We start from the raw sequence: 144,179 nt of genomic DNA, 5'->3' as shown, positions 1-144,179 counted from the left end.
CTTGCCCATTCTATGCTCCACAGTTTGTTCCCGGTTTTCTTAGTTCACATAGCTATCTCACCCGTGGCTGCTTTTCATCCCCCACATTCAGCAGTGCAGCATCTTAGGCCTTGCAGCCCCTCGCTTGTGTTGTAATAACTCATGCTTCTGTTTTTCTGTCCCCCTCTACCTATGATGACTCTGTGAAATATTATCTGCCCTACTGATGCCTTCGTTCTCGATCGTCCATGGTCAATGACTCATGCTGTGACTGGCGTGGCATGCTGCCTCACTGCCAGGGTCTATTACCGTGGTTCCGCCCTTGGGTTCCCCCGACTTGGAGGTCCTTCCTCTCTCCCTTTGCTCTAGGAGAAACGAAAGACCGAGCAAAACACCGCTACCAGCGGCCCTGCTTGACTCTCCTCCTCCCTCACCACTCCTGCGGCTCCTCTTGCCTTCTCAGCCACTTTCCTCCCTCCCTCCACCGCTTCCGTTGCTCCCGCGACTCCTCCCGCCTTCTCGGCCACTTTCTCCCTTTCCTCGCCGCTCCTCTTGCCTTCTCTGCCACTTTCCCTCTGCCTCCAATGTACACCTCCCGCCTCTTTAGCACCCCTCCTGCCTTCTGGCAGTTCCCGGCTCCTCCAGATGAGCCATTCTGGCATCTGCGGCCTGTACCCTTCGTCTGCCTGGACCATTTTGGGGGCAACCAACTTTAGCCCTTCGTGCAAGTCTTAACACTCATACGACCAACATGGTAATCCATCGAAAAATGCACCAAACTGGGATGAACAGTTATGAAAGCAACCCCCAAGCAATATAATGCTAAAGATGGCGACGACAGAGGTACAGAGCTTGCTTCAGTGGATAACTTGGCTAAAGACTTCACAGATATTCACCGGCTCCTTGAGGAACTACCATAAGAGAATAACTAACATACCTCCTTCTCCCTCTCTACTTCTACCTTTCCCTGTGCTGGGCAGTCCAGCACAACCCCAGTCAACAACTGGGGGTTGACACTACCAGGAAGTGGGGTTCAGCACAACCTCGGTCTAGGACCAGACGGGGTCTTCCTTACATTAGCTTTCCACCCTCTTTGGCTCTTTTCGTCTCCTTTGTGCCAAATGCACCATCTGCCACTCGATATGCGACACTCTAGTGCACGTCTACAAGCAAACACTTCAACCAAGTCAAGTGGATGGCTCATTCAGCAAAGTGTAACTTAACCAGTCCAACTTGGCGCTCTACTGGAGCTCTGGCACCTTGCCTGGACCAAACCCTGGACCTCTTGAACTTCCTACCTGCACTCCACACATCCAGATTCCCTTTTCACAGCCTGTAACACAGGCCCAGATGGTGCCGAGCTTTCTGCTTCCACTGTACGGCCATCACATGGCCTTCCCCACATGGTTCTTTCCACACCGATTCAGAACAGATCCTCCCATCTTCTCTCTAACAGTTGGGACCACGCTCCCATGTGAAACACATTACCAATGTAGCTTGACATTTTTAAAACACAGCTTTAGCACTCCCAAGGGACTCAGACTGGGACTCGAACACCAGGGACTTGGGACTCGACTCGGACTTGAGGTTTAGTGACTTGACTAAATCACTACTCCCCCGTTATCCCCACAGCCATCGCATGGCTTCTTCCACGGTGGGATTGGACAGAGCCTCCTCCCACGGCCTTCTGCAAATGGACCCCACCTACGGTGAGACAGGACTGAGGCTCCTGCATGCACCTTCTCTCTAGCAGTCGGCCCGAGCTCACATCCACCTACCTCGCTGAGCCCAGACTGGGCCTCCTGCCCTCACTCACCTTCTCTTCTGCAGCTGGGACTCGGCTCCCATCTCCACCCCACAGCCATGGCCCTCCCTACACTGAGCCCCGACCCTGCACCATCCTTTGAACGTTTTTTGAAGGGGTCCATGTCCCTATGTGTGACTTTCCTATCATTACATCCCACGCCATGTACGCCCACCAGCACCACTGCTGCTACTACTACTACACCCCCATCAGGACATGCAAAAAAACTGTCAACTGCGTTTATTTTCAGCAATCTTAACATGTGTAAATATTTGTATGAACATAAGATTCAACAACTGAGACATAAACTGAACAAGTTCCACAGACATGTAACTAACAGAAATGGAATAATGTGTCCCTGAACAAAGGGGGGGGGGGTCAAAATCAAAAGTAACAGTCGGTATCTGGTGTGGCCACCAGCTGCATTAAGTACTGCAGTGCATCTCCTCCTCATGGACTGCACCAGATTTGCCAGTTCTTGCTGTGAGATGTTACCCCACTCTTCCACCAAGGCACCTGCAAGATCCCAGACATTTCTGGGGGGGAATGGCCCTAGCCCTCACCCTCCGATCCAACAGGTCCCAGACGTGCTCAATGGGATTGAGATCCGGTCTCTTTGCTGGCCATGGCAGAACACTGACATTCCTGTCTTGCAGGAAATCACACACAGAACAAGCAGTATGGCTGTTGGCATTGTCATGCTGGAGGGTCATGTCAGGATGAGCCTGCAGGAAGGGTACCACATGAGGGAGGAGAATGTCTTCCCTGTAACTTACAGCGTTGAGATTGCCTGCAATGACAACAAGCTCAGTCCGATGATGCTGTGACACACCGCCACAGACCAAGACGGACCCTCCACCTCCAAATCGATCCCACCCAGAGTACAGGCCTCGGTGTAACTCTCATTCCTTCGACGATAAATGCAAATCCGACCATCACCCCTGGTGAGACAAAACCGTGACTCATCAGTGAAGAGCACTTTTTGCCAGTCCTGTCTGGTCCAGCGACGGTGGGTTTGTGCCCATAGGCGACGTTGTTGCCGAGGATGTCTGGTGAGGACCTGCCTTACAACAGGCCTACAAGCCCTCAGTCCAGGCTCTCTCTAGCCTATTGCGGACAGTCTGAGCACTGATGGAGGGATTGTGCGTTCCTGGTGTAACTCGGGCAGTTGTTGTTGCCATCCTGTACCTGTCCCGCAGGTGTGATGTTCAGATGTACCGATCCTGTGCAGGTGTTGTTACACGTGGTCTGCCACTGCGAGGATGATCAGCTGTCCATCCTGTCTCCCTGTAGTGCTGTCTTAGGCATCTCACACGGACATTGCAATTTATTGCCCTGGCCACATCTGCAGTCCTCATGCCTCCTTGCAGCATGCCTGAGGCACGTTCACGCAGATGAGCAGGGATCCTGGTCATCTTTCTTTTGGTGTTTTTCAGAGTCAGTAGAAAGGCCTCTTTAGTGTCCTAAGTTTTCATAACTTTGACCTTAATTGCCTACCGTATGTAAGCTGTTAGTGTCTTAACGGCCGTTCCACAGGTGCATATTCATTAATTGTTTATGGTTCATTGAACAAGCATGGGAAACAATGAAGATCTGTGAAGTTATTTGGATTTTTACGAATTATCTTTGAAAGACAGGGTCCTGAAAAAGGGACGCTTCTTTTTTTTGCTGAGTTATACAGTTGAAGTCGTAAGTTTACATACACCTTAGCCAAATGCATTTAAACTCTGTTTTTCACAATTCCTGACATTTAATCCTAGTAAATATTTCCTGTCTTAGGTCAGTTAGGATCACCACTTTATTTTAAGAATGTGAAATGTCAGAATAATAGCAGAGAGAATTATTTATTTCAGCTTTTATTTCTTTCATCACATTCCCAGTGGGTCAGAAGTGTACATACACGCAATTAGTATTTGGTAGCATTGCCTTTAAATTGTTTAACTTGGGTGAAACGTTTCGTGTAGCCTTCCACAAGCTTCCCACAATAAGTTGGGTGAATTTTGGCCCATTCCTCCTGACAGAGCTGGTGTAACTGAGTCAGGTTTGTAGGCCTCCTTGCTCGCACACGCTTTTTCAGTTCTGTCCACAAATGTTCTATAGGATTGAGCTCAGGGCTTTGTGATGGCCACTCCAATACCTTGACTTTGTTGTCCTTAAGCCATTTTGCCACAACTTTGGAAGTATGCTTGGGGTCATTGTCCATTTGGAAGACCCATTTGCGACCAAGCTTTAACTTCCTGACTGATGTCTTGAGATGTTGCTTCAATATATCCACATAATTTTCCTTCCTCATGATGCCATCTATTTTGTGAAGTGCACCAGTCCCTCCTGCAGCAAAGCACCCTCACAGCATGATGCTGCCACCCCCGTGCTTCACGGTTGGGATGTTGTTCTTCAGCTTGCAAGTTCCCCCTTTTTCCTCCAAACATAACGATGGTCATTATGGCCAAACAGTTCTATTTTTGTTTCATCAGACCAGAAGACATTTCTCCAAAAAGTACGATATTTGTCCCCATGTGCAGTTGCAAACCGTAGTCTGGCTTTTTTTATGGCGGTTTTGGAGCAGTGGCTTCTTCCTTGCTGAGTGGCCTTTCAGGTTATGTCGATATAGGACTTATTTTACTGTGGATATATATACTTTTGTACCTGTTTCCTCCAGCATCTTCACAAGGTCCTTTGCTGTTGTTCTGGGATTGATTTGCACTTTTCGCACCAAAATACATTATTCTCTAGGACACAGAACGCGTCTCCTTCCTGAGCGGTATGACGGCTGCGTGGTCCCATGGTGTTTATACTTGCGTACTAATGTTTGTACAGATGAACGTGGTACCTTCAGGCATTTGGAAATTGCTCCCAAGGATGAACCAGACTTGTGGAGGTCTATAATTTTTTTTCTGAGGTCTTGGCTGATTTATTTTGATTTTCCCATGATGTCAAGCAAAGAGACACTGAGTTTGAAGTTAGGCCTTGAAATACATCCACAGGTACACCTCCAATTGACTCAAATTATGTCAATTAGCCTATCAGAAGCTACTAAAGCAATGACATCATTTTCTGGAATCTTTCAAGCTGTTTAAATGCACAGTCAATTTAGTGAATGTAAACTTCTGACCCACTGGAATTGTGATACAGTGAATTAAAAGTGAAATAATCAGTCTGTAAACAATTGTTGGAAAAATTACTTGTGTCATGCACAAAGTATATGTCCTAACCAACTTGCAAAAACTATAGTTTGGTAACAAGAAATTTGTGGAGTGGTTGAAAAACAAGTTTTAATGACTCCAACCTAAGTGTATGTAAACCTCCGACTTCAACTGTATATACAGTACCAGTCAAAAGTTTGGACACTAGTCATTCAAGTGTTTCTTTATTTTTACTATTTTCTACATTGTAGAATAATGGTGAAGACATCAAAACTATGAAAAAACACATATGGAATCATGTAGTAACCAAAAAAGTGTTAAACAAATCAAAACATATTTTAGATTCTTCAAAGTAGCCACTCTTTGCCTTGATGACAGCTTTGCACACTCTTGGCATTCTCTCAACCAACTTCACCTGGAATGCTTTCCAACAGTCTTGAAGGAGTTCCCACATATACTGAGCACTTGTTGGCTGCTTTTCCTTCACTCTGCGGTCCAACTCATCCCAAACCATCACAATTGGGATGAGGTCGGGTGATTTGTGGATGCCAGGTCATCAGATGCAGCACTCCATCACTCTCCTTCTTGGTCAAATAGCCCTTACACAGCCTGGAGGCTGATGATAATGATAGTCCCATTAAGCGCAAACCAGATGGGATGGCGTTTCGCTGCAGAATGCTGTGGTAGCCATGCTGGTTAAGTGTGCCTTGAATTCTAAATAAATCACAGACAGTGTCACCAGCAAAGCATCGTCACACCTCCTCCTCCATGCTTCACGGTGGGAACCACACAAGCGGAGATCATCCGTTCTCCTACTCTGCGTCTCACAAAGACACAGCGGTTGGAACCAAAAATCTCACATTTGGACTCATCAGACCAAAGACAGATTTCCACCGGTCTAATGTCCATTGCTTGTGTTTCTTGGCCCAAGAAGTCTCTTCTTCTTATTGGTGTCCTTTAGTAGGGGATTCTTTGCAGCAATTCGACCATGAAGGACTGATTCACACAGTCTCCTCTGAACTGTTGAGATGTCTGTTACTTGAACTCTGTGAAGCATTTATTTGGGCTGCAATCTGAGGTGCAGTTAACTCTAGAGAACTCTGGGTCTTCCTTTCCTGTGGCGGTCCTCATGAGAGCCAGTTTCATCATAGCGCTTGATGGTTTTTGCGACTGAAGAAACATTCAAAGTTCTTGAAATTTCCCAGATTGACTGACCTTCATGTCTTAAAGTAATGATGTACTGTCGTTTTTCTTTGCTTATTTGCCACTGCTAAATGACTAAAATGTAAATTTGAGCTGTTCTTGCCATAATATGAACTTGGTCTTTTACCAAATAGGGCCATCTTCTGTACACCACCCCTACCTTGTCACAACACAGCTGGTTGGCTCAAACACATTAAGAAGGAAATAAATTCCACAAATTAACTTTTAACAAGGCACACCTGTTAATTGAAATACATTCCAAGTGACTACCTCATGAAGCTGGTTGAGAGAATGCCAAGAGTGTGCAAAGCTGTCATCAAGGCAAAGGGTGGCTACTTTGAAGAATCTCAAATATAAAATATATTGATTTTGTTTAACACTTTTTTTGGTTACTACATGATTCCATATGTGTTATTTATTTCATAGTTTTGATGTCTTCACTACCATTCTACAATGTAGAAAATTGTAAAAATAAAGAAAAACCCTTGAATGAGTAGGTGTGTCCAAACTTTTGACTGGTACTGTGTGTGTGTGTGTGTGTGTGTGTGTGTGTGTGTGTGTGTGTGTGTGTGTGTGTGTATATACAGTGAGGTAAATAAGTATATGATCCCCTGCTGATTTTGTACGTTTGCCCACTGACAAAGACATGATCAGTCTATAATTTTAATGGTAGGTTTATTTGAACAGTGAGAGACAGAATAACAACAAAGAAATCCAGAAAAACGCATGTCAAAAATGTTATAAATTGATTTTCATTTTAATTAGGGAAATAAGTATTTGACCCCCTCTCAATCAGAAAGATTTCTGGCTCCCAGGTGTCTTTTATACAGGTAATGAGCTGAGATTAGGAGCACACTCTTAAAGGGAGTGCTCCTAATCTCAGCTTGTTACCTGTATAAAAGACACCTGTCCAAAGAAGCAATCAATCAATCAGATTCCAAACTCTCCACCATGGCCAACACCAAAGAGCTCTCCAAGGATGTCAGGGACAAGATTGTAGACCTACACAAGGCTGGAATGGGCTACAAGACCATCGCCAAGCAGCTTGGTGAGAAGGTGACAACAGTTGGTGCGATTATTCGCAAATGGAAGAAACACAAAAGAACTGTCAATCTCCCTCGGCCTGGGACTCCATGCAAGATCTCACCTCGTGGAGTTGCAATGATCATGAGAACGGTGAGGAATCAGCCCAGAACTACACGGGAGGATCTTGTCAATGATCTCAAGGCAGCTGGGACCATAGTCACCAAGAAAACAATTGGCAACACACTACGCCGTGAAGGACTGAAATCATGCAGCGCCCGCAAGGTCCCCCTGCTCAAGAAAGCACATATACAGGCCCGTCTGAAGTTTGCCAATGAACATCTGAATGATTCAGAGGAGAACTGGGTGAAAGTGTTGTGGTCAGATGAGACCAAAATGGAGCTCTTTGCCATCAACTCAACTCGCTGTGTTTGGAGGAGGAGGAATGCTGCCTATGACCCCAAGAACACCATCCCCACCATCAAACATGGAGGTGGAAACATTATGCTTTGGGGGTGTTTTTCTGCTAAGGGGACAGGACAACTTCACTGCATCAAAGGGATGATGGACGGGGCCATGTACCGTCAAATCTTGGGTGAGAACCTCCTTCCCTCAGCCAGGGCATTGAAAATGGGTCGTGGATGGGTATTCCAGCATGACAATGACCCAAAACACACGGCCAAGGCAACAAAGGAGTGGCTCAAGAAGTAGCACATTAAGGTCCTGGAGTGGCCTAGCCAGTCTCCAGACCTTAATCCCATAGAAAATCTGTGGAGGGAGCTGAAGGTTCGAGTTGCCAAACGTCAGCCTCGAAACCTTAATGACTTGGAGAAGATCTGCAAAGAGGAGTGGGACAAATCCCTCCTGAGATGTGTGCAAACCTGGTGGCCAACTACAAGAAACGTCTGACCTCTGTGATTACCAACAAGGGTTTTGCCACCAAGTACTAAGTCATGTTTTGCAGAGGGGTCAAATACTTATTTCCCTCATTAAAATGCTAATCAATTTATGACATTTTTGACATGCATTTTTCTGGATTTTTTTGTTGTTATTATGTCTCTCACTGTTCAAATAAACCTACCATTAAAATGATGGACTGCTAATGTCTTTGTCAGTGGACAAACGTACAAAATCAGCAGGGGATCAAATACTTTTTTCCCTCACTGTATATATACAGTGGGGAGAACAAGTATTTGATACACTGACGATTTTGCAGGTTTTCCTACTTTCAAAGCATGTAGAGGTCTGTAATTTTTATCATAGGTACACTTCAACTGTGAGAGACGGAATCTAAAACAAAAATTCAGAAAATCACATTGTATGATTTTTAAGTAATTAATTTGCATTTTATTGCATGACATAAGTATTTGATACATCAGAAAAGCAGAACTTAATATTTGGTACAGAAACCTTTGTTTGCAATTACAGAGATCATACAATTCCTGTAGGTCTTGACCATGTTTGCACACACTGCAGCAGGGATTTTGGCCCACTCCTCCATACAGACCTTCTCCAGATCCTTCAGGTTTCGGGGCTGTCGCTGCAATACAGACTTTCAGCTCACTCCAAAGATTTTCTATTGGGTTCAGGTCTGGAGATTGGCTAGGCCACTCCAGGACCTTGAGATGCTTCTTACGGAGCCACTCCTTAGTTGCTCTGGCTGTGTGTTTCGGGTCGTTGTCATGCTGGAAGACCCAGCCACGACCCATCTTCAATGCTCTTACTGAGGGAAGGAGGTTGTTGGCCAAGATCTCGCGATACATGGCCCCATCCATCCTCCCCTCAATACGGTGCAGTCGTCCTGTCCCCTTTGCAGAAAAGCATCCCCAAAGAATGATGTGTCCACCTCCATGCTTCACGGTTGGGATGGTGTTCTTGGGGTTGTATTCATCCTTCTTCTTCCTCCAAACACGGCGAGTGGAGTTTAGACCAAAAAGCTATATTTTTGTCTCATCAGACCACATGACCTTCTCCCATTCCTCCTCTGGATCATCCAGATGGTCATTGGCAAACTTCAGACGGGCCTGGACATGCGCTGGCTTGAGCAGGGGGACCTTGCGTGCGCTGCAGGATTTTAATCCATGACGGCGTAGTGTGTTACTAATAGTTTTCTTTGAGACTGTGGTCCCAGCTCTCTTCAGGTCATTGACCAGGTCCTGCTGTGTAGTTCTGGGCTGATCCCTCACCTTCCTCATGATCATTGATGCCCCACGAGGTGAGATCTTGCATGGAGCCCCAGACCGAGGGTGATTGACCGTCATCTTGAACTTCTTCCATTTTCTAATAATTGCGCCAACAGTTGTTGCCTTCTCACCAAGCTGCTTGCCTATTGTCCTGTAGCCCATCCCAGCCCTGTGCAGGTCTAAAGTTTTATCCCTGATGTCCTTACACAGCTCTCTGGTCTTGGCCATTGTGGAGAGGTTGGAGTCTGTTTGATTGAGTGTGTGGACAGGTGTATTTTATACAGGTAACAAGTTCAAACAGGTGCAGTTAATACAGGTAATGAGTGGAGAACAGGAGGGCTTCTTAAAGAAAAACTAACAGGTCTGTGAGAGTCGGAATTCTTATTGGTTGGTAGGTGATCAAATACTTATGTCATGCAATAAAATGCAAATTAATTACTTAAAAATCATACAATGTGATTTTCTGGATTTTTGTTTTAGATTCCGTCTCTCACAGTTGAAATGTACCTATGATAAAAATTACAGACCTCTACATGCTTTGTAAGTAGGAAAACCTGCAAAATCGGCAGTGTATCAAATACTTGTTCTCCCCACTGTATATATATATATATATATATATATATATATATATATATATATATATATATATATATATATATATCACATACAAAAGTATGTGGACATCCCTTCAAATTAGTGGATTTGGCTATTTCAGCCACACCCGTTGCTGACAGGTGTATAAAATCGAGCACACAGCCATGCAATCTCCATAGACAAATATTGGCAGTAGAATGACCTTCTTGAAGAGCTCAGTGACTTTCAATGTGGCACCGTCATTGGAGGACACCTTTCCAACAAGTCAGTTCGTCAAATTTCTGCCCTGCTAGAGCTGCCCCGGTCAACCGTAAGTGCTGTTATTGTGAAGTGGAAACGTCTAGGAGCAACAACGGCTCCGCCGCGAAGTGGTAGGCCACACAAGCTCACAGAACGGGACCACCGAGTGCTGAAGCGCGTAGTCCGTAAAAATCATCTGTCCTCGGTTGCAACACTCACTACCGAGTTCCAAACTGCCTCTGGAAGCAACGTCAGCACAATAATTGTTTGTGGGGAGCTTCATGAAATGGGTTTCCATGGCCGAGCAGCCGCACACAAGTCTAAGATCACCATGCGCAATGCCAAGTTTTGGCTGGAGTGGTGCAAAGCTCACCGCCAGTGGAAACGCGTTCTCTGGAGTGATGAATCACGCTTCACCATCTGGCAGTCCGATGGATGAATCTGGGTTTGGCAAATGCCAGGAAAACGCTTTACCTGCCCCAATGCATAGTGCCAACTGTAAAGTTAGGTGGAGGAGTTATAACGGTCTGGGGCTGTTTTTCATGGTTTGGGTTAGGCCCCTTAGTTCCAGTGAAGGGAAATCTTAATGCTACAGCATGCAATGACATTCTAGATGATTCTGTGCTTCCAAATTTGTGGCAACAGTTTGGGGAAGGCCCTTTCCTGTTTCAGCATGACAATGCCCCCATGCACAAAGTGAGGTCCGTAAAGAAATAGTTTGTCGATTGGCCCAGCGCTGTCCAGGGTAGGGGAGAGTTTGGCCGGCAGGGATATTCTTGTCCCATCGCACACTAGCGACTCCTGGAACGGGCCAGGCGCAGTGCACGCTGACTTGGTCGCCAGGTGTACGGTGTTTCCTCCGGCACATTGGTGCGGCTGGTTTCCGGGTTAAGCGGGCACTGTGTCAAGAAGCAGTGCGGCTCGGTTGGGTTGTGTTTCGGAGGACGCACGACTCTGAACCTTTGCCTCTCCCGTGTCCGTACGGGAGTTGCAGCGATGGGATAAGACTTTAACTACCAATTGGATACCACGAAATTGGGGAGAAAAAGGGAGTAATATACCACAAAATATTTTTTAAATGTTTGTCGAGATCGGTGTGGAGGAACTTGACTTTTCTTGCTGCTTCCGCATGGTAAGCGGTACCGGAGCAACAAGTCTGACACCAACAGCCTCCTGAACAGCTTCTATCCCCAAGCCCTACAGTAAGACTGCTAAATAGCGAACAAAATGGCTACACGAACTATCTGCATTGACCATTTTATTTTGTATTTTTGCACTGACTCTATGCACTGACACTCCAACACACACACACACACTACTGACTCTACACCACAGGAGGTTGGTGGCACCTTATTTGGGGAGAACGGGCTCGTGGTAATGGCTGGAGCAGAATTAGTGGAATGGTATCAAGTACATCAAACACATGGTTTCCATGTGTTTAATGCTATTCCATATACTCCATTCCAGCCATTATTATGAGCTGTCCTACCCTCAGCAGCCTCCACTGCTACACACATATACACACACTCACATACAATCGTCATATACGCTGCTGCTAATCTGTTTATCATATCTCCTGATGCCTAGTCACCTTACCCCTATACATATCTACCACTCCAGTATCCCTGCCCATTGTAAATATGGTATTGACACTGACCCTGGAACTGCTTACTTACTTTCTCGTGTTCTTCTTATTTCTATTTCTGGTGTGTTTTTGTTCTACTTTATTTTATAGTACTACTGATATTGATTACTGCATTGTTGAGAAAGAGCTTGCAATAAAGGCATTTCACTGCACATGACAATAAAACTTAAACTTGACATTTTTTACTAAATAATTATCTAAATTCCACCATTCCACAATCTGAAAGTGATGAATCATGCATTTCCAGTGGGTATCTGTCCCTTAAATTGCTTCTGACAGTACTTACGTTTTCCATGCCAAGTATTTGCACCCTGTGCCTTGTTAGCTGGCCTCTTGAGAAAAACTGATGTTGAGACAATGGGCAAATCTATTCCAGGGGCACTCTCGTGGCACACAACCAAGACTCACCTCTCACCTCTTCACACAGTGCCAAGCAGAGGAGAGTAGTAGTAGGAGTGATGACTGCTAATCTTTCACTTTCACTCCAGATTACTGTATGATGACTGTCCTGGCTGAAAACACATTGTTTGTCTCTTGTCGTTTGTTGAGTCTCAAACCGCAACGTATCAATAACCAAATTAATTGGTATGGAGCACATATTAAACTAAATAGCAACTTAAATGTAGGAAATGTAGTGAAACCACTCATAACCATGTTTTATAGGTATAAATTGTTTTTTCTAGATGTATGCTTATTTCAAAGAATAAACTCAAACTTAGTATATCCTTAGTAAAACATCAAGTGGTATCAAGACAGATCAGCTTCAATGCTGCTACTTTAACTGCATGGGAGAAGCTCATTCTGGCCATGGACTATTAGGTTGTTGCTGGCTGAGTGCAGTGAGACTGTGGAGATCCTTAATGGGCTGTGACAGGCAGTCCCCATCGGTCCAGCCTGGGAATGGAGTGCTGTGTCCCTGGAAACAATGGGCAGATATATCCCCCTCATTATGTGTGGAAGAGAGATCCCAGCAGCCTAGCTCTGCCAGAAAGACTAGGAAAACTCAAACTGACCATGTCCACCACAACAGATGGCCAGGTCAGAGGTAACCTGGAAACAGAGGGGCAGGTCTATGGTTTATTCAATCTCAGCAGCTGTTTTCCTGTTAACTTATTTGTATACATTTTGTATTTTATTTACGATGTAACCATATCATACCTTTTGACATTTTCAATGCAACGTTCAAATTGGACATCTTCTGAGTTTGTGAATATGAAGTGAAAGGGTAAAGTAGACTAATTGATTGAGCGGGTCATTCAGTGGATGTGAGATTCCTCTTTTCATTTTGAAATTCAACATTTCTCTACACACTGATAAAAGTAGTTGGAATCAACCATTCCAAAAAAAGAACAAAAGAGAGAGAGAGAAAAAGAAAGTGAGACCTAAATGATAATTAATTAAGATAGTTGTCCATTGTGTAGGGGGCCTGTTGGTACTGGTGTAGTGAGCTGTGTACTAAACCCTGCCCATCACTGCACCCATCCTAACCCGAGTCCTGTACAAGATCTGACAAAAAATGAGGTGTACTGACGACTGTTCAGTGCTTAATTTGAGCCGAATCTGGCAACTCTTGCCAGGTCTAGCTAAAATGTCTGGCCCAATGAACACTCAAAACCCACCAAAAGGTCTGAAAACTAGCCCAATTTTATTCCCACAGCAAGAGGAGTTGCCACATTTATACAATAAACAATTTTTCCATAACGTTATCGAGCCAGTTAAGGAATTTCGACGTACAGTGGGGAGAACAAGTATTTGATACACTGTAGATTTTGCAGGTTTTCCTACTTACAAAGCATGTAGAGGTCTGTAATTTTTTATCATAGCTACACTTCAACTGTGAGAGACGGAATCTAAAACAAAAATCCAGAAAATCACATTGTATGATTTTTAAGTAATTAATTTGCATTTTATTGCATGACATAAGTATTTGATCACCTACCAACCAGTAAGAATTCCGCCTCTCACAGACCTGTTAGTTTTTCTTTAAGAAGCCCTCCTGTTCTCCACTCATTACCTGTATTAACTGCACCTGTTTGAACTCGTTACCTGTATAAAAGACACCTGTCCACACACTCAATCAAACAGACTCCAACCTCTCCACAATGGCCAAGACCAGAGAGCTGTGTAAGGACATCAGGGATAAAATTGTAGACCTGCACAAGGCTGGGATGGGCTACAGGACAATAGGCAAGCAGCTTGGTGAGAAGGCAACAACTGTTGGCGCAATTATTAGAAAATGGAAGAAGTTCAAGATGACGGTCAATCACCCTCGGTCTGGGGCTCCATGCAAGATCTCACCTCGTGGGGCATCAATTATCATGAGGAAGGTGAGGGATCAGCCCAGAACTACACGGCAGGACCTGGTCAATGACCTGAAGAGAGCTGGGACCACAGTCTCAAAGAAAACCATTAGTAACACACTACGCCGTCATGGATTAAAATCCTGCAGCGCACGCAAGGTCCCCCTGCTCAAGCCAGCGCATGTCCAGGCCCGTCTGAAGTTTGCCAATGATCATCTGGATGATCCAGAGGAGGAATGGGAGAAGGTCATGTGGTCTGATGAGACAAAAATAGAGCTTTTTGGTCTAAACTCCACTCGCCGTGTTTGGAGGAAGAAGAAGGATGAGTACAACCCCAAGAACACCATCCCAACCGTGAAGTATGGAGGTGGAAACATCATTCTTTGGGGATGCTTTTCTGCAAAGGGGACAGGACGACTGCACCGTATTGAGGGGAGGATGGATGGGGCCATGTATCGCGAGATCTTGGCCAACAACCTCCTTCCCTCAGTAAGAGCATTGAAGATGGGTCGTGGCTGGGTCTTCCAGCATGACAACGACCCGAAACACACAGCCAGGGCAACTAAGGAGTGGCTCCATAAGAAGCATCTCAAGGTCCTGGAGTGGCCTAGCCAGTCTCCAGACCTGAACCCAATAGAAAATCTTTGGAGGAAGCTGAAAGTCTGTATTGCCCAGCGACAGCCCCGAAACCTGAAGGATCTGGAGAAGGTCTGTATGGAGGAGTGGGCCAAAATCCCTGCTGCAGTGTGTGCAAACCTGGTCAAGACCTACAGGAAACGTATGATCTCTGTAATTGCAAACAAAGGTTTCTGTACCAAATATTAAGTTCTGCTTTTCTGATGTATCAAATACTTACGTCATGCAATAAAATGCAAATGAATTACTTAAAAATCATACAATGTGATTTTCTGGATTTTTGTTTTAGATTCCGTCTCTCACAGTTGAAGTGTACCTATGATAAAAATTACAGACCTCTACATGCTTTGTAAGTAGGAAAACCTGCAAAATCGGCAGTGAATCAAATACTTGTTCTCCCCACTGTAACTTGTAACTACGTTAGAAGCAAAATGCACTTTTCATCAAAATAATAATTATTGCGAACTATGACATGACGTAATAAACTAATTTGAATATGTCGCAAGATAAATTATAATTTGCCCTTATTAAACTCGCCAGATGTTTTTCCATCAATGGATGTTGATTTAACTCGTTTGACTGCTACGATTAAGCAATAAGGCACGGCAGGGTTAAATAGCTAAACAGCTAAGTTAAATAGCCTACCTACAACTGGTCAAAAGTTGTCAGGACGTGCTGCTTAGTCTCCTCTCACTCACCCGACTCAGCCAGTAGTGGCCTAAGCTGCATGCTGCAGTGCTCTCTCAACACACACTCACTCACTCAGCCTGCCGCACTGCCTGATAATCAGCAGCAGCAGGTCACAGTGAAATAGATTTTACATTTTTTAAGAGAAATGCCATGGCGGCTGCAGTGCAACTTAGAAGTAGCTCAAACACCTGCAACCAATACATTTTCACCCACGACATCATTTTCAAAGTAGCCCAATTTTCGGAAAAAACGCGAACATGGCACCTCTCCGTTTTGGACTGTTTCGTTCCGGAACCTATTTGGCCGGATCCGGTACATCTCGTGGCATGTAATGTGAAAAAGTTTATTTTCATCCCGGGCCGGATACTCTTTTCATTTTTATAATATATGTTTTGTACTTTTTACCACTTTTTCTCCCCAATTTCGTGATATCCAATTGGTAGTTACAGTCTTGTCCCATCGCTGAAACTCCCGTACAGACTCGGGATAGGCGAAGGTCGAGAGCCATGCGTCCTCCGAAACACGACCCTGCCAAGCCGCACTGCTTCTTGACACACTGTTCACTTAACCCGGAAGCCAGCCAATGCGTCGGAGGAAACACCGTACAACTGGCGACACGAGTCAGCGTGCATGCGCCCAGCCCGCCACAAGGAGTCGCTAGAGCGCGATGGGACAAGGACATCCCGGCCGGCAAAACCCGGACGACGCTGGGCCAATTGTGCACCGCCTTATGGGTCTCCTGGTCGCGGAGTGCTGCGACACAGCCCGGGATCGAACCCGGGTCTGTAGCGACGCCTCTAGCACTGCAGTGCCTTAGGCCCCGGGCCGGATATTCTAAGAGTTGATTCGGGTAGGCCGGCCCGGGCGTACGGTTTGCGCAACATTCAAACCTATTTTTGAGACCAACGCGTGGCTGTGTGAGAAGCGCGCCTGTATCTCTCACAGAACTAGAATGCGATTCCCTTTCTAGAATGCAATTCACTAGCTGTGGATTGTGTGTAGCCCAATAACAAGGCCTTTCCCAATATTTCAAATAGCCTACAATTGCAGGAAAACACAAGTTCGAAAGCAAATGGCTCCTGCTTAAAATATGAGACTAATCTGTCTGCTGTAGGCTACCAAAATATTTGATCAACTTCCAAATATTGTTTTGCAAAGTAAAACAAGAGAGGTATAAACTTTTGGCATGAAAGCACAGGCCGGCCATCACCTGCGAGTGAGCTGTGCATCATTGGGTGAGTCAGTGAAACTGGAAAGCATTTTTAGGACTATAATTTTCTTCTTTTTCTTCTTCTTCTTCTTCTTCTTCTTCTATGATATAATGGCGGTCTGCAAACAAACATTAAAGGTGCATGCCGCCACCTACTGTGCTGGAGTGTGTGGTCAATCACAGTTTACAACATTTCTAAATCCTCCTACCTCACTCAGTGCTTCTGAGAAAATAAAAAAGAGCCCTACTAACTTCTAATAGACCCTCCCCCATCCCCAAAATCCCTTCCAAATCCCCCCAACCCCATCCAACTTCAATGATCCTACACTTCAATCTTTTCCTCTCTTCAACATATTTACAATATAACACATGCTCCACCGTTTCCTCCTCATATTGCAGCCTACAATATGTCTCCACATACCTAGGCCTAGGCCACGTGTCCAACTCATTCTCTGCAGGTTTTCGCTCCTACCTTGTACTTGATTGACGATTTAAGGTTACTAATTAGTAAGGAACTCCCCTCACCTGGTTGTCTAGGTCTTAATTGAAAGGAAAAACCAAAAGCCAGCAGACACTAGGCCCTCCATGGAATGAGTTTGACACCCCTGGCCTAGGCTATTGATGGATTCAAGACAAGGTCGTTTTTATTGATCTCAGATTATCTGTTTGACAGTGTCAAAGTAGCCTGTCATTTTGATCATTTGTGTGGTATTAAAAAAGATTCTGCCAAAGTCTCCAGTCATGTAAAATGACGCAGAATTGCATGAAATGCATTTATAAAAGGACAAATTTTTCCTGGGCCCTAGGCTACTAAAATGTTCCCCCATGTGTGAAACTTCTGTAAGCGCCTCTGCTCTTCTGCTCTATGCCACTACGCCAGCGTTTCCCAAACTCAGTCCTGGGGACCCCAAGGGGTGCACATTTTGGTTTTTGCCCTAGCACTACAAAGCTGATTCAAATAATCAAAGCTTGATGATGAGTTCATTATTTGAATCAGCTGTGTTGTGCTATGGTAAAAACCAAAACGTGCACCCCTTGGGGTCCCCAGGACCGAGCTTGGAAAACCCTGCACTATGCAAATGTGATGATATGCATGCAATGCTTTATTATAAAGGTGATTTTATTTTATTTTTTCTCATGCTTTCTGGTACCTCAGAGCTCCCCATGTCACCCCCTTCTCGTGCTCACTTTAAGAACTGCAACTGTTGCTGTATGCTCCAGGGTTTCATTTCTTCACAACCATATCGCCCTGTTACTGCAGTAAGGGCAACAACTGAAGGAGTCTCAACACAGTTACTACTGAATTTCATATAATATACTGTTCATAGCCATAACCTTACTTTTATGATCATATGCACATAGTCTCATATCATCATTAAATGCTGTGATGCATGGGGTGTTCTTTATATCAAGGGCAATTGGAATGTGTATGACTGCCTGCCTACAGTAAAACAGAAGACATTATTTCAAGAATCTGTTGGCTAAATGAGATGATACTGACCCCTAGAGGGCAAATTTGGGCCACTCTGAACAACCAAATAATGCACAAAAATTATTGACAATATTATTTGTTGTCTTATTGCTATCTTAATGTCCTCATGCATCAATTCTCAGATAGGAAGTAAATGGTATAGCGCTATGAGTTGCTTGCCACAGCAACTATGCCAGGTGTGGTTGTCTTTGAAAGGACATATAGGCCTACATGTAATCAACCAAGATGATTTCATAATAGAAGTGTGGAGTGCCCTCATCAAAAGAACAGAATGATTTGAAGAGTTTCATTCCAAAACGCTACATTTTCAGAAATGTTGGTAAATGAGCTTTTATTGTTTAAAGAACTTATGAAAGAGATTAGTGTGTTTTCTCACTATCCAATTATGGCATGGGGTTGTTCAATGACAGACATGTATTTGTTTAAAATCTATCACTTGATGGTTTCATTTCAGAGAGATAAATAATGTTGTTTTTTTGCAAAATGCTATATATCCATCTCACTCTCAGAGAAATAAGTAGACCTGCTAGGTTTTACACAGTCTAATGTAACAGATAACTACATTTTTAAATAAATAACTCTACAAATGATACATCTGTGACATCAATATTTAAATAAATAAAATTCAGTACAGTAATATGAGATCTGTATGTAAAATATTACATTTTAGTAGATTCTCTTGTCTAGAGTGACTTACAGTAAGTGCATTCATCTTAAGATAGCTAGGTGAGACAACCATAGAGATCCCTATTACATTTACATTTTAGTAATTTAGCAGACGCTCTTATCCAGAGCGACTTACAGTTAGTGAGTGCATACATTTTCATACTGGCCCCCCGTGGGAATCGAACCCACAACCCTGGCGTTGCAAGCACCATGCTCTACCAACTGAGCTAATTTTATGGATACAACAAGATATCACAGTCAAATATAAAGGATATGAACATTCCATTCCAGCTAAACAATGGATATATAGCGTTTTGCAACAACAAAACAATTATTTCATACACATCTAAAATCTATGAATTAAAAATCTGAGAACAAAAATAAAAGTGCAATATTTTACACACACATAAGCAATCATTTCTGATGAAAAAACACAAATGTTTATTTTTTTCCTGATATAGCGTTTTGGAAATAAACTTCATTTGTACTGTACCACCCACTCACTACATCATTGTGGTATATTTATACCATGATCAAGGTGAATGCAGGTGTGGCAACAGATCACAATCTTCCAATGTTTATGCTTGCCTAGTAGCTGCAATGTCACTCATGATCATGTCACGCTGCCTGGTGAAAAGTGTATAAATCAGGGTTCTTCAATTCCGGTCCTGGAGGGCCGAAACACCTCTGTTTTTCATCCTCTCCTTCTAATCAGGGGCTAATTCAGACCTGGGACACCAGGTGAGTGCAATTAACTACAAGGTAGAAATAAAAAACAGAAGTGTTTCGGCCCTCCAGGACCGGAATTGAAGAACCCTGGTATAAATAGTCTAAATAGTCTTCTGACAGGGGTAGAAGATACGTTCATGTAAGTTTTAGAGGACAGAATAGGTATCACTTCAAATAGAGGAAGCGGCTGATACTTCAGTTATGTTCTCTGGGAAAACAATACATATTTTTCGCATTACTGAGATGTCTTTACAGAGATCAAATAGCTTATACATTCAATAAAAAATGACTGAAGAAGCCTAAAAATATATATATTAAGTGCAGTAAATGTCTGTGGGCCATCAGGGTGAACATGCTGCCATCTTGCATTGGAAAATGACCTGCAAGTGCCGCAAGAAATGTTGACCAAGATGGGGATAGAAACTTGCTTGATACAAACCAGCTGCTTCTGCGATATGGTATCCCCCAACATCCTTGTCTCTTCTACCGTTCTTCTCCGTGTAGGTAACTCGCCTCCATGTCCTAGTAGGCCTATAGGGTTCGAAGTGGGTGCCGTTTTTGGAGGTTGCTCGGCTGGTGGTTCAGTAGGCCTATAGCCCATTTAATCTATAAGTGATATCAGGCATCACCGTTTCAACGAGAAAAACGTCACAATCTATATTCTGCCACCACATGAGGACGCTGGTCTACCATGACCGTCTCCAGAGGGCTACAGGCAGTAGTAGTATATTGGTGATGGCAGCCCAGGGGTTCTAAATTTAAGGCTCCTTGTCAATCATAACCTCCACGCCCAAAACCAAAAGGTGAAGAGAACATTCTCAGGATCTGACATCCTCTCATCCTCATATTTTCATTGCTGTGACGTTTAGGCATACACCTCAATCTGGTGAGTAGTAGCCTAAAATGTTAAGAAGGCTGTGTGTGTGTGTGTGTGTATGTGTGTGTTGGTCTTTTTTTGCATGTTTCTTTTTGGGCGCAGACAGGTGGTGCACAGATGCCATTATGTCCTATACTTATCGTTGAAATATGATAATGTACAGTAAAACTATTGTCTTTGAAATCAAATAATAATAATATGCCATTTAGCAGACGATTTTATCCAAAGCGACTTACAGTCATGCGTGCATACATTTTTGTGTATGGGTGGTCCCGGGGATCGAACCCACTACCTTGGCGTTACAAGCGCCGTGCTCTACCAGCTGAGCTACAGAGGACCACAAATACAATCTTGAACCATATAAATACAATTTCAACTCACTTAGGGTCGAATTCTAACGTAGATATATACGTGCGTAAATTGTGCGGTCATATTAGTAGAACATTTACGCAAAACGTACATTACGCACGTATCTCAAGTTCGGAATTAACAGAGGCTGTTTGGGCTTCCAGAAGGTTTTTCAAACAGCACGTCTCAATAACAGATCAATAACAGCTAAATATTTAACAAATATTTGTTATCCCATTTTCTATAGCCTATGCTTTAGAAGTTTAGTTTAGGAAATATTGTTAAATAGTTTTTTCATTTGTCAATCGGTGCAAGGCAAACAAGCGGGATAAGTAAATAGTGGACTCTGAAAATCTGAGGAGTTGTCAGACATGCACCCAGTACTCATTGGCTGCCTCTGAAATACCAGCTCTACCTCCCACGTGATACTGGATAAATGCCCGCCCGCTAGCATCCTATAGCAGACAATCACAGACCACTGTGAGAGGGGCACACCTTCGTCGTTTTTAGGTAAAGTTTTCATGGGGATGCCATTTTACACTCAAAACTAATTTAATCTACGAGATTTAAGCATTCTTTGCAAATTGACGTTTTCAATTGCATTGCTTCAACCACATTTACTTGTGCAACTTTGCCGATAAAATGACTGGAGTTTTTGACATTCTAAATACAGATATGCATTCGAACCAGATTACCTCGAACAGTTACCATAGTTTGCACAAATCGCAGGAGTCCCCAACTTTACCAGTATCGACGGCGACGGACAGCAGCTTTTACAATAGCCAACAGCCTGGACACTGCGCAGGGTCTCCATATGGCCAACTCGGGACTTACCAGTACCACAGCAGTGCCATGAGCAGCGTTCAATACAATAACAAATCATACGATCTTGGTTTCAACTCCTCTTATGGCACCTACGGCTCCTATGGTTCGAGTTCTTCACCGACTCCAACGGATGCAGGTAAATAAAATCCCAATGTTTTCCTATTCGTATTCTATTCTATTTTAATGATATTAAGATAAAAAATGTGATGCATTTTTTATAATTGTTCTTACATGTATTTCTCAGAGAAAGAAGAAAGTGAACCTGAAATCCGAATGGTTAACGGAAAACCAAAGAAGGTCAGGAAACCTCGAACTATTTATTCAAGCTTTCAACTGGCCGCCCTTCAACGGAGATTCCAAAAGACACAGTACTTGGCTTTACCGGAGCGAGCCGAGCTGGCAGCCTCAATGGGCCTTACACAAACCCAGGTTAGTGCAACTTTGCAATGCATCCAGTTGCTGTCAAATCCCCCATCAATCTGTGAATATTATGATCAGTCTCAGGCTAGCTACTTATTTTATATAAGCATGCCATTTTACTTTGGACTGCTATTTATCTTGATCCAGCATTTGTTGTGTATAGTTTGACTCTTGTTAGGATACGTTTTGAAATAAGCTTTAGGTTCAGAACAATAGTAACAGTGTTCCTTTTCAGGTGAAAATTTGGTTCCAGAACCGTCGCTCCAAGTTCAAGAAGTTGTGGAAAAGTGGAGAAATCCCCCCTGAGCAACATGTGGCCTCCAGCGAGTCTCCCCAGTGTAACTCTCCACCCGCCAATGCCTGGGACTTTCCACAAAATCAAATAATGAACAATGTAAACTCCAGTTTACCTCAGAGCAGCAGCCCTCCAAATACGACTGCGCCTTCTTTCTTGGCAAACTATTCTTGGTACTCATCAACGAACTCTGCAACACATCTTCAATCTGTCCCACGTGTCCAGAACCACCACAACTCCGCCTTGAGCGCTGGGACAATATTTTAATACTGGTGAAACATTAAAAAAAGTTAATGATACATTTTCACAGACCTCACAAAGCGAACTTTACGCGCAACGTTGGCCAACTTCATGTATAGGTGCCAGGGTAATTCAGAAGGTCACCGTCCTCACACCGGAAAATGGCAGACTACAGATTTGTACAGTTATTTTTTGTATTTATTTATTTAGTTTATTTTAATGTATGCGATGTATGAACCACTAATATCCAAAGCATTCACAGAGTAAGTTGCTTTCTTTTACGCGCGGGCGTTACTTTTGCGTCAGTGCAAGTAAAAAGTTAATTGCAGGATGTGAACAACTGTCACATCTAGCACAATTTTCAGCTGTATCGTGCCTTTTGACAATGACCTCAGTTTTGTTGTATGATGAGATCAATGTTTTACATGAACCCAGATTTCTATAGGGCCTATTCTTTACTGTTGTTTTCTTTTGTAAGGTGTCAGAGTTCGTCTTTGAGCATATTTCATAACATTCTTTTGAAATGCCCTCCTGTCATATTTTTGTTGTTGTTTATATTAGGGACAAATACCTTCTTATCCTTTGTAAGCTACTGATTGTCCCATATTCTAATGAACTTGAATAATATTTGGATGGTATATTGTCTTTAATTTATTTTTATGGTTAGCAGTGTTTCCTTTATAATTATATGATAAGACGTTATTTAAATAAAATATGTTTTCTGTGTACATGGTGTTTTTCTACATTTTAAGTTTTTTTTTTTGCATTAAAGCTTAGCCCGGTTCTTTACGTGTTTATAGCCTATCAATAAGCATACTTCAATGGCGCTCTCTTATTTAGCCTACTGAGAGAAGGAACCTACTCCACCTCCATTCAATAACACGGCGCCAGAAGAGTTCTCGGTCCGTCAAATACATGTTTTTAACCCTTGTAAATCTTTCAACGTAGCTCACAAAATTTGATGAAGGTCGCAGGTATGATGTGCTCGACAAGCTTTTGGAAGGACGTAGCTTAAGTCATAAGCATATTAAAATACCACCATTTGGTTATGCATTTGTATTCTTTATTAGCTGCAAATTGTTTCGTCTTCTTAACTCATGGTTTATAGACGCGTTAAATCTAGCTGGGTATGGTTCTGGGAACCTGATAGAGACAAGATGATTAACAGAGCCGAGACACGGTGCCCGGGGCTCAGAGAGCGCTGGAGCATTCAAAGGCACGCAACACGCCTTGGCATGCAAAAGGAAAGATGAGGGCGTATGACTGAGCTCAACCCCTCAGACTCTCTGGAGTCGAGCGCCGCTCTCCAGACGTTTTATGAACTCAGCCCAATCAAAAAAACTAGACCCAAGACCGCCTGAAGCTAAACAACATGGAAACATTTCTCACATCTTGTTCACTCACACAACACAACGCTCTTCTCATCGGTTCTCATGTGCGGATCGACCTAGATTTTCCCATCGTAGACTAGGCTAGTAAACACCTTTTCTATTTATTTATAATGACAACTTTATGAGATCTTATTCTTAGCTAAATGTTATCTACTTTATCTCATAGCCAAGTTTACAAATACATTCCAGATAGTAGGCCTATCCTCTATTTTGAAATGTAAGGGTAAAATCTGGATTTTCTTAGATGCAAAATAAAGATTTTATTACGTTTATTTATATTTTATTCACTCTGTTCTCTAAAGGGATGTAAAATACATAGCTTTGAAGGCCTATCTATCCCAATGGACGAGCGTTTGCTAGGTTTGATCATCACGTCGTCCTGTTGCTTTTTATGGATGAGTGATCATACGCCACATAACGTGGAATCGTTTTGCATAAGGATGTACCTTGTCAGTGATTGCCACATTACAAGGTGGAACATTCTCCCTGGGGCTGTCGTTGCTTTATCTTGATATGAGGAGTCCCTCGGGATAGCCGGCCTACCACATGTTGAGTGGGCCTGAGCAGCAAGAAACAATATAACACACATTTGATTGTAGACTGCAGTGAATATATATATATATATATATATATATATATATATATATATATATATATATATATATATATATATATATATATGCATTGATTGGATAAATACATGCTTATATATGCTTAATAAGTGGTACTTTACATTTAGTAAGATTTACACATTTCACATGCGATGAGCTAGTGCGTGCGTAATGTACGTAATTATACTGGCGTTGACTTTGACTGTCTCCCTATGTAGACATTGGATGGAACAAGAATCTCTATAAAAGACATGCACTAATTCACCTGCTTCGGAAAGGTCCTCAGACCACATGCCCTTAGCTGACATTGCAGCATTTTCCAGTCTTTCCTCTGTCTACACAAGAATAATAATGTTAACTTATGGAAGCAAATGTAGCCATTACGCACGGGATCAATTAAAGTAAATCTGACTGATTTAATAACATTTTTCTCTGTCTATTTGGTGGTTGAAGTGCATATATGTCAAATAAAAATATGTCTTGAGCAAACAATGGTTAATGACAATCATGATATGTTTTTTTCTTATTGCGCCCTGCATCCATGTCTCATCCTCACCGACTAGAAATGATGTGGCTTTATACTTCCGGAATCCTGTAGGCAACTTGAAAATGCCATACACCCTATCCTAATTTATACCCTGATCTGTAATCACATCCACATTTGCTCTAGTTTGAGCATTCTGGCGCTTTCCGATCTGAAAGCCTGCAATTACTATATAATTCTTCGCAATTTTAGATGTCCTAATATGGGTTGTAATTTTTGCACAAAACAATTTCAGGCTATTTCAAGCATCAACATTGTCAAAGTTGTATGTACATAATAAATTGGAATATCAATGCATATGTTTTAGCATACCATCTTGACTCGACGATAATTATATCTGTGTGGAGCCTACGCAGAATTAGCCTGAATTGCATGGTAACTGCTGCTTTACATTTTTAAAAATTACTCATAATTTTCCCAAAGATTACCAAGATCTCGAGTGCACAATGTCATCAGCGTAATGATGAGTAAACATTTATGCTAATAATCTACAATTTTTTCCATCAGCTATAAAAAGGGGAAATAAAGCAGAAATGTTCAGTCATATTCTGAGCTGTGCTGTTATAGTACTTAACACTTCATGGGCAACAGCTTATGGGATTCAAGCGCTCAACCTATGCCCATGCTTCAGGATGCTACTCTCATTTATCTGCCTTTATCTAAATCAGGGAATCTTTTAATCCTGTCAAAGAGAGATTCTGCATGCTTCCTTTTTAGAGATTAAGGTAAGTATATAGCCTATGGACCGTTATTTTATTTATTTGTCAATTTGATGTTTAAACTTTTAAACGTTTTTTGGGGGTGGATAGCCTATTTAGTATTCACCAAGATTCCATTAGGCCTAATTGATAGTTTAATGCAGACATCACGATTTTTAGGCTATAACAATCAAACGGATATATAGTTAGTAATTAATTGTAGGCCTATTCATTGAAATATTACAAATCTATTTTCAATTTAATTGGACAGCATTTCTGGAAAAGCCTAAATTATGCACGCATGTCAAATGGTAATGTGTTACAAGTAGCCTATTCTAGACAACTGGAAAACATAGAAATTAGACTAAACAATGTCGTTATTTTGTCCATAATGGACTATCTGTAACGAGTTATTTTATTGTCATAAACGTCTGTATATAATACTCATCTAATATATGCCATTTAGCAGACGAGTTTATCCAAAGCGACTTACAGTAATGCGTGCATACATTTTACGTTTGAGTTGTCCCGGGAATCGAATCCACTGGGTTTTTTTTATTATTAAAAACGTGCACGAAAATTGGGGGAAAAAACAAGGATTCTCGATTAATCTTCCGGAGACAATACTCGCTATGCTATGACTGATTCTATATTTACATCAGGAAATGGGTACTCTATAGCCTATGGATTGGGAAGGGACCTGGCATAGAATAAGCCTCCTCTCTTTCTGTAATTTAGCCACTGCCTTCATTACTCTTACATTGTGCTTTGCTAATATTGAACCCTCTTCGCATAGACAATCCCGTGCTATACACCTGCAAGCAATTTGCCAGCCTTACATGTAAAGGAATAGCGGAGAGACAGCAGCTCACCTATTTCACGTTTTTCATTGCGCAGCAAATTTATTTTAGTGTCTCTTTTGTTAACGCTGAAATATTCCCCGTGCGAAAAAAGTGCTTATAATTACCCCAGAGATGAGAAACTGCATTAGAATAAATAAGGGCAAATTACTGTAATTATGTTGGGTTTGATGGGCTCGGCTCATAATCAAGGGGAGAATAGAGTGAAATAGCACTGAACCTCTTGGACGTGCAGCTGCGCCTTTCGGAGGGAGAGGGAGAGTATATTTATGTTGCAGACACCTCACTCTAACATTTTAAGGTTGATTATTTCCAGGCTATACTTCTCATAAAAAGTAGCCTATATAGGCCTAGTAATACCAAGTGAATGTGGAAAACATAAAGATTAATTTTTACACAGAGAAAAGAGTGAAAGGCACATATAGGCTAGCCTATAATATCATTGATGGATAAACATTTAAATGATTTGTTATGTATAATAGGCCCAATTAGTTGATTTAACGATAACCTGATGACAACATAAAACCAAGACTAACACTTATTTTTGCTTATTTTCCTGAATAAACACTAACATTTTAATATTAATGGGGAATGCTCCATACACGCACTTTTTTGCATTATGGAAAATATTTTGTTTTGTCATAAACAACTCGAGGAACATAACACGCCGTTTTTTCTGAAGTATGTATTTTATTTGGTATATTTGAGATATAGGATATATAGGCCTTGTATTTATGAAATGGACGTCTGGAATGGGTGTATATCTGCATGGTGCTGCAGGGGATGATATTGGCAGTCTATTGTCTACCGTAGGCCTGTAGTGTTTTCACTCAATTGGTCCTTTCCTCAGCTCATCGGGTGCTTCAGAATTTTCTGTAAAAGCGCAGTTAAACCATCAAACCCAAACAAGAGCCCCTTTGAACTTTTCACTTTTACTTATCTACATTTAAACTCCCCCCCACCTCCTCGACCAACCAGTCTTTTTGCAGCACCTGCCTCTCGCCCAATTATTCACTTAACACACACCATTGCTCTCTCCTCTATTCATCGATGAAAACGGTGTTTGTTGGAACCACAGAAGACTAGAAAGGAGCTTATAGCGGCTAAATGAAACTGAGAAGAAACAAGCGCTATATTGTTGAAGGAATTACAATGTTATAGAAACTGACACATAATTAATCGGGTCAGGTCTGAATTGACAAGTCTCCAGCATGGCTATATACAGCACTCACAGTAAGTGATTATGAAAAACTGATAGGCCTATCCCAGGGCCTAAAATGTAGAAATGCTGAACGCCTATGCGTAATCACGTGTAGGCTATACGGCCAATGCTGCACATTGTAGACTAATGAAAATGAATAATCATATAGGCTTTATTTGATCACATTGTACCTCTGTATTAGTTTTAAATATAAGTCATATCCCTGGCCTACATGGACTTATATGGAAATTAGAAAGTTGTGGCCTACAACACATAGCCGGTAAGGAGTCTGACACGTTATACTGGCCTTTTAAATCATCGTTTTACTGTTTTCAACATTATGTACATAACTTTCATAAAACAAAGCAATAAATTAAAGTGATCAATACAAAACTAAATATTTATAGACTGCTAAACACATTCATCTTAATGAACACATAAAAATCCTATTTCACAACATATCGTTTACAGCACAAACCAAAGCTGAAAAATGCCTATTATCTTGTCCTTATTATGTACATCCACCCGCTCAACACATAACAAACAATGACAAACCATATCTTTATCATCGTGATCACCTTAATGTTCTTCTCAAGCAGCCAATCTTCATTTCAACTTTTTAACATATGGTTTGGGGCTCCGTCGTAGAAGAGGAGTTTTGCTTGCATCAGTGCAGCATTAACAACACGTTGTTGTCGTTTCATAAGTCAAACACACTGCATATTAAATAAAGATACAGACATAGAAAAAAACGAAATAATTTAACTTAAATTAACACACAAAAACAGCATGGTAGCTTTGCGCAAGGGCGCGTGCAACTCGGGCTGTGAAAACTAAGGAACGGACTTAAGATTCGATTCCATGCCCATTAAAATGATGAGACTATTTTTGAAATTATTAATTGGATTGGCCTACATTTGTTGGTCAAAGTTATATTATAGACCAATGGGGTTTTTGTATGTTTAAATGCTAGGTTTTAAGGTCATGGTCAAATCACCATGTTGACCTACATCTGATAGGCCTTGGTAACACGCGGCTTCATAGGCCTATTTTGATCATCATTGGGATAAGAAATGTAGCCAATCTTAAAATCAAACATAGGATACGTAAATATACTCTCACTGACTTGTTACAGCTCAATATATTTAGTCTAACACATAGCCTATTAAAATGTGACAAAAGATAATAACAGCAGCTTGAGAACCCATTTGTCAAAACAATTTCCGGTATCTGTCGTGGACATGAAAGGACTTCTTGCCCTTGGGCGCAGACAGTGCTTTTTCAGTCTCTCGGCTCTCAGGCTATTCTCTGTGCCGTCGTTTGGTATGAAGAGGTCAATATGTCAGCTGGCAACTTTGAGAGCAAACTCCGGATTACATCTGTGCATGGCTGCAGCGGGCCAGTAAAAGGCCACGCTGGGTGGTGGACCCAAAATCTCCTGATATGGGCCATGGCAGTACAGAGGGCGGGGCAGGTCTATCAGCTCACAGTTATGTTCACATGAGTTGCGGTTGCTGCATAGACTCTTGGTGTGCAGTTGGATACCATGAGGTGTAACTTGGAATGTAAGACCCTGGTGTACCCACGGATGTTTTCACGGTGGTCGGTGAGCTCCAAACCGGTGCTACCGGAGATCCAGTCGTAGGTCCGTGACCATTAAATTGGGCTAAAGTGTTTGTGTCAATTGTGCCACCACCTTGCTTCATCAGTTTCTTGAACTTCGATCGCTTATTCTGAAACCAAATCTTTACCTGAAAAGAGAGAGATAACCATGGTTATTAAGATTGTCTAGTTGGGCAATTTCAATAAACTCTAGACCAGGCGACAGTGACGCACCATTTGGACTTTTTAAATAACAATTGAATGAAGACGAAATGCTTGCTGAACACCATTAAGTGCCTAATTGAAAAGCTATGAAGAATAACAGAAGTAGAATAAATAGCTACCCAGAATTATGTGTAGCCGATTCATAGGCCCAGCCTCGAAATATTTGTAAGCTTTTTCATAGAACATCTGCATGATAATAATCAATTCGAAACATTCGATAACATCAGGACAACAGTTGTTTATAACCCAAACAAACAGAGAATAAATAGCCAATGTAACCAATTGGTGGCCTATTGTTTAACGTGGTCAAAAGTATATGAAACTGCAAGCATTAGGCCTATAGGAAATACAAGTAAAAGCAAACGTTGACTTGCCTGTGTTTGCGTGAGTCCCATCGAAGCTGCGAGCTCGGCTCTCTCTGGCAGTGCCAAATATTGAGTTTGTTGAAATCTTCTGTTTAGAGTTTGTAGCTGCAAACTGGAATAGATAGTCCTTGGTTTGCGAATCTTTTTCCCTTTCCCATTGAACCGCACCTCTCCGCCTTCTACAACTGTGTTCTTCTCTGTCTCTGGTGCTGAGAAGGGGAGACAATAGCAAAATTACAAAGGAGACAGCTCGCCAACGTCACTGCACAGCAATGAACATCACAGTGTAAGTTTTACAGGCTGTGGTTTAGGTATAATGACCCTTAATTGCATACATTGTTTATAGCATTACGCAATAAATAATTACCGAGCCTAATACCCCAACATCTGGGTTGCTTTTCCAATCCAAAGTGTGTTTGCTGGACCGAAAAACATAAACCAAAAGGTTCCAAGAACATTATAGAGCCGAAAGGGATGAAGTTTAAAGCTTACCTGTATCTTCTAACCGTGTCTGTGTTAGTGCCGAGTTGTTTTGATACGATTGCACTGTACTGAGATATGGACTTGAGGAATGGCTGCCGACGGAGTTTACGTATGGATAACCTAAAGATCTAGGAAATGATGAGGCTGGACTGTACGAGCTCTCGTGTTGAGTATGACCCGCAGAATGTAAACAGTGCATGGAATAGTGTCCGTGAGACATTGAGGAAGGCGACATTTGTTGACTCGGTGGCCCAAATTCCATGAAAACGGTTTTTCCTGAGACAGGGCTATTAAGACTTTCTGGTATTGTAGTCATTGTCATCTCTTCTGGCGGATCTCTCCTCTTCCTTTTTTGTTTTCTTCTATGATCTCAGTGAAGGATGGATCCCAATTTAAGCTGTACTGATTTTTTCTCTTCCCATTCATAAGAAAATGTAGTTTGTCTCTGTGAAAAGTCTAGGCATGATGCAGTGGTCTAGACAAACTCGCTCAAAGGTTTGAATCAGGGATTCATGAATATTCATCAAAGGCGATCGCTGATTGGTCCACTCTATCCAAGAATGATGCCTATTGGCGATCCTGGGGTTGGGTCCGAGGGACCTGATAAACTCAAGAAAAACAACAAATCCTGCAGATTCAGCTCTGAGATGTATTTTTTTAAGTGCTTAGGAAGCAGGGAAAGGTATAAGCAAAATAAACACTAACATCCAAAATGTCTGCTTTAAAAGAAACAACACACAATTAAATCCAGCCTATTTGATAATAATAATAATAATAATAATAATAATAATAATAATAATAATAATAATGCAATTGTTAATTATAAAGAAATAGCCTATTCTATTATCAATCACAAATAGGTTATGGTTAGATCCTGTTATGTTGATAGGCCTGCTGTTCATTTAAACATTAAGACTGTATAGTGTTGTTATCTAAGAACTGTTTTATCCAAATTAAGAAACAGCCTGAATAGTGTTGTTATCTAAGAACTGTTTTATCCAAATTAAGAAACAGCCTGTATAGTGTTATTATCTAAGAACTGTTTTATCCAAATGAATCAAACTACAACAATAAAGAATAATGTTCAGAAATAGCAGTATGAATACATTTAAGTGTAGCTTTGAGGTGTAATATTTAACAGAAAAATGATGTTTTATATCGCATTAGATATTATTTCGATATCTCAAAACAAACGGTTATAGATTGACTCATTATTGACAGCGTCTTTTGGTGTTCACATGCACAGATGTATTACTTACAGGTCCATTTGATTACATGCCAGTCTCAAGTGCTCTGAGCCACAGCTGAAGCGAGCTGAATTAGCATAACACTGATGTTTAATTTTCATACGCATAATTAGCCATATATTTAACACTTGCAATGGCTAGTGGTCTCAATCATCTGAGCAAAGAAGTCCTGGTTGAATTTATGCATTTAAAGCAATGACTAGTCTAGCCTATGTTACATGCGTAAATATGTTGTTGTGAAAATAAACACCTTCTTAAACTTAATATTTGTAAAACCAGAGTCCTATTGGGCTGTCTCTGCAACATCTCTCCATATAGCATTTTATTGTGCAATCATTTCATGACCCAAAACAAAATGCCTCGAAGTAGCCTATAACATAACAAACCGTTATGTGTGGCCTGAGTCAACCAATAGTGTTGAACGTTTTTGATGCGGGTACATCAGCACTTTGTGACATCTGCTGATGTAAAAAGGGCTTTATAAATACATTTGATTGATTGACCATGAACGTGTGTTATCAACCTACAAAATAATAATCATTGTATCTAATCAGCTAGATTGTCAACCGATGTAAAACACTACACCCTTAGAAAACCCCAAATGATTAATTTGTGGGTTATTAAACAAAACGAATGAAACATAATGTGTCATTCATTTGAGGCTGCTGTGGCAGCAGTGTTAAGCAATGATTTATAAGTGTCATATTTTAACAGGTTGTGTTTAGACAATGGTGTGATTATATTTAACTTATTTATAACTTACTTTCAAATTAAAGTCACCCTTTTTCCCAATTCTTGTCCAGTACATTTTCAGTAGGAGTACATTTTTTTTACATTTTAGTGATTTAGCATTTTCATACTGGCCCCCCGTGGGAAACGAACCCACAACCCTGGCGTTGCAAGCGCCATGCTCTACCAACTGAGCTACAGTAGGCCTACATTATGCAATAGCTTGGCTAAAACACGGATTGGGTGTCCCTTGGCTGACCAATTTATTGCCCAGCTCTCACAATACAATAAATAAAGTATGCACCCTCAGTTGCCATTAATGGGAAGTATATAGTTGATATAATACCGTGTTAAATACGGAGTCATGCAGCCCTATGTATCACCTCCTCTATACAATATTTTGCCCAACAGCCAACAGACGCAATTTACCACAGTAGTTGGTAAATCCGTCGGCCTCAAGTTTTGTCGTGATATTCAAACAAATCATTTTAAATTAAACAGTTTGATTTACTGTGTAACATAATAATGTAGCCTAGTTTCATTGTAAATAAACCTAACATTTAACATAGCCTCCTTCAATTAATTTAATTCCCAGCGAGGTTGATGGGGGTGCGGCCAGTTTTCCATTAAGACTATAGACATTGAACAATGATTTTCCCGAGCACGTTTGATTTAACTGAACTGACGACTGACTAAAGAGTAAGCTGTTTCCCTTTGTTATTGGCTCAGTTTCCGGAGGAAAAACCCCGTAATAAACCACACTGATCCATATCACAGGGCATGCATGAACGTTGATCAGTTGAGTTGACAGTAGCTATACAGTAAGAATAAATGGCCTCCACATTTCAATCAGCATTGAGATTAAGTTAACGACGATTAGGCATTATTTGCACTTACTTAATCGATAATCATGTGATGAAAAAGAAGGACATACATCCCCAATATCCATTGCGCACCACTCATTGAGGGTGACGAAGAAGCAGCAAGTATCCAGAGCTTCATTTTATTTTTCAATGTACGTTATAGAGTCCGTCTGCTGTGGATGATCTGAAACCAAAAACACCACTAGCCGGTTCCCCGGCAGCTCAAAATCTCCACCTGAATAACAAATTAAAGGCAGTTAAATTCCGTCACTGTGATTATCAACCTAATTACATAATTGAACTCGAAGCAGAGCAAGCAACTTACAAATGTGTTTTGAAAATGCGAGCGCTGACATCATGGTGAGCAATATCTAGTCTGCGATGTGCATCTGACAGTGGATCTCTGGATTTGAAGAATTCTATACAATATTAAAGCTTATTAGGAAAACTGCACTTCTCTCCTTTAAAATTGCCCAATTTCAAGTAATTTATATCTGGCATTACATTCGAAAAATACTTCAAGGTATACTCTATCAACAGCGAAAATGATAATAGTACAACCAATGATTATCATCTTCCAGAACAGAGGACATATTTTTATGGGCACTTGGTGGGTGCGACTGATAACTGTCATTATTTCCCCCGATTATAGTATCTGCAAACTGGAATTCTGAAGATGAACATCCGTGTTCTGAGCAATAGGCCTACATTTCAGACCATTAACAGATTAAAAATATATTTAATTCTAAGGAAAAGCACGACGAAGATAAATAATCACATGAATACAGTTTCACTGAAGAAAATGTCAAGTAATCCAATCTAAAACATAGGCCTACTGATATTTAAATATAATAATATGCATATCAAGTCGTTACCAGTAGGTATACTAGCCTTTCTCAAATGGCATTGTAATTCACTTTGTTTACAATAATATTTGCTTTGACAAAATCCCCAATACTCAAATAGGGCAAATATTCATTTGCATTTCATGTAACGAGTTCATTAATTATTTTCAACCTATATTTTAATTAAGAATGATAAAGAACAATAGAGTACCAATTTTTGTTCCATGCTATTATTACAATCAGACTAACTGCAACTCCAAATAGAAAATCACAGCTTTTAAGAACACTGCTGACTTGGCGAAGCATTTCTCATAGACTAGACATAGTAAACATAAATCCGGGACACTCAAATTAGGTTGATATGTTATGTTGGGTATGGTTACACAAGACAGAAGGTTACTTATGACAAAAACGAAAGTTGGTCAGGTGGATGGGTGGCGCGAACCTCTAGCAACTCAAAGGTTGTGTGGTCGAATCTCATCACAGACTATTTTAGCAACTTTCCAACTACTTAGCATGTTAGCTTACCCTTCCCATAACCCTAACCCTTTAACCTAACCCTAACCTTAACCTTAACCTTGACCCCTAGCCTAGCTAACTTTAGCCATCTAGCTAATGTTTGCGTTAGCCACCTAGTCACCTAGCTAAAGTTAGCCACAAGAAATTGGAATTCATATATCATACGTTTTGCAAATTCGTAACATATTGTAGGAATTGCAATTAGTAACATATCATACGAATTGTAATTCGTAACATATCACACGAAATGGATGATGGACATCCACAAATGAATACATACCATACCAAAGTAACATATCATACTAATTGGAGTGTCTCAGATTTAGGTTTACCATGTCAACTCTACCCCTGAGTCCAGGTTGCAGCATGACATGCCTCAGCCTTTACATTCTTGGCTCCTCCAGATGGATGTACCTTGTAATGGTCAGTGTTACAGGATTTCTTAATCTTCGGATGTAATCATGGCATTGCTCTAACTGGCCTACACTAAAAATAAAACCCTATGTGCATGGAAGCATCAGTGAGACAGAGAGTTTAAGGAGACAGGACTCATTAGCAGTGAGTAGCTCTATGGCTGAGTGTGTTTTAACACCTGCTGCACTTCACATGAGGGTTAGCAGCCAGTGCTGAGGGTGGAGGGTGGAGGGGACAGGGCCTGAAGTGTCACAGACCTCATTTCAGCCCCCTGATGGAAAACCCTCTCTAACTGCCCCTTCCGAACTACATTTTAACAGTCACCAAATATTAATGCTGTGGCTCTGGAAAAAACATGTTTCTCAAATTAATATTCTCAGCACCTATGAGCTTGCTAGACTAATTCTGTTATTCTGCTGCTTCAGACTGTAAGGTCCAGGGTAAATGTGAGTAAATGTCAATGCTTAATTACTCATGTTGGTGGCACAGGATACTCAGTTTTATTTCATTTCCTCTGTTGAAGGGAGGTTGACACGCTATCTAAGGCAAGACTTACACATGAGTTGTACAGCCATATTCTATGAATAACATTACTCTCGAAGATCGGCGTCCATTGCAGATGTAAATGTTGTTTTCATTAGGTGACAGTTTATTATGAAGAATATCTGAGGAATGTTGTATAATGCTCTATAAAATCGGACTATATAATGCTCAGTTCATTTTGAATAGATCATTTAGCAACAACATTGTCATGATAACATGCTGGACAGAGGGATACTATAGATATCTGCAGAATACTCATGTTAAAGAAAGAGGTGAGAAACATGTCCTGTTTCAAAACCTTCTCAATTTGGTTCTATGTTTTCGTAAAGATTGCATGATCAATCGAACAGTAGTTGAGTGATATTGATGTGTATCCCTTCCAAGTTCATTCTTCTTCTTCCCTGTCTGAATGTCCTGCTTCTTGATTCAATGCATGCGTCTCTTGATGTGTAGTACACTGTGCTCTGTGTTCTGTGCATCATCTTTCTGTTTATATGAGGAGAAGTTTCTGCAAACAAATCCACACTGTACATTTCTAACAGGCTAGGAATATTAGAGTCTGCTCTGAACAAACTGCTTTGTTACACTAACTCAAAAATGGAAAATTTCATAATTTGTTATGCGTGTATTACTTTGTCGTCAGTTAATATTGTATTCATTATTTGTGCAACATTTTATTAAGATAAACTCAACTGTCTCATCTACATTACTGATCTGCAACATCATGATCTATTTGCCAATAATAGCAAGACAAAATGACTGTATATTTCTCTAAAATCTGCATTAATTCATTAATGCATCTTTATCAGAGTACCAAATACTTTTAGCATGTGATTGATATCTGTCTGATGTGTAAAACATGCTGTTGATAAAAATATATATACTTAACCATTTGATCAATCCATCCAAGGAGATCCTCTGTATGGCATTTCCCGCAGTTTCTCCTCTGCCCTTGGAGGTCTTTGCCTTGTAATTTGCTGCTTCACTGGGCACCAACTAGACAAATTAAGTCAACCTTAGAGGTCTATTTTGCTGTTCAATGTAGCATCAAACTGTTAATTGATTTGGATTTACTCAATGTTACTCTGTAAATAGATACTAAATTATGATGTAAATGAAATTAAAATGCAATACAATTGAGAAATTGCTTGACTATTAGGTTGAGAAGTCATGATTTCTTTATAAAAATGCTAATTTGTATGAAATTATACCAATTATATAATTTATGTGTTTGAAATATTCTTATAATAAGTTGAACAATGTACTAACTATCAATTGTCCTTTATTTCAGTTACTTCAGACAGAAGGCATGATACATTATTTACATCTTCTCAAATATCAAACTGTATAAATAAGTGTATCAAAAGATTACAATAGGAGAAGGAGTAACGATTCAGTGCAGTGTACCTTCACTTATCTGTACTGTCAGGGAGTCACTATGAACAAGAGAGCACATCCAGAAAGCCTTGTTTAATTCCATTATGATTACCATTAACAATCAATTATAGGTTTTTGATTCAGTCCAAGTGGTTTATGAAACTAGGAATATTAATGATATTTACACAATATTATGCATGTTTCATTTATATATCTTATAAACTCAAACTCCTATTCTTTGAGAGCCGTTGACTGGGCTGGGTGAGTTGTTTACTGTATTGAGCCAGTGCTCTAGAGGGACAGCCAGCCAAGCTGGACTTGTTGCTTCTGGGTGAATCAAGACCCAGCAATCACACTGTGGACTGGGTCAGTCTGGGTTTCTTCTCTTATTTCACACATCTGTCTGAGGCACGTCCTGATGTAGAGTTAGATAAACTCCAATCAAGAATAAAATAACACAAAACAAGCACTGCATGGCCCTTAAAATCTCAAAGTGGTAACACTGTCTCTATAAATCTGTATTTGAACTAGTCAGGGTCTCAACTGCTCAACTGTTGTTGCGTTTTTTTTGTTCCATTTGAGAAAATTGTTCACGAAATAGCATCTGTCAAAGGTTAAATAAATATGCAGGTTGTTCATTCAGGTTTTAGAGGATGTGATTTTAAACTTTCCCAAGCATATAATGTTACTTTTAGACAATATTTTCATTGTTATTTTCTTACAAGGCTGAGTATTTGCCAAGCTTGGCTGGTGGAATTTTAGCAGAGTACCACATCAGTCTTGGAAGATCAGCCAGAGATAATTGTCTCCAGACACCGCAAGTAACGGACACCTGCACACTGAGAAATAATACATTGAATGACTTCCCATATTCCATCTTTTTCAAGAGGTTTTTCTAAGAGAGAAGAAGAGAAAGCTCATATAGACACCATATTGCCGTTGTTCAAAGGCCTATTCCACACTTAGTGATTGGACATATTATGTTGGAACAAAATAAGTTAAACGAATACATCTAGCTACAGACTTTCTTAAAATATTATGATATTCTCTGACATGAAAAATTATATATTGGAGGTCCAAATCAATCCAAGAATTGTCCATAAAGAGAGCCATTGGGAGTGAAATGTGATTAACTGTGGGGTTTTCATTATCTTAATTAACTGAATGAAAGTGAAAGCTCTTTCATTTTAGGAGAGGGGCAAATCATACACAGGATAATGTGACGGGGTCAACTATTTGTTGAATTTTCTGTGACCCATGTTAAAACAATGCTTAATTAAATGGGTGCAAACGTATGTCTCAATGAATTAATGTCCTCACAAATGGGAAACATGCAAATTTCCCAATTAAGTCATTTGCCATGGAGGACTAGGCTGCTGCCTGAAGTTCAGCTGCCTCTGCGCCTTCGTCTGGCTCCTCTTTCTAGTTTTTGTAAAGAGTTAAGTTGCTAAAAAATACAGGAAGTAGGTCAGCACTCAGCCAACACCTGAATGCGCTCCCTTTTTTGTGTTCCCCTTGAACCCCACAGTCCGTGCCTGTCATTAGTCTTAATGATGGAAAATTGTCATGTTGATACAAGTCTCTTACTCTCCCCCTCTCTTCTTTGTATAAGTAGTACGTGGAAGCTCCATTTGTTAGAAAGTTCTTTGTGACTAAAAGCCGTGGACAGTGCATTTGTGCTGGGGAAGAGAAAAGGCTCTAGATGCTCTTTCCATAGCTGGGATAATTATTCCTACTGTGACCTTAATGGTTCACAGTGTTCCCCCTGCATCTCATCCACGTGCCAGGCCCTCAGTTGAACCCCGTGTCAGCGAATATGAAAAACACATATAATGAAACCATTTTGGCTGATGGAAAAAGGCTACTGAAGCTTCACTTGCTACAAAGACGGCTCAATTATATGAGTAATTGTGATAATTTTCCTTCCATTCAGAGCTCTTTCTGAAAGGTAAAAAACAGAGATACTGAAAGGGAAATTACTTGGACAATATAGAGTGAAATGGCTACAACAGAAAAGGTGACTGGAAGAAAGTATAGGACTATAAATAAATATGTTAATGTAGGGCCATATAAATACACCCCTCAAAAGCTAGCAAACAAAGACATACATAAACACACACACTCTCTCCCTCACACACACGGACGTACACAAAAACATATGTAGACAAATGACCATTGAGAATAACAACATAAAAAGTAGACATGCAGCTGCCTGAAAATGTAACCTCTTTCTCCTTCCTATTGATTACATTTCAGCTTCTGCAAATGTACCCCAGTAGTTGGCTATCATTTGTTTGTTCTGTGACAGGAAGAGGATAATTACCTCTCTGAGAGGCAGGACGACTGACATTCCCTTCAGACTGCCACGAATGCAGGAGGCTTGATAGAAAAAGCCTGAGGAATAATTTTGTGCTTTTCCTTTTCTTTATTTAGCAGAACATGTTTTGTTCAATGGAACACAGGAATGGCAGTGTTGTAGAGTGCATTAAACCCCGGGTGTTCATCACGCTAGCAGACAGGAGAGACAGTGAAATGTGCATTACTTTTTGTTTCCCTGTGGGGGTTCGGATTAAACATTTCCTCCCCACAATAAAGATAGAAAAGATTCTTGACAAGCAGGAGCCAGCCTATAATTTCAATCTCTGTGCTACAGTGAATGGCCAGCATACATCTTGACAACGGTATACCTTTTGAATTTCAGGAATCATCATTTCATACAGTGTACCTTTATTCTTTGGAAAAATGCTTGTGAAGAAATGCATGTCCTCAAAATATTCATTGGAATAAATAAATGCATGCTCTCCTCAGAGTCACATTGCCCTGTCCAGACTGAACAACCGATCTATGAATACAATGTTTGGAGCATGTATTGCCAGTGTACCCTACTAACCTATTCTGTAAATGTTATAAAACTGTTAAAACCAACTGTTATAACACATTGTGTGATTGAGCAATAACTATCCCACTGCTATCAACGGTGGATTAGTGTTTCTTATTATTTTCGCTGACTAGCTGACACCTGGATATTGTCCATGTTGGGATGTTAGTATACCCCCACAAAACTGCAATTTATTCAGACCAAGCTTAAACTGTTCCCACATGTATGGCTGCTGACCCCTTAGGCCCTGTAATCTGGGATGCATATTTCCAGACAAGGGGAGCAACATTACAGCCCGGCAGCTCAAATGCTTGTATCACACTCAAATGATGAGTCTCCTGTCACCAGCCAGAGCGTCTGCTAAATGACGTAAATGTAAATGTAATGTCATCAGCTTCATCCCAACCCCCCAATAACTTCTGTCCCATTGAGCAGCCTGTGTGCTACATGGCCAGCCAGTCAGGGACCCCCTGGTCCCACCTGATTGTGCCTCCGATGACATGTAGAGGGGTGTCCAGCTCACAGGCACCAATAGCCTAGTCCCGCCACCAACACTCAGCTCCCAGCATCCCCCAGCAGCTCCATGCAGCCCCCCGCAGCGCTTCTCCTGGCAGCCACAAGAAATGTCTCCAACTTGTCAAGTTGCCATGGTAATAGTCCAGAAACCAAGAATAGCACTAAAGCAGATTCAAACAGCAATGCAGAAATAGAAAGCCTTGAAGCCATACAGTATTTCCTCTATGGGCTGCAAAAAGGTTGTATAATGTATTTTTTTGCCATTGAAGACTTCTATGTTTAAATTGAAAGCACATATCATTCATTATCCACTATATGAGGCTAATGGGGGTAAATCAAAAGATAATTAGATTTTTCCAGGCCACTGCTGACTTGTAACACTACCTGCTACCACCAGCATGGTTTATTTGTCTGCCATACTAACAAAATACAAACATCTCAAGGGGTTGGTAACATTCGGCTTGCCTGACATTAATTGATGATTGAGATAAAGGGTTGACTCACAGTGAAGGAAACAAAGGAATTGTCCCTGTATGATAAAATCAGCAGTTGTCATTTTGTGGAAGGATTTTCATACATCAAAACTGGCTTTACACACAAATTCATGCACACATGTAATTCCTAGATGGGTGTAATCATCAAGACCAACCAACACCACTGCAGCATCAGTAACCCTCATGGATGACTCCAGATAAACTACAGACCTTACCAGACAGGTGGTTTGACTTTGAACTACCATGATTAGTCATCTTACCCCATCATGCAATGCAAACCACACCATCTATACCTTAGCACTGTCACAAGGACAGGTAGCCTGTTATTGAATCGATTCCTGTGGTTAGCATGTTTACTTATCATTCCACGGTTTCCTTCAAGCTCGGGCATCTATCCAGAGAAAGCTCACCAGCAGCAAGGGTTAATGTGTCCCTAATGCGCTCTGAGGCCAGCTAGCCTGTCGGGGATGTTAATAAATGTAGGGAACACTGTGAAGGAAAAGTGTTGCTGTCTCAATAGAGAGACGCAGACAGGCCAAGGCTGTCAATGGAGCCCCTAATGACAGAGCAAGATAATGACGGACCCCAGTCAGAATCAGCAGGAAGAGGAAGATCAATCTGCAGTGAAGGAGGGAGGGATGGAGGGGGGGAAACGGTAGGCTCTTTCTTTTCTATTTTCTCAGTTTTAGCTCATCTCATACATATATATCTGCTGCAGCTGGCCCACACAGTGGCGAGGGAGCTCTGCATTAAGCACACAGCGGATCAATAACCATTACGACTCCTCCACAGCCTGACACATAGCAGCGACACGCTTGACATTTCACTCAGGACTGCATTGATCCCAGTACACAATATTTCAGCCCCCAGTTTGTGCCTGAGCCTGGGGTCAGGGGGTGAGTAGCTAACCAGCTACCGGCGTACAAGTAAACAGCACACCCCTCTGTGCATTTCTCGTTTTCAATCTACTGTTTTTCCTGCCGCTACTGGCAATTCAAGAACTGGATCAAAGTGGATCAAAGCTTGACCCATGTAGGCTATGTTATATATAGCTAAGGTATGAGTTTTAGTGAGGTCCGGTCAAATACATTTTTAGAAAGTTGAAACTCAAATACTGCATTTCTATATAATTTAAAAACTCTAAAATGAAATTTGGAGAACAGCACATTGGTTGCTGTAGCTTCATTCACCTTAGTCGATCTACAAACACATAGCCTATTAGCTATACTATTAATCGCTGCACATTAACTCAGCACCGGGATTAAAAACGATAATTTAATATGTACAGAGGGATCTGTTAGCAGAATAAGTATTATATGAACAAAAGGTAAACAAATATGTTTGCTTTACAGAACTTTGCAGTTTTAAAGCTAATTTCCTGCAATTCTACACATTTTGCCACGACTTATGCTAGGTGAACATGATATCTGAGTGAGAGTGACTAGCGAAATCAATGGGGGCCCCCTGGTGGTCAGCCATGATTAGCCTACCTCAAGTTTAGATAGCTGGCTATACTAACTAGACTAATTTACCAATCTAAAATGTTTTAACTAACATGGGCTAATTGAGTGACTGTCAGTGAGTGACAAGACGAAAACTGCTGCAAACAAGTTTAGAAAATTCACCTTGTGTATTCTACTATTCTAACTCTCAACAGTAAATTGAGACCCTGACTGAGTTCAAATGTTTTTTCTCTAAATAAATACAGAGGTCCAGACCTTGGTGTCCTCATATGTAGCTACGGCCCTGACTGTATGTGTATGAATGTGTATGAGAGAGAGAAATAGTCACATTGACATCATTCTCGATAACATCTCCAGCCTGAAGTGGCCGTCTGGAAATCCAGAGGCATGAAAAACAAAAACATTTGGAGCAATTCAAAAAGTGGGAGTTTCTGAGAAACCTTGACCAAGATAAACATACAGAAAAAGTAGACGACATAAAATTAGAAACAATTTAGTCCAATTTCTTTTTAATCGTCCTTTGAGACCCAAGATGTTATCTCCTAGTTCAGTCTGCTCTTTTAGTGTTATCATGTAAAAAGAGGTGGTAGTGATTCAAAAAGAAAAAATGGTTGAACTTGAGGTCTAACAAAATAACATATTTTTATTTTTAAATGACTGATACAATCTGAACCATTTAAAGTTTTTATTTCCATGTATATCCCTTTATATCAGGGACTTGAAATGTTAAATAGGAGTCTGATATTTTTTCTATTCCATCATTGTTCTATGTCTATGTCTTCCATACATACTCATGCATATTTTCCCATTAAAATGTGCTATTTTCACATGCCATACAAATCATTACATGAACCTGCATGTAATTTGTTTCTGTTGTATTGGGAGGATGGGACATCAATTAGCTTTTTCATAGCAAAAGACAAGCCTATCTATGACCAACAGGGATCCTTTCCAAGACCGATCCGTATATCGATGCAACACAATAGGTTGTGTGTTCCCCTGTTTCTATGCTCATTTCGCTTTATTTAAACGAAAAATATATTCTCATAACTCCACTGCCAGCATCACTGTTCCTGGGGTTGATTCCTAAATTGCGCTGCTATAATGGAGAGAGGGGGTTTCCCAGCTGAAGCTGGAGCCGGAGCCAGGGCCAGACTGTACAGCTAAAAGGAGGTGAATACCTGTCAGGTATACCGTGACATACCACATTGTTCACTGGGGTAAAGATTGATTTGGGGAAGCTTCTGTGGAGCAGAGAGGACGAGACTGATGGCTTTTTTGCTGAACAATTAAGTCTGTTTCTTCAGTTGTCATGCCAACCTGAAGATTTAAAAACGGAGTGCAGCTCAACTCCAATCATGAGTAATGAGCAATTACTTGCCCATGCACATGTTGAGACTCTAGTAAAGTAGGTCCAATAGGTTTGCAGAACTCGTTTGGGTGACTGTATGTGGTCTATGCATGCTGAACGCACTTGTGGCATTGAGATGCTAATAGTAGCATGGATAATTATCTGTCCTTTTGCAGAGAAGATGTGCATGATGATCTCTGCTCTTTCCTTACAAGTCTTTGATGTTGACAAGGTACTCTCTGAGCTAACATGAACAAATAACTGAAATTACAGGGATTGTCATTATTGTGAATCATTATATAACATTTTATATCACAATAGGACTTTTATGCCAAACCTGCCTGTTAACCAAGACATGTATCAAATTACAGGGCTAAACCTAATATTGATTTCTTGCTCTGGGCAGCTGATCTGATGTTAACTTTTACATGTGTAGGAAACAACAAACACACACACACACACACACACACACACACACACACACACACACACACATACACACATACACACACCTTACAATCATTTGAACCAGTGGCAGGATATGGCACTCCAACTAAAGGAGCTGCAGCAGCCCCTGAATCCGATCTTCATCTTTAATTTCGCTGTGGTCGCCCCAGTTGGATACAATGCCTGTCGTCACATAGTCTGGGATCATTATGTGCTTGGAGCAGGGGAAAAAGAGATTGTACATGAAGATGAGAGCAGGTCTGCAGTCACAATGCAGCCATTTAGCATACTGGGGGTGTGGGGACCAGAAGCAGCCTGCCCTCCATGTCCCAGGCCAACCCAGGGCAGCTCTAGCAGAAAGACTCCAGAGCCCTGGGGACTGACAGGGGACTCAATTCCCCTCAACGCTCCCAGCCCCTCACATAATGTTTGTCTGGCACACAATAACAAGTAATACTGGGCTTAACTCTGGAGCTTTTTGGCAATCATCCATCTAGCGGTATGGCTATCTACCAGTGGAGAGTTGATGTGGATGGACTTGATGTTTATTATCTGCATGCTGGTTCAATTGTTGACTGTCACATGAAATCACAACCAGATGTAAATGATAGACATTTCATCTCAAGAGAATAGTGCTTTTTAACAGTAAAACAAAAAATCTAAATTAATAACAATGATTTGTGGAGTTCAATCTCAATATTCACTGAACAAACACATAAATGCAACATGTAAAGTGCTGGTCCCGTGTTTCATGAGATGAAATAAAAGATCCCAGAAATTGATCATACACACAAAAAGCAGCATGATCATTACACAAATGCACCTTGTGCTGGGGACAATAAAAGACCACTCTAAAATGTGCAGTTTTGTCACGCAACACAATGCCTAAGATGTCTCAAGTTTTGAGGGAAGGTGCAATTGGCATGCTGACTGCAGGAATGTCCACCAGAGCTGTTTACAGAGAATTTAATGTTAATTTCTCTACCATAAGCCGCCTCCAACGTCATTTTAGAGAGTTTCGCAGTACGTCCAACCGGCCTCACAACCACAGACCATGTGTAACCACACCAGCCCAGGACCTCCACATCAGGCTTCTTACCTGTGGGATCGTCAGAGGGGGGAGGCGGGGTGCTGAGGAGTATTTCTGTCTGTAATAAAGCCCTTTTGTGGGGAAAAACTCATTCTGATTGGCTGGGCCTGGTTCCCCAGTGGATGGGCCTATGCCCTCCCAGGCCCACCCATGGCTGCGCCCCTGCCCAGTCATGTGAAATCCATGGATTAGGGCCTAATGAATTTTTTTCAATTTACTGATTTCCTTATATGAACTGCAACTCAGCAAAATCTTTGACATTGTTGCATGAAACATTTTGTTCAGTATAGATACACATTTATGTCATGCACCTTTTCCAAAACTGATTTGCCACACTGCAATTAATCGGAGGACTCCATCACTCACAGTGTAAAATATATATTTTCACCTCTCCAACTTATGACAATTCCCCCCCAAATAACTTTATTTGTATTAAATAACATTGTAAACACCAACATTGAAATGCAACAGAATGGAGGGGGGTTGCAATTTGGTATCACAATAATTACATTATTCAATACCGAAGATGTTAAATACAGAAAACCTTCAACTGACTTTGACACTCTCCTACATTGCTTCATTGGGCATATGGAACGTCTTGAATATTGTACTGCATACACATGCCAACACATTCCAAATTGTTTTGCTTGATATGGTTGACAATGTGTAGATGGGGGAGTAACGGTTGTTGATTAGGTTGGCCTTTGAAGACACTGTTGATATTCACCTTTGGGACTGGGTGGGTACACCACTACTGCTCTAACAACGTTCTAACAACGCTGGAGGAACTGATCCCCAGACCCTCTGGAGGAAACATCTGCACAGACCACATGTTGGAGATGTTCTTCTAGGTCTGCATTTCTCTATTAGTGAAAGATGACGGCCTTGTTCTACAACAGCTCTTGACATTGTTTGAATGGACCTTGGGAGACTCTACCAGAGAACTATCACTATGACTGTTAATTATATCAATTACAAAACAACCCATTTATGTGAATCAGCTCTGTAGTGAACAGCAGCAGCAGGAGGGGCAGTGGTGTTAGAGAGGCCAGACGGCCACAGCCTGAGAGGAGCTATGTAGCGTAGTGTGTAATGCTCTTTGGGCCGTGTGAGAAAATGCTCTCCCTCCATGCGGCTTGTTTAAATTAGCCCAAGCCCCAGAGCCAGTGCGAACAGCAGCTGGAGAGCGAAAGGCAGTGCTGGCAGTGGTGATAATCAGCAGGGAGGATGTGGGGAGAGAAGCCCTGAGGAGGGGCAGAGAGGGGGCCTGTGATCTTACAAGCCCAATCAGGGCCCGAGTGGAGCCCGCCGAGGCCTATCATACGGCTTAACAGCACACCAGCGCACCACTCAACATACTGAACACAGAGCAGATCTCCTCCCTGACCACCAGCTTAACCCTTTCAGAGTGTGGGGGCTCCCCTGGCCTGGGCTCACGCCGCTCATTCGCTCATCACCACACCAATCAACCTCAGAGGGAGCAGCGACGGGGAGCTCCACTCTCAGCCTGGGCTGGAGAGGCTTTTATCCTCCACCAAGAGGAGTGCAAATATGGAGCTTAGTGTTCTCAGCAGGGACAGCAAGAGGATCCGCGTACAACCACATCAAGTTGGCTCTTCTGTCATATCAACAGCGGGTTTATTCACCAAGTATGGCTACGAACATAAACACAGAGAAGGAAATATGGGGATATTGTGAACATTTCCATGACAAAAAATAAAATATAAATTTTCATTTATATTTAATGTGCAAGCGCTAGCATTTGAGTCCCTGGAATTGTGAATTAGTCACTATACTGTAATACTGTATACCAATGATTATACTGTACAGCAATGATTGAAGAAAATAACAAGAGCAGGCTACTTGCTGGGGCGTTTCTAGACCCTCTGATTTCAGGCCCACTGACACCTGTAACCTCAGTAAATCAAGCATCAGGACAAAGCTCCTCAGAGGTTGCACGCGACCAGTTCATCAGGGGCCCGCTCTCCTCGCGGTGTGTGACAGGAGGACATGATGGAGGGCAGAGAAGCCCTTCCGCCCAGGTAGGGTCAGAGCCAGGCCCTGATTACACAGCTGCTGATACTCCCCAGCACAGAGCCCTGAGACAGACAGGGCGGACGGACCCCATGTCCCCAATCCATCCCCAGCCCTGGCCACGCTGCTGCTGACAGGACAAGGACCACAGACACACACTGCCTTCTGCTCTCCGACACCTACATAACAGAGGTAGAGGAGGAGGAGAGATCCAGAGGTAAATGTCACTGTGTGTTCCAAAGGCTAACACCACAGACATGAACGCCCAAGCCACCATTATGCCACAGCCTCAGGCCCAGCTTGACACAATATTCAGTAATGATTTTATTCTGTCAATCAAAGCGGAGGAAAATCTGTACCACTTGGCAGCATTACATAAAAGGCTATTCTCACAAGAGATAGTCTGAGCGCCTACTCTTTTTCCTCAGTGTACTTTTGTCTGGGGCTTTAGAGAACTCTGTGGCCCGTGGGAGGGGAGCCTGGGAGAACAATGTGGGAACCCAGAGAAGAAACCGCACATGTTCCCTTTTTACAGTCTCTGCTGTGACTCCAAAAAGAGGCTGCATCTTCACAGGCCATTTCATACGGCAACATCATCAATCACGTCAGACAGGCCAGACTGCACCTTCTACCCTTCACATTACTTACATGACCCCAAATTCTTCTCAGAAGAAGATGGACAAAATCAAAAAGCGTTCTTACACAATACAAACCTACCAAAAATAATGTATTTTGGCCGTTGCGTGACAGGGTAAATAAATTGTATAATTATTGGATGTATAAATACACTGTACTATTTGAACTTGTATGCAGGCTCATTTAAATTGGAAAAAAAATGTCCAATTATTTTCAGCTCAGTAACGTACACAAGCTCATTTAAAGTAGTTATGTAACCTCATCAGATAGTAATGATTAAAATCCTGAGCTGATGTTTATAACACCTCAGAATAGTGAGCCCAGAATAGGAACATAAATCACCCATCAAAGATTACAGTAGTCCACCTGTACATTATCACCAACCACACATGCGATGGATACAGTCTGATTATGGCGCAGATAAGAAGGTGAGAGCTTGTCCTATTATAGGCTGAGTGGTGGTACAGAACACTCTCATGGAAATTATAATGGGAAAGGCACTGTTGATCCCTGTAGCAATGCAATGGGCTCCCAGGGACCCAGGCACAGTGTCCGTCTGGGCCTGTAATGCTGCAGCCCTCGCCCAGCCAGCGGAGCCTCTGCTGTGGCTGGATGTGACAGCCTTCTCCACCCCTCCACTCTTCCCCAGGGTCCAGCCACCAGAGGATCAGCCGTGCTTAGAGCTGCCCAGGCAGCCCGGCTAGCAGGGGAACAAGCAGGGCTTTGAGGAGACCGCTGCCAGTCAGACGGGGAGCCCCAGGCCTCCAGCCCTCAGGGGTTAACCTCTCAGGCTGCCAAGCAAAATACTGCAAGAAGCTCATAATTACACACACAGTCAAAGGGCATGCGTAATTTCCAGAGCTATTTACACAGTTGAGAAGGCCCCCTCGAGATCTGCCAGGAATAGACTGAATCAAGATAGTAAGGTGATCTCCATTGAATATGCCCACTGTAATTTAAGAACATTGACTGTTCTCAGATTAGAAGTCATTTGTGGTCGTATGACCTGTGTACTGTGTGTTTCAAAAACCAGTGGCTTTTATGCAAATGAAAAAAGTCGTGATAGTCTCAGCCTGAATAATGTGTCAATTTTCAGGACTATAAAATAATGAATCATGTTCATCCCTAATTACATGATGTCAAGAGCAGTTGTCATGTGTGCAAATGAGTCTATCATACATCCTCCTAGAACAGAAAAGTGAACTACCCAGCAGAGTGGGCTAGGTGTGAGGTGTTGCTGTTAAGTGTAGTAGTGTGATGTTGTTCCCCTAGATTATGCACCAAGTTGCACACAAGGACCAGTTCAAGTAGGCCAGGTCAAGAGGGGATGTTAATAATTTAGTAATAATAATAATAATTCAATGTGTTTTCTTTATTTAATTACAGCGGCATAGCTAATGTTATTTTTCGGTGTACAATTTTTTTTTTTATATATCTATATTGTAAATACACCTAATTGTAAAAGTTGTGTATATTTTGGTTTGGTCCATCGCGGGTTATCTGTACTTACGTACCCTCTTATTGTTCTCTTTTGCCTGACCTTCAACTAGCAAGGTATGTTGTCCTTTATTAGGCCAACCTAATCAGATTTATGTTAACAACTTTCACCGAGCTCGCTACTTAGGGTACCTATTGTAACTCGTGAGTATTTGGGACAGTGTTTGAGTGAGTTTCTATGTGCTCACGCAGGTGCCCGAGAGCTGTGACTGCACCAAGGGCTAACATATTGTGTGTTGTCTCTTCGTGTGCAGGTATGTCTTTTATTTTGTCCGAATTATGATGTATATCATTTTACTTGTATTGTATAGTGTGCTGTTGGGCACTGAATGTGTGCATGCAGCACCTGTGCTCTTTTGCCTGACCTTCAACTAGCAAGGTGCCCGAGAGCTGTGACTGCACCAAGGGCTAACATATTGTGTGTTGTCTCTTCGTGTGCAGGTCGAATAAAAATGATCCAACCATCAGAATTCCAGTTGTGGCAGTGCCCTAATTAAAAGTACACAACGCAGAACGAACCACGCTACGTAAGCTGGCATTGGCCCAGCCTCTGGCCCTGCCTCTGGCCTGCTGTAGTGTGAGGATGAGTTTGTGCAGTGGGACTGAGAGTGTATAAATAGCAGTGCAGAGCTCTACCTCCTGCCTGGTCCGTGCAGAGGCCCCAGGGGAGCCAGGAGTGCTGGGGGCCCCTGCAGCCTCTAACCCGCACAGCAGTTCCCCAGGTCCAGAGCCTCTCCAGAGCCCACCGCTTCCCCCTGCAATGGGGACCGCCAGCCCGGAGAGCATGAGGCACTAATAATAACAACATCCAACATGCAGAGCCCAGGTCAGGCACACCATGACCCTCCCCATCACAGTGCTGGAAACTGGACAGGAGCCAGGCAACAGCCCCATGCTGCAGCCCAGGAGAGCCAGGCAGGGAGGGGGAGGAAGGGGGTCTGTGGGTGGCTACAGCTCAGAGGTCTCCTTTCACTTCCTGCTCTATACTGTTTCCTTCCAACAGGGCTCCAGGTCCATCTCCAACAAATTCACAGACTTCAGGGAGAATCTCAATATTTGTGTCGATTGTTTTGGAAAATGTAATTCCAGTTTACATGGCCACTAATCTTCATGATAAAACGACTTGGACGTGTGAACTCCTGCAGATGAGGTAAGAAAAATACATGATTTCACACCGGAGAGATGGAGGCTGAGTAGGACAAGTTCATCTCCACTGTGGAGTAATGGCCGTTTGCTTCTCCTCCACACTATGTGCTGCTGTATTTGTGGCACACACAAAGGCACAGCAGTAAGGCAGGCTGAAACTGCTGCCTCTATGGCTCTTAAAGAGCCAATAGATCCTTAATTACAGTGCTCCTCTCCAGTGTGGCTGCACCTTTCGGCGGGAGGCATCCTGTAGAAAGGACGCCGCTAATGCCTCTAACTGAACCCCCTGCCAGAAATGGCCTCCATACTCTGGAGCTCTGGGCACACCAGGATACAGACCCAACCCACTCACACACACAAAGAGCAAGTGGATGAGCTGCTACTGCAACAGTAACTGAAATCCTACAAGGTGGGCGTCTCTAACGACTCCAAATATAGAGCTCTGAAAGCATTATAGACCTAGGGGAGCCAGCTAAAGTGTGGGAGGATTGTACGACCATTCGCATGTCTTTGGACAACGAAATGACAAATTCCATCTCTAGAATAACACTTCTGGTTTACAAAGCAAATAATAAAGCAGTGTTTGTTATATTCAAGTGTTTGGAGTCCAAACACTGAAGTTTCACTTGAGGCAGGTCTGATAGGTTGGGCAGCGGTGCACTTATGGTTTCTCACACGCCATACAAGAGGGAATACTTGGTCCTAATTAGAACAGAGCATCTGGCAAATGTCAGCGTGTCTTCTCACAGCACATGCAGCATTCCTATTTACTTACTAAGCTGGGGTTCAGCTCCAAAAAACACTGGGAGCTTCAGAATGTTTCAGACAGGGAGTGTTCCTACTGCTCTCCTATTGTGAGTGGCATATAGAATGGAATGGCACTCATCTCACTTTCCCCTGGTTTTATTAACAGGGATTTATATATTTGGTTGAGTTGGAACAACCCTTACGGAAAAAACACACATGATTTTATGTGAAGTTAATGTGATAACATGATAACATGTGAAGCTTCATGTGATAACATGAAACTACACGTGACAACATTTGAACACTTGTGGAAACATGATCTCATGTGAAATAAATGTGACAACATGGGGATGCAACATTTTAAATGTGAAAACCCATGTATCAAATGTAATTGAGAATATTTTACTTTAAAAGGCATAACTTACATTAATTCAATTTAAACAGTCATGGTCCCCTGCAGGTTTTGTCTAGTTCCCGGTTTGTTCCAGGGACGTCCCCAAGAACATTTTTAGGACATTCTTAGAATGTTGTGTCACGGTCCCCTGGAGGCTTTTGTCTAGTTGCGGTGAAAATACAATAAATCTACAACAAGTTACTGTATTTTTACAGTTAAATTAAGGTGCTAATGTTTAAAAACAGTATACTGCTGATTACTTGTGAGTCAACCTTCCTGCTGCGCCATCAGGTCTGTGGGCATAATGGAGATTGGCTATACATATATTGCCAAGAATACATTTTCGCATTTTGCCTAAAGTATATACAACAACCTCAAGGTGTTATTTCTATAAAATGACAGTATTTTGCTGTATTCTGATTGAAATGAGTGTAAAATAAATCTGGTGTAATTTTGTACTGTGAACACAATTGGGACTCGGCATTAAATGGGATTTGAACTGGTCGCTAGCAACCTGAAATGTCCTGCTACATGTCCTGCTACATTTCCTGCTACATGTCCTGCTACACCACCAGGTCTGTGAGCATAAAATAGATATGGCCAAAGACGTAATGGCAAGAATACAATTCTGCACTTTGCTAAAGCTTCCCAGCAACTAGCAGTGCTCAAGGACACTTGACATAGAGTATACATTAATGCTTTGGTCATTTAAACTTGCAACCTATTGGTTGGGAGTGCAGCGATATTTCTGCAGTTACTCCAGGTTCATACTAATTGCTTGGAACATACAGTATATTAACACAAAATAAGGGTATGGTTAGGGTACACTACAGTGCTGTTACCTGGCGTACAAAAAGGCCAAAGGTACACTTCACAGGTACACATATGAACTCACATGGTACAGTTCGGTACCTTGTAGGTATGATGGGACATTTTCCCACCAAATATTTGAAATATAAGGTACAATCATCACTGCGCTTTGATAGGTGGGGGCATTGTACTGGTGGAGCTCATTAGCATATTTGGGGGCATGATCAAATATATGTGTATTTGTGCCAACTGTCAGTGGAAGTGTTTTAGAAGTTTAAGTGTTTGATGGTTATGTCGATGTAAGTTGAGCAACTCCTTTGACACTGTCTGTTCTGCAAACTTTGTAAGAGCATGCTTCACTAATGAGCTGCACTGTAAAGATGTTATTGTGCAATTTCCAGTAACTTAATGGCAACTTGTTGCTATTAATTTGTCATTTCAGATGTTTTTTTAAATTATTGTTTATTTAACCAGGCAAGTCAGTTAAGAACCAGTTCTTATTTACAATGATGGCCTACCAAGAGACTAAAGGCCTCCTGGGGGGACGGGGGATTAAAAATAAAAATGTAGGACCAAACACACATCATGACAAGAGAGACACCGAAAACCATTTGTTTTTAATGGTTTTCGGTAAGTTTTTGTCAGGAAGTTGATGTAATATTCACAATAACTTACTGCCAAAATATTACCAGTTACCTAAAGGCAAGTTGCTACCACTAGCAATACATGCCAGTAACTTACTGTGCCTTCACTGACTCTTCTGTTGACAACATGCACATCACTTGCTAATTGGTAGCGTACTGTAGCAGCGGCAGCCTATCAGAATATTGCAGGTGTGGCTTATTGGAGGTGTGGCTTTCAGCCAACTCTTTTTTGGTCTCCCGTGAGAAGGAATATCATCCCAGTTAATGTGGTCTGTTGTATTCCATTCATAAATATTAAGCTTGAACACTGTCCAGCATTGTCAAAGGCAGTCATAAGTGCAAATGATCATGAATTCACGTCATCATGTAAAATGCATGTGATGTTTCCATAAAGGTGAGGACCATGTTAGGATTTTTGTTATTTGTTTTCAAGACATTTGTTTTACCAGTTGTCAGGACATTGCGTGATGGTCCCAAACCATTAAAAGTAATGGCATGAGGGTTTTAAAGTAAGCGGTACACTGTTCAGATGAAATATGACCAGACCTGTGATTTTGATTCACAACCTCTGGATTTGAGGTGCGCTGATCATTCTGCTGCACCACAAAGTCTAACATTCCCCTACAAATTCATTACCTATAATACATCTCCCCATTTAGCAAAATAGTGCCATCTGCACTTCTATTTTAGTAATCAATTAATCAGACTATTCTCTCATCATTGATTTAATTTACTTATTTCAGCAATTTGAGGGTTTTCTGTATAGTTGTCTAATGTTGGTGGGGCATATTATTCTGTTTCAATGTTACTCCTGAATCACAATGATACATACGTTTTTTCTTGAGTGTATTTTTAACAAAGCTGAGATTTACTCTGAAGTCCAAAGTGTAGGAGAAGCAAGAGAAGCAAGAGAGAGAGAGAGCTAGATAGCTAGATTTTGTTGTCTTTTTTTTCACTTTCACTTAGCTAGCGAATGCAGCTAGCTAGTTTAGCCTACTCAAACACCTGGCTCAAACAGAGAGGGGTGCTACGTTAGCTAGCTGGCTATGGCTATCCAACACTGAAACTCTTCCAAATCAAGGTAAGCTTTTGGTTTGATTAATTTATTGCCACCGGGGCCCCCCGGTGTAACCGCTAAACTGCTTGCTGACTGTACACTGTACTGCATGATTGTAGCAGGTTTACTAACACATTAGTTATAGTAGCTATGTTGAGTATGACGTTAGCTAATATGGTGACAACAATGTAGGCTGTGTGTAGCGGTTATGATATGAAGGTTTGGCTTGGAAAGGTTTTTTCGCCTGGTAACAGACAGCTGATGTGTTGTGCACTGAAGTCAACAAGTGAAGGTAAAAGATGCGAGAGGAAATTCTACAATGAGCAAAAGGATCATGCTATTTGTATGTGGCTGCTATGAAAGTGAACTGTGTGTGCGTGTGATCAGAAGTGTATTCATTCAGCTGATTCTGTTGAAAAAAGTCTAAGCCCTGTCTAAGCCGGGAGAGGGAATTGTTTTAAGAAGGTCATACCAATGATCATTTTGCTATTTGATTTAGAATTTTAAGACCCCTTTAAGTAGCAAAAAATTGGATGAACATTTTGATTTGGCCTTACTGCTATTAGAAAAAAAATAACATCCTCCCTATTCTTAAACGGCACCGACCACCACTGCTTCATAGGCACCTTCCTAACACAAACTTTACACTATGTTGTTCCACAGTTAAACATGGAAAAGATTATGTCCACAGAGTAACACTTCCCTGCAGCCAAACCCAATATCTTAATCACATCTTGTGGTTCAAGCTGGTGGTCCAAACTGAGCACATCAGTACATGAGGAAAAACAGAAATGTAACTCTGCAAACAGTCTGCCCTCTATAGCCTGTGGTGTTGCCTATGACCTGGGTATTTACATATCCACCTTAACAGAGTGCGCTTGTACTAAACAATCTGTCTCCTGAGATAGGTCTCTCCTGCTATTAAGAAAGTTATTTGTATTGCACCACAGTTGTCAGTGTTTATGATCTTTCTTATATTTGGCACTCCAAAAACGTTTTACTATGTCTCATTTAATACACAGGATAAACATTTATAATTGGGTTATGCCTCCACAGAACCGAACTGTCTATGACCTTTATATGGGAAACTTCTGTAAATGTTTGTTATCAATTATTAATGAACAGGTAGTCTTGCATGACAACACTCTTTACCATAAACATCTACCAGGTTGAATTGATGCCAGGCTCCATTAGAAACCCACATAAAATGGTATGATAAGACAGGAGTTGAGGGAAGGTGCCCTGTCCTGTGGAGCGACTTCTGTTGACCACAGAATAGGCCAGTCAGATCGCACCGCACAGATCTCCAACCTGACAAGATTACAGAGAGGCTTCCTGTCTCTTAGACCTGATACCATCTCAGTGTGACTCTGCCTAGTCCCCCCCTCCCTCCATCAAAACTCCAGATAGTGCTGCACCAATTACAGCCTAATGGGACATTTTTAATTAGAAAACTACATTGAGCAAGTATGTGCTTCTCCTCCACCGCCACAACATGTCTCATTTAAGAGATTAATGCTCAGGCGCTGGATGGCTGTACAGTTAATCTTGATGAATAACCTTGTGTCAAGGAAGCTGTCCTCCCCAGATCTAAAGACAATTTCTAATATTTCAAGGCCACTTCCTGGCTGATTTTATCACGCCACACATGGCAACATGTACCCCTGCATCCAGTAAATGAAAGCCAAATGTCACCACACAGGTTCAAATCATTAATGATCACTCATGTTCAGTCTAATAGCATCTGGTCGTTTACATTTGTTAAAGTCAATTTAAAAAGTGGAACATTAAACAAGAGGAAAAAGAAAAAATAGACATAATAAATGAGCACATCGGATGAAGGCGACAAAACCCAAAAATATTTCACCAAGCCGTACTGCCAGGCCAAGACAAAGTGGTCTTTGGAGTTTGAAACTGGATCTTTATCGAGCTGTGATACAGGAAAGGCTTGTTTAGATTTTCAGCACTACCAACATACATCACTTGTGACAAAAAATAACAAGCTCTGCACTGGAACTGTTCAATCCCTGTCAATCATTATAACTAAATCCAATGCACACCATTGATTTTCTGTATGGTCATTCAAATATTAATCCAGTTTAACATTACAATTCTGATTTTCAATGTTTTTTTTCATATTCTAAATCCCTCAGTATGGACGCTTCCAATTAAGTCTTGGCAGTTCAATCACAATAACATAAAGATGTAATCACAAAATGATGGAAGTATGAATATGTTTACAATATTTTCCACAAACAGATCCTGACGGTATGGATAGCAATCCATCAACAGCCTTCACAGATTTATTTTTAAAATGTTCAGTTACTGAATTTGTGTCTGCCACCTGTTTCAGTCATTCAATTCCGATCAAATAACTTAATGACTTTCTAAACTCAGCAAAAAAAGAAGCGTCCTCTCACTGTCATCTGCGTTTATTTTCAGCAAACTTAACATGTGTAAATATTTGTATGAACATAACAAGATTCAACAACTGAGACATAAACTGAACAAGTTCCACAGACATGTGACTAACAGAAATGGAATAATGTGTCCCTGAACAAAGGGGGGGTCAAAATCAAAAGTAACAGTCAGTATCTGGTGTGGCCACCAGCTGCATTAAGTACTGCAGTGCATCTCCTCCTCATTGACTGCACCAGATTTGCCAGTTCTTGCTGTGAGATGTTACCCCACTCTTCCACCAAGGCACCTGCAAGTTCCCAGACATTTTTTGGGGGAATGGCCCTAGCCCTCACCCTCCGATCCAACAGGACCCAGACGTGCTCAATGGGATTGAGATCCGGGCTCTTCGCTGGCCATGGCAGAACACTGGCATTCCTGTCTTGCAGGAAATCACGCACAGAACGAGCAGTATAGCTGGTGGCATTGTCATGCTGGAGGGTCATGTCAGGATGAGCCTGCAGGAAGGGTACCACATGAGGGAGGAGGATGTCTTCCCTGTAACGCACAGCATTGAGATTGCCTGCAATGACAACAAGCTCAGTCCGATGATGCTGTGCCACACCGCCCCAGACCATGACGGACCCTCCACCTCCAAATCGATCCCGCTCCAGAGTACAGGCCTCGGTGTAACGCTCATTCCTTCGACGATAAACGCAAATCCGACCATCACCCCTGGTGAGACAAAACCGTGACTCATCAGTGAAGAGCACTTTTTGCCAGTCGTGTCTGGTCCAGTGACGGTGGGTTTGTGCCCATAGGCGACGTTGTTGCCAGTGATGTCTGGTGAGGACCTGCCTTTCAACAGGCCTACAAGCCCTCAGTCCAGCCTCTCTCAGCCTACTGTGGACAGTCTGAGCACTGATGGAGGGATTGTGCGTTCCTGGTGTAACTCGGGCAGTTGTTGTTGCCATCCTGTACCTGTCCCGCTGGTGTGATGTTCGGATGTACCGATCCTGTGCAGGTGTTGTTACACGTGGTCTGCCACTGCGAGGACGATCAGCTGTCCGTCCTGTCTCCCTGTAGCGCTGTCTTAGGGGTCTCACAGTACAGACATTGCAATTTATTGCCCTGGTCACATCTGCAGTCCTCATGCCTCCTTGCAGCATGCCTAAGGCACGTTCACGCAGATGAGCAGGGACCCTGGGCATCTTTCTTTTGGTGTTTTTCAGAGTCAGTAGAAAGGCCTCTTTAGTGTCCTAAGTGTTCATAACTGTGACCTTAATTGCCTACCGTCTGTAAATTGTTAGGTGTCTTAACGGCCGTTCCACAGGTGCATGTTCATTAATTGTTTATGGTTCATTGAACAAGCATGGGAAACAGTGTTTAAACCCTTTACAATTAAGATCTGTGAAGTTATTCTGATTTTTACGAATTATCTTTGAAAGACAGGGTCCTGAAAAAGGGACCTTTCTTTTTTTGCTGACACAAACTACATGTAATTTACAGAAAAAAAGACTATGTGCACTGCCTGAACCATCTTGGTATGTTTATAGATAATGTGAAGCGAGTCACAAGCACAGCGGTCTCCAGGGACTTCTACTGTGATATCAACACCACCACTTTCATCACATCCTTTACTTGAGCAAATTACCATATCAGGAGCATGATCTCAACCAGTCGAAGACCCGCAATCATGCTTTTTCTGGCACACAATTAAAAGATGTCATCAAACCTAGTTCCTTTTACAGTGTTTTGGTTCTGCTTGTCAGCGCATCAAACATTATCTTAAAGAGGCCTCATTTACCAGAGAAAGCAACTGGCCAGGTTCAATGTTGGCGAGGGGGCCCGTTCGCCCCGGGGTATGTGGGTAACCGAGGAGCACAATAGGTCTGGAACACGATAAGGAGGACAAGGGAGGGAGGAGGGGGGCACCAACATGCCTCCCTTTCACTCTCCTGGGAATCCAGAGGCTAAGACGTGGCTTAGACGTCGGGGTTCCTCAACACAGGTATCATGTTCATCAGGTCCTTCAGTACAGCTGGAAGGGGTCCAAACTCCCTGTCTATCTCAGTTGAGGGATAGGGAGGCGCCATCAGGTAACAGTAGCAGACGACCTGCATGCCAACAGGTGAAACCAGAGACTTAAAGTCTAGCTTTATACTGTCCACTAGTCATCAATAATAAGACCAATTTCTGGCCCATGCACAGTGCACACACCAATCAGCCTTTGTTAACACAACAGAAATGATAAGCACATATTTAATTGAAAACCTACATAAAATGTATATACAGCGCATTTGGAAAGTATTCAGACCTCTCGACTTTTTCCATATTTTGTTACGTTACAGCCTTATTCTAAAATGGATAAAATTAAGTTTTCCTCATCAATCTACACACAATACCCCATAATGACAAAGTGAAAACAGTTTTTTAGAAATGTTTGCAAATGTATTAAAAATAAAAAACAGAAATACCTTATATAAGTATTCAGACCCTTTGCTATGAGACTCGAAATTGAGCTCAGGTGCATCCTGTTGATATTTCTACAACTTGAATGGAGTCCACCTGTGGTAAATTAAATTAATTGGACATGATTTGGAAAGGCACACACCTATCTATATAAGGTCCCACAGTTGACAGTGCATGTCAGAGCAAAAACCAAGCCATGAGGTCGAAGGAATTGTCCGTAGAGATCCGAGACAGGATTGTGACGAGGCACAGATCTGGGGAAGGGTACAAAAAAAGTATGCAGCATTGAAGATCCCCAAGAACATAGTGGCCTCCATCATTCTTAAATGGAAGAAGTTTGGAACCACCAAGACTCTTCTTAGAGCTGGCCGCCTGGCCAAACTGAGCAATCGGGGGAGAAGGGGCTTGGTCGGGGAGGTGACCAAGAACACGATGGTCACTCTGACAGAGATGGGAGAACCTTCCAGAAGGACAACCATCTCTGCAGCACGCCACCAATCAGGCCTTTATCATAGAGTGGCCAGACTGAAGCCACTCCTCAGTAAAAGGCACATGACAGCCCGCTTGGAGTTTGCCAAAAGGCACCAATAGACGCTCAGACCATGAGAAACAGGATTCTCTGGTCTGATGAAACCAAGATTGAACTCTTTGGCCTGAATGCCAAGCGTTCATGTCTGGAGGAAACCTGGCACCATCCCTACGGTGAAGCATGGTGGTGGCAGCATCATGCTGTGGGGATGTTTTTCAGCGGCAGGGACTGGGAGACTAGTCAGGATCGAGGCAAAGATGAACAGAGCAAAGTACAGAGAGATTCTTGATGAAAACATGCTCCAGAGCGCTCAGGACCTCAGACTGGGGCGAAGGTTCACCTTCCCATAGGACAACGACCCTAAGCACACAGCCAAGACAACACAGGAGTGGCTTCGAGACAAATCTCTGAATGTCCTTGAGTGGCCCAGCCAGAGCCCGGACATGAACCCGATCTAACATCTCTGGAGAGACCGGAAAATAGCTGTGCAGCAACGCTCCCCATCCAACCTGACAGAGCTTGAGAGGATCTGCAGAGAAGAAAGGGAGAAACTCCCCAAATACAGGTGTGCCAAGCTTGTAGCGTCATACCCAAGAAGACTCTAGGCTGTAATTGCTGCCATAGGTGCTTCAACAAAGTACTGAGTAAAGGGTCTGAATACTTATGTAAATGTGATATTTCCAATTTAAAAAATATATAAATTAGCAAACATTTCAAAAATACTGTTTTTGAATTGTGTGTAGATTGTAAAAAAAAAAAAAATAAGTCGGTAACCTAACAAAATGTGGAAAAAGTCAAGGGGTCTGAATACTTTCTGAAGGCTTTTCCAACACTCTGGAAAGAGTTCCCACATATGCTGAGCACTTGTTGGCTGCTTTTCCTTCACTCTGCTGTCCGACTCATACCAAACCATCTCAATTGGGTTGAGGTCAGGGGATTGTGGAGGCCAGGTCATCTGATGCAGCACTCCATCACTCTCCTTCTTGGTAAATAGCCCTTACACAGCCTGGAGGTGTTGGGTCATTGTCCTGTTGAAAAACAAATGATAGTCCCACTAAGCCCAAACCAGATGGGATGGCGTATCGCTGCAGAATGCTGTGGTAGCCATGCTGTTTAAGTGTACCTTGAATTCTAAATAAATTACAGTGTCACCAGCAAAGCACCCCACACCATAACACCTCCTCCTCCATACTTTATGGTGGGAACCACACATGCGGAGATCATCCGTTCACCCACACCACGTCTCACAAAGACACGGTGGTTGGAACCAAAAATGTTTCTTTGCCCAAGCAGGTCTCTTCCTATTATTGGTGTCCTTTAGTAGTGGTTTCTTTGCAGCAATTCGACCATGAAGGCCTGATTCACACAGTCTCCTCTGAACAGTTGATGTTGAGATGTGTCGGTTACTTGAACTCTGTGAAGCATTTATTTGGGCTGCAATCGGAGGTGCAGTTAACTCTAATGAACTTATCCTCTGCAGCAGAGGTAACTCTTGGTCTTCCATTCCTGTGGCGGTCCTCATGAGGCAGTTTCATCATAGCGCTTGATGGTTTTTGTGACTGCACTTGAAGAAACTTTAAAAGTTCTTGAAATGTTCAGTCAATCTGGAAAATGTCAAGAACTTCGAAAGTTTCTTCAAGTGCAGTCGCAAAAACCATCAAACGCTATGATGAAACTCGCTCTCATGAGGACCACCACAGGAAAGGAAGACCCAGAGTTAACTCTGCTGCAGAGGATAAGTTCATTTGTTAACTGCACCTCAGAAATTGCAGCCCAAATAAATGCTTCACAGAGTTCAAGTAACAGACTTCTTGGCCAAATTGCTGCAAAGAAACCACTACTACAGTATACCAATAAGAAGAAGAGACTTGCTTGGGCCAAGAAACACAAGCAATGGACATTAGACTGGTGGAAATCTGTCCTTTGGTCTGATGAGTCCAAATTTGAGATTTTTGGTTCCAACCGCCGTGTCTTTGTGAGATGCAGAGTAGGTGAATGGATGATCTCTGCATGTGTGGTTCCCACCGTGAAGCATGGAGGAGGTGGTGTGATGGTGCTTTGCTGGTGACACTGTCAGTGATTTATTTAGAATTCAAGGCACACATGGCTACCATAGCATTCTGCAGCGATACGCCATCCCATCTGGTTTGCGCTAAGTGGTCCTATCATTTGTTTTTCAACAGGACAATGACCCAAAACACACCTCCAGGCTGTGTAAGGGCTATTTGACCAAGAAGGAGGGTGATGGAGTGCTGCTTCAGATGACCTTGCCTCCACAATCACCCAACCTCAACCCAATTGAGATGATTTGGGATGAGTTGGACCGCAGAGTGAAGGAAAAGCAGCCAACAAGTGCTCAGCATTTGTGGGAACTCCTTCAAGACTGTTGGAAAAGCATTCCTCATGAAGAGGGTTGAGAGAATGCCAAGAGTGTGCAAAGCTGTCATCAAGGCAAAGGGTGGCTACTTTGAAGAATCTAAAATCTATTTTCATTTGTTTAACACTTTTTTGGTTACTACGTGATTCCATGTGTTATTTCATAGTTTTGATGTCTTCACTATTATTCTACAATGTAGAAAATAGTAAAAAATAAAGAAAAACCCTTGAATGAGTAGGTGTGTCCAAACTTTTGACTGGTTCTGTATATACACACGCACTGCTTTCCCTTTGTCTGCAAACGCGAAAGAGCAAGGGAAGAGTGAAAATCAAATTGCAAACATAAATCAACCTCCCACATCTGATCTCTGATATAACATGACATGACATGTCTCTTATGTGGGAACATAACAAACCAAGGTGCCACCGCTTGCTCCTCTGTAATAACTTTAGATGGGTCCCGCCCTGGGAGAACCTGTTATGTCCCCTTTATATTTCAATTCACTGCACCTGAATGGTTGATTGATTGCAGAAGGAGAATAACCTGCAATAGAGATGTCCAATAATTTTCCAATAAAGATATCCAATTATATTACACATTACAATAGAGATGTCCAATAACATTAAAGAGGAGTCTGGATGTGTCTTTTGCTAAACATGGTTCTTTTCTATCACAATAACCCCAATAGGTCCATTTGAGTGCACTAAAGCAACACTTGTCATTGTAACATGTTATCAAGCAATCCTTTTGAAATATCTTTGTATGCTCCCTGCTGACTAGATGTCAACAGCCTTGCATCAATCTGAGCCACATTCTCTCCTAATTTCCCCAGCACTATAACCTACTACAGGCAGGTTCACTGGGGGACTGGGCTCTCCTGATTTGCATGGCAGAGTTCTAGGGGAGTAATTGGGCTTCTGTAAGCATCACTGTGTGGTCTGGTCTGGTCTGGTCTGGAGGGAGTCATGGGGTCCCAGTCCCACAGCACAGCCCCTCACTCTGACAACATCACGGAGGCCTGTAAACTGTCCAACAGCACAGCGACCAGTCCCAACACGAAGTCAGAAATCAGATGTCAGCAACCACTATTCACAATAAAATTAAGCCCATCTCTCACCCGTCAGTTCAGCTTCTACTGTAGCTATATATTCACATCATTACAGAAAAATACATGGTCTGGTCTCCAATAGTGAAATGACACCCCTGGTGGACACGAGTGGATTGAATCAATCTAAATCAGAGCTGGTCAAGTATTCAGAGGTTTTACTTGTTACAACTGAAGTGGATGAAAAACGAATTAATCTGGAGACCTTGATTTTGCGACAATGTGCGAAAGAGTCTAGAGATGGCTATTCATCACAGTGCTCTGGACAAGTAGGCAATGCAGAGGCAAAGAGGTTTTAAATTGAAAACCATAACGCTCATTAGCTCAACACTCAGCATAAAGGGGAATCAGAAGTTGCATTAGCCACAAGAGGGTGCCTGAACAAAATTACATCTGTAAATTGATTAGACTAAATAGAGTAACTGATATTGTATAAATGCATATTCAGCCCAGATGAACTCCACACTGTGCTTAAAAGTATAATTGATCTGTTAAGTCAGGATGCAGTTAACAGTAGGAATTCATTATGTTTAATACTGTAGTTTACCAAAACATTGAGAAAATAATTATTGTACATTGTCCCAATAAGTACAATAGTAGCTACTGGTACAATAATCATCCCAGTGCAATAATTATTGCACATAATACATTGTCCCAATAACAGTAGAACATGTGAATCTGAAATTACACTTTAGGATAGCATCAATGAATAGGTCAACCCAATTGATCAATGTACAAAAAACATTTCATTTATTTAAGTATGAAGTGCTTCAAAACCAACATATCTTCAGGAAAAAGCTAGAGATAACAGATATGAGGGGAAAAAATAATCACTATCTGTTATTCTCTATATCAAAAGGAGGCATGTTCTGCACAGCCAGACCGTACAGATGGTGTTCCTATCACCTGTAAATGATTACCCATCACTAAATCTCACACAGCGTGATTACACACATGGGACACAGAGTGGGCCTTCCCCAGCCAGCCAGCTGCACCGCACAGCTCAACCTCTACTGTACATCTAGGACCATCAGTGGGAAGAGGAGAAGGAGATGGGGCCATGGTGGGGGTTGTGTTACAGGGGGTAGGCAGGGCCGCCATTAGGCCCCCTGGATCAGGCCTGTGCTAGCCTCTCGATGACTCTCCTGTACTCGGCCAGCACCTCCTGGTAGCTTTTCTCCAGCTCCTCCTGCTGCAGCGCCGTGTCCATCTGACTGATGTGGGACGCCAGCTCCTCTGGCCGCAGACACTTCATCATCTTGGTCAGCTCCCGCTGGTTCTTCTAAGCACACAATAAAGACATACACTGGTTAATGCACTGCGTTTGTGTAAAATCCCCATGCTAGTTTCCCCAAGACTTTGCATTATTAGCTTGTGTTAGCCATGTTTTTTTATTGGAGCAAAACAGAAAATGCTGTATGGTATTTTGCGAATGCATCTGTTAAGTTTTGATTGCAATTAGCAGCAGGGAATCTTACATAATGCACGTTTAACTGACAAGACCAAGTTAATATTGTTCCTTCTCTAGGTCCTCAGATTGCAGACCTGACTGCATCTCATTAATGTCTTAAAACCAAATAGTCAGAGGGGAGGCAAAGGATTCTGTAATTGAGTCCGCAGGAGTGCTGAAAGCTTCTGGACATGGACCAAGAGTCCTCACTCATGTATTTTGTGGCCAGTGCAAAAAAGTTTGTTGTGTACACACACTTTCTCTCACGCTCTTGGGAATCGGGGAAGAGAAGTTGAGCAGAGACGTGAAATCATCCACACATTCACAGAAAGGAGGACACTGCCATTCAGCTAACTACAAACCAAACCTCCCCAAAAACAAATCAGCCTGCTGCATCTGGCCGCCAGATCTCTCCACTCCACAGCCAGTCTCCCAAGGAATTCCTACTTCCTTTTTCACCACAGACCTTTTTCCTCCGCAGATATTGGCCTTTTTTTTTGTATATGATCACGCATCTCTCTATTATGCGTGGTAATAATTCGAAACAGATTTCCAAAAATAAAATCACTTGGAGCTGATTTACTGGTGTTTTTTTACAGTCTTTTATGTCCAACAATAAAAAATACATTAAAATAAAGACATGCGGGGAGGGGGGCAAATATAAACACCCACGGGCCAAATTCGGCACGCGGGCCACCAGTTGTAGAACCTGCTGTAATGGCTGATATGCTCGGTTTCAATGAGAAACTCAAAAATGACATGTCATGGAACATACATAATATGTAAATCAATATTATCCTGTAAATACAAAATTAGTAACAGTTTGTATAATCAAATTTCAAAAAGCACAGTAAGAGTGCTGATATAAAACTTGTGCTATTTGGCAAGCAGATTCTCTAACTGCTTGAATATGTGCTGTTAGCAACCTACTTCTACCTAAATTACTCCCCCCTCCTAATGACATGCAAATCCTGCATAATGACACTGCTCTGAATGGAATTGAATCCTGGGGTAACAATACTGTGGAGGCCTGCCGTGCTCCATTGTATCGCCAATAATAAGCCTTTGGTACTCCAGACATTTTCCTGCACCTGGGGAATAATCGGTCTCCTTATTCTAGACAAAGTCATGCAACATAAGTTACAAGACACAACAAGAAGTACAGTATCTCACAAAGGGGAGTACACCCCTCACATTTTTGTAAATATTTGAGTATATCTTTTCATGTGACAACAGTGAAGAAATTACACTTTGCTACAATGTAAAGTAGTGAGTGTACAGCTTGTATAACAGTGTACATTTGCTGTCCCCTTAAAATAACAACACACAGCCATTAATGTCTAAACCGCTAGCAACAAAAGTGAGTACACCCCTAAGTGAAAATGTCCAAATTGGGCCCAAAGTGTCAATATTTTGTGTGGCCACCATCATTTTCCAGCACTGCCTTAACCCTCTTGGGCATGGAGTTCACCAGAGCTTCACAGGTTGCCACTGGAGTCCTCTTCCACTCCTCCATGACGACATCACGGAGCTGGTGGATGTTAGAGACCTTGCACTCCTCCACCTCCCGTTTGAGGATGCCCCACATATGCTCAATATGGTTTAGGTCTGGAGACATGCTTGGCCAGTCCATCACCTTTACCCTCAGCTTCTTTAGCAAGGCAGTGTCGTCTTGGAGGTGTGTTTGGGGTCGTTATCATGTTGGAATACTGCCCTGTGGCCCAGTCTCCGAAGGGAGGGGATCATGCTCTGCTTCAGTATGTCACAGTACATGTTGGCATTCATGGTTCCCTCAATAAACTGTAGCTCCCCAGTGCCGGCAGCACTCATGCAGCCCCAGACCATGACACTCCCACCACCATGCTTAACTGTAGGCAAGACACACTTGTCTTTGTACTCCTCACCTGGTTGCCGCCACACACGCTTGACACCATCTGAACCAAATACGTTTATCTTGGTCTCATCAGACCACAGGTCATGGTTCCAGTAATCCATGTCCTTAGTCTGCTTGTCTTCAGCAAACTGTTTGCAGGTTTGCAAGATTGTTCTGCCAATTCTCACATAGGAACTTCATTGGGAGGAAGGATGTTTGAAATGCTTTTTACATTTGTATCACAAACCATTTATTTGAAAATCATGATGAAAGTGGCCATTTTAGACCTATACATGCCTCCTGTAAGACTCTATGATCCATGAACCGTACATGATACAGACAACATCTTGGTTTCTTTATACTCCTTATAGTGTGCTGATTCTGAAAGACAAATGTTCACATTCATTTATTCAACATTCAAACTATTAATATCTCATAACAACCCTTTTAGATTTAGTTAATTTTAAGACATTGTTTGGAACAATATATAAGTACATCAAATTTCCAGAGTGGGCTTTGCTAATTCTGAAGTTATGATACATTTTATGAGCACTACCAACACAGTGAATGGGAAAATGGATTCAAAGGGAACTCCCTGTGCTGATGATTTGCTGATATGCAATCCTAAAGGAGGGCTGTGATTGGTTAATGACCTACACCAGGGGTATTCAACTCTTACCCTATGACGTCCAGAGCCTGCTGGTTCTCTCTTCTACCTGATAATTAATTGCACACACCTGGTGTCCCAGGTCTAAATCAGTCCCTGATTAGAGGGGAATAATGAAAAAATGCAGTGGAACTGACTTCAAGCTCCAGAGTTGAGTTTGAAGGACCTATAATGTCAATTTCTATATATAAAATGGACCATATCATTAAAAGTACCAGAGAGCCCACTCTGAAAATGTGATGTGTTTGAAGAGTATACTTTTCCAAACAATGTCTAAAAATAAGCAAAATCAAAAAAGGGTAGTTGAGATATTCATATTTTTTATGCTGAATATATTAATGTGAAAATGTGTCTTTCAGAATCTAGACATACTCCATAACTTAGAGCACACTATAAGCAGTATAATGACAGCAAGATGTTGTCTGTATCATGTATCGTTCACAGGTCATAAGGTCATACAGGAGGCATGTATAGGTCTAAAAAGGGCCTGAAATGGCCACTTTCATCAAAAACATCAAAAAATTGGTTTGTGATACAAATGTAAATAGCATTTCAAACATCCTTCCTCCCAATGAAGTTCCTATGTGAGATTTACCAGAACAATCAGATAGTATAAATATTTTCTGCTCCCGCTGGTGTGGAATTGCCTTATTATCAAATTAAATCAACTCTGAATTAATCCCAGGTTGTATAGTGCGACTAACAGCCATTCACCACTGATGAAGTCCATAGGGAAATACACAGCCATTACACAGTAGACAAAACCTGCTAATTCCATTTGACTAGAAACTAGAGCACAAGGCGGACACTGCAGGAGGATGGAGGAATGCATTTCACTGGAGAAGCTCCGGTCCTTTCTTTTGAATATACCTTGGTGGGGGCAAATAGCCTCTTTTTGACTTCCAGACGGTAATCTCTTGCTTTCGTCTCATCGCTCATGTCCATCACCCTCAGTCGCAGGATTTCATACACTCGTCTTGCGTGTTTCTGTATGGGCAAAAACAGGACAGGGCCATTAGTACCTTTAAGAAACCATACAGTCTGTCTCCACAATCATCTAGAAAAGACTGAGCCAATTTCTTAGTTCGCTTGAGGTTTGGTTGAGCTAGTCAGGACCTCCTTGTACAATGCTGAGGTGACTGAAGCCTCATGGAAGAGCCATGGCGGAGTGAGAAACAACAATTTGGTCTCGCGACACCATGGGCATTAGGGCTGGGACGATACCAGTATCGCAATATTTTTTCCATGGCAAAAATGAAAACATGACGCAGAATAAGTGCAGTAAGATAAGTGAGTGCCCACCCCTTTAGATGAAATGGTACATTTTCCCTCTAGGACTGGAGAGCCATGGGTTAATGACTGAATTTGTCCAATAAGGGTTTTGTGAAAAGAAAAAAGCCTTAAGATCCTTTGAAAGTACAGTAATCAAATGTATCCTCCTCTGGGCTTTATGGCTAAAGCTGCTGTTGACCTTGTTTATCTTTAACTTCTCCCTGGCCTCTGTGGCCATGTCATCACTGAAGCCCAGCGGAAGCTTGTCTGTGGAGAATGACGGCAGTGTTTGGCAGAGCTTGACCAGAACGTAGTCTCTCAGCTTCACGTAGTTCTCTGAGGGGTCTTCAGCTGACAAGAACATCAGAAAACAAGACATTACACACAAGCTTGGGATTCCATTTAAAATAAATATATATTACATACAATTACATCAAATGTTAGGTATTCTCAAACTGTTCACCTCTACCACCCCAACACATCCAAGGCTAAAGTTTTCAATACAGGCATATATTCAGGTCCCATGGATTCCTGACACAGTCAAATAATTACACCATTGTCAAAGTATGATTGTGGGTGCATGTGTCAAGCACAGTTCTGCTAAAGCTGCTTGCATTTACATTTTATCTAGCTCCCACTGCGGTTTTGGAAAAATTCAGTACAGAGCAACATGGAGAGGATTTAAAGCCACATGGAATAAGAAAACCTACTTCCAGCAGGAGCTGTCCATTCAAATACCACATTCAAAGTAGAGGGGAAAATAGACAGGAAAAAAGGGGGTGCCCCTCTGGACAGGAGAGCGGAGATGCTACTCTGTTATTCAGGGACTGCAGATGTAAATTAGCTGTCAGCTACATCTGGTGCAACGCATCACTTCTCATCTCTGAGACTTACGTTTTGTTGTACATTGTCCCTGGCAAATAAACTTAAATAAAAATAAATTCATTACATTTTCCTATGTAAATCAATTATTTGTGTGTAACTGCTTTGTATTTAACCACGTAAATACATGTATGAAATTGTATGTGTGAAACTCTAGCACAGTTTTAGCCTCCTTCCCAAACTGAAACATCATAAGATAAACTCATTTTGTGTTGGTTACATTGACACATACACACACACCTGTAATGTCCTGTACTTTAGGCAGATTGCAGTAGAACCTGTGCACTGCCTCCAGCAGCTGGGCTCCATGACCCTCTCCTTGGAACGGCGGCAGGATCAGCATTTGGCTGTTCAGAAGGACACCAGGCCAACACACACAAAGACATGAAAGAACAGCCTTGCTGACCTCTGCCAGAACTATCAAACCCGTCGTCATTCACAGAAAAAAGGCAACCTTGTATATGACTGATCAGATCTCGATGTTAAGATAATCATCTGAGAAAGAAAGAATGAAAAAGCAAACTTTCATAATTTATGATATCATGGAATAATGTACAGTGCCTTCAGAAAGTATTCACACCCCTTTACTTTTTCCACATTTTGTTCTGTTACAGCCTGAATTTAAAATAGATTAAATTGAGATTTTCTTGTCACTGGCCTACACACAATACCCCATAATGTCAAAGTGGAATTATGTTTTTTGAATTTTTCACAAATTAATTAAAAATGAAAAATGGTACTGTCTTGAGTCAATAAATATTCAACCCCTTTGTTATGGCAAGCCTAAATAAGTTCAGGAGTAAACATGTGCTTAAGAAGTCACATGATAAGTTGCATGGACTCACTCTGTGTGCAATAATAGTGTTTAACAAGATTTCTGAATGACTACTTCATCTCTGTACCCCACACATACAATTATCTGTAAAGGTCCCTCAGTCGAGCAGTGAATTTCAAACACATATTCAACCACAAAGACCAGGAAGGTTTTCCAATGCCTCGCAAAGAAGGGCACTTATTTGTAAAAATAAAAAAAGCAGACATTGAATATCCCTTTTAGCATGGTGAAGTTATTAATGACACTTTGGATGGTGTATCAATACACCCAGTCACTACAAAGATACAGGCGTTCTTCCTAACTCAGTTGCCGGAGAGGAAGGAAACAGCTCAGGGATTTCACAATGAGGCCAATGGTGACTTTAAAACAGTTAAAGAGTTTAATGGCTGTGGTAGGATCAACAACATTGTAGTTACTCCACAATACTAACCTAACTGACAGATTGAAAAGAAGGAAGCTTGTACAGAATAAAACATATTCAAAAACATTCATCCTGTTTGCAACAAGGCACTAAAGTAATACCGCAAAGAATGTGGCAAAGCAATTAACTTTTTGTCCTGAATACAAAGTGTTATGTTCGGGGCAAATCCAATACAACACATTACTGAGTAATGTGTTATTTTCAAGCATAGTGGTGGCTGCCTCATGTTATGGGTATGCTTGGAGAGTTTTTCAGGATAAAAAAGGAACGGAATGCAGCTAAGCACAGGCAAAATCCTAGAGGAAAACCTGGTTCAGTCTGCTTTCCACCAGACACTGGGAAATTAAATCACATTTCAGCAGGACAATAACCTAAAACACAAGGCCAAATCTACACTGGTGTTGCTTACCAAGAAGACAGTGAATGTTCCAGAGTGGCCGAGTTACAGTTTAGACTTAAATCTATTTGAAAATCTATGGCAAGACCTGTAAACGGTTGTCTAGCAATGATCAACAAACAATTTGACAGAGGTTAAAGAATTTTGAAAAGAATAATGTGCAAATGTTGCACAATCCAGGTGTGGAAAGCTCTTAGAGACTTACCCAGAAAGACTCACAGCTGTAATCGCTGCCAAAGGTGCTACAAAGTACTGACTCAGGGGTGTGAATAATTATGTAAATGAGATCCTGTATTTCATTTTCAATACATTTGCTACAATTTCTAAAAACATGTTTTCACTGTCATTATGGGGTATTGTGTGTAGATAGATGAGAATAAATCCATTTAATCCATTTTGAATTCAGGCTGTAACACAAAATGTGGAATAAGTCAAGGGGTATGAATACTTTCTGAAGGCACTGTACTAATGAATTGAAATTGAGGGAGCTCTTTTCACGTGATTATAAGAAACGTAACAAATTGTTATGTCATGTCCATCAAGACATCAAACAAAATGCTTATTTACAGGCAAAGCTTTTTTGTTGTTGAAGATACTGATAATTTTGGCTCCCATATGAGTCAGAGCGGGGTTGGATGGTTGGATACATAAGCCAGTAATTTGGGATTTTTGTAAGACTAGGGAAACAGAAATATATAATTTTCCTCTCCTTTTTTGTACAAAAGAATGGGAAGGCACGTGCTCCCCTAGCAATTACCTTACACGTGGTCGGGTTTTGTCTGGATACACATAGTAATTATAAACTGACATGTAGCCAACAGTTGCGAAGAGAGTCTCCCCATCCTTATCGTACTTCTCAAATCTGCAGATAAAACACAAAGGCAAGCAGGTCAATTACAGGCACACTCCCATGCCTCGTCCATTTTCTCCTCTCCATTCTCTGGGCCCCTTTTTCAGTGTCAGCATGCTGGAGCAGCCAGACCCGTCCCGATCCGTACACCTGCTACAACCTGAATACGTTAAGCACTTAATTGGAGGACTGCAACTTAGAAGAGGAGAAGAGGGGTAGAAAGGGGATTGAGGCCCTCCACATCACTTCAGTCCATTTACCCATTGTCACTATAAATAGGTGCCAGGATAAAGAAAACACTGGCAGAGGCTCTTTTAACTGTTTGAGATGTCATTCAGTGTTTCAAAAGACAACCATGTTCAATTCAGCTCTTGCCCTGAATTTTTTTTATGAAAAGGGTTTTCAACACAAAGGTGCCTCTTGCCAGATCAACAATTCTCCAATAACCAGGGAAAATAAAATCAAACTGGCCTGGTAATTGGTCGCGAGCACCTCAAAGGAGCCCATTGTTTCTGAATGAGTCAATGAATTGGTTTGTGGAGCGTGACGTTGGTTAAGGAGGGCACCACTCACACGAGAAAGAAGTCCCAACGATCGTCGTCCACGTCGATGAAGCTGGCCGTCTCAATGAACCACACGAGGAAGGTCTGCAGGCGCTCATGGTAGTCTCTGAATCCCGGCCACGACACGTCCACCTAGAGAACACAGCACACAGAGAAGGTCTGAGGACAGTCTAAGTAATGAAAAATAAGCAGAGCACCCTCATACTGAAATAATCTGCAAGTCATACAGGTGACATGGAAAGCACAGTTATCTGTATATAATTACATATAGTACTGTATACTGTAGGAACAAGGACTAGAAAGTGAACCTTGTGAATCTGGTAGGTAAGGTTTTCTCCCGCCTCCACATTGTGAATGTGGTATGTGTGAAGCAGGGTGCCGAAGGGTTTGAAGTTGGCCTCCTTCTCCAACAATGAGATGAAGTCGTCCGTGTTGCAGCTGAACCCAGCAGGGATGATCTCCCGGATCTTCCCTTCAACATCATCAGGCTGCAGGGAGGAAAGAACAGGGTTTACGGGCAGCATCTTGTATGAGGGAAAGTAGCCTTGTATTTACAGTTGAAGTCAGAAGTTTACATACAGTGGGGGAAAAAAGTATTTAGTCAAATCAAATCAAATTTTATTGGCCACATGCGCCGAATACAACAGGTGCAGACATTAAAGTGAAATGCTTACTTACAGCCCTTAACCAACAGTGCATTTATTTTTAAAAATAAAAACAACAACAAAAAAAGTGTTGAGAAAAAAAGAGCAGAAGTAAAATAAAATAACAGTAGGGAGGCTATATATACAGGGGGGTACCGGTGCAGAGTCAATGTGCGGGGGCACCGGCTAGTTGAGGTAGTTGAAGTAATATGTACATGTGGGTAGAGTTAAAGTGACTATGCATAAATAATTAACAGAGTAGCAGCAGCGTAAAAGGATGGGGTGGGGGGGCAGTGCAAATAGTCTGGGTAGCCATGATTAGCTGTTCAGGAGTCTTATGGCTTGGGGGTAGAAGCTGTTGAGAAGTCTTTTGGACCTAGACTTGGCACTCCGGTACCGCTTGCCGTGCGTTAGCAGAGAGAACAGTCTATGACTAGGGTGGCTGGAGTCTTTGACAATTTTGAGGGCCTTCCTCTGACACCGCCTGGTATAGAGGTCCTGGATGGCAGGAAGCTTGGCCCCAGTGAGGTACTGGGCCGTACGCACTACCCTCTGTAGTGCCTTGCGGTCGGAGGCCAAGCAGTTGCCATACCATGCGGTGATGCAACCAGTCAGGATGCTCTCGATGGTGCAGCTGTAGAATTTTTTGAGGATCTGAGGACCCATGCCAAATCTTTTCAGTCTCCTGAGGGGGAATAGGCTTTGTCGTGCCCTCTTCACGACTGTCTTGGTGTGTTTGGACCATGATAGTTCGTTGGTGATGTGGACACCAAGGAACTTGAAGCTCTCAACCTGTTCCACTACAGCCCCGTCGATGAGAATGGGGGCGTGCCCAGTCCTCTTTTTTTTCCTGTAGTCCACAATCATCTCCTTTGTCTTGGTCACGTTGAGGGATAGGTTGTTGTCCTGGCACCACACGGCCAGGTCTCTGACCTCCTCCCTATAGGCTGTCTCATCGTTGACGGTGATCAGGCCTACCACTGTTGTGTCGTCTGCAAACTTAATGATGGTGTTGGAGTCGTGCCTGGCCATGCAGTCATGGGTGAACAGGGAGTACAGGAGGGGACTGAGCACGCACACCTGAGGGGCCCCCGTGTTGAGGATCAGTGTGGCAGATGTGTTGTTACCTACCCTTACCACCTGGGGGCGGCCCGTCAGGAAGTCCAGGATCCAGTTGCAGAGGGAGGTGTTTAGTCCCAGGATCCTTAGCTTAGTGATGAGCTTTGAGGGCACTATGGTGTTGAATGGTGAGCTGTAGTCAATGAATAACATTCTCACGTAGGTGTTCCTCTTGTCCAGGTGGGAAAGGGCAGTGTTGAGTGCAATAGAGATTGCATCATCTGTGGATCTGTTGGGGCGGTATGCAAATTGGAGTGGGTCTAGGGTTTCTGGGATAATGCTGTTGATGTGAGCCATGACCAGCCTTTCAAAGCACTTCATGGCTACAGACGTCAGTGCTACGGGTCGGTAGTCATTTAGGCAGGTTATCTTAGAGTCCTTGGGCACGGGGACTATGGTGGTCTGCTTGAAACATGTTGGTATTACAGACTCAGTCAGGGACATGTTGAAAATGTCAGTGAAGACACTTGCCAGTTAGTCAGCACATGCTCGGAGTACACGTCCTGGTAATCCGTCTGGCCCTGCGGCCTTGTGAATGTTGACCTGCTTAAAAGTCTTACTCACATCGGCTACGGAGAGCGTGATCACATAGTCATCCGGAACAGCTGGTGCTCTCATGCATGCTTCAGTGTTGCTTGCCTCGAAGCGAGCATAGAAGTGGTTTAGCTCGTCTGGTAGGCTTGTGTCACTGGGCAGCTCGCGGCTGTGCTTCCCTTTGTAGTCTGTAATAGTTTTCAAGCCCTGCCACATCCGACGAGCGTCAGAGCCAGTGTAGTACGATTCAATCTTAGTCCTGTATTGACTCTTTGCCTGTTTGATGGTTCGTCGGAGGGCATAGCGGGATTTCTTATAAGCGTCCGGGTTAGTGTCCCGCTCCTTGAAAGCGGCAGCTCTACCCTTTAGCTCAGTGCGGATGTTTCCTGTAATCCATGGCTTCTGGTTGGGGTATGTACGTACGGTCACTGTGGGGACGACATCATCGATGCACTTATTGATGAAGCCAGTGACTGATGTGGTGTACTCCTCAATGCAATGCCACCAATTGTGCAAGTTCTCCCACTTAAAAAGATGAGAGAGGCCTGTAATTTTCATCATAGGTACACGTCAACTATGACCGACAAAATGAGGAAAAGAAATCCAGATATTCACATAGTAGGATTTTTTATGAATTTATTTGCAAATTATGGTGGAAAATAAGTATTTGGTCACCTACAAACAAGCAAGATTTCTGGCTCTCACAGACCTGTAACTTCTTCTTTAAGAGGCTCCTCTGTCCTCCACTCGTTACCTGTATTAATGGCACCTGTTTGAACTTGTTATCAGTATAAAAGACACCTGTCCACAACCTCAAACAGTCACACTCCAAACTCCACTATGGCCAAGACCAAAGAGCTGTCAAAGGACACCAGAAACAAAATTGTAGACCTGCACCAGGCTGGGAAGACTGAATCTGCAATAGGTAAGCAGCTTGGTTTGAAGAAATCAACTGTGGGAGCAATTATTAGGAAATGGAAGACATACAAGACCACTGATAATCTCCCTCGATCTGGTGCTCCACGCAAGATCTCACCCCGTGGGGTCAAAATGATCACAAGAACGGTGAGCAAAAATCCCAGAACCACACGGGGGGACCTAGTGAATGACCTGCAGAGAGCTGGGACCAAAGTAACAAAGCCTACCATCAGTAACACACTACGCCGCCAGGGACTCAAATCCTGCAGTGCCAGACGTGTCCCCCTGCTTAAGCCAGTACATGTCCAGGCCCGTCTGAAGTTTGCTAGAGTGCATTTGGATGATCCAGAAGAGGATTGGGAGAATGTCATATGGTCAGATGAAACCAAAATAGAACTTTTTGGTAAAAACTCAACTCGTCGTGTTTGGAGGACAAAGAATGCTGAGTTGCATCCAAAGAACACCATACCTACTGTGAAGCATGGGGGTGGAAACATCATGCTTTGGGGCTGTTTTTCTGCAAAGGGACCAGGACGACTGATCCGTGTAAAGGAAAGAATGAATGGGGCCATGTATCGTGAGATTTTGAGTGAAAACCTCCTTCCATCAGCAAGGGCATTGAAGATGAAACATGGCTGGGTCTTTCAGCATGACAATGATCCCAAACACACCGCCCGGGCAATGAAGGAGTGGCTTCGTAAGAAGCATTTCAAGGTCCTGGAGTGGCCTAGCCAGTCTCCAGATCTCAACCCCATAGAAAATCTTTGGAGGGAGTTGAAAGTCTGTGTTGCCCAGTGACAGCCCCAAAACATCACTGCTCTAGGGGAGATCTGCATGGAGGAATGGGCCAAAATACCAGCAACATGTGTGAAAACCTTGTGAAGACTTACAGAAAACGTTTGACCTGTGTCATTGCCAACAAAGGGTATATAACAAAGTATTGAGAAACTTTTGTTATTGACCAAATACTTATTTTCTACCATAATTTGCAAATAAATTCATAAAAAATCCTACAATGTGATTTTCTGGATTTTTTCCCCCTCCTTTTGTCTGTCATAGTTGACGTGTACCTATGATGAAAATTACAGGCCTCTCTCATCTTTTTAAGTGGGAGAACTTTGGTGGCTGACTAAATACTTTTTTCCCCCACTGTACACCTTAGCCAAATACATTTAAACTCTGTTTTTCACAATTCCTGACATTTAATCCTAGTAAAAATTCCCTGTCTTAGGTCAGTTAGGATCACCACTTTTTAAGAATGTGAAATGTCAGAATAATAGTAGTCAGAATGATTTATTTCAGCTTTTATTTCTTTCATCACATTCCCAGTGGGTCAGAAGTTTACATACACTCGATTAGCATTTGGTAGCATTGCCTTTAAAATGGTTTAACTTGGGTCAAACGTTTCAGGTAGCTTCCCACAATAAGTTGAGTGAATTTTGGCCCATTCCTCCTGACAGAGCTGGTGTAACTGAGTCAGGTTTGTAGGCCTCCTTGCTCGCACACACTTTTTCAGTTCTGCCCACACATTTTCTATAGGATTGAGGTCAGGGCTTTGTGATGGCCACTCCAATACCTTGACTTTGTTGTCCTTAAGCCATTTTGACACAACTTTGGAAGTATGCTTGGGGTCATTGTCCATTTGGAAGACCCATTTGCAACCAAGCTTTAACTTCCTGACTGGTCTTGAGATGGTGCCTGTTTGGCGCTCTATTTTATAGTCACAGCATGGCACTTGCGGACTGAAATATGCTACACTTTTATAACAGTGACGCTATCAGTCTTCTAAAGGAAATGTAATGACATAATTGTGCATACCAGCATAAGAATTCCGATCAAAAACATGAGCTATGCATGTGAACTTGATGCATACATAAATGGTAGCAATTGCATCCAGAAGCAATCAAGACTTATATTCGAGGTGAAATAAGATGAACATGGTGGATCTACAGATTTTAAGATTCCACATAATTTTCCTTCCTCATGATGCCATCTATTTTGAGAAGTGCACCAGTCCCTCCTGCAGCAAAGCACCCCCACAGCATGATGCTGCCACCCCCGTGCTTCACAGTTGGGATGGTGTTCTTCGGCTTGCAAGCCGACCCCTTTATCCTCCAAACATAACGATGGTCATTATGGCCAAACAGTTCTATTTTTGTTTCATCAGACATTTCTCCAAAAAGAACGATCTTTGCAACCTTTCAGGTTAGGTCGATATAAGACTTGTTTTACTGTGGATATAGATACTTTTGTACCCGTTTCCCCCAGCATCTTCACAAGGTCCTTTGCTGTTGTTCTGGGATTGATTTGCACTTTTCGCACCAAAGTACGTTCATCTCTAGGAGACAGAACACATCTCCTTCCTGATCGGTATGACGGCTGCGTGGTCCCATGGTGTTTATACTTGCGTACTATTGTCCTGTGGTGCCAGGACAACAACCTCTCCCTCAACGTGACCAAGACAAAGGAGATGATTGTGGACTACAGGAAAAAAAAGAGGACTGAGCACGCCCCCATTCTCATCGACGGGGCTGTAGTGGAACAGGTTGAGAGCTTCAAGTTCCTTGGTGTCCACATCACCAACGAACTATCATGGTCCAAACACACCAAGACAGTCGTGAAGAGGGCACGACAAAGCCTATTCCCCCTCAGGAGACTAAAAAGATTTGGCATGGGTCCTCAGATCCTCAAAAAATTCTACAGCTGCACCATCGAGAGCATCCTGACTGGTTGCATCACCGCCTGGTATGGCAACTGCTTGGCCTCTGACCGCAAGGCACTACAGAGGGTAGTGCGTACGGCCCAGTACATCACAGGGGCAAAGCTCCCTGCCATCCAGGACCTCTATACCAGGCGGTGTCAGAGGAAGGCCCTCAAAATTGTCAAAGACTCCAGTCACCCTAGTCATAGACTGTTCTCTCTGCTACCGCACGGCAAGCGGTACCGGAGTGCCAAGTCTAGGTCCAAAAGACTTCTCAACAGCTTCTACCCCCAAGCCATAAGACTCCTGAACAGCTAATCATGGCTACCCGGACTACTTGCACTGCCCCCCCACCCCATACTTTTTACGCTGCTGCTACTCTGTTAAGTATTTATGCATAGTCACTTTAACTCTACCCACATGTACATATTACCTCAACTACCTCAACTAGCCGGTGCCCCCGCACATTGACTATGCAACGGTACCCCCCTGTATATATAGCCTCCCTACTGTCACTTTATTCTATTGTATATATAGCCTCCCTACTGTCACTTTATTTTTACTTCTGCTCTTTTTTTCTCAACACTTTTTTTGTTGTTGTTTTATTCTTACTTTTTTTGTTTAAAATAAATGCACTGTTGGTTAAGGGCTGTAAGTAAGCATTTCACTGTAATGTCTGCACCTGTTGTATTCGGCGCATGTGACCAATAAAATTTGATTTGATTTGATTTGATTTGTACAGATGAACGTGGTACCTTCAGGCGTTTGGAAGTTGCTCCCAAGGATGAACCAGACTTGTGGAGGTCTACAATTTTTTGCCTGATTTCTTTTGATTTTCCCATGATGTCAAGCAAAGAGGCACTGAGTTTGAAGGTAGGCCTTGAAATACATCCACAGGTACACCTCCAATTGACTCAAATGATGTCAATTAGCCTATCAGAAGCTTCTAAAGCCATGACATCATTTTCTGGAATTTTCCAAGCTGTTTAAAGGCACAGTCAACTTAGTGTATGTAAACTTCTGACCCACTGGAATTGTGAGTGAATTATTGTTGTGTCATGCACAAAGCAGATGTCCTAACCGACTTGCCAAAACTATAATTTGTTAACAAGATATTTGTGGAGTGGTTGAAAAACAAGTTTTAATGACTCCAACCGAAGTGTATGTAAACTTCTGACTTCAAATGTATATGCATTCAATTGTTCCTTTTCTGTTAAAAAAGTATGCTGATTAGCCAGATAAGTATTTGCTAGTAGGACAACTGCAATCTTATAACCTTTAAAGTCCATCATGCATTTGAAATTAAGGTATTTCTTCAACATTTAGTACAATGTGTTTGCTCTTTGATATAGTTGGATCATATAGATTAAACATGTCGAAGGTCTTTATTACAAAGACCTTACAGAGCCTATCTAGTTTTATGGACTATCTGCTGAAATTGAATAATCAGGAAATCTGTGGACATTATTTATTTTTTCCTCTGCCATGTCTAATCACGAACAAGTACCAAAGAAATAAGTTCCTACTGTTCGGTCATTAGGCTATGCTTCAGCCCTGATTGACAGAGAACACAAGGAATTAAAGTGGAAGAATACATATTTTTGTGCCACAAAAAGGAGAACCATTAGGCAATTAAGACTGTCAGCGGAGCAGAGACGACCGCCCCAGTTCCCAACCCCTTGGTAAAAGAGCACTTAATTGAATACATTTACTACTTACGTTTAAACATGAATATTTGATGAAGTCCCCACAATAACGTATTTCTGCATCTCACTGGGCAATAAAATGTCATGAATTGATCTCAACTTAACAAACCTCGGGCATCCATAATAGAGGCCTCTCGTCTAATCCTGGCGAGCGCAACTCAATCAAATGAATTTGCCAAAGAGCCTGGCAGACAAAGGGCCCCCTCCCCCTGGACTTTTTACTCACTAGAATGTGTGGTTGGTTCAGCTGTGATGTTTGCATTGTATCCATTTCCACAAGGATTGACATGAGAACACTTTGTATTAACTTGCTAAGCAGCCCTTTCACACCATTTACATGTGCGATGGGCATTAGTTATATACCGAGACCCTTTCTGCTTGCCATTGAAAACAGGGAAATGAAGAAGGCCTGAACAAAACGCACTACAAAAGGCTAATACAACACACTGCTAATTCCTCTCCTTTCAGACATCAGCTAATATCCAACTGGAAGTAATGCACCTGCAGCTGAATGCCACTTCACCATTGCAATTGTTCAACTGCATTTCTGAGGAATGAGGATCAGAAATAAAAGGCCATGGACAAACAAGTCATATTGTCCAAGGCACTCTCCTATATACTAGACACTAAATTGCACAATCCTGAATAAAAGAAGACAATAGTTCAGTTTAGATGACGTACAATGCATCTTTAGAAACGTTTTGTTTCATCCGAATGCCTTTTATCTTCGGGATATAATTGATCATGTGTACATATCTTATTTAGAGTAGTGAAAACGTTTTGAAGGTAAAAACCCCCATAAAGAACACTAAATCAGATCACGTTGTCCTTCACAATTCTTGGATTTTGTGATTTTACATGTACCTATAGAGCAAATACATTCAATTAGATCTCTCTCAGGACCCAGAGAGGCACTAACTAGGCCTATTTAGTAGGGCAGGGACGATACCAGTATCGCAATATTGGTTCCATGGCAAAAATGAAAACACGAAGCAGACCAAACGTTTTGGTCCTTTAAAAACCGGCTGTATGTTTTTTTTATTTCACCTTTATTTAACCAGGTAAGCCAGTTGAGAACAAGTTCTCATTTACAACTGCGACCTGGCCAAGATAAAGCAAAGCAGTGCGGTAAAAACAACAACAACACAGAGTTACATATGGAATAAACAAAACGTAACATAGTATGCTATAGCTTAGAAAATAAATACATGTGACTAAATGACAACATAATGATGTTTGTTTCCAACATTTTCCTAAAGAAGTTAAATCCGCTTCGCTTCGCGTTTATTTTGTGTTTTGTTTCCTTGACGTGATACGAGCGAGTATCGCAATACCGTTATCGTCCCGGCCCTACCATTTAACCTAACTGTGTTATTTTGCTAAACGTCCCACTTCAATTTTACTTTTTAATTCATCACTATCTGCTTAATTAAAGTTGTAGATCTACCTAATTATCTTTTATTGGATTTATTTTTCATACAAAAGATATCTCCATTGACAATGATTTTGGCTGACTTAAACGTAAGCTACATATTGCAATAACAATCCAAACATTTGTATATTAACAGCTTTACATTTTAGATCTAGGCTCATATTTGATTTACACATCACTGATGCACGTTTCAGATTTTCACTAGTGATGCCCAGTATGAAACAATGACTGGAACAAAAACGATGTCCGACTGTGTGGAGTCCATCATAGCGTTTGGCTGGTTTAGGGTAAAGGTGATCTCTGACAAGTCTTCCATTAGAGTAGTAGCAGCTGCATGCTGAACTCTTTCCCACAGCTCCCCTCCTCCCTCTCACCAGCTGCACTACACCCAGCCAGTGAGCATGCACTCACAGACAAACACTCTTCAGCTGGAGCCTGAACTCTGCTGCTACTCTCTAACTCTCTACCTAGCACCAGCTGCACTAAACCCTTAACGAGGTGGACACTAGTGGGTCAACGCTGGCCTGTCTGTCATCCTCACTGGAAATTCTTCCGCTTTTACATCCGAGTACTGTTTAGTATTGGGAACAGAATAGACAGTTTGGGAAATGTTCAACTAAGAAAACAACTACGGAAAAATTTATCAAAAAAATATTTTCACTGATGACTGCTCTGTGTCTATAACAAATATGATATTCCTGCTGCTATTTGTTAATGTATAATGATGTTATGCACTCAATTAGACAATTGCGACATACTTTTAGTGAATCTCCAAGAAAACGTCCAGGTAACAGTTGACATTATCTATCCTACTACACCTAGAAATGTAGAAATGCTGTAACTATATTCTGGTAACAAGTTACCAACATTGTCTTCTTGATATTGTGTAATAATAAAAAACATTCAACTCCATACAATGACTAAATTCAAATGTAACAAAGTGTTAATGCAATGTTGTTACTGGAGCAATTACAGCTATACTATGTGTAAAGCAAGTGAAGTGTTACTGGCCATTACTTTACTTGGATTTCTTACAATTGAAAGCACTATACAGATTAGCTGATGAACAGGAAAACGTTGTCAGAGGTTCAGAACTGTAATTTGGGATCATTCTGGGGACCAATCTCCCTCCTGACAAAACACACTTATGGGAAACATACCCCAGCAGGACATATTCCACTTCCTGCAGACTATCACAGAGAAATTCAAATCAATGGATGAGCCAAGACCCCTCGATCCAACTCTGATCCTTCCCTTTAGAGAGGGAGGGATAGGATTAGTGTACCAATGGCCCATTGAGCCTATGATAGACTGGGATTAGTCTGACAAAACATGAGATCTCTTACATATCTGCTGCATAATACCACCACTCAGAGGGAGGTTCTGGCTCACTCCAGAAGGCCCACAGAAACCTGCACAAAGCAGCCCACCGAAAAGGCTCCCAAAACAGCTCACCTCGAACTAAAGCAGGTTGGGAAACTGGACAAGCTCCAGAAGAGAAGATATAAGGGTACTGAGGGTGGTTTTTCACCTGACCAGGAAAGACTAAGCTTTCACAAAGACACAGTCTTCCCTGGTCAGGGCATGTGGTTGAGAAACCCTCACAACATAAGAAATGGGGCCCATCTCTGGATGGAATATAGTTTGATAGGACATTTCTTTTTTAGGTAACGGCAGTGTTACTGTGCTCGGCTTAAGTGATAAAAGGCATAATTTCAAACAACTTATTTACCTCCACGCAGTCAAAGTTTTCTGTGACTCTGGCTGAATATTTCACTTTGAAGAGGGTGATCAGGTTCCCGGCACTGTAGTACAGCTGAATCTGAAGGCCTTTGTATCCAAAAGCCACCTCACTGAGGAGGAAATAAATCAATAAAAAAAAGTGAATAAATAGCTACAGTGAGCTCCAAAAGTATTGGGACAGTGACACATTTTTTGTCTCTGTGCTCCAGCACTTTGGATTTGAAATGATACAATGACTATGAGGTTAAAGTGCAGACTGCCAGTTTTAATTTGAGGGTCTTTTCATCCATATCGGGTGAACCTTATCATACGTACCCCCAAGACATGCTAACCTCTCACCATTACAATAACAGGGGAGGTTAGCATTTTTGGGGGGTATGACACATCTGCCACACTGATCCTCAACACGGGGGCCCCTCAGGGGTGCGTGCTCAGTCCCCTCCTGTACTCCCTGTTCACCCATGACTGCATGGCCAGGCACGACTCCAACATCATCATTAAGTTTGCCGACGACTCAACAGTGGTAGGCCTGATCACCGACAACGATGAGACAGCCTATAGGGAGGTCAGAGACCTGGCCGTGTGGTGCCAGGATAACAACCTCTCCCTCAACGTGACCAAGACAAGACAAAGGAGATGATTGTGGACTACAGGAAAAAAAAGAGGACTGAGCACGCCCCCATTCGGGGCTGTAGTGGAACAGGTTGAGAGCTTCAAGTTCCTTGGTGTCCACATCACCAACGAACTATCATGGTCCAAACACACCAAGACAGTCGTGGGATTAGTGAAGAGGGCACGACAAAGCCTATTCCCCCTCAGGAGACTGAAAAGATTTGGCATGGGTCCTCAGATCCTCAACAAAATTCTACAGCTGCACCATCGAGAGCATCCTGACTGGTATCGTCACCGCCTGGTATGGCATCTGTTCGGCCTCCGACCGCAAGGCACTACAGAGGGTAGTGCGTACGGCCCAGTACATCACTGGGGCCAAGCTTCCTGCCATCCAGGACCTCTATACCAGGCGGTGTCAGAGGAAGGCCCTCAAAATCCAGCCACCCTAGTCATAGACTTCTCTCTGCTACCGCACGGCAAGCGGTACCGGAGTGCCAAGTCTAGGGCCAAAAGACTTCTCAACAGCTTCTACCCCCAAGCCATAAGACTCCTGAACAGCTAATCATGGCTACCCAGACTATTTGCACTGCCCCCCCACCCCATCTTTTTACGCTGCTGCTATTCTGTTAATTATTTATGCAGGTCACTTTAACTCTACCCACATGTACATATTACCTCAACTAGCCGGTGCCCCCGCACATTGACTCTGCACCGATACCCCCCTGTATATATAGCCTCCCTACTGTTATTTTATTTTACTTCTGCTCTTTTTTTCTCAACACTTTTTTGTTGTTGTTTTATTTTACTTTTTTATAAAAAAAATAAATGCATTGTTGGTTAAGGGCTGTAAGTAAGCATTTCACTGTAATGTCTACACCTGTTGTATTCGGCGCATGTGGCCAATAACATTTTATTTGATTTATGCCTCTTTCTCACTCATCATTATTCATGATTCATTCAGGATTATCTGTAATCATGGTAGCATTAATGTAGGAGTGTTTAGAAACATATTCTATACTTACTTACAAATGAAAAGTGATTACAAAACCCCAATACATTATTAAACATGAATTTTTATTGGGCACAAAATAATCTGAAACACAACCAAAACAAACAGCAAATACATCCAACAAATTTGTAGAGTCACAAGCTTGATGTAGTCATTGCGTGATATGAATATGGGACCAAATACTTAACGTTTGACTACTTTAATAGACATAAGTGAATTTGTCCCAATACTTTTGATCCCCTAAAAATGGGGAGACTACGTACAAAAAGTGCTGTAATTTCTAAACGGTTCACTCGATATGGATGAAAATACCCTCAAATTAAAGCTGACAGTCTGCACTTTAACATCATAGTCATTGTATTTCAAAAAATGTGTCACTGTCCAAATAATTTTGGAGCTCACTGCAGATGAGTTAACTGGATTATGTGAACGCTATCTCAACAGTTTACAGTCGTGCAACCAGCACACAGATTTAGGCCGCATTCCAGATTTTAGACATTGCTGACGCCTGACAGATCTTACAACACCTGGATAGGTATTTTAAGTATCAGCTAACCACATATGTTATAGCAATTTGTCAATCGATGACACAGTCAATAACGTTGCACGCAACCATTGGTTGTTGCGTCGCCTCGCCTTAGCTGTGGAACGCGGCCGTAGAGTTCACATGGAGTTACTGTAATGAGATGCACAGATCTTATTGGCTGAATTAGGATTGATACTCACTCATCACCATACAGCTGGTGGCTGTACTCTGGATGGAATGTCGTGCTTTCATCATCCACCTCCTCTGCGAAACGGACTGAGAGAAATGGTTGTATTTAATTATTTGAGTAAGAGGGTCAAATATTGCATTATGAATATGAAACACTCAAAGCACCATTTACCAAACTGAAAATGTCAGTGCAAGTAGCTACTTTATCTCAACATCCTAAACCAAAAGTAAGAGTTTACACACAAAGCTAAATAAGAAGACGCATGAGACAAACCTAGTTTTAAACAGATTGCTTCGTTGGAGTCACACTTATATTCTGCCAACTTCTTCTCCATTACATTCATCCCTGTGGAGCAAAACAAACAGCATTTCTAGCTTATTTGTTTATTTATTAGGATCAGCAGCTACTCTTCCCGGGGTCCACAAAAAACATGACAAGTAACAAAACACATACACTAGGACTGTCACATTTAAAATACAATGATAAACGCAACAAAAAAATAGTACAAACAACTAAATGTGTTAGAGTGTGTCTGTTTGTGCTCCCTCACAGTCCACGTCGTTCCATTAGTTGTTTAAAGGTAATTGCTTGAGTAATTGGAGATGGAAGGGAGTTCAATGCGATTGTGACTCTGTATAAAACTGAATTGCCGTGAATTCGTTTTGGATTTGGGGACTGTGAAGAGACCCTTGGTGGCATGTCTTGTGGGGTATGTATGGGTGTCTGAGCTGAATGTTATTTGATTATGCAGACCATCTGGCATTTGTCACAGTAATATTTCTCATAAAAACGAGAAGAGAAGCAGTTAATCTCTCATCAACCCTCAACCAGGAAAGACTGGCATGCATGTTGTTGATTTGAGTTCTGTATGTGCAGTTAAGGCAAGCGTGCTGCTCTGTTTTGAGCCAGCTGCAGCTTTGCTAGGTCTTTCTTTGCTGCACTTGACCCCATTACCGGAGCGCAATCAAGAATGGGACAAGACCAGAGCCTGAACAACTAGTAGTTGATTGTGTCAAAAACACAGAACATCTTTTTAAAACAGACATACCCTGCCCCATCTTCACAACAACTTTGTCAATATGACTTGCCCATGATAATTGATCATCCAATGTTATACCTAAGAGTTTAGCTTCCTCGACTTCCTCAATTGTAACACTCTTTACATACAACTCCAGTTGAGGTTTAGGTCTTAGAGAATGTTTTGAACTCCTTATTTAGAATTTCAGTGAGCTCACTGGTTTTGGGTGCAGACATGTAATGTGGAATAAAAATCTAATCTAATCTTTATTTGTCACATGCGCTGAATACAACTGGTGTAGACTTTACCTTGTAATGCTTGCTTACGACCCCTTCCCAACGATGCAAAATAAAATAGTAACACAAGAGGAATAAAATAAAATACACAAGAATGGAGCTATATACAGGGAGTACCAGTACCAGATCAATGTGCAGAGGTACGAGGTATTTGAGGTAGATATGTACATGAAGGCAGGGTAAAGTGACTAGGCATCCAGATAGATAATAATATGAGTAAAATAAAGAAGAGCAGCAGCAAATGTGTAAAAGTGTGTGTGTTAGTGCATTCGGAAGGTATTCAGACCCCTTGACTTTTTCCACATTTTGTTACGTTACAGCCGTATTCTAAAATTGATGAATTCCCCACCCCCAATCAATCTACACACAATACCCCATAATGACAAAGCAAAAACAGGTTTAGAAACTTTGCAAATTGATATAAAAAAAAAAAAGAACTTAAATATTCAGACCTTTTACTCTGTACTTTGTTGAAGCACCATTGGCAGCGATTACAGCCTCGAGTCTTCTTGGGTATGATGCTACAAGCTTGGCACACCTGTATTTGGGGAGTTTCTCCCATTATTCTCTGCAGATCCTCTCAAGCTCTGTCAGGTTGGATGGGGAGTGTCACTGCACAGCTATTTCCAGGTCTCTCCAGAGAAGTTTGATCGGGTTCAAGTCCAGGCACTGGCTGGGCCACTCAAGGACATTGAGACTTGTCCCGAAGCCACTCCTGCGTTGTGTTGGCTGTGTGCTTAGAGTCGTTGTCCTGTTGGAAGGTGAACCTTCGCCCCAGTCTGAGGTCCTGAGCGCTCTGGAGCAGGTTTTCATCAAGGATCTCTCTGTACTTTGCTCTGTTCATCTTTCCCTCGATCCTGACTAGTCTCCCAGTCCCTGCCGCTGAAGAACATCCCCACAGCATAACGCTGCCACCACCATGCTTCACCATAGAGATTGTGCCAGGTTTACTCCAGACGTGACACTTGGCATTCAGGCCAAAGAGTTCAATCTTGGTTTCATCAGACCAGAGAATCTTGTTTCTCATGGTCTGAGAGTCCTTTAGGTGCCTTTTGGCAAACTCCAAGCGGGCGGTCATGTGCCTTTTACTGAGGAGTGGCTTTCCGTCTGGCCACTCTACCATAAAGGCCTGATTGGTGGAGTGCTGCAGAGATGGTTGTCCTTCTGGAAGGTTCGCCCTTCTCCCCCGATTACTCAGTTTGGCCGGGCAGCCAGCTTTAGGAAGAGTCTTGGTGGTTCCAAACATCTTCCATTTAAGAATGATGGAGGCCACTGTGTTCTTGGAGACCTTCAATACTGCAGAAATGTTTTGGTACCCTTCCCCAGATCGGTGCCTCGACACAATCCTGTCTCGGAGGGCTACGGACAATTCCTTCGACCTCAAGGATTGTTTTTTGCTGTGACATGCACGGTCAACTGTGGGACCTTATATAGACAGGTGTGTCCCTTTCCAAATCACGTCCAATCAATTGAATTTACCACAGGTGGACAAGGATGATCAATGGAAACAGGATGCTCCTGAGCTCAATTTCGAGTCTCATAGCAAAGGCTCTGAATACTTATGTAAATAAGGTATGTTTTTTTTTTTTTATATACATTTGCAAACATTTCAAAAAAACGTTTCGCTTTGTCATTATCGGGTATTGCATGTAGATTGATGAGAATAGTTATTTATTTAATCAATTTTAGAATAAGGCTGTAACGTAACAAAATGTGGAAAAGGGGAAGGGTTCTGAATACTTTCCGAATGCACTGTAGGTGTGTTCGTGTTGTCGGTATGTTTGTTTGTGTGTGTGTGTAGTTTATGTGAATGTGTGTGGGTTTTGTGTGAGTGTCAATGTAGTGTGTGAGCGTGTATATATAGTCTAGTGAGTATGCATAGAGTCAGTGCAGATAGTTTGGGTACCATTAATTGACTATTTAGCAGTCTTATGGCTTGGGGGTTGAATCTGTCTTGGAGCCTGTTGGTACGAGAGCCGATGCTCTTGTACCGTTTGCCGAACGGTAGCAGAGTGAACAGTCTATGGCTTGGTTGGCTGCAGTCTTTGGCAATTTGACACCGCCTGATGTAGAGGTCCTGGATGGCAGGGAGATTGGCCCCAGTGATGTACTGGGCTGTCCGCACCACCCTCTGTTGCGCTTTGCGGTCAAGGGCGGTGCATTTGCCATACCAAGCAGTTATGCAGCCAGTCAAGATGCTCTCGATGGTGCAGCTGTCAAACTTTTGGGGATCCGAGGGCCCATGCCAAATCTTTTCAGCCTCCTGAGGGGGAAGAGGTGCTTCCGTGCCCTCTTCACGACTGTGCGGGTGTGTGTGGACCATGTTAAGTCCTTAGTGATGTGGACGCCAAGGAACTTGAAGCTCTCAATCCGCTTCACAACAGTCCTGTCAATGTGGATATACTTTTGCCTCTTTCTCCTATAGTCCACGATCCGTTCATTGGTCTTACTGACGTTGAGGGAGAGGTTGTTGTCCTGGCACCACACTGCTAAGTCTCTGAACTCCTCCCTGTAGGCTGACTCATCACCATCGCGTCGTCAGCAAACGTGATAATGGTTTTGGAGTTGTGCGTGGCCACGCAGTCGTGGGTGAACAGGGAGTATAGGAGGGGACTAAGCACACACCCCTGAGGGCCCCCGTGTTGAGGGTCAGCGTGGCGGAGGTGATGTTGCCTACCCTCAATACCCTGGGGTGGCCCGTCAGGAAGTCCAGGATCCAGTTGCAGAGGGAGGGGTTCAGTCCCAGGGTCTCTAGCTTGGAGGGGACTATGGTGTTGAATGCTGAGCTGTAATCTACGAACAGCATTCTGACATTGTTATTTTCCCTCTTGTCCAGGTGGGAGAAGGCAGTGTGAAGTACAATTGAGATTGCATCATCTGTGGATCTGTCGGGCGGTATGCGAATTGGAGTGGGTCTAGGGTGTCTGGGATGATGGTGTTGATGTGTGTCATGACCAGCCTTTCAAAGGACTTTTAAAGATGTGAGCGCTACAGGGCGATAGGAATTTAGTCAGGTTACCTTGGAGCTCTTGGGAACAGGGACAATGGTGGTCAGCTTGAAACATGTTGGGATTATAGACTGGGACTAGGAGATATTTAAAATGTCTGTGAAGACACTTGTCAGCCGGTCTGCACATGCTTTGAGAACGTGCCCTGGTATTACGTCTGGCCCAGCAGCCTTGTGATTGTTAACCTGTTTAAATGTTTAGCTCACATTGGCCTTGGAGAGCGAGATCATCCGCATACATAGTCATTCTAGCTTTGTGTGAGACCACTGGCAAATCATTTGTAAAAATAGTGAAGAGTAACGGCCCAAGGCAACTGCCCTGAGGGACACCGCAGTGTACATCTCTGATGTTCGAGAAGCTTCCAATGAAGAACACTCTCTGGGTTCTATTGGATAAATAATTATCCAACCATGTGATGGCAGGTGATGGTAAGCCATAGCAAGTTCGTTTTTTCAATGACAATTTATGATCAATAAGATCAAAAGGCTGAAAGACTGCCCTGAAATCTAACAATACCGCTCCAACTATTATCTTATTATCCATTTATTTTAAGCAATCATTATTCATCTGAGTCAGTGCAGTACAAGTTGAGTGCCCTTCTCTATATGCATGCTGAAATTCAGTAGTTAACTTGTTCTCTGAAAAATAGCATTTTATTTGGTCAAACACAATCCTTTCCATTAGTTTACTAAGAATAGGCTGCAAACTGATTGGGCGGCTGTTAGAGCCAGCAAAGGGTGCTTTACTATTTTTAGGCAGTGGAATTACTTTAGCTTCCTTCCATGCTTATGGACACACACACTCCTTTAGAGTTTGGTTAAAGATATAGCAAATAGGAGTCTGCAACCATTCTCAATAGTTCATCAAGGTTGTCTATACCTGGTGGCTTATCATTATTGATGGATAACAATAGTTTTTCCACCTCTCCCACACTAACTTGACCAAATTCTAAACAGCAATCCTTCGCTTTCATTGAGATCTTTTATTTAAAAATATGATGGTTCACTGTTCAATGTTGTCTTTTCAGTTTTTCCACTTCACTCGTGAAATAGTCATTGAAATGATTGGCAATAACAAAAGGTTTCTCAAGGATGATCAAAGGAAACAGGATCCACCTGAGCTCAATTTCGAGTCTCATAGCAAAGGGTCTGAATACTTATGTAAATAAGGTATTTCTGTTTTTTGTTTTTAAGAAATCTGCAAAAATGTCTAAATAACCTATTTTTGCTTTGTCATTATGGGGTATTGTGTGTAGATTGATGAGGAAATTGTTTTATTTAATCATTTTTAGAATAAGGCTGTAACGTAACAGAATGAGGAAAAAGTCAAGGGGTCTGAATACTTTCCGAAGATACTGTATGTGCCACCTCTTTTGCATAATTTATTTGAACCATACAATCTTTCAATTCATCATCAATCCAGGGGTACATTGTGAACAATTGGCATGAAACATTTTACAAATACTTCCAGTGCTGCATCTGAATTCACCTCATACACATCAGACCAACATACATTTTCAACAAAATAATCCTGAGAACAAATCTTTTTATGATCTCTTACAAATTACTTTAGGCCCAACCTTCGGCACTTTAGCTTTTCTTGTTTTTGCCACAATGTTATGTTCACTACAGCCAATGGAAACTGGTATTGCTTTGGAGCAAAGCTTTGCAGCATTAAGTGAAGATATGATCAATACAAGTGGATGTGACAGATCCAACACTATTGGTATGCACTCTAGTTGGCTGAGTGAACCTGGATCATATTACAGGCATTAGTCACTTAGAACCTTCCTCTTGAGAGGACAGCTAGTTGCTAACCAGTCAATGTTCAGGTCACCCAGAAAATAGACCTCTGTTAACAAAATAAATCAATATGTGTGTGTGTGTGTATTGTAAGTGTGATGTTGTGCTGAAGCTACTGACCCTGAGGCTTGGCTATCTCATTCCTCCAAAGCGTTTGGGAGAGGGTGGACAATGAGCCTGTCGTAGCGGACGTAAGCAATGTTCCCATGCTCTCTGGCAGCATTCATAGCTGGGATAAGTTATTTCCGTCTCTGGCGCACAGCTTCAGAGAAGTCCTCGTTGAGGAAGATGTTGGTTCCTCTCAAGTTCTTGGCTCTCTCCAGAACAGCCATCTTGTCCTTAAACCTCAGGAACTTGACCACTACCGGCCTGGGTCTGTCACCTAGGCTGGTTACATGTTTTCCAGACCTGTGGGCACACTCCATCTCAATTTTCCATCTGCAGCTTTTCAGTAGCGCTGTCCCCGACTAAAGAAAATATTGCTCGAAAGAAAGTTGTCTTTTCTTTCAACCAATCGATTGGTCGAAATGTTAAAACGTATATTCTTCCATATTTAGAAACATTATGTGTTTTAATAAAATCAACTATATGTACTGAGCTTGTCTGATGCTTTAAGCACGCTGTTAAAGAGGGAGCCAGAGATCAAGATATCCTAACCAGAAGAACATTTGTTTTTAAATGTCACGACCCTTCTCCTCCCGTTGCTGCTGGCCTTCGCAGATTCTGCCGTTACAATCCTGAAGTTGCCGGTAATAGGCTACACCAGGGGTCGGCAACCTTTTCCATTTGGAGTGCCAATTTATCTGACCATTTCTACCAATCAGCGTGCCAGCTATGATTTTGATATGCGCATTTCATTTATAATATTTTTGTATCTCAAAATCATTGTCATGTGTCTAAATTCTACATAATCTAAATGAAAATTATACAAATCTAAAAGTAACTTCCATTGCCAACTATATAAAATAGCCTATAACACCAACAAATAAAAACATTGCAGCCTGCAGTTAGAAAATGTCCTGATAAAAATGTATATCCTATAAATCACATTGGCTATGCATGGCCTGTCTGCAACGAACTTCAAACATTGTATCAACTATGAACCGTGTCAGTCTCTAAGCTCATGCTAGCAAACTTGCAACATTGTATGAAATATTCTGGGCCCTCAAGAGTTTCTCGCGCCAGTGAGCTTGGGACAGACACAGCCGTAGGCTATTTGTGCAAGGGATAAGAAGTAACTAGGTATTTTATGATGTTTTCACTAGATCAGAGCATTACATTTTCCCCTTTCATGCTGAGTGGTTATCAAAAGGGAGAAAGCAGGAAATATTTTTCAAATACGTCGAGGAACTATTGTAATTCTCAATGGACTCTAAAAACTTGCTTGCTGTTTGAGGTGGAAAAAACTTACTTTGAGAAGCGCCATTACCGTAACCAAACAAACATTGTAGATTAGAAATTATGGGAATTAACGGTAAATGCTGGCTACTACTGGTGGTATATGTAATGGGGAAGTGATAGACACTCAAAGGGCAAACAATTCACACTAAGTTATGTAACAATGAATGCACACGACATGGCGGATGAGAGCGCATTCTGGAGAGAGACACGTGCACAGGAAGATTGTCCATTTCACGCACTTATCAAGAGAACATCCCTGATCATCCCTACTGCCTCTGATCAGGCGGACTCACTCAACACAAATGCTTAGTTTGTAAATTATGTCTGAGTGCTGGAATGTGCTCCTGGCTATCTATAAAAATAAAAATAAATCATGCCGTCTGGTTTGTTTAATATAAGGAATTTGAAATGATTTATACTTTTACTTTTGTTACTTAAGTATATTTTAGCAATTACATTTACTTTTGATACTTAAGTATATTTAAAACCAAATCATTTTACTCAAGTAGTATGTTACTGGGTGACTCACTTTTACTTGAGTTATTTTCTATTAAGGTATATTTACTTGTACTCAAGTATTACAATTGGGTACTTTTTCCACTACTGCCACAGACAGGCGCGAATCAGATAGGTGTCTTGTGTGACATTTTTTTTATATAAATCCATTTGCCACAGCTCAAAAAAATCTCTGTCGACCAACAGCCTATCAACCAAACAATCGACTAAGTTGGGTCAGTCCTACTTTTCAGTGATCATTTCTCTTTCTCCTCAGACTGGGCCAAAATCTAATGTGACGATTCTGGTATGCCATCCACAACGATGTTATTCCTCCTGGATTGTCCCTTTAGATAGTCTGTTTCCCCAGTCATTGTTAATAATGATTCACAGAGTGGCAATGTCATCTCGAGAGGACTTACAGTTCTGTTCTTAAGGTCCTGGGCCCTGTTGCGTAAAACATTTCCCCCCTTATTTTTTCACTTAGTTTCTTTAGCTTTAAGTAAGTTGCACAAAACACTTTAAGGCACATTTTTTTGTGAAGCCAGCTATATTGTGGTATGGTTATTTTCCTTGCCAACCACCAGAACGATGAACAACTCAGGGAGTCCAAACAATACACAGACTCCAGATGTGTCCCATAGCTAGTGGTCGCCTTTTGTCTTCCATAAACAAGCCCTGTAACATGGAGATATGGCCTGTGGGAACACTAACCCTAACTCTATCAAGGTGTGTATCAATTTAACCTTTTGTTTTTTGAAAATTATTTATCGCTGATATGAAAGATAAGGTCCTTATGTTTCCAAAATACTTCCGCAAGCGATGCGTGTTAACTTTCAGACCGAGCTCTTAACAAAAAGACCCCGTAAAGAAGATACTATCGTCAATAGGCGCTAAAGCAATTAGCGTCTATGAATGGGGTAGCTTGTCCCTAGCCTCAACATCATCACTGACTCCTGATAACGTTAACAAGCTAGCTTGCTAGTAAGGGCTAACACAGTTAGCTACCTAGTGTGCTAGCTAGCTTGATGACAGCTCGATTGCCTGTGACAGTAACATACATACCTCGAACACTCAAAGAGGTGAACACATCTATCATACAAATTGTAATACAAACCATAAAACGGGTTTTGTCGACTGAAATCTTTTATATATTAATGTGTTACTTACCCGCCATTTCTGTACACTGCTGCATCTCTGTTGTTGTCAAAGGCCCGCGGAAAATACGCACCGAGGACTTCCTGTTTGGCCACGTGTTTCCGCCGCATCTGATGTATGCGGAAGAAATCAATTTATTTTCTCATCGCTCGCTCTCCATGGATTTGTTTTGCGACGCTTCCAGTGTGTGCTACAGTTGAACCACGAACTATTGCGCATCACCAATCGATGGAGAAAACAAACTCTTATCCGCGCAAGTGTATCTCATTATTTTACTGATGAGAGGATTTGGTGCTGTGCCTGTGCTGATGTTATATTCTATTCTGTTCTTTTTTAAATTTTCTGTTATTTTATTTTCTTCCATAGGCTACTGGAATCCTAAAAATGTGAATCCTGTGAAAATATAAAAACTAGATGGTTTCCCACAATTTAACACTAACTATTAAACTATTGTTATTTATTTGATTTCCACACAACCAACCTCCTCACGCACACTCAAAGTTTAAATAAGATTTCAAAATTCCTTGGGTGAGTTTTTCTTCTTATAGTACTCCCATAAAGAGAAAAAAACACAAGGTTATGGTCACAAAATATATAGCCTAAGCACTCCAAGTGGGAAGCACACTCTGTTGTGGTAAACAAAATGTACCCTTTAATTGTCCCATTATGTCAGTCCACCCCACCGCTGACTTAAATTAAGAATTTGAACCTTGAAAATGGTCTTTCAAAAAGTGGATTACAGTACAGTGATAGCTCAATAAAATAAATGGGCTCTCTGGGGAGAGTGCAATGGCTGAACACTGAACTGTGGTAATGCTGTGCTATCATCCCTGCCATGGCAATTCTGTCCTCCAGAAGCACCAATGCCTGACCCACACAGTCATGTTTAAGCCACTATAATTTTACCCCAACCTACTACTCTGACAGCACTAGATTATAACAGTTTCCTGCTTAGGCTACAACGCCTTTTACTCTCTTGCTATGTGTTATGGTGTGTCAGTATGGAGGCAATACATGCAGCTCGATCTCTAACCTTTATTAAATATTTCTGGTGAAAGCAGAATTGTCTTTTCTAAACTTTTGTCTAGAATTTGTGCAATGTGTAATGCAACATGTTTGTGTCTGTTAATGTATTTTATTGACTTTTGTAGTTTGACTGTGTTCCTCTTTTAACCTTCATACATTTTGTATCCTTGTGGTAACATAACATTATTATACAAAGCTCCTGCACAAAGCAGATAATAAAGTATATTCTTATACAATATAAAAAAGCAGTGTATGGTTTTATGAGAAATAAAATATTGAAACGAAAGAGAAAACAAGCCAGACAGTGGCCTTCTCAATTTTATTTATTAATGACATTTCGGATTCTAAGTGCACAAAGTCCTTAATAAAAAAAATAAAAAAAATGTATCCCCTTAGTCCGTGGATACTAGATGGACATGAATAGTAATGCAACATTTGACCTTTAGTGCACCTCACTCGAGCTCACATTTCATTAAGATGATGGAAAAGGTATAATAATATTGGACAGCATAATTTGTAAATAGGTTTTTACACAGGAGTCGCTTTACACTGTGCACAGCTAGCATAGCTTAGTCCTCTGATGATTTGTTTTAGTTGAGCATGCACGCTATAAAATATCTGCAGGTTCATATAGCCCACACAGCAGTGCATCATGTCCTTATATGAGCCACGTGCGCAGGAATCGTGCCAGACTCTGCTGACAGCTGGCAACACTCCCATTGCACTGTATCTCGTCAACAGGCAAAGCACGACGCTACAGTACGAGGCTACAGTATTGCCTAAAATACATTGTCATTGAGGTCTTCTTCAATATTGTCATGCTGTCATCTCCGAATCATAGGCTACAGTAGCCAAGCGCCTGCACTGCTAGTCAACGTGACGTCACACTCAGCATGGCGGTCAAGGTGACTCCGTCAATATTTCTTATAAGAAATTAATATTACTTGTATTTAAACGGTTTATTTATATTGGATATGGACGCTAGTTTACCGATGCGGACGCATATATTATATACTTTTTTTTAACGAACAGAATGGTCATCTTTCAGCATCTTTTCGTGGGCACGTCGGCCTTGGAGAGATAATTGAGTAATGTTTACCTTGTTACAGTGTATTGTTTATTGATCTAATGGAAGTTATTCCGCTACTTTTATTGTATAGCACGTTTATTGTGGTGAAGGTCGAGTAGGCGGTTCAGTAATGAAAATAGCAAAGGCGACCATGTTGCTGGTGGCAGGGCTGATATTCAACTGTAGACTACGAGTCCTGTAGCCTATTACTGATTTTTCAAACATCGAACCTTCAAAGACAAGCAACCGATTGCTGTCTCCGCACTAATTATTTTATTATATTGTAGCCTATGCAGTGTCGTTGCGTCCTATGGAATTCTCATACTGTCATTGTATTACCAGATTCATCAAGGTTTGGATTTGATGACTCCAACTGTATATTTTAGGTGGAAACAACCGCAAGAGGCGATTCCAATGAGCTGAGGACTATATTTCTGAAGGTAAGACTGTCATTCACAAGTGGTCCCAATATTGCTATGGCACTAAAATAGTCATTATTTATATTCTTTGATTCTTTAAATGCAGCTGTTCTTGGATGAATGAAAAGAGCATGCAACTTTTAATTTATTGTCTTTAATGATAACCTAGATTGTAAGGCAAAGCTACATTATGGAAAAGCTACTGAGACCATAATTTAACTCTCTCTCTCTCTCTCTCTCTCTCTCTCTCACACACACACACACACACACACACACACACACACACACACACACACACACACACACACACACACACACACACACACACACACACACACACACACACACACACACACACGCGCGCACACACACACACACACACACACACACACACACACATACATGCACACACACACACACACACAAACACACACACTCACACATACACACACACACACAGAGAGAGAGCGAGAGAGAGATACACTTGAGTGTGCTGCCTCTACTGTTCAATACTACAAGGAAAGGTCACACAAATGCTTGGACTAATTCTGGATCACCTTCACCAAGGAATTTCTCCTTGCCTGACTTCTTTTAGGGTGTGACATTTACTTGGATCTTCAGATGTCTGGAAGATACAGATGTTTTTGCAAATCATTTCAAACATGCGTTCTTGTGCTTTACAAAGTCACACATAGTAACAAGCAGAAGGCTGCTAGGCCATTGTTAGGAGTGTAAACATGTTTCTTGCAACAGACAGCACCAGGGAGGGACTCCTTATTTGACCTAGTACTATTTTAGGACCTTCTTCTTTCTTCATACAACACTGCATTGATTAATTCTGAAAGCACCCCAATGAATATTAGGCATAGCTGTTTTAATATGCACCTGTAATTAATATTAGGCATAGCTGTTTTAATATGCACCTGTAATTAATATTAGGCATAGCTGTTTTAATATGCACCTTTAATTAGTAATAAACATATCACACTGAAATAGCTAGTTAATTAATGGATGAAAGGGCCATTTTGTCCAACCTGCCTAATCTGATCAAGAAGCACTTGAGGCTTGTTGTGAAGATAAATTGATGCCAAATGATGTAGTGAATAAATGGGTTAATAAATTGGTTGGAATTAATACTTTCACTTAAAACATTAACTCAAGAGTGTGCAGTGAGATGTGGTCTCAAATGCATTCTTTGTAAAGGTCTCTTTCTTTCTCTCTCTTTTACTGTCTCTCACTCTTTCTTCTTTTATTTTTCACTCTCTCACTCTCTCACTCCCTCTGACCCCCCCCCCCCCCCTCTCTCTCTCTCTCTCTCTCTCTCTCTCTCTCTCTCTCTCTCTCTCTTTCTCTCTCTCTCGCTCTCTCTCTCTCTCTCTCTCTCTCTCTCTCCCTCTCTCTCTCTCTCTCTCTCGCTCTTGCTCACTCCCTCTCTCTCCCTGTGCTTGGCTGTATACCCAGAGCCTGGCCTTTATGCTGCCAGTTCATGCAGTGCTTGTGTTTCCTGAGCTATCTCTGTTCCAGCTTGTAACCCAACCCTGACTCCAAAACTGACCTTTCATTTTCTAAAGCCTAGACGAGAGGTCAGTTTTAGCACCACCAGTGCTAAAAATGCTGTTCCTATTCTCTTTCTAAGCAGTGCACATGCATTCAATGCACATTAGTCCCCTGTAGCTCAGTTGGTAGAGCATGGCACTTGCAACGCCAGGGTTGTGGGTTCGTTTCCCATGGGGGGCCAGTATCAAAATGTATGCACTCACTAACTGTAAGTCACTCTGGATACGAGCGTCTGCTAAATGACTAAAATGTAAATGTATGTGTAAAGTTATAAATGGATTTGATTATAACTGTCTGTGTCTTAATTTAGAAATACATTTTTCAGATGACTTGGCAGTCCCTTGCAATGCCACAGCTGAAGCCCTAATGTCACATATCATTATACGCTGCTCTAGTACTTATCTATTACATTGTACTTACAACATCCCATATTGTATATGAAATATAATATACTGCACTGCACTTATCTCCATACGTGATTGTGACACTTAACATGATAGTGGTTTGTGAAGCTTTGTTGCCTTGATGACTTGCTACACTACAGCTTGTGCTGTGTCATTGTGGGTAAAAAAAAAAGAACATAAAATAATAACCAATTTCTCTCTAGGAGGTAATAATACATCTTGAAACTTTATTGAAGTGTTTTGAAAGCAAGTAGCTGAAGTTCTCTATCTGTTTATTCACTGAACAACTCAAATAAATTACTAGAACACAATGAATTGCAAGAACTAGATTGTTTTTGAACTATGGTATTTTTGCCTAGCATTGATGGAATGTCTAGAAGCACATAATATAAATCAAAATAAGTATAACTATGGAGACAAAATCAAGATAGAAACACAGACACACTATTGTCAGAAGTAAAGTTAACTGTAAGTGTTGTCAGATACAGTAGGTGTTGAGGGAACTGTGATATAACGCAAAGAAAGGCTGTGTTGGGAAAGTGACTCCAGGCATGGAGTTTTGTATGAGTATGAGTTTGTATTGAGTTTCTGAGAATTTACATTTTACACTCATCTGGGTCTTTTGTCTCCCTTCAGCATGCCAGTGTGGTTGAGGATGGGGAGCATTACATGTCCCCCAGGGACTTTGTGCAGAACTTCCTGGGTCTGCACAACCAGCCGGACCACAACCGGAAGACTGTGCAGCTGATCGCTGGAGTAGCTGACACCAGCAAGGATGGGTAAGTCTACTTCCACTACGTGTCATCTTTTGCACATTTATCATTCCAGTGTTAATACGAAATTGTAACTATTTTGCACTATGGCCTATTTATTGCCTTACCTCCATAACTTACTACATTCACACACACTGTATATATATTTTCTGTTGTATTTTTGACTTTATGTTTTGTTTACCCCATATGTAACTCTGTGTTGTTGTTTTTATCGCACTGCTTTGCTTTATCTTGGCCAGGTCGCAGTTGTAAATGAGAACTTGTTCTCAACTGGCTTACCTGGTTAAATAAAGGTTATATAAAAAAAAATAGATGATCCTCAACATTAGTGACCCTGATATAGAAGGGGTTAACAAGAGTTTCTACAAGACATCATACAGCGGAAATGGAATTGAGATTTTTTAAAGAAAAAAAGGGTCAAACTAACATTTTGATGACTGTTTCACTACCTACAAGATCCCAATGTAACCATGTGATACACACAATGTGGTTCTAAATGTTACGTGAACAGATATAGGATCTTAATTTGACCACACTGTTGCAGGAGAACTTTCCTGCAATTCAGGAAATGTAAAACTTGTAGTGTATTTGAGGTTTAAAAAGGCTTCTGAAGTTAATAACTTCCACTTTGAAATTTCAGACCTGATTTTCCCTTATGAAAAATGTATCAACCCCTACAAAAAATGTCCATTAATTATAATCCACATAAAAATTCACATTTCCTGTTGCTGCAGGATTATCCTGCTGTAGCAAACTGGCTCAAATTAAGATCCTACATCTGTATTGGTGTAGACAAGGAGTAGTAAAGAGAAATCAGTCACATGGAGAAAGTGATTAATGATTAATCACAAGGTTGTTCACATTGCCTGAATAGCCATCTTCATCAGTTGTTTAACACCCCATGTTTGTTTTTATTGAATATCCACCTGATAAGATAAGCGGACGTATTATTTGCATAATGCCAAAGACTGGAGATAGCATCTCGTTTAAATAAAACTAAACAGCACGTTCCTATCCACACCATAGACTGTAGAGCATATTATAAACATGGGTCAAATAAATAGTTATACAGCACTTGACCTTTTCTTGAAAAGAAAATGCTCCAACATCTAAAAGTGGTTGTTTTAACGACTGTTGCTTTTGCTCACTTTTATGTAAATGATACAGGTAGGCTACAGTTATTTGTGTGCTCAAATGAAGTTAGGGTTCCTGATGTACCTTTGAATTTGCAGAGAAATGTCATTTTTTCAGATAGTACTCTTTCTTTCTTGTCCAAACAGACTGATCTCTTTCCAGGAGTTTCTGGCCTTTGAATCGGTTCTGTGTGTCCCAGATGCCCTTTTCATAGTTGCCTTTCAGTTGTTTGACAAGACTGGCACAGGGGACATCTCATTTGGTATGTACATGGGGATGCCCAATGACCTGGTGTGTGGGGATGGCTGTCCTGTTGCATCCCAGTCCTGTCTGTTTCATGTCATAATCATGTCATAGCTAATGGGCACAGCATCAGTAGAGCGTTTACCTAGGGGCAATGACCATACACTTTCCCATTGTGCAAGACCCATTTCTATGTAAGAAGTGGATGATATAAGATGAATATATCTCATGTATAACTAAGGACCTTGTGCAATAAGGTGCTGTATAGCTGTTTTCAGTGTAGAAAATGAATGTAGGTCTCGCATGTGTGCTTAGTGTGTATTCAGTTTGTGCGCTAGTGTGTCTCTCTATACTGGGCTTCTGGAGACTGCAGAGTAGTATAGGGTTGGTCAGTCAGCAGCTTCTATTCTAGAGGTGTCGTCTAAGCGAAGAATAGTCTCAGCTCTGAGAGAGCTGTGGGTAATACCACATCATAACAAGTCACATCTTTACAGGACAAAAGATTGGTTGCAATGCTCATTGTGCAGCACGGGTCCCCATGAAGGCGATAGAAAATGAAGGCAGTGCTCAGACACAGTGTCCTAGATATGCTTAGAACTCACACAACATGATGGCGATGGGATTGTCAGCAAGGCCATATTCCCCCTCTGTGCATATCGACTGGATTTGTAGGTTCCCAGAAATGAGATAAGGACATATATTGTATGTTTTTTGTTTTTCTTTCAATCTCTTGATGTTACTCATCAATCTTTCATTTGGCAGCCAATGTGCGGGACATCTTCAGCCAGACCACAGTGCACCACCACATCCCCTTCAACTGGGACTGTGAGTTCATCAGGCTACACTTTGGCAATGACAGAAAGAAGAACCTCAGCTACCTGGAGTTCACTCAGTTTCTGCAGGTACTGTATAGGCATGGACATTACCAGCCACCTTATGAACAGTACAAATGTTGGAGGCAATTTTTCTATCATGGTTTAGGTAGACATGGGCGGATTATAATAGCATAATAAACACACCATTATGTAACGTATTGAAGCTGTAACAAGTATAAGTAATCACCAAAACAGGGAGGGCTATGTACAGTGGGGAAAAAATGTATTTAGTCAGCCACCAATTGTGCAAGTTCTCCCACTTAAAAAGATGAGAGAGGCCTGTAATTCATCATAGGTACACGTCAACTATGACAGACAAAATGAGAAAAAAAATCCAGAAAATCACATTGTAGGATTTTTTATGAATTTATTTGCAAATTATGGTGGAAAATAAGTATTTGGTCACCTACAAACAAGCAAGATTTCTGGCTCTCACAGACCTGTAACTTCTTCTTTAAGAGGCTCCTCTGTCCTCCACTCGTTACCTGTATTAATGGCACCTGTTTGAACTTGTTATCAGTATAAAATACACCTGTCCACAACCTCAAACAGTCACACTCCAAACTCCACTATGGCCAAGACCAAAGAGCTGTCAAAGGACACCAGAAACAAAATTGTAGACCTGCACCAGGCTGGGAAGACTGAATCTGCAATAGGTAAGCAGCTTGGTTTGAAGAAATCAACTGTGGGAGCAATTATTAGGAAATGGAAGACATACAAGACCACTGATAATCTCCCTCGATCTGGGGCTCCACGCAAGATCTCACCCCGTGGGGTCAAAATGATCACAAGAACGGTGAGCAAAAATCCCAGAACCACACGGGGGGACCTAGTGAATGACCTGCAGAGAGCTGGGACCAAAGTAACAAAGCCTACCATCAGTAACACACTACGCCGCCAGGGACTCAAATCCTGCAGTGCCAGACGTGTCCCCCTGCTTAAGCCAGTACATGTCCAGGCCCATCTGAAGTTTGCTAGAGTGCATTTGGATGATCCAGAAGAGGATTGGGAGAATGTCATATGGTCAGATGAAACCAAAATAGAACTTTTTGGTAAAAACTCAACTCGTCGTGTTTGGAGGACAAAGAATGCCGAGTTGCATCCAAAGAACACCATACCTACTGTGAAGCATGGGGGTGGAAACATCATGCTTTGGGGCTGTTTTTCTGCAAAGGGACCAGGACGACTGATCCGTGTAAAGGAAAGAATGAATGGGGCCATGTATCATGATATTTTGAGTGAAAACCTCCTTCCATCAGCAAGGGCATTGAAGATGAAACGTGGCTGGGTCTTTCAGCATGACAATGATCCCAAACACACCGCCCGGGCAACGAAGGAGTGGCTTCGTAAGAAGCATTTCAAGGTCCTGGAGTGGCCTAGCCAGTCTCCAGATCTCAACCCCATAGAAAATCTTTGGAGGGAGTTGAAAGTCCGTGTTGCCCAGCGACAGCCCCAAAACATCACTGCTCTAGAGGAGATCTGCATGGAGGAATGGGCCAAAATACCAGCAACAGTGTGTGAAAGCCTTGTGAAGACTTACAGAAAACGTTTGACCTGTGTCATTGCCAACAAAGGGTATATAACAAAGTATTGAGAAACTTTTGTTATTGACCAAATACTTATTTTCCACCATAATTTGCAAATAAATTCATTAAAAATCCTACAATGTGATTTTCTGGAGAAAAAAATTCTAATTTTGTCTGTCATAGTTGACGTGTACCTATGATGAAAATTACAGGCCTCTCTCATCTTTTTAAGTGGGAGAACTTGCACAATTGGTGGCTGACTAAATACTTTTTTTCCCCACTGTATGTGAGTATTATATGAGCCATAAAGCCAGTAGTACAGTGCCTTGCAAAAGTATTCATCCCCCTTGGCGTTTTTTCCTATTTTGTTGCGTTACAACCTGTAATTTAAATGGATTTTTATTTGGATTTCATGTAATGGACATACACAAAATAGTCCAAATTGGTGAAGTGAAATGAAAAAAAGAACTTGTTTAAAAAAAATCTAAAAAATAAATAATGGAAAAGTGGTGCGTGCATATGTATTCACCCCCTTTGCTATGAAGCCCCTAAATAAGATCTGGTGCAACCAATTACCTTCAGAAGTCACATAATTAGTTGAATAGAGTCCACCTGTGTGCAATCTAAGTGTCACATGATCTGTCACATGATCTCAGTATATATACACCTGTTCTGAAAGGCCCCAGAGTCTGCAACACCACTAAGCAAGGGGCGCCACCAAGCAAGCGGCACCATGAAGACCAAGGAGCTCTCCAAACAGGTCAGGGACAAAGTTGTGGAGAAGTACAGATCAGGGTTGGGTTATAAAAAAATATCCAAAACTTTGAACATCCCACGGAGCACCATTAAATCCATTATTAAGAAATGGAAAGAATATGGCACCACAACAAACCTGCCAAGAGAGGGCTGCCCACCAAAACTCACGGACCAGGCAAGGAGGGCATTAATCAGAGAGGCAACAAAGAGACCAAAGATAACCCTGAAGGAGCTGCAAAGCTCCACAGTGGAGATTGGAGTATCTGTCCATAGGACTACTTTAAGCCGTACACTCCACAGAGCTGGGGTTTACGGAAGAGTGGCCAGAAAAAAGCCATTGCTTAAAGAAAAAAATAAGCAAACACGTTTGGTGTTCGCAAAAAGGCATGTGGGAGACTCCCCAAACATATGGAAGAAGGTACTCTGGTCAGATGAGACTAAAATTGAGCTTTTTGGCCACTGGGCAAAAATCCCAGTGGCTAGATGTGACAAGCTTATAGAGACATACCCCAAGAGACTTGCAGCTGTAATTGCTGTAAAACGTGGCTCTACAAAGTATTGACTTTGGGGGGGGTGAATAGTTATGCACGCTCAAGTTTTCTGTTTTTTTGTCTTATTTCTTGTTTGTTTCACAATAAAAAATATGGTGGTAGTGGTAGGCATGTTGTGTAAATCAAATGAAACAAACCCCAAAAAATCTATTTTAATTCCAGGTTGTAAGGCAACAAAATAGAAAAAATGCCAAGGGGGGTGAATACTTTCGCAAGCCACTGTATGGCTGTGGACGTAGCTTGTTTGGAGTGAAGGGGTTTGTGGGCTCAGATGATGAGCAGGGTGGTCTGGGAGTTGGAATGGCTTGGCTGTGGTTCCACTACTCTACTGTGTGTAAAGCCTCAGCAGTTTGCGGTGGATCATGGTTGACTAAGGGTTCCCACCAGCGCACAAGGACTCTTGTGTGTGACCTTTTCATTCAAACCAACATTTGGTTTAGCTGTTATTTCTCTGCTGATGTTTTGTAACATTGTTTCCAGCTAATACATTCTTGAATGTGATTCAGCTAAATCTAACATAGTCATAAACAAAACTGCTGAAAGTTTAGTGCATTTTTTAACAGAATATGTCCTTCCACCTTCTGGAGGTTACATTGTTCCAGTCTAACTGGAATTAAAAAACATAACTGTTAGTATACAAGGAAAGTAAACAGCGCCTGTAGTGTGGGTCTTATGTGCTACAGTATCCATCTTTAGTGCAGCATCCAAGTACTGTACAGATCTTAATTTGATCACTCTTTTGTTGCTGAGAATTTTCCTGCACAGCAGGAAATGCAAACTTGTAGTGTATTTGAGGTTTAAAAGGTCTTTCTAAAGTTTGTAATTTCCACTTTAAAATGTCAGACTTGATTTAACTTAACGAAAAGTGTATCAGCCCCTACAAAAAATGTCAATTTATTATAATCCACATTTCCTGTTGCTGCAGGACTATTTTCCTGCTGTAGCAAACTGGCTTGAATTAAGATCCTACATCTGTACCTGCATTTGGGTATCAAAGTAATCCCCAACTCTTACAAGATATGGAGTAAAAGTGTATAGTATAAAAAGTTACCATGATGCACTGTTTTCTGTTATGGCACAATGAGTTATGTATATAGATGAGAAGTATCCGCTGCTATTATGTGATCAGCTTTGACAGCAGAGCTGACCCTGGGGCAGTGGCCCCCCTGCTTCCCCTCTGATTGCATGGCTGTCCTATTGAATCATCCCTGTGCTCCTCCCGACACACCTGCCTGCTGTCCTGCACAGGCCTGGGATCAGACTTCAGGGGGACATGGTTTTTATTAGACTCCTGAGAGACAGCGATGATTACAAGAGCCAGGGTCTAACACTGTCACATCTAATGCTTCCACATGCGCCAAACTGCGTCCGACATCGTCCAACATGATGTCATGTTTTTTTCCAATGTTCCATTTCATCCAAGGTAATTTAATGCGTTTATGTCACAGGAGCCTGCTCTTTGTATATTTTGTTCAAACTTATACCCTTTCCTCTCAATGTAGGAGCTGCAGTTGGAGCATGCCCGCCAGGCGTTTGCCCAGAAGGATAAGAGCAAGATTGGTACCATCTCTGCCATGGACTTCAGCGACATCATGGCCACCATCCGCCACCATATGCTCACCCCCTTTGTGGAGGAGAACCTGGTCTCAGTTAGTTAGAGACAGCTATGGTTTCCCAGTTTCAACATTAGATTATTGTAAGGGCACTGTGTGCATGAGGAGACCTCACAGTGTCTGTTCCTCTCTCCATAGGCGGCTGGAGGCAGCACTTCCCACATGGTGAGCTTCTCCTACTTCAATGCCTTCAACGCCCTCCTTAACAACATGGAGCTGATCCGCAAGATCTACAGCACACTAGCTGGCACATACAAGGATACCCTCGTCACCAAAGGTACACATGTAGGATCTTAATTTGAGCAAGTTTGCTACAGCAGGATATAATCCTGCAGCAACAGGAAATGTGAATAATTGTGTGGATTATAATTAATATACATTTTTACAGGGGTTGGTAAATTGAAGGAAAATTAAGTCTGAAATTTGTAAGTGGAAATTTCAAACTTCAGAAGCCTTTTTAAACCTCAAATACACTACAAATTTAAAATTTCCGGCATTGCAGGAAAGTCCTCTTGCAACAGGGTGATCAAATTAAGATTCTACATTTGTAGCCTACTCCTGCTCATACCTCATTTGAGAGTGAGGAAATGTGATTTCATACATGAACTGAGGCTGTACAGTACTATCATGGGTGTTTCACCTCTCTTGACAGAATGGTGTCAGGAAACACAATATAATTTTTCCTTAGCTCTAAGTAAATAAGGTCAATTAACACTGTAATATTATGTTTTACAGTGGGGGAAAAACGTATTTAGTCAGCCACCAATTGTGCAAGTTCTCCCACTTAAAAAGATGAGAGAGGCCTGTAATTTTCATCATAGGTACACGTCAACTATGACAGACAAAATGAGAGAGAAAAATCCAGAAAATCACATTGTAGGATTTTTAATGAATTTATTTGCAAATTATGGTGGAAAATAAGTATTTGGTCAATAACAAAAGTTTCTCAATACTTTGTTATATACCCTTTGTTGGCAATGACACAGGTCAAACGTTTTCTGTAAGTCTTCACAAGGCTTTCACACACTGTTGCTGGTATTTTGGCCCATTCCTCCATGCAGATCTCCTCTAGAGCAGTGATGTTTTGGGGCTGTCGCTGGGCAACACGGACTTTCAACTCCCTCCAAAGATTTTCTATGGGGTTGAGATCTGGAGACTGGCTAGGCCACTCCAGGACCTTGAAATGCTTCTTACGAAGCCACTCCTTCGTTGCCCGGGTGGTGTGTTTGGGATCATTGTCATGCTGAAAGACCCAGCCACGTTTCATCTTCAATGCCCTTGCTGATGGAAGGAGGTTTTCACTCAAAATCTCACGATACATGGCCCCAATCATTCTTTCCTTTACACGGATAAGTCGTCCTGGTCCCTTTGCAGAAAAACAGCCCCAAAGCATGATGTTTCCACCCCCATGCTTCACAGTAGGTATGGTGTTCTTTGGATGCAACTCAGCATTCTTTGTCCTCCAAACACGACGAGTTGAGTTTTTACCAAAAAGTTATATTTAGGTTTCATCTGACCATATGACATTCTCCCAATCCTCTTCTGGATCATCCAAATGCACTCTAGCAAACTTCAGACGGGCCTGGACATGTACTGGCTTAAGCAGGGGGACACGTCTGGCACTGCAGGATTTGAGTCCCTGGCGGCGTAGTGTGTTACTGATGGTAGGCTTTGTTACTTTGGTCCCAGCTCTCTGTTGGTCATTCACTAGGTCCCCCCGTGTGGTTCTGGGATTTTTGCTCACCGTTCTTGTGATAATTTTGACCCCACGGGGTGAGATCCTGCGTGGAGCCCCAGATCGAGGGAGATTATCAGTGGTCTTGTATGTCTTCCATTTCCTAATAATTGCTCCTACAGTTGATTTCTTCAAACCAAGCTGCTTACCTATTGCAGATTCAGTGTTCCCAGCCTGGTGCAGGTCTACAATTTTGTTTCTGGTGTCCTTTGACAGCTCTTTGATCTTGGCCATAGTGGAGTTTGGAGTGTGACTGTTTGAGGTTGTGGACAGGTGTCTTTTATACTGATAACAAGTTCAAACAGGTGCCATTAATACAGGTAACAAGTGGAGGACAGAGGAGCCTCTTAAAGAAGAAGTTACAGGTCTGTGAGAGCCAGAAATCTTGCTTGTTTATAGGTGACCAAATACTTATTTTCCACCATAATTTGCAAATAAATTCATAAAAAATCCTACAATGTGATTTTCTTGATTTTTTTTCCTCAATTTGTCTGTCATAGTTGACGTGTACCTATGATGAAAATTACAGGCCTCTCTCATCTTTTTAAGTGGGAGAACTTGCACAATTGGTGGCTGACTAAATACTTTTTTCCCCCACTGTATTAGTTTAGACTGTTCCCTTAGATCTGTGGAATTGATAGTTGACCTGTTCTGATAGTGATAGTTATTTATGTTATATTTTCCCTTTCACCTTTGCAGTGTACTGCTGATGTGGTTGGTTACCCTTGCAGCAGGTCTACCCACCCACTGTATCCCTACATCCCTAGTCTTAGTAAGTGACCCCCTGCCTGGTTTTTCTTACATAACATGCCTTCCTCTGTTCCGTATTGTTCCACAGAAGAGTTTGTTAGTGCTGCCAACAAGTTTGGTCAGATCAATCCAATGGAAATTGACATCCTGTACCAGCTCTCTGGTCTCCACGCTCATTCTGGGTAAGGTTCAAACTCTCTCCAGTCTCAGTGACACATCACCGGTGCTTTGTGCTTTTTACTCACACGCATACAACATGGCCTTTGCATGGCCAAATATTGAATTACTGTCCTCCACATGAATTCAATATATCTAACACATTTATTGTAAATAGCTTTTTCTGATGAATCTGTGAATGGAAAAAAAGTTACATTTATATTTATTGGATGTAAATTATAAGTTATTGCCCATTCAGTTTAACAACTGTGGCTCCACTGGTTGATTTACAAGAGAAACGTAAGCATGGATACAGACTTTACGATGCGTTGGGCCAGTGAGGAATATCTGTGTATCACTGGCATTAAGACAGCTTTATTTACTGCTTGAGTTGTGGGAATATATCCAGCTTTGTTTGTCTGTTGTGTATACAAACTCATATTAAAGCTGCAATAACCTCAAGTTATAAGGCTGTAAAATGTCTGTGGAAAATCTTGCATCACCTCCGTGTGAGGGATGCTGTGTTTGGTTTTCCTGGCGTAACGTTGTGATTCTCCCCTGCTGTTCTTAAGAAAGCTCAACTTGGCGGACATCGAGAGGATAGCACCATTGGAGGAGGGCGCACTCCCATACCACCTGGCTGAGATCCAAAGACAGGTACCCTGCTGAATGACTGACCACATGGAGTTACCTGCTGCCTTTTATCTACTGCATGCCTTCTTCTCCCACTATGCTTTCTTATTAGAGCGCAACAAAAGGGAGTGTTTGATGACGTAATTAGCAGAGTGTTGATGTTTTCTCTTTCTTTGTGAATGTGCATTATGAACACCTAGGATAAAAGCATGTCCCATTTTATTCAGTGTGGACATATACATCAGACACAATCACATATCTGTGAAGCTTTTATCAGGATGGCTTTTCAGGAGTCTGCTAGTGTGTGGAGCATCTGGCTAAATCTGTTTAGAGTAGGAGGCTAGGAGCACAGTGAGAGTGCTGGAGAGATGTGGATCTAGGAGGCGGAAATAGTTCCTATCTTTCCAAACGACACAGCTCTGTAAATCAGACTGTGGTCAGGCCTTGGTCCACTCACGCTCCGGGACTTCTGCTCAGAGGTCTGGAATGTGGCTTTGGGGAAAAAGGAATGACAAGAACATGTTGGTGTTCTCAGGTCTGCCCCTTTGTGGAAGTAGGATAATTGCTTAAACCCTTTGATCAAGGCCTCGATCTCATTAGCATGCTGCCTTCAGTGAAAGCAGCTGGGGAGGTGGATGGGCCTGATCTGGGAGATGTTGCTCACTACACCAAGGAGGGCAGACACACTCCAACTGTTACTTAGCCAGTGTAATAATTAATGTAGAGACGTATCTCTACATGGGAAAGGCTTGTGGGATTAAGCTGTTACACGGCAGCACAGAGAAAACAAAGGGGCTCCACTTTCAACATCAAGAACAAAACCAGAGATCAGGCAGATAACACAAAATTATGCTTAGTTGAAAAAAATTCAACTAAGCATGAGGCCTTCAACCTCTCACTAGCTTCATCGTAATCAATGGATAGTTCTGGAAAGTTATCCTACACAGTACTGTATCCGTAGCCTGAGTGTCTATGTCGTGACATACAATACTGGCTTATGAATAAGACTTATACCACGACAAGATGTCTACATTCCATAGCTTCCCTCCTCTGTTGAGTGGTCCATAACATTTTTCTTTCCACAATGTATCTGGTTCACTACAGTTTAATAGAAGTCGATTCATTCCTGGTGTTCTGATCTCCTGTCTTTTCTCCCTCAACAGCAAGCTCACGGGGATCCACATCGGTCTGTCTTGCTCCAGGCTGCAGAGTCTGCTTACAGGTTCGGTCTGGGCGCACTCGCTGGAGGTGAGTGACATGTCTACGGAAGAGCCCCCGGCCCACTGAGGGGTAACCCAAGCTGGTCAGACTGGCGCACTGAGTCCCTGGGGCCGGGTCTGCCCATTGTGCTTCAGGGAGAGGTGCTCTGATCTGAGGCTCCCGCATTGTGCTGCTGTGCCACTGGTGGCTCCAGGCTGTCTTTGGAGCCGGAGCTTTGGAATGACACAAATCTTCCGGAACCGCTATGGAATCTCTGTCTAATTACTCTGGGAGGAACTGATACAAGGAACCTCTGACATGACAGCCATTGAGATAGGCACAGACACAGAGAGAGAGAGAGAGAGAGAGAGAGAGAGAGAGTGTGTGTATGTACAGTGGGGGAAAAAAGTATTTAGTCAGCCACCAATTGTGCAAGTTCTCCCACTTAAAAAGATGAGAGAGGCCTGTAATTTTCATCATAGGTACATGTCAACTATGACAGACAAAATGAGAAAAAAATTCCAGAAAATCACATTGTAGGATTTTTAATGAATTTATTTGCAAATTATGGTGGAAAATAAGTATTTGGTCAATAACAAAAGTTTCTCAATACTTTGTTATATACCCTTTGTTGGCAATGACACAGGTCAAACGTTTTCTGTAAGTCTTCACAAGGTTTTCACACACTGTTGCTGGTATTTTGGCCCATTCCTCCATGCAGATCTCCTCTAGAGCAGTGATGTTTTGGGGCTGTCGCTGGGCAACACGGACTTTCAACTCCCTCCAAAGATTTTCTATGGGGTTGAGATCTGGAGACTGGCTAGGCCACTCCAGGACCTTGAAATGCTTCTTACGAAGCCACTCCTTCGTTGCCAGGGTGGTGTGTTTGGGATCATTGTCATGCTGAAAGACCCAGCCACATTTCATCTTCAATGCCCTTGCTGATGGAAGGAGGTTTTCACTCAAAATCTCACGATACATGGCCCCAATCATTCTTTCCTTTACACGGATAAGTCGTCCTGGTCCCTTTGCAGAAAAACAGCCCCAAAGCATGATGTTTCCACCCCCATGCTTCACAGTAGGTATGGTGTTCTTTGGATGCAACTCAGCATTCTTTGTCCTCCAAACACGACGAGTTGAGTTTTTACCAAAAAGTTATATTTTGGTTTCATCTGACCATATGACATTCTCCCAATCCTCTTCTGGATCATCCAAATGCACTCTAATAAACTTCAGACGGGCCTGGACATGTACTGGCTTAAGCAGGGGGACACGTCTGGCACTGCAGGATTTGAGTCCCTGGCGGCGTAGTGTGTTACTGATGGTAGGCTTTGTTACTTTGGTCCCAGCTCTCTGCAGGTCATTCACTAGGTCCCCCCGTGTGGTTCTGGGATTTTTGCTCACCGTTCTTGTGATCATTTTGACCCCACGGGGTGAGATCTTGCGTGGAGCCCCAGATCGAGGGAGATTATCAGTGGTCTTGTATGTCTTCCATTTCCTAATAATTGCTCCCACAGTTGATTTCTTCAAACCAAGCTGCTTACCTATTGCAGATTCAGTGTTCCCAGCCTGGTGCAGGTCTACAATTTTGTTTCTGGTGTCCTTTGACAGCTCTTTGGTCTTGGCCATAGTGGAGTTTGGAGTGTGACTGTTTGAGGTTGTGGACAGGTGTCTTTTATACTGATAACAAGTTCAAACAGGTGCCATTAATACAGGTAACGAGTGGAGGACAGAGGAGCCTCTTAAAGAAGAAGTTACAGGTCTGTGAGAGCCAGAAATCTTGCTTGTTTGTAGGTGACCAAATACTTATTTTCCACCATAATTTGCTAATAAATTCATTAAAGATCCTACAATGTGATTTTCTGGATTTCTTTTCCTCATTTTGTCTGTCATAGTTGACGTGTACCTATGATGAAAATTACAGGCCTCTCTCATCTTTTTAAGTCGGAGAACTTGCACAATTGGTGGCTGACTAAATACTTTTTTTCCCCACTGTATGTGCGTGTGTGTGTGTGTGTGAGTGCAACCAACATGCAACTTCCTAAGACCCTATGTCTTTGTGGGCTGTGGGTCTTTGAACCAGCTGCTGAGGAAGGTGATCAGTTCTGAATGATCAATGGACAGTTGAGGGAAATCGGTGCCTCTCCATGGCGATGATGAGACCTTTCTCAACCTCTCTTGCTGATGAAGGGTGTCAGCTCTTTGCATGCTTGAGAGCCAGAGTCATTACAAGGCCTTTGATGTCAGAGACAAGACATGACAAGCCGCTGTGGCTAAGAGCTGCATTTAGGGAAACCTGCTGCATGGCTGCCTCGTCAGACAATAGACACAATCTACACAACGGCTCTCCCACAGACTCCATAGTCAATACTCTGTCTGGGCCTAATGACTGTTGTTCTTGTTTATATGCCCACAGCAAAACAATAAAACACCAATCTTTAGCTATACTATACTAACCAATCTTTAGTACCTAAAAACTGTCTGCTAAATAGTTAAAATAATTATACATATATTTGCTGTGAATATATGAAGATCATAGAATATTATCACCAAGAAGAGTATGTTGATGGTGTGAATACAGTATGTTGATGGTGTGAGGACAGTATGCTGATGGTGTGAATACAGTATGTTGATGGTGTGTGTACAGTATGTTGATGGTGTAAATACAGTATGTTGATGGTGTAAATACAGTATGTTGATGGTGTGAATACAGTATGTTGATGGTTTGAATACAGTATGTTGATGGTGTGAATACAGTATGTTGATGGTGTGAATACAGTATGTTGATGGTGTGTGATTTTCAGCCACGGGTGCGACCGCTGTGTACCCCATTGATCTGGTGAAGACCCGTATGCAGAACCAGCGCTCCACCAGCTCCTTCGTAGGAGAGCTCATGTACAAGAACAGCTTCGACTGTGCCAAGAAAGTGTTCCGATATGAGGGATTCTTTGGATTCTACAGAGGTATAAACTAAAGCATGGTGAATGGGTTTCTATTATGTAATGCTAGATACGGTCATCGGGTCCTCCAAAACAAGTTATGTTGTTCTGCCAGGATCATCATCCGCATGGTTTGCATAATAGCAGAAACATTTGCCTTCATGTTCTAAATTCACCAAGTCCATGGAGGGCCACATTGTCATTACCTAGCTAGCTGAAAACGTCCCAGAGGAAAAACGCAAACAGAACTCATGTAGAAGTGTCAGATCCATGTTTTCCAGTATAGTGATAACGGTGCTGAAGGCTTGTGATATATAAAACTGTGAGAGGGCTCTCAGATGAAGGAAGTCAAGACTGCCATCTACTGCTGCCTCCGTCACTGCAGCTCTTTGTTAGTCCTCTCTGCTCTGTCCTCCTTCCTCCCTCTTTATCTTTCCACACTGATGAGAGGGGGATTGACTGAGAGACAGACATGCTTGACTGTTTTCTGGCTGCATACCATGAGGAGTCACTCACTAGCTCCTTCAGAAGTTTATCTGGCTCACTGAAGGACGGACGGTGAAACAGTACAGTGGTTATCAGCGCTATAGCACTGACCCCCCTCCCACCAGGGCCACACAGCTCTCTCTGTTCCACACGACACTGGGATCAGGCCACAACAATGCTGAGTCCATACAACTGCCAGTGTCATATTTGAGCTTTTTGTTCATTTGAATGGGAGGCATTGTCGTTTGGTGCATCAGATGTATCAGCCGTATCTGTAAATATTGATTGTTTATTTTACCCAGACAAGAATCATGCTGATTTCATTGTAGGGACTGTCAGTGGATGCATTCATTTCCAGTCAGTGTCTTCCTCTGACAGGAAATCTAAAAGGTCTCCATGAATACTGTTTTGCAGGTCTCGTACCACAGCTTATCGGTGTTGCCCCAGAGAAAGCTATCAAACTCACGGTAAGTCATTACAATCATTTCCCTTAGAGTGCCTTCACTTTCATTGCACAATAAGGAAAAGTTGTACCCTTCGTATGTTGAACATGAATACCATCTCACAGAAAATACAATACGTCTTCCAAAATCCAAGACGTGACTAGATGCACTCATTGTCATTCTCCTTGAGGATTTTTTTTTTTTAAAGTGTGCTTTGTGCTTGTCTGATTATCTTCTCTTTTCTTACAGATGAATGACTTTGTAAGAGACAAATTCACCACAGAAGATAACACCATTCCCCTGTTTGCAGAAGTCCTGGCTGGTGCAACTGTAAGTATTGACGTGAGGATGTCTTCGTATAGACAGTCTGTCTATACAGAGTGAGGGCTGAAAATACCCTTGTGCTTCATGCAAAGCAAAGTTAAAGTGTTGGCATTGACTCACATAAATCTAATTGACCTTGATGTGGGGGAAGTGAAACAAGATTTTTGTTGAAACTAAAACATTCTGTAAGATTTTCTCTTTCAGTTTATGAACATTTGCATCTCATGGGTGTACATTTTGAATTCCAGACATTGAGCCAAGAACGGGAGGACATTTTTGTGGTTTTCAAACTCCTTCAACTTCAAGGTTTAGCTTAATTCTTTCTGACTGATATGAAAATACAATTATAAGCTTTTCATTTTCAATTAGAATTACGGATATTGAGTTATTGTATATAAATGTAAGCTCTAATTCAAGCTTCCCGCCAGTGTATTGACATCCTAAATAACTAGGGGGGCTGAATAGAAAGGCGCTCTTTGGTCTCTGAACCCTATAATTGGGCACAATTTGAGAAATGATGCCTGTGAATGGACTATTTTTACCTCAGCGTGCTAATTAGGCACACTAACGTTTGGTGAGTGCATTGGTTAAAAAGCGCGCAATTCCGTCGGCCTACCTCTCTGCTAAATGAGTCCAAGTGAAACGAAACAGACAGGGCGGGGAGGAGAGCCTGCAGGTTGCCTACGGAGGGCAGGGTCTGTGGGGTTATGACCCCTGTCAGCCTGTAATTGGAGGAAGAAGGGCTGGAGGGCCATGGGATGGAGCTGGCTTTACCTCACTGTGATTGAGTTTGACAGGACTGCACATACCTGAGGCCTGATCTGCCATGGGCCCATGGGCACCACAGGTCCATACACCATACAAGTACAACAACAAGCATAGCATGCACCCTATAACTTTTTAGTTCTGGTGAAGGACACCACCCTGCAATGTTATCTTCTCTAATGTATTATGTAAGCATTGATATTCATGTTTGTGAGATTTTCCCCATAGTATTAATTTCTTGCACATCTGATAAACATGGTCTTCATGTAAAGTAGTTTCACATTGTAGAGCAGGGGTCTTCAACCTTTTCTTGCCCAGGGACCCCCTTCCAGGCAAACCGATGACCCAGGGACCCCCATCATATGTTACCAAAAAATAATCACATATCTTGTCTTATCATCAGGTGAATGATATTGGCAAGGAGAAGTAATCAACATTTTAAAATGAATAGATTTGATAGACAGTTTAATTATTTTGACCTCCCCACAATATAACTGGAAGAGGAAGTGTAAACTCTAACACAGCCTATTAGCTAGAAAGGTAACTCCAAACACATTTTCGCTAAAAGATCATCTGTTTAGCTGGTAGGCCATGTGTTGGCAAAAAATGAATGTCCAAGTCAAGAAAGCTTACCGGCAGCCAGCGGCACTTGCCGCACTAGTAGCCTATTTGTGAGTGCTTTTTCAAAGCCCATGTCAAATACTACAGTGAGTGTAATTGAATCCAACGAGTGTAATTTGCTCAATATTAGGAGTTGAGAAATAAAGTTGACATCATTACAAAGAAGATACTATATTCTCCTCTTTTTTACTGCAGGTATGTCATTCAAAAATACATGTATTCTGTTGTTGCTAGCGATGTTCATAAAATACCCCACTGACATGTTTTCTTTTTTTTACATACCCCAGTTGAATAACCCTGTTGTAGAGGGCAAATGTTCTGTTAGTTTGTTGTAATGTTATCCCTCCTGACTGAATGAATAAGTGGGGAATATAAAGGAGATAGAGACAGAGGGATGAATGCATAAATCTTCAGAGTAGCAGATGTTCCCCTTCCACTTTGAAAATGACTAAACGTGCCTGAGCTTTTTTTAGGACAGCGCTCGGATGTTTACAGATAGGAGCCCTGCCCTCTGTGTCACCAGCAGGCATCCAGGGGCCTGATTAGATTTGGGGAGGGTGATAAATGTGCCTGAGTCAGAGGGGCTGTGCCCTTGGGCGTCCCTGTCTTGGCCCTGAGCAGAGCATGGTGATTCAGCGCTCTCCCCTGGGAATGGGGTGAATTGGGGAAGTGTGCGGGGCGAGGCCAGGCTGGGCCACTCACCCCTCTACAGGAGGTGCCTGGGGTGCCTGGGGAGAGGGAAGGGGCAGAGGGCTGGTGCCAGGGTCAGGGCCTTCCAGCCTTGAGCCAGGCTTCTCCTCACACCACGCCTGTCTTTCCCTGACCCCACTGTTTCCTCCCTCAATGTCTGCTTGTTTCTCCTGCTCCCATCAAGACCACTGTCTGACAGCGCGACATTAGCGCTAGAAAAGTGTATTTTGTGTTTAAGTTTACAAAGCTAATTTGAAAGTGCTTATTGGGGTGAAATGCTTAGGCACCATAAGTTATTATCATCCTCACCATGGGCTGACCCCTTAATCATAGGACACAAGTAAACAAATAAATGAAAAGGATTTAATTACTGTAAGTGATTACTTTCATTTGACAATTTAAGTTTTGCATTATAGATATAGATTTATTTGTGAGATGGAAAGTGAGTAAGACAGAAAATGAGTAAGACGATCTTATAACATTGCTGTTACTGGTGCACTGTGACATGTATTGTTGCTTCTCACCCTAACCTGGGTTGTGTTCTGCAGGCTGGAGGCTCCCAGGTGATCTTCACCAATCCTCTGGAGATAGTCAAGATCCGTCTCCAGGTGGCCGGAGAGATCACCACGTCCCGAAGGGTTGGTGCCCTGACTGTGGTCAGGGACCTGGGCCTCTTTGGCCTCTACAAGGTGGGTAAACTCCTCTACATCACAGCACCACTCTAAAAACCTATGTTATAGCCTAACTCAACCACCTCTGCATGATGTCACCCCCAAGGGCAGCTTATGCTGCTGTGATGTTGAACAATACATACTGTATGACTGTTTAACAATGCTATTACATAAGACAATGCTGATATTACATAAGGAATATGAGAGTTCTGATGAGCAGGCACAGTCTGCAGTAGGATGACTAGCTAGATTCCCAACTGACTATTACAATCATATTATGTCTTTCCAAAACAGTGTTTAACATGCAGGGAGACCACGGCTGCCAACAACCAACAGAAAATGAGGGGGGATTATGCTTTACCACTGCTCCTTTCCAAGTTCTCGTGGGTTTACTTACATCTCGAGTAATGTGTTCATGGTCCATATTTTAATGAGAAGCAGACAATGTGGAGCTTGTTAAAAGAGACTCACTTCCTCCCTGTGGATGGGCCCAGTAGACCACGGGTCCATGTTAATGCTGTCTCGGTGTGTGTCTGAGAGACTGCGGGCTGGGAGGGAGGGAGCTCTCTGGGGGCCCCGGGGGAAACCACGGGGGAGCAGTGCTGCCTGGGGGCCTTCTGGCTCCTTCTGTGACCCACCGCACCGCCAGGCTCCTCTGTTGGTTGGCTGAGGTTCACAGCCAGCCAACAATAATCCACTGGAGCTCCCAGGCTAGATGATCCCGTAGCCACAGCGGCCGCCTGAACCACTGCAATTACCCTCTACACCATCAGGGTCAAACATATGAATTACAGTAGAATATTCAGTATTGTAGAATATTCAGTACAGTAGTCCAAACCTGGACTAAAGAGACCAGATGTCGACACTACTTAACTCATTTGATGTTGATGATTCCACATAAACCTGTGCAATATACAATACTGTATTTTCAGTATAGAATCTTTTTCTAAAAGCACTCAAAGCGTTATCATGAGAAAATATCTAATAAAGTAATGTACCATGAAAATGCGATGTTCTTGCAGGTGTAGTTATTTTGGGTCATATAAAATAAATCATTATGCGTTTGTGTGTCCTAGGGAGCGAAAGCCTGTTTTCTGCGTGACATCCCGTTCTCTGCCATCTACTTCCCTGTGTACGCCCACACCAAGGCTGAGTTTGCAGACGAACAGGGCAGAATTGGCGCTTTGCAGCTGCTCACTGCTGGTGCCATAGCAGGTAACTAGCGCTAACAACCACAGCTGCAAACCTCACCATCTCAACCTATAGACATAGCATCGACACTAGACCTGAAGAAATGCTTAAGGTCAATTAATATATATATTTTTTTATCATTAACAGTATATTCAATATGATTGTAATCTACTTTCTATAACATGTACAGTAAATGACTGGACATTCTGTTCCTTTTCTATTTTAAACCTGGCATTGTACTGCACTGCTTGCCATCAGTGGTGATACTGTTCCTGCATAGTGAGAGTGCCTCATTATGTGGGTTGTGCAACACCTCCTAAGGTATACCTGCTGCCTCCCTGGTGACCCCTGCCGATGTCGTCAAGACCAGGCTTCAGGTGGCGGCACGCGCAGGCCAGACCACATACAACGGCGTTATAGACTGCTTCAGGAAGATCATTGCTGAGGAGGGCTTCAGGGCCCTGTGGAAGGGAGCAGGAGGTAGGGGACACACGCACTCAAATGAGCGGTTTCATGACTGGGAAATTAGGCACTCCGTGGCTCCCATAATTGCTCTCTTGAAGACATCAGAGAAAATGTGAAATCCCACATTGTAATTTTAACCTCTGTCCCACCAGCCCGTGTCTGCAGGTCCTCGCCACAGTTTGGTGTAACCTTGGTGACTTATGAACTCTTGCAGAGATGGTTCTACATCGACTTTGGAGGACAGTGAGTATTCTGTCTGGCTCACCTATAGTGAACTGAAGTACACTTACAGTTACAAGGATGTCAGTTTATGTCTGCCATTGTATGTTGTTTATCCTTCCCAAATCTTTTCCCCCCAGTCGCCCCACCGGTTCTGAGCCAACTCCTAAGTCGAGGATCTCCGACCTTCCCCCTGTAAGTGCTGACCACGTAGGAGGCTACCGTCTGGCTGCTGCCACGTTCGCTGGTGTGGAGAACAAGTTTGGTCTACACCTGCCCAAGTTCAAGTCTTCTGGAGTGGTGTCTGTTAGCCAAGCCCCAGCTGTGCCCAAAAACGAGCCTACGGCCTCGTAAGCTGTCGGTCTCCCTCTCAACACTTTACTGCTAAATGGCTGCAAGCTCCTTGAGTAGGGCGTCTTAAAATGTCTCTGTCCTGTCATCCCTCTGAAATGGTTTGGTTAAAAAATTTAACATCTCTTCTCCTTCATTCATAGGCATTTGAAACGCTCTCTTTGAATGCTGCATGAATAGTGCTTCCTTGGTTTGTCTTTGAATAGCTGTTACTGTACATATTGTACATCTCAGTGGAGAGACATTATAGCATTGAAAAGGAGTGGTGTTACTATTGTGTTTCTTGAAGTGAGGCTTTGATGTCGGCTCGTCAGTCAAATTTCAGAGACTTGAAAGGACGTACAGATGTTTTCGAAAGTATTTATTATAAAATCATGACCAGTGTCTTGGGAAATAATTTTAATCTATTTTGATGAAATAAATCATTGAAATTGATAAATATTTATTATGTGAAAAGTACATTCTGAGATTCATGACACGATATGTGGGAGATGTTCTCTGGGTCACACAAAGGGAAGCTTTCCTTAGACACTACATACAGACAGTATGGATACTGAATCCATACCGCAGATATCAAGCAATTTTCCAATACAGCATAATATCCTGAGGTATTCTACAGATTCTGGTTCTGATTTTTTTTTTAAATTAAGAGCAATAGTCATGTGCAAAGACATTCAGACGAAAGTTGAAGATTACATTTTTTGATATATTACAAAACAAGTGGACATTTGGCGCATCTAGGTTAAAGGAACATATAAAAACACTGGCTAACAGTATAATGAGACCACTACATTCCTGTGTGTAGTAATGATGTGATAGATCTAGTCTACTACAGTTGAAGTGGACATGGGCATTGAAGCACAGTGTGAACAACAAACATCAGTCATGATGACAGCAAACACATGCTCAGGGTTGTGTAACCACAAACAAGTCGAGTGGCCAGTGAAACTGAACCTGCAGCTAAACCCACAACACTACCGTATGGATTCAGACACATGAGATCTCTGCATGGAGTTGACATGGTACCTTTAAGGCATTTTGGTTCTTGAGTTCAACTGATTTGTATTGCAGAGTAAGACGATGGCTTTGTTTCTTGTAGTGTCTGAGGTTGATAGATAGCCCTGTTAGTTATCCCATCAGACTGGTTTGCTTAACCAGCCAAAGGAGAAGGCGAGAACGTAGAAGTATCCAAGTTAAGTATGTGTATTGAATCTGACTACAATGTTTCCATAGAAAGATGTCCACATGCCTAAACACTGTCGCAATCGCGCCTTTTCCTTCAATCAAAACGAGGCTGACATTATGAAGCCGGTTGCTGGTCCCTAGACTGGCGTTTCCATTGCGATCAGGCAGAGAGGCGCTGAGCGGCAAGCTCCTCAGCGTCATCCCGGTTCTCGTTGATCTCCGCCAGGGTTCGGACAAAACGGGTCCACTCGTCGTTGCGTGGAACAGCGATTTGCTGGGGGGGGAATAAAAACATTGATATGGGTGAAAATACTAACACATATTGTTGAAGCTGGGACACTCAGGGGGCAGGGAATCACTGGCACAGAGACTTGACCCATCAGTGGCAGAAATCAGGGGGGGAGAGCTCCTCTCTGTATTTGCAGCTCCCCACTCACTGACCTGACTGATACAGAAACTCAGACAGACCCTCAGGAGCTGTCTCCGTCCAGATAGCTGGCCTCTGACAAGACAATGGCTTAATTGTTGTCCGAAGAAATGGAGCAAAAAGTATTACCAGAGCCCCTTCACCTCCACTAGAGGGAAAATAAGGTACTCCATTTCAGGCAGAATGATAAAAATAAATACACTGCTGAACCTCTCAAATAAGTGTATTTATTTTTTTACTACTTTGTTAATATTAATTAAGTATTTATTTGTATCATTCTGCCTGAAATGGAGTACCTTTACAAACATTTTAGATTTAGCCTATATCTCAATTCTGGCTCAAATGTCTGAATGCAAAACCCCCTAGAGATTACCCTTACCAAACATATATGAAGAATGCCATGCGTTTTAATGGTACAGTAAAGGCTCTTAACCCACTCACCTCTCCAACATCATAGACCAGGATCTGTCCATCAGAGTCTCCCACGGCTATCTCTTTGCCAGAGTGGGCCCATCGCACGCGGTTCAGGGCTGGGTTCCCCTCCACTGTGGTACTGGCTGTAGGAACCTGCAAAAGAAACAGCTTCTTTGTCAACACCTACAATACCAATACTGATTGGCTGACTTCTGTGACACTATGGGCCGGTTTCCCAGACACAGATTAAGCCTAGTCCTGGACTAAAAAGCATTCTCAATGAAGAATCTGCATTGAAAGTGCTTTTTAGTCCAGGACTAGGCATCACCTGTGTCTGGGAAACCACCCCTATAGATCCTGCATTGGTGCAGCACTTATAAAAGGGGGCATGTGAAAGAGTGCCAGGTAACGTTACCTCAGTGTCGTTGTTGAGGTTCCACAGATCAAGATGGCCCACTCCATCTACACACGCAAACAGAGCCGGGTGAGTGGGGGACCACATGACATCATAGACGTAATCCGAGTTGTCCTCGAACGAGTACAGTGGCTTGTTGTTCTGGAAGAGAGAAACGGGAGGCGGCGCATGAAAACATTCATCCACTCTGAACTGACTGTGCGCAATACAAATATCTGGATTAATGCTAAAACACAGATGCACACTGAGCTTTGTAGGGTTAATGGAGTCCGAATTCAACCACATATGCACTGAGTGTACAAAACATTGAGAACACCTTCCTAATATTGAGTTGCTTCCCCCTGCCTTTTGACCTCAGAACAGCCTCAATTCGTTGGGGCATGGACTCTACAAGGTGTTGAAAGCATTCGACAGGGATGCTGGCCCATGTTGACGCCAATGCTTCCCACAGTTGTGTAAAGTTGGCTGGATGTCCTTTGGGTGGTGGACACTGCCTTAAATTAACACCCACCACCTTCCAAATGCAGGTAGATTTTAGCATTGGCGGGTAAGATGTCTATTTCACCAGCCACGTTGGCATTTATAGTAAAATAAATGCTGCAGTAGCTGTTTTCAAAGTATTTCTGCCATTTTGTTTCATAGCTGGTAAATTAATCGCACAAAGTCAAAGAACTACGAATCCTATATAGCCTATCGCACCTCGCGCTGCAACACTGCCTGGCTGGGGGCTGTGCACACATGAAGAGCTGAGTGAAAGATTCATTTTTAGAAGCGCCGCGCACAGGCATAAAAGTTGGTCTAATTTACTTGAAATTAAAGTCTACTGAAGTGAGACTGTCCTTGTGTTTCTTGTTCACATGCTATGTTGTTTTTCAATGTTTGAGTTTCAACTGCTAGGGAAGAGAAGACAGCGCTGCTACTAAATCAGACTCAATCTCAAAGGCACAAACATGACTCGAGTCGCATTACCACGTAACCTCCCGCCCTTAAAGGGGCAGGTTAATTTTTTTTTGTCTCATCTGTGATGTTTTGGTTAAAAGACTCAGGTCATAAAAATTTAATTAAACAATATACCACATTACTTCTTACCAGAGTTGTGGACTCGAGTCTGACTCAAGTAAAACATGTGATGACTTGAGACTCCACTTGATATAAAATAAAATAACTTGACTTGGCCCTTAAGACTCGGAACTAGACTTTGACTGAAATTATCTGGACAGGTTTTGTAATGTTCTGTCACTCATTTTGTGGCACAGAGTCTACGTGGATTACACGCAGCCAGAGACAGCAACCGCAGCATTGCCCTTGCAAAGAAAACTGCAACAGATTGAAAAGCACACTCGGTACTCTGATTGGACCAGCAAACTGTCAATCAACACAGGTCGGGAGTGTTTGCATATTGCTGATTTTCTGTACAGCTATAGGATCGCGTGCAGCGCAAACGTCAAATTGTAGGGAGAGAGGATTGCCATATGAAATAAATATGCAGCTCCAAAAATGGTTTGGTCATCAAGCATATTAATCTGTTTACTTTGCAAGCTCACTAGCAATGGGGCAACAGTTACTAGCATAGGCCTACTGTAATTTAATTTTAAAGCTTGCATTTAGAATTTGTTAAAATTAATTATTACTGTGGCGAAGACGCACCATAGCAGTGGAGTGCTTTTTTTCCACTTGTTGAAATGTTTGTTGTTGCTTTCACACGTTTAAATGCATAGGCCCTATGTGGTAAATCTATTCCATCTAATACTACAATAATTACTAGCCTTTCATCATGCCATCCCCGTACTGTTTATTGCAACACGTAGACATTTCTGTTTCATGTTTGATAGGCCATCGATACATTTTCATTTTATAGCCAACCATTTCTTACCCTGCTCTGAGTGGGCGCAATGTTTATAGTGCACATGAACGTTCGCAAGATTCATGAGGTAGAAGTTCTATTTATTTAATTCAATGCATGCCTTTCCTGGGTTATGCCGGAGTTCCGTGTGTATGTTGCCCCGTTCAAAACAACTGGGAACTCGGAAATCTCTTGACTTCCGACTTCAGTGCATTCAAAACAACTTGGAAGAAAAACAAGCCCCGACTGGGAAAAATCGATTTGAACGGTCATCCAACTAGGAATTCCAATTCTGGAACTCCGGCCTCTTTCTAGAGCTCCGACTTTCCGACCTGAAGATCACTGACGTCATGATTTGACCTCGTATTTTTCCGAGTTCCCAGTTGTTTTGAATGCTGCATAAATCCTATGTCTCTTGTCATTTTTGTTGTGTGTAATAGGAGCGCGCGCACCTCAGTGCACATAGACATAGGCTACGTAGCCTGCGCTCCACGCTTTGGAGTCAGAACGTTGAATGATTGTTCCATGTATGCATGGTGTTGAAATATCAATAATCATTAAGACTAATCTAACAATATATGTGGAAATGGCCTTTTACATTTTACATTTGAGTCATTTAGCAGACGCTCTTATGCAGAGAGACTTACAGTTAGTGAGTGCATACATTTTTTTCATACTGGCCCCCGTGGGAATCGAACCCACAACCCTGGCGTTGCAAGCGCCATGCTCTACCAACTGAGCTACAGGAGGCCTACATTGTAGAACCAGTTTATTGGTTGTAATTGCCAATTGGCTAATTGTATGGTCCTGGGGGCTATGTGCTTATATTATGTAGGCCTACCTGTTTGAGCTCTTGTGTTTGATAGATTCGATTTTGTTTCTCAAGGGGAGGCTGTACAGTCTTGCCCTCTACCGGTGTCCGTTCAGATAGCCTCTGTATCAGGCTTAACTTGTCCTATTTCTTTTGGGCTATTACCCGTGTATATTTGGTAAATCTACTTGTATATTTTGTATGATATGGCGCTTTCACCATTGGATCACAAAGACCTGTAAATAAATCTACACTGAGCACGTCAACCTGCCTTGCCTCCTGCTGGTTTCATGCCCTTATGACTGCTACATGTCCATATTTGACAGTTACATAGGTTAATAAAGATATGTTGTGGACAAAATAATGAAAAGGTCAGTCTGGCAGCCTCAATAAACAGACAAAGATTTGTAGTTGAACAAGTCGTTGCATGTATAGATTTTGTTTTTACTTGACTTGAGACTTGACTTGAACATTTGTGACTCGGCTCGACTTCACTTGCTCTTAGAATGCACGACTTGGATTTGACTCGTTCTACTTGGGACTCGACTTGAGACTCGGACCTTGTGACTTGAGACTTGCTTGTGACTCGAATAATAGTGACTTGGTCCCACCTCTGCTTCTTACTAGAAATACATTTATTGTTTTAGAAACATTACAAAGCACGCTCATCCGTTTTTTTCTGTTTTGTTGGTGTAATTTTTGCGGGGTAAAAATATTTTAGCTGGTAAAAAAATCTACCTGCCATAGTCGCTGGTGGACCAAAAAGTACATTTTAGGCCCTGGTGGTGGACCATTCTTCATACACACGTGAAACTGTTTTGTGAAAAACCCAGCAGTGGTGCGCCTGGCACCTACTACCATACCCGGTTCAAAGGCACTTCAATCTTTTGTCTTGCTCATTCAGAGGGGTGAATGGGCAAGACAAAAGATTTAAGTCCCTTTGAATCCATGTCTCACGGCTTAAAAATCCTTCTTTAACCTGTCTCCTCCCCTTCATCTACACTGATTAAAGTGGATTTAACAAGTGACATCAATACGGGATCATAGCTTTCACCTGGATTCACCGGTCTATGTCATGGAAAGAGCAAGGTGTTCTTAATGTTTTATACACTCAGTGTACATGGCACCCATAGGGCTCTGGTCAAAAGTAGTGCACTATGTAGGGAATACGGTGCCATTTAGGACGCATCATAGTAACAGCAGGCTTTCTATTGGGGAGACGGTACAGTACCTTGGTGCTCCACAGCTTGACGGTCCAGTCGAAGGAGGAGGTGACAAACAGGTGGGAGAAGTCGATGGGCCCTGTCGCTGTGTGACAGTCTATCCCTGTGATAGGCCCGTGGTGGCCCTCAAACATCTCACTGATCCCTGCTTTACTGTGGACCAAACATACAACACACAGGGGATAAGAACACCAATACTTAGCACACACCAATACTTAGCACACACCAATACTTAGCACACACACCACGTTACATTAATTTCCCCCCGATGAAACATTAGCATATATAATGTGATATCATTACCAAAATAATATACATTAAATATTCTAGCATATATTTCTGAATTTCATAGCACACAAGGTTTGGTCAAGACCTCCCTTTTTGTCTCAATTTAAGTTTGGAATAACATTTACATTTAGAGAATTCCCCTTTTAACGTGCCATGACTGTAGATTCCCAGCCCAGTGGTGAGAGAGAGAGGCAGCCTTCAGCTTCAGAGCCACATGTTGCAGGCTGTGGCTCTGATAATTACCTCGAGGGGTAAATACCCAACATGAGAGATGCTTATGCGTTATTAACTGGGATGAGAGTAACATACCATTCGAAATGAGGTGGAAAATTAGTCCCTCAATTACCGAGGTGATCATGCAATGCAGAACCTAGCAACTATCCCCTCTCGGCGGTCTCTGGGCATAATGCAGGACATTAGCGATAGCACCGTAGCTCAGAGATCTGTCTCTCCATCGCAGGCAGGAAGCACTTTGAGTCAAGCCATGCTGCTCTGTCACCACACAAGTGGACACACTGACTGTTTGCTTGGGCCACCCTCTCTATTTCTCGCTCTCAAACGAGAGCATTGTGCAATGATCCTCAGATTTGAGTCTCTTCGGGACATCCAGTTTTAAACAAACTCCCTCACTCCGAGGGAGGACTCCTCCAGAAGAAATGATTTCTTTCCCCTCCATGTGTGTCCCGTTTATGTTGAGCGACCTTTACAAACCTAACTGACAGAAGCTAAGCAAAACAGGATGACTGGGGTAGGAGTGAAAACCTCAAAACAGCAGGAGATCAAGTGTTGGATTCATATTGCTTGGGGAAGTGAGGGGGGTGTATTTATTTGACATATCAAATTAAATGTATTTATAAAGCCCTTTTTACATCAGCAGATGTCACAAAGTGCTTATACAGAAACCCAGCCTAAAACCCCAAAGAGCTAGCAATGCAAATGTAGAAGCACGGTGGCTAAGAAGAACCTCCCTAGAAAGGCAGGAACCTAGGAAGAAATACTGTTTTAAACCGGGGCCTAACAAGCCTCCTCAGTTTCCTGGAGGTGTCTGCCCAGCCGGAGGGGATGGGGACACGGGGGGTCTGGCTGGGTGGGTGGGGTTCTGGTTAAAATTGTTGTACCTTCCATGACGACACGCCATGTAGACGGATCCGTCCTCGCTCCCCACCGCAAAGTTGTTGACATCTCCGAGGGGGAAAGACATGGAGGTGACAGCTACGGCCTTCGACTGCTTGAACACCAGCTCCAGGCTGTCCTGTAGAGTAGTGCGAGGGAGGGAACAGAGTAGAATAACATTCATAACCAGCGCTCTCTCTGCCTGGCCTGCATGTTAACACACACAGCCTATAGATTTCATGTTATTTATGTATAATCTATATTCAGCTAGCACTTTATAATAAATGATTAACATTTGACATCGGTGGGTTCGGCAGCGTTGTTGGATTGACATTGCTAGCAGAGTTCATTTCCTTGATAAAAAAAAAATGGTTGAGCGCAAAAATATGTTTAGTGCCAAAAAAATACTAAACGGAGCGGCTGAAACAAATGAGTCTAGTGAGGTCCCGGTGTTTGACATGCCCTATGAAATGGGCCAACGTAATGTGTGTGGAGAATAGGCTGAGTTGTCCCATGTCTGTGTGGTGGTGGTGAGGTGACTGATGGGCGCTACCTACCTGCGGTTGAGAAAGCATGTCCAGGCTCCAGGAACACATCTTGCCATCGGTAGAGATGCTAATGAGGTTGTGGGCGTTCTGGGTGCCTACCACGTTCACACAGTACACTGGGTGCTGCACAGAGGGGGAGACAGGGGAACAAGGCCCCCACAATCGGTCTGTTTACAACACACCGACGTTACCATGTTCCTGCACTCCGCTCTTCTTACCATGTGTCCAATGTAACTGTTGAGGTAAAATCATTTTGGTGATGGTTGATTAGCAGATGAGAGTGTTGTGTTATACCGTGTGTGCTGCTGCTGACAGGGGGGTCCTCTGTACGGGGGTCCTCTTGTTGCTCCTATTGTCCCACAGAACGATCTGCCCTGAGTAGGTGCCCCCCACCACCAGGTTAGGGTGGAACCTGGCAAAGGCGGCCGACATCACTGCAGACTGGCCGAGAGAGAGAGAGAGAGAGAGAGAGAGGGGGGGGGGGGGGGGGGAGTGAATGTAAGAGACAGAGCCATGTTAGCGTCTGCTGAGATTAACGAGTGCACGGTGAAACGGTGACAGCTCTCTGGTGATGTAGGTCTATGTCACCTCCAATCAAAAACGGCTGCGTGCAGCCCCTATTTCAGACCCGCTCAAAATAATATACAGACCTGGGCCATTCAGGGTAATGCTGCAGTATGCCAGTGTGCTGTACAGCGGGCTGCTTATTTTCATTTAGACTTTAACTATCCTGTGTTTTCCATGACTCACACTTCACCACCCACGGCAGGGCCTTCTGCTGGAGGCTGCTCACGACAGGATATATCATGTATGGATTATGTCTACATTATTCATGCTAGTTTATTATGTGTAGTCTCCTTACTTGGTCTCTGGCTGCCTGGTCCAAGCCCTACCTTCCCGTAGCCTGAAACACATCCCCCGTAAACCCTACACATCTAGCCATATGTAATCATTCATTCATCCAAGTAGATTTTTTCCAAAAGGTCGCACTAAAAAAACTCGCATTTCCCACCCACTTGGAGGCATAGAGAAAAATGAGTTCACACTTCTGCTCAGTCTTATTTGGTGGAAGCAATGTGCCTGGGACTACATCCGCTCTGGAGGCATCAACATGTGGTTCTACTCAACCCGTCTTGCTCTGGGAACCTCAGGGCATGCAGTATAATAAGGCAGGCCAGGTGGAGGAGCTGCTCGCGCTCTCTGCTGAACACAGGGCCCTTGTTTAGATACACATGATAACCACTCCAGCCCTGCGCAGCACAGCACACTTAATACAACTGCTGCAGCCCCTTACATCCCAGTCAGCTATTGCACCACTGCTCTTCTCTGTGGTGGAGGTGAATGCCAGCCCGGTGAAATCCCAATGTGGATGAAGGAGGGAGACAGAGAGAGAGGCAGAGAGAGGTGGGAGGGATGGTTGGCGGTGTGCCACACCAGTCAGGGAGAGAGCCACCCATGAGGCAGAGGGAAGGGAAGGAAGAGAGAGAGAGAGAGAGAGGCCCTGGGTGGCTTTAGTACCTGGCAGTGGAAGACGTACTCCGGCGTGTTCTTCTTGTACTTCATGTTCCAGACCAAGGCCACCCCGTCCGGCTCGTGGGGGGCTTCCTCATTGTTGTTGTATGAGGCAACCAGCAGCTCAGGATACTGGTGACAGACAAATCAGCCCAAATGAATGTCAAGAGGAAGTAGACATGGCCCCCAGGCTTGGCTCCATGTGAACAAGCCTCCCCTGCCCTCCGCGGTGCCGGTGAATGCCGAGCAGAATGCGTAACCACCCCTTCTTCAACAAGATTTATGGCCGGGAAACTTTTCCCTAACAGCGCAGTCTGGTAAATAACGTTTGGATGCTACGGCTTGGCATAATGTTAAAGGACTAGGGACTAGACTTCTGAGAGAGCTGAGTGAACCACGGTAGTAAAGTTGGCCACTGCAAGTCGTTGGAGACCTTTGAAACTCAACCCTCCAGTGCACACTAAAAACACAGGGAGAAATGGCTGAGGAAAGAATGGCTTGAAAGACCTGCTCTCAAACACTTATCAGATGTAAACAAACCATTAACCTCTGCTGCTTCTCATATTGGAACAACTGAAGTTTACAGTTGGTGAATACACAATTTAGCACAAGGGAATGGATATCGCTCTGAGCAAGCAACGTAGTGGTGAACAATGAGTTGGTGTTCAATCACTGTCAGAAGACATTGTAGAACTAGGAATCAAATGAAGAGAGACATAAGGGGAAACAAATCATTACGGCCTCATACTAAGTGACAATTTGTGCATAACACGGTCCCAGCACCCTGGGGAACGTGGCTAAATGTCTAATATGTAAAATAAGTGCTGTGTATATCGTACAGGATTAGGGAAGCGGTGAGGTAGCTAAAGACTGTCAACAATATGTTAACATACTTCATTCTTACAATAAACAAATTGTGGTTGAATTCTGACACGTAACGACGCAGTGTGACATGATTCACAAAGACACAGGGGCCAGTGAAACCATGAAGAACTACTTCTAGCGTTTTTACTCAGTGATTGAGTCAGTGAAAAGGTTGCGTCATGATAATGAGCCAATGGTGACTGATAGTGCTGTGCTTTACCGGTGTAGGGTGAAGTTTCCCCACCAATGGTTAAAGTTAGGATTGGGTCAGGGGAAGCTGATCCTAGATCTGCACCTAGGAGAAACTTCACCCAGGAGTGTGTTTTACCTGAGGGGACCAGTCCAGACAGGTGACCACGCGGTGCTTGGACCAGCGCTCATCCATAAACTGTCTGTTCAAAAACAGCTTGGCCCCTGCTTGGATCTCACTAGGAAACAGCATAGTCACAGTCAAGTCATAATAATAACGCCACACTCCTTCCTCTTACTAAACAGCTAATATATTCTGCCTTTTCTATTCAAATAATGCCAAAGAAAAATTGTCCTCTTTCTTTACCCTTCCTTCTCCTCCATCTCGCGGCCACTGTAGTCGAAGAAGACGTCCACATGTTCGGACAGGGCCCGCTCCACGATGCGGGTGCTGTGGTCAAAGAAGGTTATGAACTCCTCAGAGTGGAGGATCTGCAGCTTCTCCTCCTCGGTCAGCTCTTGTGGAGGTGCTAGACAGACAGTAGAAGTTATGGACACACAATACAGAACCATCTAACAGCTTGGGGTTGTCTTATTAAAATTATATTTGAAACAAAAGGGCCATCATACAACACTTGGATGTCAAAATCCAACAAAAATGGTTGGTAGGATTCTTCAATGAAGATGACATCAAAGAAGTTGAATCGTTATTCGTTTAGCACCAACTCCTACCTTCCTCCACCTCTTTCTGGTCTGGCTTCTCCATTTGGATCTCAAGCACTGGTTGTGGTGGAGCAATTTCCTCCTCCTCTTCTTCCTCTGTTGGGTAAAAGGTGCAGGATTTCAATTCAACACTACATAATAAAACTGGCAATGCTTTATATATCATGGTTAATACAAGATTAGTCATGCCAAATGTGACAGTGGCAAATGAGAAATGTTACAAATCATGGATGATTTCACTGACAATGGTTTAAAGTGACAACTGATCCTGCAATTCTGTGTCAATGTTCGGTTCATTCCTAATGTCTACTACTAGTCTCCATCTGCAACATAGTTTCTCTACAACAAGCCCACTGAATGGTAAGCAGGCTAGCATGGGTATGGGAATGGAATCATTATGTGCCTCTGCCCCTCATTTGTTTGGTTTGCCAACTCAATGTCACCTCTCTGAAAGGACCTGCGCCTCTAAAGCGCTGGAGGTTGTCATTTGTGTGTGGGGGGGGGCGCGACGCAGCAGGGGTCTGATCCTACGGTCCCCCTTCCCCGATAATGAGACCCAGCTATTCAACAGAGGGCTTGCACTTCTCAGTGTAGCCATCTCCTCCATGTCCCAGTAACAAGTTGCCCCCTTCCATCCAGGCCAGGGTCCGGGGGCAGCGGGACAGAGGACGGGGAGCAGCTGCCCAGGCCCACTCCCATTGGGCCGACCAGCTGACAGGATGGTGCTAACCAGATGGCGCTGCTTGAATTGTCTTGTTTGCCTCAAAAGGTGGCATGAGGATGGCACAGAGGTTTTCTGCCTGGCCACCCCCTAGACAAGTCTCTCTGAACGGCAAGCCTGTGCAATTACCGTCCCACCAGGGGGTCCACAGACTGCTATTCAACCTCGGAGAACATACAACAAAATACAGCTTGTAGGCCTGACCAGCTGGTAAACCACACACTGGCTCAGACTTTCACACATTACAGAACTCTGCTTTCTCAAACAAACACCTCACCGTCTCCTCTCCATACACACCCCTTCAATGTAGAAAGAGATTGTTTAAACAAACACATTCATGTGGATGAGAAAATGTACAGTGTGACAGTTCTATACCTTTTAGAGCTCTATGTATAGTTAATCTATGACGGCAGCAGTGTTGCACACAACTGTTCCCTTTACACTGAGATCATCTAAATCAGGGGTGTCAAACTCATTTTCCCCCGGGAGCCGCATTCGGTCTTCAACAAGGTCCAGAGGGCCGCATTGAAAATGGTTATATTTCCTTTCCGTCAGATTTTGCTAAAAATAGTCCTCCATCCATCGGTTTGGGAATTTTCGATGCTCCCTGACTGTCAATAGCTTTCATTTCGGTGATTATTAGTGAGCTGGGCACAGTCAAGAAATTGTATGAATGGTTATAATCTACACAGTTTCGATTTGGTTTTATTCATTTTAAAGTATATTGAGTTCGTAAAAAAACAAAACGTTGGGTTGTTTTTTTCACTCAAACCACCCACGGGCCAGATTGGGCTGTATGTTTGACACCTAACTGATAATGTCATCTGCCCATATAAAGTGATTCTCTTTCCTGTCTCCCATGGAGGTTGGGGGGGGGGCATTGGGTGTTCTGATGAGTTTACAGAACTGGGTTGATGACAAGCCATTTCAATGGACGGCCGTACCCTGGAACCCAAAGGAGAAGGTTAAAATCATTCCTTTCAAGGGCCTCAATCAGGCTTAAAGGAAAACAGTAATCACTGTCTTTCAGCTGGGCCCTGCTGCGCTCGTCAGCCCTTTCCCCGGCGAGGCAGGCAGAGCAATCAACCTGCCAGGCATTAGGAGCGGAAGGACAATCTGAAAATAAAGGGTATAATGCACCTGCCAGCCAAAATGGCCATTTGGAGAAAATCTAGTGATCCTGGTGACCCCGCTGGGGGCAGTGGGGGGGAACATAACCAGGGTGGGGGGGGGGGGGGGGACATTTAACAGAATTCACCCGGATCCACCATGTCCTGCACACTGAGACCTCCCCTCAAAGTAGGCCCAATTATGGCTTTTGTACCACTTAAAAAATAAACGCTTTTTTGGGGAGTGGTACCGGGGGAGGGAGGTGTAATCACAGTTCTTTGTCAAGACACTATATTAATGCAAAAGCGACGTGGGCCCAGTGTGTTGTTCAAGTACAAAACTAATGACCTTTACTCCCCACTGCAGGTGTGTTCGTCTCCTCCAAAGCCACAGAATGGACAACACAAATCAGACTTCCACATGCCAGTTTTCTAAAGGCTGTTGCACAAAAATCAGCTTCCACTGTTGGTCTTTTCCAGCTAGAGGAGTGTGGAGAGTACACCGCACATGGTCTGTCAGTAGAGAGAGAGCCCACTTAGTGTTAAATACAGAAGACGCCATGGCTTCATTCAATTCACTGTTAGTTTTCTATCCGTAAATGAAAATGTCTTTCCCTTTGAGTCTAAAGTAAACAGCATTACTCATAACAACTGTTCAAGCATATGAGAACATTCTTTTTAATTATTTATCATCACTTCATGCATTTGCCAGCTAAAAATAATGGCAAAATAATTTGACATCTCAGAATAATAACCACAATGCTCCAAATGTACTTTGTATTTTGCTAGTACCATCAGAATATCTTTACGTGCATAGCATAGGCCTACATCACATTTCTACCACAGTGTCAGATACGGATTTACTGAAGGGACCATGACCAGGTGGCATAATGGTCATGGTATGTTTTCTTTCTGTGTGAGGTAGCAGATGAAAATACATCAAGCCACCACGACCCAACACAACCCAGGAGATTTCAGCAGTCAGCCTACAGCTATTCTGACGAGCAGGTTAATCAGGGTTCAGTCAGCTGTGAAATGGGAGGCTTTTGTTGAGTTTACACACTTGGAGCACTGGTTACCTCTCTCGCTCTCTCTGTGTATCTATCTCTCTATCTAGGCTCTCTCTCAACAGACAGAGGATTGAGACAAAATAAAGACCTTTCTGTGAAGCCTCCTGTAGCTCAGTTGGTAGAGCATGGCGCTTGCAACGCCAGGATTGTGGGTTCGATTCCCACGGGGGGCCAGTATGAACATGTATACACTCACTAACTGTAAGTCGCTCTGGATAAGAGCGTCTGCTAAATGACTAAAATGTAAATGTAAATGAAGATGTGATAGGGATTCACCAAATGTTTTTACCCTACAAATCTCTTTATTACTGATTATTTTCTCACATTTGTATCTTTGAAAAAACTATACTATAATTGATATGAGCATGCTGAAACTGTAGTTAAATTGTAGCCTAAGCCTAAATTTAATTCAACAATACAGTCAGTTAAGGGGGACTAATCGACAAGTGCCAAGCGTATGAAAGGTGACAATGTTCAAAGAGTGCTACTTCAAACAAGAGGCTGTTGAGTTGAGTTAGTGATTAAAAGTTATAACCTTCGCCTGAATCCAAGTGATTAAAACAATCACATTTAATTACATTTCAAATTTACTCAAATGCTATACTTTCTCTTGTATTGCCTGAAGCCTTTTCAAACAGAGCTCCAGGCAGAACACTCAATGAATTCCCCCATATATTTTTTCCATAATTACAACCACTTGCTAAGCAGCACTTATTGATGTTGCATAATGTCTACTGCTGTAGTCTGAACACACTAATGTTCTAGATATAGGCTACCACTACATTTGATTTCTACACACTATCCTGATTCACTGCCTTTCCTTGCATGACCTGGAGTGGGAATTGCAACCATCCAAGCAAAACAGTGAGTATTACTTTTATAAATATTGGTGGAACTTACCATTTATGGGGACATGTCTCAAACTAGATTATTTCCCACCAGGTCACAATATTTGCATCTACACTGGACTCCTAGTAGCCTAGTACAGGGTTTCCCAAACTCGGTCCTGGGGCCCTCCCTGGGTGCACGTTTTGGTTTTTGCCCTATACAGCCGATTCAAATAACTAACTAAACATCAAGCTTTGATTATTTGAATCGGCTGTGTAGTACTAGGGCAAAAACCTCTCCAACCCTGTTCCTGGAGAGCTACCGTCCTGTAGGTTTTCACTCCAACCCCAGTTGTAATGAACCTGATTCAGCTTATCAACCAGCTAATTATTAGAATCAGGTGCGCTGGTTTAGGGTTGTAGCGAAAACCTACAGGACAGTAGTTCTCCAGGACCAGGGTTGGAGAGTCCTGCTCTAGAGGATGGGAGCTGGAAGGACCAGTCCCCCCTACCCAAATTAAAGAACACTAATCAGATTGTGCCTTTTTTGGAGATGGGTGGGTCATCTATAGGGACAATTTAGGATCTCTCTCTCCTTAACTCTATGTCTAGCATGGCACGGCAGCACCTTCCTCCAATGCCACCGCCCGCTGACCTTGAGTGTGCTGTGCCGTCACCTCCTCTTGACAACATGATGAATCACTCAAATCAGTGCACGCGACCAACGCCACCCCCAACATCATATGCGCAGAAGGGTGCGAGCAGGCGAGGGGACGCCGCCTCACCAAGTGCCAGGAGTGATGGCGCGAAAGCACACAGAGTATGTTTTGTTATGTGCCTATTGGGTGAAGGGAGAAGACAGGAAAGCGAGAGTTGATGAAATGATTACAGAGTGCCAGAGAGAGTGGAGGGGGTCTAGTGTTGGACAGCCAACAGAAACCATCCTTGTTTAACACAGTGTTACAATGCCCTAAAGACAGAGTCCCTGTGCCTCCCTCCACAGAACAGAACAGACAGAGAGAGCTCTGCTCTTTATCCTTTACTGGGTATAGGTCTCCATAGAATCACACAATTTGTTCACAGCCAGACTGCTGACAATTCACATTCCTCAATGACAAATCACCACAAGTCATCTGGCTAGTTTCCACTGGAGATTGATCTGACAGAGAACTAACTGGGTTCTATGCAGTCTGAAGTGTGAAGGGGGAACTTCGAAGAGGCAAGTAAGGAAGGAAATCAACCTTTATTCATCAACCCAAAACTCTGAACACAAATCATCAAGCATAAATAATGAATCTCTTTAAACTCACTCACACAGTGTAAATAAAAAACGACTAGGCTACATAGCACTCTATAGCAGTCGCTGATATGTCTTGCTGATAAAGCAGTGTAAACAACAGATTTCAGCCTATGAGACACTCTGAACTGCATCTTAGAAGAAAAAAGAAAACTAGGGGTGTAATCACAATATTGCATATTGTGGCACATGTGCTCAACATGTGGAGGTTATGGGTAAACATGCTTTTTTTGAAGATACGCATCGACAACCACATGAAAGCTGCTGTGCAGCAATTACATACATATTGACATGGTTCAGATGCATTAGCCGGGCATGCACGAGGTGCTTCATATCTAGCCCCAATCTATTGCCTTTCTTCCCAATTCACCCTGGCCCTCTCATCCTGCACATTAATTGTAGCAGGGCCCTATTGGTTTGAGGATGGGGGTTTTGAGTGGAGTGGGCCTACGTGTGTGAATTTAATCTTTCCTTTGGCTTCTTATGTTTCCCGGGCCCCTGCAATTTCCCCCGGCTTTCATCTCAGTGCTCGGTAAGGCCAGATCATTTCCACTTTGCGTTCACTTCCTGCTCCCACTCGTATGATCATACAGGCCAGCCAGCCAGCCGGCCACAACACACATCAAAAAGAGTAGCTTTCTGAAACACTGATAGCCGACTGCATTGTTCTCTGACCTTGCAGTCAACAAGTCTGGCAGCTTTAGTTGTGCCGAAAATATAGAACCCTAAAAGTGTCTTTATAAACTGGATCGTTCGAGCCCTGAATGCTGATTGGCTGACAGCCGTGGTATATCAGACCGTATACCACAGGTAAGACAAATCATTTCTTTTCACTGCTCTAATTACATTGGTAACCAGTTTATAATAGCAATAAGGCACCTCAGGGGCTTGTGGTATATGGCCAATATACCACGGCCAAGGGCTGTAAGAACAGCCCTTAGCCGTGGTATATTGACCATATACCACACCCCCTCGTGCCTTATTGCTTAAATGTACTTAGGTCAGCCTTCTCACCTTCCTTCTGCTGGGTCATCACAGGTGTCTGGGTTTCCTTGGTGTATGACACCGTCTCTTTTGGAGGGAAGTCAACATGGTTGATCTTGGCCATGCCCAGCTTTAGAGGCCCACGCCTAAAAGCAGAGTACAACTTCAGACACATGGCAGGGCCAAGGAGAGCTGAAATAATAACATGAACCTGGGCGACCCATACACAGCACATAACAGTACTACTATCACATTGCAGCCTTTTCATTAGCACCTCATTGCTGAAGTTGCCTTTAAGACGGATGGGAGATTTTGTCTTCTGATAATCACTTATTCATGGAGAAAGGATAACAACGTGTCTGTAGGTCAAAGAAAGATGCCACCAAGATACACATACACGGCATTACTTTTTTTCCTGATATAAAATGATGGCTTTGAGAGGGTCAAGAGGAGCAACAGTGCTACAGGTTGAAAGTGGGATGAAGTGAAAAGAAGAGGAGGAGAAGAAGATAGTGTCCAGTACCCCAGCTCAGAGTCAGAGTGAAGCTGAAGAGTGGACGGGTCAGAGTCCCAGTGCAGAGTCCTGGTTAGTGTCACAGCAACAAGGCAGCATTAGTGCAAGAATGCAGGCATAAACCAAGAGAGGAAACAAGTTAGACCATATACACTCAACATGCACACTCTGAAAACTACAGGTAACAAAGCAAACTTGTATTCAATTCAGAACATTTCAGAAAGACTGAATTTCCTGTAGAGGGTGGTTAAATGCAGTTACCATGACAACCCTCTATTAGGCACTTGCATATAGAAGCTAAAATATGAAAACCAAGGACAGTATCTGTTTAAAATGCTTGAACACAGGTCCTGAGAGTGTGAGGACACTGGGTCTAATGATGCAGCCTGAGGGGCTGTCGAGGCCTGAACTGTGTCACACAAACGGCTCAGAATCCCATGTGAGGGAGCGCCCTGCAAGGGAAAACATGACCTCCATGTGTGTAGGAAATGGCCATGCTGCTGAGGGAAATGAGTCAACATGTAGAGCCTTGGGGTGGAGGAAGAGCTCCCTGGCTCTGATGGGACACTGGGGGAGCTAGAGTTTCAGCAGGGGGACCGGGGCTCTAATTAGGGGTTAAGAAGTCCCCCAGGCATCTCACAGCCCTGTTGTTTTATAGTTCATTTAGAACCCTCCTAATGCAACAGCACACAAACAAAATAAACATGCACACCCTCAGCATAAGCTAGTCATCATGATCTTCAATGGTATTTGTGTGTTATTTTGAGAAGAACACTAGCGCTGTGTTTTCAAAACTGTACATGTTTATAGGCATTGTTTATAAGGCAAATGGTTACATAAGCACCTGTGTGCATCTAGTAAAACTCATGCAAAGGTTGTTTAAATTTCATTGTAAGAACATTGGCAATATCTTATTAAAAACCTAGATACGCGATTGACTGTTCCAGCTGTGACATAAATAATAATAATAATATGCCATTTAGCAGACGCTTTTATTCAAAGCGACTTACAGTCATGTGTGCATACATTTTTATGTATGGGTGGTCCCGGGGATCGAACCCACTACCCTGGCGTTACAAGCGCCATGCTCTACCAATTGAGCTACAGAGGACCACATGGATTTATAGAGAAGAAACTTGCTCAAACCTGTGAAACACAAATCCTTTAAAATTACACAGACATTAGGAGAGACAGTCCCTCATTCATTCCTGCAATAAAAGCCCCTGCATGCATCGCAACCTAAAATACAGTGGCGCTGCCCTGTGCTTAGGGGATGAAGGCTCTTTGCAGAGAGAAATGAACACATTTTGACATTAAAACATTAAACTGGGGGGTGTTTGTACCTGGGTCCCACAGCGCCATCGCCCGAGTCTTGGCTCCCTGCCTCGCTTGGTGTGCCCGCGGATTTGGAGGTTGGAGACATGGGAGGAGGGACTAGATAGTGAAACAGACAGGTATCCCCTGTTACTATGCGAAGAGGCTGGCATGTTCACAATAGTGCAAAGGTATGTCAGTGTGGGGTGCCAGCAGTGGTAAAAAATTAATAATAATAAACACGATTAATGCGGCATGCAAAAAGGCAAAAATGGAGTGGATATGAGCAGCAAAATGGAGAAAAGACAAAGAAAAATGTTTTATATTTCATGCCATATGCTGTGAAAATGCAAGTGAAAATTCAACAGTAAGACAAATACCAATAGTATTAGAAATAACTAGTCACACATCAACATACCAAAAGCAAATGGATGAGACATGTTAGAGAAGTTGTGAGGCAAAATAATGTATTGTCAACTAATTCTAAAATACAAACAAGTAAATAATCATGTCAATGTCATTTAAGCTATTTAAATTTTAAGTCTAAGGAACCATGGCAAACCATATAAAAAAATATTACATTTTCTGATTCATCCATAACATCAGTTCTCTTTATCACTTCTGTTTTACATACGGACAGGACTAGCCAGCCATAAGGCAATATGAATTAATCTACTATGGACCACTTCTGCCCCCTTCTGTTAGCTTGGTGACAATGTTCTCACATAAATCTTGGTTTAGAAAAACGTTTGGTCAAGAGTCAAATGGCCTACACTACACTAGAGAGACGCAATCCTTGTAAAAAGCTAATGTACAGAGATTTGTTAAACATCTAATACTGATGGTAGATGGTTTCTTACCAACAGGGACATCAGCTGATGTGATGCCCATGCTCTGCAGAAGGGCATCTGTCTCACGTCTCTTTTTCTTCAAGTCCGAGTCATCCAGTGGGGCGGCATCTTTCTTCAGGTCAGCCTGGAAGAGAACCAGAGCATATACACTGGTTAGTATCCTGGCTGTAAGCATGATGAATAGAGGGTTTGATGGAGAGTAGTCTGAATTAGGCTAGTTTATAGTGCTGAGCGATTAACCGAAATGTCTGTTATTTTTCGTTTTTTAAATAACTAATTGACCGATGTCGGTTCAATTACTTGAATTCCATTTCGTTCTGTTTTTTTTCTTCCTGTGAGCTCAATGCGCAGTAAATCAGATCAACCCCGAACGAATTGTCATGAAATAAAACAAAAAATATACACAACTGAAATATTGTATTAAAGTAAAGTAAGGTGAATATTTAAAAGTTCATAAGTGATAAGCAGTAATGGGCAGTCACTACCATCATGGGACTTGTATTAATTGTTTTATTCTGTGGTGTTACAGCATTCAACCCACATAATGCATAGTGCATTTAATGTTCTAAAAAACTATTATTGAAACCGAAAAACCGTGATAATGTTTTACTAATCGGACCAAAACAACCTCAAAAGGCAATAATCGCTCTTAAACAATTAACCTAGCCTTAGAATCTGTACATTTTCCCTGGAATCAAAGCTACTGCTTCCTCTTTCCACTGATGTCAAATAGGACTACTCAGATACTTTGAACAGAATGCACAACGCCATTTTGGTCAGTCTAGTTCAGGGGATATTTAAAGTCCCTATAAGCATGTACTTACCTCTTTCTTTTTGCGCTCATCTTCCTTCCTTTTTTTCTCCTCCCTGATCTGAGCCAGGCGTTGCTTCTTCCGTTCAAGCTCCGCTTTTAGCTCGCTTTTGTCTGACATGACGCCAACACTAGGACACAAACACATTTCAGAACAAGATAGGTGACCTACAGCATTTTACAGCAGTCGGCAAATCTGAAAACTCCATCATTTGTACAGAAGGTGTTATTTTTTACTCAGAAAATAGCCATGAGTTAGGCTACACATTGGAATATAGACTAGAGTATGGTCAGAAGCAATTTAGCCTAGGGTATTTCAAAAATAAACTGCATTTCATGAGCTGCTCTGAAAGTGTAATAAGATCACTCATCCGTTTTAACCTTTCAGATCAACGAGAATAGCACCTGTTCCTTTGCTCTGATCTGCCAGGTCAAACCATGTAACTAGTTTTTGATCATGAATTAAGTTTCAGCAGGGCACAGATGATAAGGCTCAAGAGCACACTCTACTGTCCAGACGGAGAAAGGTTGGATGCTCTTCCATTAGCAGGGTCCTGACCGCCTGGTCTGTAAAACCCTTTACTGGTCCAAAGCCCCATTCAATGCGCGTTTGTCTACTCAACTCTAACCAACTTCAGAGTGCGCTCTTAGAGAGATTAGGTTGATCATTTCAAGAGACGCTTTACCATCCTGTATACAGCATTGATCAGCCCTCATATCCTCTACAGCACCTGACCCTTTCAACACCTAAGAAGGGGACCACTTTAAGACATTTGACTTAATTGCACAATTTAAGACAATGAATGGAGGTCTCTGAGCTTTAAATTGAAATAGGTTTCTAAGCCGTCCTTTTCAGATGGTCTGTGCAATGTGAAACCCCATATACATTACATTTGATCAACCACTTTGAGATAACAATGTGGTTGATGCAACTTCAAGAGGTGTTCATGTAAATGCTGACTTCTGTAACAGGAAATGTCGGCTAATACAAGGACTGTAGTTAACTAACTTAAACATAAAAGTGTGTTATTGGTAAAAAAAAAAAAAAAAAAAAAAAAAAAACCATTTTAAAAACAGAAGTAGAGGTCATCAAGAGCTCCAACATAAGCGATGCTGGCAAGAATCGCGCCGCGAAGTACAGTGACTAGTCTACTGTGGTCAAACCATGAATTATGAGCATTGCAGCATCATCAGCATCTTCTTGCCTCGCTGTCACTTTAACTAGCTAGTGCGCTAGCTAAGTTACATAGCTAGTACGGTTTGTAGAGAGCAGCTAGCGAATGTTATCTTAAAATTCAACACATTTTTTTACTAACGTTAGTAGACTGGCAGGCCTGTTGTTTATCTAACATAACTTTAGCAAACTAGCTGCGGCCCCACCCAGCCAGTGTGACGAGTGTGTGTGGGACTGACTGAGAGACCAAAATGGCTAGCTAGCGAACGTTGGCTAGAATAATTGACTTGGTCTTGGCATCCTGACTTTTCAAGTTGAAATAATGATTAACTACCGGACTCTTTCGCAAACAATTTCTAACTACCAATTTTTAACATTATGTTTTATTCAAGCCTAATTGTAACGTTAGATGATCAGCTAGCTATCACAATTGGCCTGCAGCAGGCTAACGCTACGTTAGCTAGCCAACCAACTAAATCTCATCTCACGTTTTTATTTAGAAACAATATGTTTGTTTTTTTAAGTCATTACGCGCCACCTCCACGTTTCACTTGTAGTTTGGTAACAAACCTTATTTCTACTTGGCTTTCTAATCGCTTGAATCTAGGATCCTTTCCTGAAGCACCAACACAACGGTCGTCACTAGTTACCAAAGCCACAAAGTGAGAAGGCCCGCCTACTCAACCAATCAGATGAGAGAGCGTGATGACGCGTATGCCGGCTCAGAATGCCCGCTTATCCGACCAATCAGAGGAGGGAATATGATGACGCATATTCCATTTCGCGGGAAACGCCTCATTTTCGAAATGGCATGTCTAGAGTTCGGGAACAAGAATTGGCAACGTCACTAAAATTCATAACATTGAGAAAGGACAAAAGGCAAAAGGGTAAGTTGTCCTTATATATATATATATATATAAATAACTAGTAGCTAACTTTTGCTACTCTCATCTAAAATGAGCTAACTAGCATAAAGGATTCCATTCCAAGCACAGAGGAGTTATTCTATTTGACAGAGCAAAGTTGTTAGTTTCCCTACTAGGCTGTCTAATAGTAATATATCATATTCTTGACCGTCAAAAGATGCACAGCCTTTGGCAGGAAAACAACTAAGTTGGGAGAGTAAAAGTCTCCCATTCAATGGTGTTCCGTTTCAAATTGTGGTCACAAAGACGTATGTATGAACGCCACACAGATGCCGCGTTCAAAACAACTGGGAATTCGATTGTTCCCAGTCGGAGCTCGGTTTTTTCGCGAGTTCCCAGTTGTTTTGAACGCACTGAAGTCGGATGTCGGAGATTTCCGAGCTCCCAGTTGTTTTGAATGCGGCAAGACAAACATTTTTTACATTTTAGTCATTTAGCAGACGCTCTTATCAAGAGCGACTTACAGTTAGTGAGTGCATACATTATTTACATTTTTTCATACTGGCCCCCCGTGGGAATCGAACCCACAACCCTGGCGTTGCAAACGCCATGCTCTACCAACTGAGCTACATCCCTGCCGGCCATTCCCTCCCCCACCCTGGACGACGCTGGGCCAATTGTGCGCCGCCCCATGGGTCTCCTGGTCGCGGCCTGGATTCGAACCAGGATCTCTAGTGGCACAGCTAGCACTGCGATGCAGGGAGGTAACAAAAGCCAAAGTCAGAGAAATATACTGCTGAAATGAACAAGAAGGCAGTAAGTTCAAAGACAGATCA

General features: G+C 42.4%; 5 protein-coding genes across 7 annotated transcripts; 2 read left to right on the top strand and 3 right to left on the bottom strand.

Annotated features, from left to right (window-relative positions):
- Positions 1-21,224: 21,224 nt before the first annotated feature.
- LOC311130125 (homeobox protein Dlx2a-like) lies at positions 21,225-23,584 on the top strand. The gene is made up of 3 exons (XM_084162809.1): positions 21,225-21,723; positions 21,832-22,016; positions 22,243-23,584. The coding sequence occupies exons 1-3, from the start codon at positions 21,405-21,407 to the stop codon at positions 22,567-22,569; spliced, it is 831 nt and encodes a 276-aa protein (XP_084018935.1). The 5' UTR covers positions 21,225-21,404; the 3' UTR covers positions 22,570-23,584.
- A 4,564-nt stretch (positions 23,585-28,148) lies between these two features.
- On the bottom strand, positions 28,149-30,844 carry LOC311130127 (homeobox protein Dlx1a; the record flags this gene model as incomplete). The annotated part of the gene is made up of 3 exons (XM_084162811.1): positions 28,149-29,598; positions 30,049-30,248; positions 30,532-30,844. 3 exons carry the CDS (start codon positions 30,842-30,844, stop codon positions 29,344-29,346), a joined length of 768 nt encoding a protein of 255 aa, XP_084018937.1. The 3' UTR covers positions 28,149-29,343.
- A 32,802-nt stretch (positions 30,845-63,646) lies between these two features.
- Positions 63,647-94,796, bottom strand: LOC311130114 (histone acetyltransferase type B catalytic subunit-like). 2 transcript variants are annotated; one of them, XM_084162796.1, is made up of 12 exons: positions 94,678-94,796; positions 91,732-92,019; positions 85,761-85,832; positions 85,498-85,573; positions 83,140-83,260; positions 72,662-72,841; positions 72,364-72,485; positions 71,698-71,802; positions 69,528-69,634; positions 68,605-68,756; positions 68,004-68,120; positions 63,647-64,425 (listed from the first exon to the last, which is right to left on the bottom strand). In XM_084162796.1, exons 2-12 carry the CDS (start codon positions 91,832-91,834, stop codon positions 64,258-64,260), a joined length of 1,323 nt encoding a protein of 440 aa, XP_084018922.1. In that variant the 5' UTR covers positions 91,835-92,019; positions 94,678-94,796; the 3' UTR covers positions 63,647-64,257. The 2 variants fall into 2 exon arrangements, with proteins under 2 accessions (XP_084018922.1, XP_084018923.1); XM_084162797.1 differs by lacking the exon at positions 91,732-92,019 and having other exon boundaries at positions 94,678-94,730.
- A 1,788-nt stretch (positions 94,797-96,584) lies between these two features.
- LOC311130111 (electrogenic aspartate/glutamate antiporter SLC25A12, mitochondrial-like) lies at positions 96,585-120,253 on the top strand (the record flags this gene model as incomplete). The annotated part of the gene is made up of 18 exons (XM_084162792.1): positions 96,585-96,596; positions 97,147-97,200; positions 99,777-99,919; positions 101,194-101,309; positions 102,053-102,192; positions 106,501-106,647; positions 106,750-106,888; positions 109,185-109,278; positions 109,825-109,909; positions 111,049-111,133; positions 113,890-114,048; positions 114,925-114,977; positions 115,203-115,283; positions 117,902-118,042; positions 119,101-119,239; positions 119,537-119,695; positions 119,833-119,923; positions 120,040-120,253. 18 exons carry the CDS (start codon positions 96,585-96,587, stop codon positions 120,251-120,253), a joined length of 2,052 nt encoding a protein of 683 aa, XP_084018918.1.
- A 349-nt stretch (positions 120,254-120,602) lies between these two features.
- On the bottom strand, positions 120,603-143,145 carry LOC311130110 (dynein, cytoplasmic 1, intermediate chain 2a). Of its 2 annotated transcripts, XM_084162791.1 has the most exons (17): positions 143,048-143,112; positions 141,317-141,434; positions 140,502-140,616; positions 139,671-139,761; positions 138,337-138,396; positions 137,844-137,959; positions 131,815-131,901; positions 131,450-131,612; positions 131,222-131,321; positions 130,036-130,161; positions 128,812-128,958; positions 128,527-128,640; positions 127,975-128,108; positions 126,577-126,721; positions 122,692-122,832; positions 122,304-122,429; positions 120,603-121,709 (listed from the first exon to the last, which is right to left on the bottom strand). In XM_084162791.1, exons 2-17 carry the CDS (start codon positions 141,422-141,424, stop codon positions 121,596-121,598), a joined length of 1,887 nt encoding a protein of 628 aa, XP_084018917.1. In that variant the 5' UTR covers positions 141,425-141,434; positions 143,048-143,112; the 3' UTR covers positions 120,603-121,595. The 2 variants fall into 2 exon arrangements, with proteins under 2 accessions (XP_084018917.1, XP_084018916.1); XM_084162790.1 differs by lacking the exon at positions 138,337-138,396 and having other exon boundaries at positions 143,048-143,145.
- Positions 143,146-144,179: the final 1,034 nt, after the last annotated feature.

This window comes from Coregonus lavaretus, assembly GCF_964263955.1.
Source record: "Coregonus lavaretus genome assembly, chromosome: 5".
Taxonomy (NCBI): domain Eukaryota; kingdom Metazoa; phylum Chordata; class Actinopteri; order Salmoniformes; family Salmonidae; genus Coregonus; species Coregonus lavaretus.
The sequence above is the reverse complement of the archived record's forward strand: the minus strand, read 5'-3'. Positions and strand labels throughout refer to the sequence as shown.

Coding starts and splice junctions, on each gene's coding strand:
- LOC311130114 (XM_084162796.1), bottom strand. CDS start 91,834: ATGCTGCCAGAGAGCATGGGAACATTGCTTACGTCCGCTACGACAGGC. Junction 71,803..72,363: donor CGTTGGGACTTCTTTCTCGT/GTGAGTGGTGCC, acceptor TTTTATCTGCAG/ATTTGAGAAGTACGATAAGG. Junction 68,121..68,604: donor AGAAGTTAAAGATAAACAAG/GTCAACAGCAGC, acceptor TTGCCCATACAG/AAACACGCAAGACGAGTGTA.
- LOC311130125 (XM_084162809.1), top strand. CDS start 21,405: ATGACTGGAGTTTTTGACATTCTAAATACAGATATGCATTCGAACCAG. Junction 21,724..21,831: donor ACCGACTCCAACGGATGCAG/GTAAATAAAATC, acceptor TGTATTTCTCAG/AGAAAGAAGAAAGTGAACCT. Junction 22,017..22,242: donor TGGGCCTTACACAAACCCAG/GTTAGTGCAACT, acceptor GTTCCTTTTCAG/GTGAAAATTTGGTTCCAGAA.
- LOC311130110 (XM_084162791.1), bottom strand. CDS start 141,424: ATGTCAGACAAAAGCGAGCTAAAAGCGGAGCTTGAACGGAAGAAGCAA. Junction 138,397..139,670: donor GATGGCGCTGTGGGACCCAG/GTACAAACACCC, acceptor GACACTAACCAG/GACTCTGCACTGGGACTCTG. Junction 131,322..131,449: donor GAGATGGAGGAGAAGGAAGG/GTAAAGAAAGAG, acceptor GCTGTTTCCTAG/TGAGATCCAAGCAGGGGCCA.